Source organism: Petromyzon marinus, chromosome 26 (assembly GCF_048934315.1).
Source record: "Petromyzon marinus isolate PM22_M1 ecotype Great Lakes invasive population chromosome 26, UKy_Petmar_22M1.pri1.0, whole genome shotgun sequence".
NCBI classification, from domain to species: Eukaryota; Metazoa; Chordata; class Hyperoartia; order Petromyzontiformes; family Petromyzontidae; genus Petromyzon; species Petromyzon marinus.
Window position 1 is genome coordinate 2,564,738 of NC_133692.1, and position 121,896 is coordinate 2,686,633.

General features: G+C 44.4%; 2 protein-coding genes across 11 annotated transcripts in view; one reads left to right on the forward strand and one right to left on the reverse strand.

Annotated features, from left to right (window-relative positions):
• MAP2K4 (mitogen-activated protein kinase kinase 4) overlaps nucleotides 1-899 on the reverse strand; it is a 15,814-nt gene extending 14,915 nt beyond the window's left edge. For all 3 annotated transcript variants that reach the window (XM_032961045.2, XM_032961042.2, XM_032961041.2), the window contains exon 1: nucleotides 800-899. In XM_032961045.2, coding sequence (XP_032816936.1) covers nucleotides 800-854 — 55 coding nt within the window. In that variant the 5' untranslated portion in view covers nucleotides 855-899. The remainder of the gene's footprint in view (nucleotides 1-799) is intronic.
• Nucleotides 900-21,831: 20,932 nt separating this feature from the next.
• Nucleotides 21,832-117,310, forward strand: USP7 (ubiquitin specific peptidase 7). 8 transcript variants are annotated; one of them, XM_076069849.1, is made up of 33 exons: nucleotides 21,832-22,230; nucleotides 34,067-34,168; nucleotides 39,215-39,413; nucleotides 41,043-41,181; nucleotides 49,396-49,484; nucleotides 52,261-52,369; nucleotides 56,731-56,861; nucleotides 59,738-59,792; nucleotides 63,407-63,487; nucleotides 63,853-63,943; nucleotides 66,106-66,188; nucleotides 66,663-66,772; nucleotides 71,063-71,219; nucleotides 72,282-72,426; nucleotides 72,535-72,627; nucleotides 76,051-76,181; nucleotides 77,446-77,580; nucleotides 80,036-80,137; nucleotides 81,649-81,754; nucleotides 81,838-81,948; nucleotides 84,342-84,409; nucleotides 85,960-86,060; nucleotides 86,423-86,500; nucleotides 87,751-87,901; nucleotides 89,595-89,662; nucleotides 92,095-92,203; nucleotides 94,937-95,014; nucleotides 95,864-95,964; nucleotides 109,161-109,260; nucleotides 111,541-111,660; nucleotides 112,330-112,401; nucleotides 113,569-113,659; nucleotides 114,641-117,310. In XM_076069849.1, the coding sequence occupies exons 1-33, from the start codon at nucleotides 22,155-22,157 to the stop codon at nucleotides 114,745-114,747; spliced, it is 3,489 nt and encodes a 1,162-aa protein (XP_075925964.1). In that variant the 5' UTR covers nucleotides 21,832-22,154; the 3' UTR covers nucleotides 114,748-117,310. The 8 variants fall into 8 exon arrangements, with proteins under 8 accessions (XP_075925964.1, XP_075925966.1, XP_075925967.1 ...); XM_076069851.1 differs by having other exon boundaries at nucleotides 92,101-92,203; XM_076069852.1 differs by having other exon boundaries at nucleotides 81,856-81,948.
• The last annotated feature ends 4,586 nt before the right edge of the window (nucleotides 117,311-121,896 follow it).

Sequence of the window (121,896 nt, forward strand, 5' to 3'; positions counted from 1 at the left end):
ACTAACGAAAACATTGTGGTAAAGACAATGTAGATACGCTATTGCATAAAGATAGTGAACATACGCTTGCTATAGTAGTCATATGTCTACCGCGATTGGGATGTGATAAGGCTGCTTTATTAAACATGCTGTACATTATAGTAAGGGTATTGTAATTCAGTAGTGTATTGTAAAGAGTAAAAATGTTGCACAACAGCTATATTATATCACAGTACAGACAAGGTAAGCCTATTGTAGCAATTGTATGCAGGGAACTGCATTGTACCAGGATGGACACGATACACATAAGCGGCACATTTACTGAAGCGAACATTGTAATCGTGATTAAGACATTAGTCTCGACACTGTACTTAAGCTAATTGTATCCAGGATACTGTAATGTACAGTATAGTCATTGTCGAAAAACGACATAAAGGATATAGCAAAAGACATTATTAATCTAACGGAGTAACTTGTTGTAACGAACGCACTGCGGTGAAAACATCACAGTCAAACTAATGCAGCGATGGAGAGACGCGTACGCGCCCTGTCAAGAGCCAATGCTGCGGCCCTCCGTTGCCCAACGTAAGGCGCGGCTCCCCACGGCAGAGGAAATAGGCGACGCCGTATAAAGCCTTGGGCCTTCCCCCGGCCATTGATGGTGGGGAGGGGGACGAAGGAGGCCCTCCGCGTCCCGAACCGAAACGAGGCGGGCGTTTAAAAAGAAATGAACACAACTGCGACACCTCCACCTGCTCGCGAGCGTGGAGAAGAGAGCGGTGTGTGTGTGTGGTGGGGGTGTTGTTGTTGTTGTTCTTACCGGGGAAGCTGGTGCTGCTGTGCTGCGAGGCGCTGCCTGGGTTCGGCGTCGCCATTTGTGTGAGGAAGGGGTAGGGGGGTGAGGTGGGGGGCGGTGATGGGGGGTGAGGTGGGGGGGTGAGGTGGGGGGGTGGGGGGCGGAGACGGGTGGGGGGCGGTGGGGGGGATGAGGAGGGATGAGAAGGGGGTGATGAGGTGGGGGGGGTGTTGAGGTGGGGGGGGTGATGAGGTGGGGGGGGTGATGAGGTGGGGGGGGGGTGATGAGGTGGGGGGGGGTGATGAGGTGGGGGGGGTGATGAGGTGGGGGGGTGTTGAGGTGGGGGGGTGTTGAGGTGGGGGGGTGATGAGGTGGGGGGGGGTGATGAGGTGGGGGGGGTGTTGAGGTGGGGTGATGAGGTGGGGGGGTGATGAGGTGGGGGGGGTGTTGAGGTGGGGGGGGGGGGGTGATGAGGTGGGGGGGGGTGATGAGGGGGGGGTGTTTGGGGGGTGCCCGACTTCAGGCCCAGGCGTCACGCGCGGAGCGCTCGGGCGTCGCGAGGTTTGTTTCTCTCTCCCGTAATTTTAATCATTTCACAATAACTACATTTAACGGCGACGGGGGGGGGGGTAGAGAAAAAAATATGTACACGGATACCCTTTTTAAAAACAAATATTAGTTTAACTATCTGTAAACAACTAACAATATATTTGTTTCAAACTGGAGTTTGTAAAAATTGAGAAGTGTAACCGGACGAGGAAGAGGGAGCGGCTGAGTGGTGACGGTGGGGGGCGCTTGGATTTCCCACTCCGCTTGCGCGCGCAGCCTGTACTGACGTATTACCGTATTCTACCGAGTATGGGGTACTCATTATAGTAAGACCCACTGACGTATTACCGTATTCTACCGAGTATGGGGTACTCATTATAGTAACACCCACTGACGTATTACCGTATTCTACCGAGTATGAGGTACTCATTATAGCAAGACCCACTGACGTATTACCGTATTCTACCGAGTATGGGGTACTCATTATAGTAACACCCACTGACGTATTACCGTATTCTACCGAGTATGAGGTACTCATTATAGCAAGACCCACTGACGTATTACCGTATTCTACCGAGTATGAGGTACTCATTATAGTAACACCCACTGACGTATTACCGTATTCTACCGAGTATGAGGTACTCATTATAGTAACACCCACTGACGTATTACCGTATTCTACCGAGTATGAGGTACTCATTATAGTAACACCCACTGACGTATTACCGTATTCTACCGAGTATGAGGTACTCATTATAGTAAGACCCACTGACGTATTACCGTATTCTACCGAGTATGAGGTACTCATTATAGTAAGACCCACTGACGTATTACCGTATTCTACCGAGTATGAGGTACTCATTATAGTAAGACCCACTGACGTATTACCGTATTCTACCGAGTATGAGGTACTCGGTATAGTAAGACCCACTGACGTGTTACCGTATCCTACCGAGTATGAGGTACTCATTATAGTAAGACCCACTGACGTATTACCGTATTCTACCGAGTATGAGGTACTCATTATAGTAACACCCACTGACGTATTACCGTATTCTACCGAGTATGAGGTACTCATTATAGTAACACCCACTGACGTATTACCGTATTCTACCGAGTATGAGGTACTCATTATAGTAACACCCACTGACGTATTACCGTATTCTACCGAGTATGAGGTACTCATTATAGTAACACCCACTGACGTATTACCGTATTCTACCGAGTATGAGGTACTCATTATAGTAACACCCACTGACGTATTACCGTATTCTACCGAGTATGAGGTACGCATTATAGTAAGACCCACTGACGTATTACCGTATCCTACCGAGTATGAGGTACTCGGAATAGTAAGACCTACTGACGTATTACCGTATCCTACCGAGTATGAGGTACTCATTATAGTAAGACCCACTGACGTATTACCGTATTCTACCGAGTATGAGGTACTCATAGTAAGACCTACTGACGTATTACCGTATCCTACCGAGTATGAGGTACTCATTATAGTAAGACCCACTGACGTATTACCGTATTCTACCGAGTATGAGGTACTCGGAATAGCAAGACCCACTGACGTATTACCGTATTCTACCGAGTATGAGGTACTCATTATAGTAACACCCACTGACGTATTACCGTATACTACCGAGTATGAGGTACTCATTATAGTAACACCCACTGACGTATTACCGTATTCTACCGAGTATGAGGTACGCATTATAGTAAGACCCACTGACGTATTACCGTATCCTACCGAGTATGAGGTACTCGGAATAGTAAGACCTACTGACGTATTACCGTATCCTACCGAGTATGAGGTACTCATTATAGCAAGACCCACTGACGTATTACCGTATTCTACCGAGTATGAGGTACTCATTATAGTAACACCCACTGACGTATTACCGTATTCTACCGAGTATGAGGTACTCGGAATAGTAAGACCCACTGACGTATTACCGTATTCTACCGAGTATGAGGTACTCATTATAGCAAGACCTACTGACGTATTACCGTATTCTACCGAGTATGAGGTACTCGGAATAGTAAAACCCACTGACGTATTACCGTATCCTACCGAGTATGAGGTACTCGGAATAGTAAAACCCACTGACGTATTACCATATCCTACCGAGTATGAGGTACTCAGAATAGCAAGACCCACTGACGTATTACCGTATTCTACCGAGTATGAGGTACTCAGAATAGTAAGACCCACTGACGTATTACCGTATTCTACCGAGTATGAGGTACTCGGAATAGTAAGACCCACTGACGTATTACCGTATCCTACCGAGTATGAGGTACTCGGAATAGTAAGACCTACTGACGTATTACCGTATTCTACCGAGTATGAGGTACTCAGAATAGTAAGACCTACTGACGTATTACCGTATTCTACCGAGTATGAGGTACTCAGAATAGTAAGATCCGCTGACGTATTACCGTATTGTATCGAGTATGAGGTACTCAGAATAGCAAGATCCACTGACGTATTACCGTATTGTATCGAGTATGAGGTACTTGAAATAAAGACCCACTGACGTAATACCGTATTCTACCGAGTATGTGGTACTCTGAATAGTAAGATCCACTGACGTATTACCGTATTCTACCGAACATGAAGGCAGTCAGAATCGTAAGACCAACTGACGTGTTACCGTATTCTACCAAGCATGAGGCACCCCGAATCGTAAGACCTATTGAGTATTACCGTATTCTCCTGACCACGAGGCGCTCCGGATAGAAAGGCGCATTGCCCTCTTCTCCAGATATTAAGACGAATTTCGTCATACCGTACTCTCCCGATCATAAGACGTACTGGAGAGTAAGACGCATCTCAAAACTCGTAGCAAAATGAATGCAATATCAATACGGTATCGTTACGCATCTACTTGGATTACGAGCCACCAAATATATTTTTTTACCGAATTCTCTAGATGCCACCCAAAAACTTGTGCCAGGTGTCAATAAATTCACAGATCTACCGGATTATAAGACCCCCCCCCCCTCTCTTCCCATAGTTTGCATTACTTTACATAAGAAAACTGGCGAGATGATCCCGAGAATACGGTATTTCCCGTCGTTCCACAGCACAGGCACGTCTGTATTTCGCAATGCAGATACTGTTGACAAAATAACCTCGTGGGCCCTGTCTTCCTGTTTCTGGATTTTAGCTGACCACTGACCATTTGCCACTGAAGAACAATCAAGTTGGAGGGGGGGAGGTGCCTTTCTTGTCCAGCATTTAATTTGAATCTTAATGTTTTGATAGACTTCATCTATTCAACTGTCAAGCAGTGTCAACTGACCCAAAACATGCACTAAATATTTTAAAGCCATAAGCATCAACCATGGTCAATCCACTGCTGATGTAAACAAACCCAAGCGGCAGTCGCCTCGTGATCTTGCGACGTAATAATTCGCCTAACACCTGCACAGGAGCTGATTTAATTACTCAATCTTCCCGGTGGACGGACGTCCTGTCCGACAAATTATATTCTTTGGATGCTACTCCGTTATTCCTTTTGATTACTGACAATCTCTTCTACAGACGTGTCCTTGACCAGACCTACTTAACAGTTTGAATAATGTATTCTATCTGGTTATATTGTATAATCCATGTGTAATTATTTTTGTATCTCAAAACCTCTCTGGTAAGCATTTGTTTTAAATTATTTCAGTTATAGCATCTTGCATATTACTCATGCAATGGAAGTTTATTGCAGTTTTTCGCGTTATTTTATATGCTTAATTAAAAAAAATATCTTCACAAGTCATCACAAAGTCGACACTGAATTGGAGAAAATATTAGATTCCAAATGTTCTATTTGAAACAAGCCAATTTAGCAACCGATGGAAATTAAATACAGGAAATTGTATAAAAACTTACTTTGGAACGCTACAAAGTGTGGGGCTGGAGACAAATGTGAACAAACCCATAGAAATGCCAATCAAGTTTTTTTTTTAACAATTTAAGACATCTGTCAAAGAGACCACTGGAAAATACAGTAAACAGTCCCATTTTAATAAAAGGCATAATTCATACACACAAGGATAATAAACTTCTCAACATATAGATATAATACAAGCACGAATGCAGAAGCACACATTGAGAAAATAGTGTCTTAAAATACCAGACTAATTTAGCGGTATAGTTATTCCGGTATATCTGTTTTCGTAATAAAACCCCATTACTGGATTTCCATAAAAATTTGAATTTATACCATTTATAACTTTTAATGCTTAGACTTCATTTTTATGTTGTAAAAATATACATTTCTATTTATAATATAGATAAAAACAAGTGAAAGGATAAAAAAAAATCACGAGTACAGCTGGGACCAATTTATTAAGTCAAAAGGCAAAACATTGTAAAAGGCTGCTTTATTTGTGATCGATGACTCAAGACTCTTACGATGGTGGCTACCCCGACTTTCTGCCTTTTGGAGGCTGGAAACCGCAGACGAGTCATGCCCAGCATGACGGAGGCTCACGACGCCAATTACATCACCAAGCACCCCGCCCATCACCTCCCATCCAGCTGCGCACAATGGGTACGAAGAGGATACTTTTATTCCCAGAATTTTATGGTGTTATAATATTAGTCGAGTAAACCAAACTGATCATTAGTGGAGTATTCTATTCCTTGAGGAATTGGTGAGTGTACGCTCAAATCACAAGCCCATTTTGTAATGCACAATCCGATGCTACATTTGTCACGAGACATTGAAGTGCTCAAATGGTCTTGCCTCGCAAGTGACGATTCTGTGCAGCGTAGACATGCATTATATAAGGGACACTATATCTGCCCACAGATAATTGCTATTTCATCAAATATACAAGATATATTCATCAACTAGGTTCATACAAAAGTGTGTGTTTATATGCTGTATTATATACGTTGGTGGTTATTTTGCACAATGCTGAAATATCTCTGCAACTCGTTTATACACACACCCTCATATATGTACACTGCAGAGTTAATCTCATTATTGTTTCCTAAAGTGCCTGCCACACAAGGTCCAAAGCGCATCAAATATGAAAGACAAAACAAATAACAATAAACAGGGTCACCAGTTTTATCAATCCACCAATCAAGGGAGATAACGCCACAGGACCAATGTGAAAATGTCACAAATACAGCATTAAAACAAAAATCGGCAAACAAATAATTTAAATTATGTGAGTTCATGAATTATTCCTACGTTGTACAAATTAGGGAACCTTACTTAAATGCACCTTCTCACACATCCACCACCAAATTCACCCAGGAACACGCTACAAACGTGAGCGTTGTGATAATCACGGCAACAATCTGCAAATTGTCCTTTATGAACACAAGGTGGCAACAAACTACAGAGGAGTAGAGCAGGAACCTGGGGGGCTACACAATGTGGCGTCTATGAAAAATACCTTCATAAATTTTGATTTAAAGCTTTCGTGACTGCAGTGATTCATAGTATTGGTTCTTTCGGTAAAGTCACGTTGAAGGGAAACAATAAAATAATAAATATAAAAAACCGTTGGTTTTCACACCTGATGATGACTGCTTGTGCTGCAGTCGAAACGTCGTCAGAATTTAATTGTTTTATATATTTTTTATTATTTAATTGTTTCCCTTCAACGTGACTTTACCGAAAGAACCAAGAATATAATACCTTCATAGCTCATTGGATTCTTCCCGTCTAAATAAAGATTCTGATTCAAAAGATGTCCATTTCAAGTGCATTAAAACAAGGGATCTGAAACTAGTGCTTCCTTGTCCTCAACAGTATGCTCATACTTTCTTAAAATTGTAATAGCATAATAGTATATATTCAATTTTAGGCACTTGCTAAATTTTACAATCTAATACAGGCATTCAGTATAACATTGTACAGTATATATTATACGGTATTGTTATGGTACTTTATATGGAAAACACTGTACTGTCAGTTATTATTTTCTTAATGTTTTAAGACAGTAATATACTGCAGCTTCATCAAGTATTTTTTACCATTTAAAATACATTTGCACTGTATTTATACGCAAATGTACGCACGCAGTGTCAAGTTTTCAAAGGAATCCACAGTAAACTCGTATGGTTTCAAAATTTAAAAGTGTATAATCCACTCTTGGCAATGATGAGACGAAACTGAACTGATACCCTAACATTAGGGTCGCCACTTGTCCCGGTTTTCCCAGGTTCAACAACCCCCTTGTTGAGGTATCTGTCCTGGGGAACTCTTGTCAAGTTTTCCCAAGTACATTAAAAGTCGCGTGTTTTTTTGTCAGTTGCATTATAACACACCACTCAAGGCAATGCGTTCACATATAGTTCTTCTCTCTTCTGGCAATACGAAATGTCCTTCATCCCATGATATTCCCTGATATTTTTTGTGCCTAGTTTCACATTTATAAAAGGGAGAGGGTACGTCCATATCCAAAGGAGTGGGCATAACAAAAACACGTGGACTGACACGACGTTTGTGAAATGCATCCTTGGTGACGTCAGTGGAATAAATTAAGACTATAAAGTTTAAATAATGACGTCATCCTTGCTGCTCTATTTAAGACCGGGAGCAAGTGGAGGGCTTCACCATTCTGGCAAATTAACCCGATGATGCTGAATGTAATTACCAGCGAAATGTCGTACTCAAAAATTGTAAATGATGTTAAATCACTCTTCAACACACTGGTGGGCTAAAGTAGTGACCTATTTGTCTTTTGTAAACGTGACATATTTTTTACTGTTTGGCAGTGTCGGGTGGTGGAGAGTTACGACACATTTATAAATAACGCGATCTAACCCAAAACCCTTGATTATGAAGACTATAATTTTCGTGCGGAAAACGCACTGATGAGGAGAAAGAAAAATGGGTAACAATCTACTGGGTTGACTTTTGAGGTCGTGTCTTGTCTCTTTAGCAGGGCTGTGCTCTGGATTCAAACGAAGCAGACACTGCACAGCTGTTGGGGGAAAAAAAGTGTTTCGATACGAAATAATAGTTCCTGATTTCTATACAAAAACTAACAATAGAAGTCAATAGATTCTCATAATCGCTTAATTTAGAGCCAATCACCAAGACTTCACCCAAATGTCATCAGTTCTTGCAAGTTAAGCAGAATTTGAGCCCGGATTGGACTTGGATGGGTGGCCATCAAGTGGTTGAAAAAATACAGGAACAGAATAAGCAGGAAATGTGGGCCGCAGAGGGCCATGCAGACAACACAATCCATGTTGTACAGCATTTCCCCCACCTTCACCAAATCGTGCTCACCAGCACGGTGAAGTATGGTCAAGTATCCTCACATGGCATGGGAAGACACTATTCCAGCAGTGGATTGACAAATGCGCCGTACACATAAGTGTGCATTTAAGGTGTATATATATTTTTTGAACGTTATTATATCGCACGTGACATATTTGTACATTAATGGCCCTAATTGTATTGTCTGAAGTGGTTTCTTACCTGATTACATCCTAAAATACTTCACGCTCATCATTATCCAACGTGACGGTTAAAATGGAGTATTTTCTGCTCTGCAATGACACAGAATTGACCCTTACGGGAGCGTGTCTCATCTGTAGAGTAGTCTGTTGGTTCACCTGTAGGAAGAGACAATTTCACAAGTCCATAAGTCTCATGTCATGCAATGAACACCGAGCATACAGGATGGGCATGTAGGCTTGATTTTTTGCATTTCGTGTTTTGGATATCTGATATTTTCATATTTAGGCCCAATCTTGGATTATGTTTCATATTCGTAAAAAAATACCAACTTTCATTGTTTATACAGTAAATGTAGTCGTTTTAAGAATTAAACAAAATAATGATTAAAACAATAATTTAAGCGTCAACATGTTGATGTTTTAATTAGTTATACATTTTAAACATGATGTCACACAGCGATGTTTTTGGCAGCAACACCATGGAAGTTACAGCATTGGCAGTGACGTCCCTTGCTGTGATGATACATTATTTTATTAATCGAAAATTTTTTACCCTGTATCTTGGTCAAATTTTTGTCAAATTTTTTTTTACCATTATTATATTAATCAGGAACATATCCCAAGTGGCCACTATTCTCATAAGGTTTTATCATAAGTCATTTAATGGGCGTTCATTGTTGGAGAAGTTTGATCCATCCAACTAAATCAAGCAAGCCACCCTGGTTATTACTGAGAGTGTATCAACCGTACAATGAGTGCAGTCTGCTTTAAAGTAGACATTAAAGATCCTGTAATATTAAGTCTATGGGAGCCTTTAACATTGAAATCTAGGGGGGGCTTTAACATTGAAGTCGATGGTAGTCTTTAACATTGAAGTCTATGGGAGCCTTTAACGTTGAAGTCTATGGCAGCCGTTAACAAATTACGGTAAGTCTACAGAAGCCTTTACCATTGGATTGTGTTGGTGTATGTCAAGTCAAATTAAAATGTTACGCACATGGCGCATTTCTGACACAAATCTGCCACTCAATGTGACACCATCACATTAAAATTCAACATAAAATCAGAACATTCTAACCAATGACAAATATGTAATATCTATAGTTTAAAATATAACAAAAAATAAAAGCAAGTTGTGGCTGAGTTGTTGTGCCAGTGCAAAGAGATGAGTTGTTGAGTTGTGCCCGAATGTCGTGAATCAGAATGTTTATTTAGACTGCTTGGAGGAATCCGATGAGCTATAAAGTTATTTTCTCACAGATTGTTCAGTCGGGTCACGGGTTCAAGCGTTGTGACGGAGTCGACTGCGTTTTTGCTTTGGGGCAGGTTGCCCTTGAGGCGTGGTGCTGCAAATGACAAAGGTCTGGTGGTTGTGGGTATTGGCCGCGAAACATCACGGAGCGTAATCCGCAATCCGTGAACAGAGACAGCGGCAGTCTTCTTGTAGCTCTGTCGTCCCGACAGGTTTGTTCCTTTCACCTGAAGAAGGCTACTTGTGTTGTGGCCGAAACGTCGTGAGAATTTTATCGTTTTATTTTATTATTTTATTCTCATTCTACGTGACTTTACCGAAAGAACCAAAGAAGATGAATCCTTGCAGTCACGAAAGCTTTAAATCGAAAGTCTTCCGAGTGTTTTCATTTTGGCCATGAAGATACACTTTTGAATCGTGAGGCCACCAATTGAAAGTTTTACAAACGCGACAGAACCACCTATTCTTCAGAACTCCTCCAAATCTGGATTTTATTTCCAAGAAGGGCCATCTAAAAGTTAAATTGAACCAAGTCAAACGATATCAAAATCTTTGGCATGTGGACGGTTCAACCCTCCAATGTGGCATGCGGACGATGCCATGCCAAATTTGGTCCCGCGCGACCTTAGGAACAAAATCGCGTCGGTGCGCATGCGCACAACAAGCTTGCGAGGCAGATTTGTCAGCTCACGCCACCGCATTAGCGCAGGGCCAGCGTTGGAAGGAGGGCGGGACCAGCGTTGGAGGGAGGGCGGGGCCAGCGTGAAGGGGCGGGCCAGCGCGGAGGAATGGGCTGGACCAGTCGGAAGAGAGGCAGGGTGAGAGGTGAGGGGCGGGGTGAGCGGGGGGGCTGGGACGCGGCCAAGCTCACGCGACATTTCCCACTGCTCCGGTGATCCGCGCGTTCCCATTGGCTGTAGCAGTTGTGACGTGCGCACGCTGCCTCGCACGAGCCAATGGTGAGGCGCGACCGCGCGCCACTGCGCGCACCGATGAAGTCTGGGAAATTCACACCAGGCGATTGCCTATGTGCATTGGGATATTCAATGCGATTTTGGACGATTTTTGACCTCCCCCCTCGTCTCACGGCGTCACAAAAAATCAGACCCCCTCAAATATGACGTCACAAAGCTCTGCCCCCCCCCCCAAAACCATATTTCTATTTTGAAAATAAAACATGCTTCAAATCGTATTCTTGGTTCTTTCGGTGAAGTCACGTAGAACTAGAAGGGAAACAATAAAATAATAAAAACTATAAAACAATAAAATTCTCACGACGTTTCGACTGTAACACAAGCAATCATCATCATGTGTGAAAACCACAACAATATATATATTTTTTAAAAGTGGCGGTTTTTTAACGTTAGTACCACGGATAGCGATTTGACAGTTTGTTCAGATGGACGAGTCCATCTATATTCGGAAAAGAGGAGGGGGGAGACGAAAATAATGGATGCGGTCTGAAAGCCACCGTAAGCGTGAACAATCAATTGAGACCCGAAATGGTTTATCAAATCCTTCCAATGATTGCTAAGCCAGAATCCATCTTCTCGGTTGAAATTGTCTCTGTGTTTGTATATGTGGATAGCCTCATGAACGAATCTCTCATGGTAGCCAGATGGCTTGAAAAGAACCTCTGTCTTGCTGTCAAGAACCTCTGTCTTGCTTCAAATCGCTTTAAACTAGTCAGTGTAGTGCTATTTAATGTGGCGCTGCACTCTGATGTTGTAGGAGAAAACATTTATTAAAAAGTCTATTTAATTAAGTAGAACGTGTTGTCTGTATTTATTTAAAGTTGCGCACAATGGGACATTCACCAATCTGTTGACTATTGAATTGGAAAATTCACCAAACCACTGCCTATACACTCTGGGGAATTCACCAGGCCACTGACTGCATTGGGAAATTCACCAAGCCATTGCCTATGTGCATTGGGAAATTCACCAAGCCATTGCCTATGTGCATTGGGAAATTCACCAAGCCATTACTTATGTGCACTTGGGATATTCACAAAGATAGTGCCTAATCGTTTGGGGAATTTACCAAGAAATTGAGTATGCATTGGGAAATTCATCACGGCATTGCCTATGTGCATTGGGAGATTCAGTACGTTATTGCATATGTGCATTGGGAGATTCACCAAGCTAAGTGCATTTGGAAATTCACCAACCTATTGCTTATGTGTACTGGCATATTAAACCAGTGTCTGTGTGCACTGTAAAATGAAATGATCCATCATTCATGAAACAGAATAAATGAGCTAACTTTCCACCTTGGCATATCTGCCCCTCCAAAAACATAACACATTTTACACATCCCATCATCCACACGGCCTTCTGAGATTACATTTCAGCAGCATTGGTTCAACACAAGCAAAGTCTGGACCGGTTTCGACATGCAGTGTCTCCTCAGCAGGGCCAGGCTCGAACCATTGCTGGTGAACTGAGAATTGGTTTACAGCAGTGGTTCTCAACCAGGGGGTACGCGAACCCTGGTGGAACGCGAACCCTGGGGGTACGCGAACCCTGGGGGTACGCGAACCCTGGGGGTACGCGAACCCTGGGGGTACGCGTACCCTGGTGGAACGCGAACCCTGGGGGTATGCAGAACCCTGGGGGTACGCGGAACCCTTTGGGTACGTGGCAATGTCCCAGGGGGTACGTGAGGTGATTTATAAATGTGTGAAATTACATCATACATGACAGTCATAGGTAAATAATCATGTATGAATCTGCCATTAAAAATAACTACTGAATGCATATGATAACCTAGAATGATATAAAATACCTTTCTAAACTCATTGGTCGTAAAAAATGTGCTTTTCAAGAGTAACCAGTGAACAAATCACGCTATACATGCAGAGCGTCCGCTAATTCGCTTGCAATTACAGTACTAGCTAGTTATGGATAACTCACAAAATGGGACAGTTATTTAAAATATTGATGTTCATTATTCATATTTATTTTCCAGAACTATGTTGGGTCATGCAATGGGAGGGGGGGGGGGCGATTACTCGGTTGAAGCAAAATTCAACAAGGGGTGGTGTACAATAGCCAAACAAAGTTGAGAACCACTGGTTTGCAGGTAAAGTCCTCACTCCCTGTTAGATGTGGGTTCGAATTCGATACCACACAGGAGTGAGTTCCTGCTCAAATGAGCGTTGATGTGGTGTCCGTCTAGCTCCAGCACTGATCCCAGTGGTGAAAATTCAACGCTCCTATGACGAGAGCGAGGTTATCCATAAAAAAAACACTGTTGACTTTCATAATAAAGGTTTTTGGGTTAGATCGCGTTTATTTATAAATGTGTCGTAACCCTCCACCACCCGACACGGCCAATCAGCAAAAAAAGTGTCACGTTGACAAAAGACAAATAATTCACTACTTCAGCCCACCGGTGTGTTGAAGAGTTAATCCACATTTACAGTTTGAGTACGACGTTTCGCTGGTAAATACTTCCAGCATCATCGGGCAATTCGCCAGAATGGTAAAGCCCTCGCTTGCTCCCGGTTTTATATAGAGCAGCAGGGTGACGTCATCACTTAACTCATCAGGTGCAGTGATTAGAGGCGGAGGGGGGGTAATGTAATTATATAATCGATTAGTAATCAGTCATTGGTTATGATTAGTAATGAGTTGTAGATTAGTAATTCTTTAAATCAAAATGTAATGTGTATTATTTAATAATACGCTTCCAGGCCGCACTAAGCCGGTAGCTGTCAGAGCGATTAAAGTTATTCTTGTTCCTCTCAATTTCAATGGATTCTCTAATTAGTCTTTGCCAGTAATAATTAGTTTTACACACCACTGCAACATTGTCAAAATCAATTGAGTGTCCTTGTTGACAAGCATGTTCTGCCACTGCCGACAGTTGTGTTTGAGATAATTTAATATTTCTCTGATGTTCTTTTAGTCTTACGCTGATGTTACGTCCCGTCTGCCCAATGTAGCAGCTGCCACATGAACAATTAATCCGATATACACCTTCTGTTGATAGTTTATGTAATGCGTCTTTAGTGCAAGATACTAGTTTTTGAATTTTGTGTACTGTACCAAATCTTACTGTAATGTTTTGCTTTTGCAAAACGCGGGCTAATTTGTCAGTTACTCCTGAGATATATGGAATTTTTATTGTTTTAACAATCTGGTCGCTTTCAGTAGTATTGCTTTGCGATCGTGATTTGGCATTCAGTGCTCTGTTAATTTGAGCATTATTGTAGCCATTCTGTCGTAGTGCGTCTTTAACGTGTTTAATCTCTCTCACTAGACTCTCACCATCTGACACCGTTTTCGCCCGATGTACGAGCGTCTTGATAAGAGAGGATTTTTGAGCTGGATGATGATGTGATTCTGCATTCAGATAGGCATCAGTGTGCGTTTGCTTTCTGTAAACGCTGTGTTATTTTACCGTTTAGGCCATGTCCAAGCAAAATATCTAGGAATGGGAGTGTGTTATTCACCTCCATTTCCATGGTGAACTGGATGGCCTGGAAGCATATTATTAAATAATACACATTACATTTTGATTTAAAGAATTACTAATCTACAACTCATTACTAATCATAACCAATGACTGATTACTAATCGCTTATATAATTACATTACCCCCCCCTCCGCCTCTAATCACTGCACCTGATGAGTTAAGTGATGACGTCACCCTGCTGCTCTATATAAAACCGGGAGCAAGCGAGGGCTTTACCATTCTGGCGAATTGCCCGATGATGCTGGAAGTATTTACCAGCGAAACGTCGTACTCAAACTGTAAATGTGGATTAACTCTTCAACACACCGGTGGGCTGAAGTAGTGAATTATTTGTCTTTTGTCAACGTGACACTTTTTTGCTGATTGGCCGTGTCGGGTGGTGGAGGGTTACGACACATTTATAAATAAACGCGATCTAACCCAAAAACCTTTATTATGAATAATATTGGTCGCGAAAGCCTACGTGTTAAACTGACTGTTGACTTTCCCCACAAAGTGGTACCAATTTTATCGATCCCAGAAGATGATGGGCAATTTGAGCTAACCGAACTATAGAATACATACAGTGAGGGAAAAAAGTATTTGATCCCCTGCTGATTTTGTACGTTTGCCCACTGACAAAGAAATGATCAGTCTATATTTTAATGGTAGGTTTATTTGAAGTGAGAGACAGAATAACAACAACAAAATCCAGAAAAACGCATATCAAAAATGTTATAATTTGATTTGCATTTTAATGAGGGAAATAAGTATTTCACCCCTCTGCAAAACATGATTTAGTACTTGGTGGCAAAACCCTTGTTGGCAATCACAGAGGTCAGACGTTTCTTGTAGTTGGCCACCAAGTTTGCACACATCTCAGGAGGGATTTTGTCCCACTCCTCTTTGCAGATCTTCTCCAAGTCATTAAAGTTTCGAGGCTCACGTTTGGCAACTCGAACCTTCAGCTCCCTCCACATATTTTCTATGGGATCAAGGTCTGGAGACTGACTCGGCCACTCCAGGACCTTAATGTGCTTCTTCTTGAGCCACTCCTTTGTTGCCTTGGCCGTGTGTTTTTGGTCATTGTCATGCTGGAATACCCATCCACGACCCATTTTCAATGCCCTGGCTGAGGGAAGGAGGTTCTCACCCAAGATTTGACGGTACATGGCCCCGTCCATCGTCCCTTTGATGCGGTGAAGTTGTCCTGTCCCCTTAGCAGTAAAACACCCCCAAAGCATAATGTTTCCACCTCCATGTTTGATGGTGGGGGTCGTGTTCTTGGGGTCATAGGCAGCATTCCTCCTCCTCCAAACACGGCGAGTTGAGTTGATGCCAATGAACTCCTTTTTGGTCTCATCTGACCACAACACTTTGACCCAGTTGTCCTCTGAATCATTCAGATGTTCATTGGCAAACTTCAGACGGGCATGTATATGTGCTTTCTTGAGCAGGGGGACCTTGCGGGTGCTGCAGGATTTCAGTCCTTCACGGCGTAGTGTGTTACCAATTGTTTTCTTGGTGACTATGGTCCCAGCTGCCTTGAGATCATTGACAAGATTCTCCCGTGTAGTTCTGGGCTGATTCCTCACCGTTCTCATGATCATTGCAACTCCACGAGGTGAGATCTTGCATGGAGCCCCAGGCCGAGGGAGATTAACAGTTCTTTTGTGTTTCTTCCATTTGCGAATATTCGCACCAACTGTTGTCACTTCTCACCAAGCTGCTTGGCAATGGTCTTGTAGCCCATTCCAGCCTTGTGTAGGTCTACAATCTTGTCCCTGACATCCTTGGAGAGCTCTTTGGTCTTGGCCATGGTGGAGAGTTTGAAATCTGATTTATTGATTGCTTCTGTGGACAGGTGTCTTTTATACAGGTGTAGAGGCGTTAACTACACGCTGTTGCGTTACCTGCATTGCCACCAGGGCAGTGCAGCATTACCCCTGGATACAACGGTTGGGGTCAGTCGAGGTGAAACGGATCGTAGCCAGGGTTTGGTACGAACCAATCAGACGGTTCCACGTGGGAATGTATGATTGGTTCTACCTGGCCACGAAGGGGTATAAGACGGGTGACCCAACGGACCTCGGGGAGTTCTCTCCCTACACGAAGACAGAAGACTGGGCTGAAGCCTAGCTAGGACCCTGGACCAGCCTTCCAGCCCTTCTAAGGGCTAAGGCTCGGCATACCCAGTGGTCAGGACCCACTGGGCCAGCGGTGGGTCAGATAGCCTCCCCTAGGTCCTAGCCGGAGGACTAGGATAGCGGTAGATGTGCGAGTCCCGCCAAGTCCGGAGGCTGTACCTCCCTAGGGTATCGGGTGAGGGGCCCATATATCCCTCTGTGTGTGTTAAGCATTGTATAAGGAAATAATACAATAAACAGAGTGTGCCTCCTAAGAAGTCTGCTCGTCCTTACAACACTACACAGGTAAGAAGCTGAGATTAGGAGCACTCCCTTTAAGAGTGCTCCTAATCTCAGCTCGTTAGCTGTATAAAAGACATCTGAGAGCCAGAAATCTTTCTGATTGAGAGGGGGTCAAATACTTATTTCCCTCATTAAAATGCAAATCAATTTATAACATTTTTGACATGCGTTTATCTGGATTTTTTTGTTATTCTGTCTCTTACTGTTCAAATAAACCTACCATTAAAATTATAGACTGATCGTTTCTTTGTCAGTGGGCAAATGTACAAAATCAGCAGGGGATCAAATACTTTTTTCCCTCACTAACACAAAACAACTATTAGCGTTGTGTCGAATATATCAGTAACAAAATAAAACATAAACACACAAACTTCCAGTTTATTTTGTAACATGCAAAATATAACAATCACAAATACAATAAAAACAGCTGCATCTCACGAGGAATTAAAAATGATGTTTTGGAAGCATTCTCTGCGGCGCAGATCAGCTCTTGACAGATGATCTCCAGATTGAAGACAGCGCAAATTACCAAAACAAACCTACAGGAACATAATAAACATTAAACAGACATAGGGTGACTACAGCACTAAAATATGTAAAGAAACACGGACGCCTTGTCAAAATCAATTACAAGTGGATGTATGCTAAATAATTTATGGTAGTTTTCATCATGTTTTGATTTAGATTGGGAGAGACAAATACGCGTCCTTTAAACATGTCGCGACACATAAAACAAATGAATATACATTTTAACGTTAGGAGAGTAAAGCTACACATAGCAGTAAACCCTAGAGTGGTAACAGCAGCAAAACAGTTTAACAGCCTGGCTTTCACGACAAATTATTATGCATGAGGTTTTTATGGGTAAGATCGCGTGAACTTAAATGTGTCGTTAAACCCGCCACCACCCGACAGCCAATTAGTAATGTTTGTCACTTAAACAAAACATACAAATTCGTTACCAGTACAGCACACCGATGTGTAGGAGAGTAATCCCACAACATTTACAATTCGAGTATCGTGATGTTTCGCCGGTAATTACAACTAGCATCATCAGGTGACAGCCAGCGTTTTGGGGAAATCCTCCTCCTGTTTCAGTTTTAAATACAGGAATACATGTGATATCGTCACTGTGAGCCAGGTGCGAAGGCCAGAGGGTGGGTTAATGTATTCCATATAAATTACAATAGATATATATTATTGGTTGAGTTAATCACAGTGGCAAAACAATCAGCTTTGAGGGTGGAGCGAGAGGCCTCTGCAGTGGCCCGGGCCCAAAACGTCAAACAGACATAAAGAGCACTCTCTTCAAGTTGGAGTCGAAGATAGAAAAAAAACTTTTGTAAACTGACTAAAGTTGTTTATCATTATTATTGATAAGAGATTGAGAAAATAAAAGATGGAAGGGAATTCCAAAGTGGAGGAGCAGTGCCGGACATTAATAAATGTGTGACCTGCAGTGTGGTGAATGGGTGAGTGGATGAGTGAAATGTTGTGACCTGCAGCGTGGTGAGTGGGTGAGATCGATGTTGTGACCTGCAGTGTGGTGAGTGGGTGAGTGAAATGTTGTGACCTGCAGTGTGGTGAGTGGGTGAGATCGATGTTGTGACCTGCAGTGTGGTGAGTGGGTGAGTGAAATGTTGTGACCTGTAGTGTAGTGAGTGGATGAGTGAAATGTTGTGACCTGCAGTGTGGTGAGTGGGTGAGTGAAATGTTGTGACCTGCAGTGTAGTGAGTGGATGAGTGAAATGTTGTGACCTGCAGTGTGGTGAGTGGGTGAGATCGATGTTGTGACCTGCAGTGTGGTGAGTGGGTGATTGAGTGGGTGAGTGAAATGTTGTGACCTGCAGTGTGGTGAGTGGGTGAGATCGATGTTGTGACCTGCAGTGTGGTGAGTGAGTGAGTGAAATGTTGTGACCTGCAGTGTGGTGAGTGGGTGAGATCGATGTTGTGACCTGCAGTGTGGTGAGTGGGTGATTGAGTGGGTGAGTGCAATGTTGTGACTTGCAGTGTTGTTGTGAGTGGGCGAATGAGTTGTTGTTGTGGCCTGCCTGAAGAGTGGTGAGTCCACACGGTGTTTGTGTGTGGGAGAGAGCCAACCCAGTCGAGTCGACCTGGCCCTCAGCATATAATGGATGCGGTGGAGGAATCAATCTGCATTATATTACACTGTGTAACAAAAATATTGTTCCTGGGTAGTGTTCTTTTTTTAATTGCTTATGCCTCAAAAGTACAGAAATTGGTTATTATTCCCCACAAACTTTGCTTTTGTGACCAGGACACAAAAGCAAAGTTAATAATCCACATCATTAATAACACTGTGTAACAAATGTATTTATTTTGTGTTCCTGGGTAGTGTTATTTCCTAATTGCTTACGCCTCAAAAGTACAAAAAGTGGCTATTATTCCCCACAAACTTTGCTTTTGTGACCAGGACAGTGATATTTTGAAATTTACCTATTTTCAATGAGAAAACGTGGTGTGCATTTGTGTCATTCCTTCACATAAAGTCCTGGTGACAAAAAACTAAGTTTGCGGAGAATAATATAAATTTTGCATACTTTTTTTTAGGCATAAACAATAAACAAAAAACACTTACTACCCAGGGACAAAAATCGTGTTATTACATAGTGTTATTTTAATGCGTATGGCAGCAATCCGTTCAGCAGCTAAACACCGACTTGTGTTCGCCACGACGCGAACGCTCCTAGAGAGATAGAGAGATAAAGTTCGTGGAATCTTTGTGTTTTTAAGGAGCTTAGTAGACCACTGACCATGTTCTTGGTCATCCAGAACTGACCGTGACATCAACATTAAACGACGCAATGCCCCTGCGGTCCACACATACGAAGGCGACATCACAGCGACGCTACATCACTCCGCTACTGCTCCTCACGCGGCTGTCTGAAGCTTGACCACACTGAAATGTGGAATTGTAGTCGTTGCTCTGCGTCTACCATCAAGCCGTAAGAAAGAATTAAAGAAGACCCACACGTCTTATTTTTGACGAGACGCTGATAAACCAAACATCAACAGCCGCCAACTCGCCACTAAGTGGCGGTGATGTCACCGCGGCGCCGGTGCCAGGCTAGGTGCACCTTGAGGCCACGTGAAGTGTCGAAGGCTCGCTGACAGGAGGCTATGAAACAGGCTCAGGGGGTGCCATGGCTTGGCTGACTGACTGAGATGACTGGCAGATGCACCACCAGCTGTACCCCTCCACTACTGTGCCAACCTGCTGCGTTTTAGTCGCCCGGCGCTCCGCTCGTTGTGAGCGTCGCTCCTCCGCCCTCCGTTGTTGGAGCGCGACTGCCTCCAACTACCCAGCAGCTTCAGCGTCCTTCACGAGCCTCCTCCACAGAGGCCGATCTTGACCACCGCTGGTACTAAGTCTTCAGCAAGTCCACTCAGCTCCACATCCTCACGTACCGGTTCAGTCCATCTCCCCATCCCGTGTCGTGCCCGTTTAGAACCCGCTGTATGAAATGTAGAGCTACGTCGCCCTATCTGATGTAGGGAATGTAGAGCTACGTCGCCTATCCGATGTAGGGAATGTAGAACTACGTCGCTGTATCTGATGTAGAGAATGCAGAGCTACGTCGCTCTATCCGATGTAGGGAATGCAGAGCTACATCGCCCTATCCGATGTAGGGAATGCAGAACTACGTCGCCCTATCCGATGTAGGGAGTGCAGAACTACGCCGCCCTATCCGATGTAGGGAATGTAGAGCTACATCGCCTATCCGATGTAGGGAATGTAGAGCTACGTCGCCTATCCGATGTAAGGAATGCAGAGCTACGTCGCCTATCCGATGTAGAGAATGCAGAGCTACGTCGCCCTATCCGCGATGTAGGGAATGCAGAGCTATGTCGCCTATCCGATGTAGGTAATGCAGAGCTACGTCGCCTATCCGATGTAGGGAATGCAGAGCTACGTCGCCCTATGCGATGTAGGGAATGCAGAGCTACGTCGCTTATCTGATGTAGGGAATGCAGAGCTACGTCGCCTATCCGATGTAGGGAATCTGTACTGTATTATTGGGTCCTTCGGTAAAGTCACGTAGATAGGTTCAAAGAAAATAACAAAAAACTACGACGTTTCGACTGCAACACAAGCAATCGTCATCTCCTGATGACGAGTGCTTGTGTCGCGATCGAAACGTCATAGTTTATTGTTATTTTCTTTGAACTTATCTTACGTGACTTTACAGAAAGACCGAAGAATATGAATTCCTGCAGTCACAGAAGCTTTAAGTAAAAATCTGTACTGTATTTATCCTGGAGGTTCTGACGTTAGAACAACACGATATGAATGCAACATTTTGGAAAGGTAAACAAATCATTTAAACATATACTATATAAATACAACTTTACTATTTTTCATCTTACCGGGTAATGCCCACTGACTTATTTTTTCAGTAGCGAACTGCCACAAATGATAGCTCAACGAAGTGGCTTATTATTTGGAAATCCACAGCAACAAAATAATAATCTATATCTCAATGCATGTTTCTAAACGTAGAGGTGAAAACCCGCACGACCACGAGAAGAAAAAAATCCACGCGCCTATCCGCTGTAGGGAATGTAGAAGCACGCCGCTTATATGATGTAGGGAATGTAGCAGCACGCCGCCTATCCGCTATAGGGAATGTAGAAGCACGCCGCCTATCCTCTGTAGGGAATGTAGAGCTACGCCGCCTATCGGCTGTGAGGAATGTAGCAGCACGCCGCCTATCCGTTGTAGGGAATGTAGAACCACGCCGCCTATGCTCTGTAGGGGATGTAGAGCTACGCCGCCTATCGGCTGTCAGGAATGTAGCAGCAAGCCGCCTATCGGCTGTATGGAATGTGAGGCCTCGTCGCCCTATCCGCAATAGGAAATATAAAGCGTTTTCCGCCGCCGCCTATGCGCAGTGGGAAATCCAATGAGCGCGCCGCCGCCATTTTGTCAACGCCGCCTATGACAGCGGCGAGGAGGAGTGGGGGCAGAGGCGGCGTCCCATCACTCGCTCCGCGTTCCCTCAGCTACAGCAGCCACCATCGCCACAGCGAACAAGCAAGGCGTACACCTCCATTGCGTTTGTTAGCGGCACGTACGAACGCCACCCGCGATCCCTCCACCCCCGCTTTGCGAGAAACGGGGCCCGAGACCCGCGCGCAGACATTGGGCGAATAGCGAGCAAGTACGTACGAGTGTCCGTCCCCTCCAGGCACGCGTCCCCCTCCTCCCTGGCGCCAAGGAAGAGGATGAACAACTGCGTCAAGCTCGAGCAGCAGCAGCATGAGCAGCAGCTCAGCGAACCCGAGGAGATGGAGATGGAAGGTGAGTTGAGTGAGTGGGGGCCCCAGGTCTCCGTCACTGTTGGGCCCCACCATCATCATATCTTGAACGTCGGCGGCGCGGGCTTCGCGTGTCTGCGCGTGGCCGCGTTATCGGTTGTTTAGCCGTCGGGCGAGGTGGGGTTGTTTTTTTTAATTGTTGCACTTGCTGTGATGGTGCCGCTGGTAAGCTAATGCTGACCTCCCCCCCACTCCCCCGAGGGTTGTTTGGGCAGAAGGCGCGCGCGTTGGGGGGGGGTCGAGAGAGGCCGAGGCGGCGTGAGCGGCTGTAATGGCGGCGGCGTGCAAGGCGTGCAGCGTGCGGAGACTGTACACGCGGTGTGCGAGCCGTGTGTGGGCCGTGCGTGTCTTTGTTGTGTGTGTGTGTTGTGTCTGTGTGTGTCTCTCTCGTGTGTGTGCTGTGCTATATTTATGGATACTGTACGGCTGTTTTTGTGTGTGTTGTGTACTGTATGGTTAGCGTATACTGTACCTTGTTTGTTTTCTTTGTCCACTGTACACGTGCAGTTTCTTTGTACATTATTTACGTGCGTTGTATGCGTGTTTGTACTCGGTACGGTATAGTAACAATTTTAGAACGTTTTACTGTTTTAAGTTTGCGCTGGACGTATGCTTTGAGTGTGTACTTAGGCGTGCCCTGTGTTACTGCATTACGTACTGTATGTGTATATACTGTATGCGTGTAGACTTCGTTTAGATGTACTGTATTTGTCTGTCTAATCTGAGTGTGTACTATATGTGTGTGATAATGTGCGTACAGTACTGTGAGTGTATAATGTTGGTGTGTGAAAGTGGGTGTGTTACTGTTGGAGTGACTGGGGAGCGGTAGTGTAGGGGTTAGCGCGCCCGGCGACCCGAGTTCGATTTGTGGGTTGTGTGCTCACGGCCAACACCGGTGACGATTATCTGAACCGGTCCTGGGCCTCCCCTAGGTCGACTCGGTCTCAGATGAGTCCCCAGTGTGGTGTGTAAACATCGCCATTAGGGAGACAAAGGCGGCCGAGCGTGGTCCAGGACACCCCACCCCTTCCGTGTGCGGTGCCGGCCTTTATAAGTGCTCGCTTAAGCACTTGCCCCAACAGTCTGTTCCGGCTATACGGGGGATCTTTGTTTTTGTACCGACTGTGCGTGACTGTGTGTGTGTAAACATGTGTGTATGTGCCGGGGTACTACTACTGTGTCAAGGCCTCATGCGTGTGGGGTTTTTTGTCTAAGTGGCCTTATTTCTGTATTCGTTAATTTACGTGGGAGGTAATATGTATGTTTGTGCATATTTATGTGTGTATGGGTAGAGGTGAGCTTGTATGTATTTTGTCTGGTGTAGGTAGTGTGTGATAACTGGAAAGCTTAGGGATTTGTTAGACAGTGTGCGTGCCATGAGTGTGCATGTGAAAGTGTGTGCGAATGGGTGTCGTGTTTGTGCGGGCTTATACATATACAATGTGAGTTTTGTTGAGTGTGGTGTACGTGTGTTGGGGGTGTGCTCATGTGTGCGTGTTAGGTTATTTGTAGGTGAGACTATAGGTGAGTGAGTATATATGTTGGAGGAGTTTGTATGAGTGGCGAGATGTTCATTCCGCCGCTTGGTATGCAGGAAGTCGTGTGTTCGATCCCGACCTTGTAGATTTGGAGTTTGCATGTCTCGCTCCCTGTGGTCGTATGCAGTTTTCTCTGGATCCTCCGGTTTCTCCGTCCACATTTGAACTCGACTTGAGAGAGTATTTGGCTGCTATAAATTTCTACATGATACGCCACTTTGTTGAGCTTTCATTTGTGGCCAGGTCGCTTCTGAATAGTAGCTATATAGATCAATGGGCCTTACCTGGTAAAATGAAAAATAGTTAATAGTTTAGGATGTGATAAAGATGTCTGTGCCATCTGTGTGTACATGTCATTTATGTGGAGAGTGTTTTTGTGGGTTGTGTGAACCTGTGCCAATTAGGTGCTGATAACCACTTGCTACAACAATCTTTAAGATTATGTAGGGGTCTATGTGTGTAAGTGTTTGTGTACAGTATATGTATCTGTGTATATTCCTATCTCGCAGAAATCCCTTCCTGGTGTTTATTTGTAAAACGGATGACATGTCTGGCTTAACGCCCTAAATTGTACCATTAGCGCTGTTCGTTGTCAAGAGATACAAACTCTCGCTGGAATTGTGGGTCTCTGTTTCTTTATGTTTTAAATGTTCTTGTTTGTTCGCATGTATGTAGGTATGCCTTAATGAGCCTTTATGTACAATAAATAGTGTGTGGACTATTGAATGCAAAGATAGATATAATGTGACTATGAACACTTATAGGTGTGAGCGTCAGTGTGCATGAATGTGTGTTCATGTGTGTGTGGGTGTGTGGTGCTGGCCACCCACCCCCTCGTGCACCGTGCCGGCCTTCATAGGTGCTCGCTAACAGCACTTGCCCCAACAATCTGTTGAGGCTATACGGGGGATCTTTGTGTGTGTGTTGTGGGGAGCGGTAGTGTAGCGGTTAGCGAGCTACGCAATGAACCTGGCGACCCGAGTTCGATTACTGCACACGGCCAACGCCAGTGACGATTATCTGAACCGGTCATGGGCCTCCCCTTGGTCGACTCAGCCTAAAATGAGTACCTGTTGCGATGTGTAAACATCGCCACTGGGGAGACGAAAGCGGCCGGGCGTGGTGTTGGCCACCCACCCCCTCGTGTGCCGTCCCGGCCTTCATAGGTGCTCGCTAACACCGCTTGCCCCGACAGTCTGTTTAGGCTATACGGGGGGGGAGGGGGTCTTTGTTTTTGTGTGTGTTAGCGTGTGTGTGTTAGCGTGTGTGTGTTAGCGTGTGTGTGTTAGCGTGTGTGTGTTAGCGTGTGTGTGTTAGCGTGTGTGTGTTAGCGTGTGTGTGTTAGCGTGTGTGTGTTAGCGTGTGTGTGTGTTAGCGTGTGTGTGTGTTAGCGTGTGTGTGTGTTAGCGTGTGTGTGTGTTAGCGTGTGTGTGTGTTAGCGTGTGTGTGTTAGCGTGTGTGTGTTAGCGTGTGTGTGTTAGCGTGTGTGTGTTAGCGTGTGTGTGTGTTAGCGTGTGTGTGTGTTAGCGTGTGTGTGTGTTAGCGTGTGTGTGTGTTAGCGTGTGTGTGTTAGCGTGTGTGTGTGTTAGCGTGTGTGTGTGTTAGCGTGTGTGTGTGTTAGCGTGTGTGTGTGTTAGCGTGTGTGTGTGTTAGCGTGTGTGTGTGTGTTAGCGTGTGTGTGTGTGTTAGCGTGTGTGTGTGTTAGCGTGTGTGTGTGTGTTAGCGTGTGTGTGTGTGTTAGCGTGTGTGTGTGTGTTAGCGTGTGTGTGTGTGTTAGCGTGTGTGTGTGTTAGCGTGTGTGTGTGTGTGTTAGCGTGTGTGTGTGTGTTAGCGTGTGTGTGTGTTAGCGTGTGTGTGTGTTAGCGTGTGTGTGTGTTAGCGTGTGTGTGTGTTAGCGTGTGTGTGTGTTAGCGTGTGTGTGTGTTAGCGTGTGTGTGTGTTAGCGTGTGTGTGTGTTAGCGTGTGTGTGTGTTAGCGTGTGTGTGTGTTAGCGTGTGTGTGTGTTAGCGTGTGTGTGTGTTAGCGTGTGTGTGTGTTAGCGTGTGTGTGTGTTAGCGTGTGTGTGTGTTAGCGTGTGTGTGTGTTAGCGTGTGTGTGTGTTAGCGTGTGTGTGTGTTAGCGTGTGTGTGTGTTAGCGTGTGTGTGTGTTAGCGTGTGTGTGTGTTAGCGTGTGTGTTTTCCGGGCACGGCTCCCACGGTAGCTACTCCCTTGAGGCTTCACGCGCCACTGCAGGCCGCGGCGGTCTCCTCCCGCAGTCATTGATCAGATCATTGCTGCTGCCCCCCCTTCTCTCCATGCCGTGGGTGCTGTAGGGGATGGTGAGCCCCGGCTCAGTCCCCCGCCACCGTTTTTGTGAAACCGCTTGCGCTCGTGTTGTCGGCAGAGTGCGAATACGTGCCTTCTGCGTTCGACATCCAGCAATGGTTGTTATTCCCGTGCTGAGAGAATGGGAAAGCCGATTTGTGGCGCTAAAGAAGCTAATGGTGAGTGGCATCGTAATGGCGAGTGTGTCAGTGTGCAGATTGTGTCGCCTTTTTGAGGGTACATAGAGGCGGTAATGATGTAGCAATGCCGCTCGTGCGTGGAATTATTGCAGTGCAGGATTTTTAGAGGAAGTAATTTCCCCCACTGCGTGTTTGCTCTGTTGACATTCTGCTGTCAACAATTGCCACGACTGTTGCAAGAGCTTGTCTGCGAGTGGCGATTCTATAACCCGGAGAACCGGGGCCATCGTGTAGGTCACCACCTTTATTGACACCCTCAACGTAAAACTCCTTTGTGGGACACACCAACAGCCGAAGCTGTATGTACGTGTGGTGAACTTCTCCGTACATAGCCAAGCGTGCTAATCGGAGGTGCCAGGGGAAGGACAACAAGCTAAACGCAAAAAGCTTGGAGGTCAGGTGTTGAGTACAAGTGTTGTCGTAGGATGAGGCAAAAGTAAGGAAGTTATTGTGAGATGTGGCATCCTCAAGGACCTCTTCAATTAAATATTAAGTGCCTTGCCAGCGATCCTGAATAGGTGGGGGCGGCACGCATATGGATAGTGCTGTTCATTTGGGGAACACGACCTTCCCAAGATCCCCCGATAGCATTCCCGCTTGGGTTAAAATGTAAATTGTTGCTTTTTACATTTCAAGTTTGACCAGTCTTGTGTTTTTTTTGTCTATCATCGCACCATTTGTCCTAAATGCATGACCAACAACAGTTATTATCCCAGCTCTGACTCTCCTCTGGCTGGTGGAAGTTGCACCGCATATTTGAGCGGCTTTCGGTGTGAATGACGCGGTTGTATTGCTGTGACGCGACGTGTTGCCCTCTCTCAGTCGCTGCAGTGTGAAACTGGCCGCTAGAACTTTACTGCAGGCGGCAACAGACTGCATGTGCCAATGACGTGATGCCGATGGAAACATTATTCTAAGCTGGCTAACAATAATGCATGTGCAGACTATTTGTAATTTTAGGAACAAGTCCAAATATACCAGTTGTGGAATCTGGCCGTCTCTTCACAGTTGTACAGGCGCGTTATTGGTATGTGCATTGGTTTAATGATGCTCCGAAGCTGAGATATTTCATGAAGGGCAGAGATAAAAGGAAAATTAAACTGAATACTTTTTACTCGCGCATTTTATTTGACTCTAAAGGTTAATTTCTGGTCACTGGGGGTGAGTTGTTACCTTTTGCAAATATAGTGAGGAATTGGAATTAAAATCTTTTAATTGCATGTGTATACTATAAAGCATATTTTGTGTATTCTTGGTTCTTTCGGTAAAGTCACGTAGAAGGGAAATAATAAAATAATACAAATATAAAACAATTCAATTCTTACGACGTTTCGACTGCAACACAAGCAATCATCATCAGGTGCGAAAACCACAGCAAAGAAAGAACCAAGAATATGAATCCCTGCAGTCACGAAAGCTTTAAATCATATTTTGTGTGCCTAAAATGCAGACTGCAGTGATTGCTGTAAGTTACGTCTTCATTAGCATTTATCCAATGTGCAAGCACAGTATTGACAACTACGTTGTTGCGTTTGGGAGATCATTTAAAAAAACAGTTCTGTATGTACAATGTGCAATACAATATACATAGAACGTGTGCAGATGTGGGAGTAAGTAAGGGATTACCGAAGTTATAAGAGTTGCGCGTTTTATTAATGTGCATATGCGCATTTTGGGAACGGCAAAAAATAAACTTGTCGTTTGGGATATTTTCAGAAGGTTAAGAAGGAGGGGGGGGGGGGTAGTTATGGGATGCCATGAGGCAATAGGAAGTCACCTCACAAAATCGGTCATGAGCAGAGGAGATGAGGGCAGTCAGACAGGGGAAGAGTCTCCCGCATTGCAAAAACTATTAAACTATTTTCATTTCAATTGTTTTATTCTCATTCTACGTGACTTTACCCGAAAGAACCAAGAAGATATTTTCATTTCACCAGGTAAGGCCCACTGAGCTACGTAGCTCTTTTTCAGAAGCGACCTGCCTATCACAAATGATAGCTCAACGAAGTGGCTTCTTATCATGCAGAAATTTACATCAGCAGATACTCTTAAATAATCAGGACGCATGTTTTTCTAAATGTGAAGGTACAAACCGGAGGATCCGGAGATAAATCCATGTAACTACGGAGAGAACATGCAATCTCCAAATATACAGGCGTCAGGGTTGGGATCGAACTCACAACCTCCTGTATACCAGGCAAGGTAGTTAACATTTCGCCACCGTAAGTGGTAGGGAGCTCCACACAAGAGGCAGCAGTGACCTCGATATGACAGTACTACGAGTACAGTTGGACGTTTGATAAGCCATTTGTGATGCATAATAGGCCGATGAACAATGTAATCATCCCTGTTCGCCCTGGCAGAATGTTGTTTGTATATTGCATGCAACTGCCAAGTGAACATACGTGTGCAAATAGTAGCCATTGTAGTTGATAATTAATTTAATAATTAAGGATGGCCTTTGTATAATGTCCGGTATTGTCATTTGACACTATCGTTTTCCATAATGCAACGTTTTCATCATTGTTACCCGTTGCGAACACTTGTGTGACATCAACGATAGCTAGTATAAAAAAAACCAGGCACTGCATCGTTCAGTCATTTAATATTTTTATAGTAGCCATGATACGATGCATCGATTTAAATAGCCAGTTCATACACAAGGGGTTAAACTTCAGCTTGCCTTACTGGAACAAATGTGCGACAAGATAATATCGGTGATAAGTATGGAAAATAAGGCGGCGTCATTTGAATGAGGAAGTACGGTGACACATTGAGGGATAAATGGCTGTGCAACAGATTTCCAGTGGACACACAGGATCTGCTTCAAGTCTTCTTTGGCTGTCAAATATGTCATATTTAGATAGTCATGTTTTTTTCCGGACTGTCTTGCACAATGATATTTACAAGTAAATGTTAATACCTCAAATTGTGTACGTTTATAACAGAACCAGAAAGGTAATAATTTCGAGATGGGGCCCAATTCATAACAGTTTTGTAAGAGGAGGAAGATGGCAGTGGTAGACATGTGGAGTACCGGTAGTCCGTTCATCACGTAGGCTTATTATGTATAGTACCAGTAGTCCGTTCAACACGTAGGCTTATTATCTATAGTAATAGTAGTTCGTTCAACACGTAGGCTTATGTATAGTACCAGTAGTCCGTTCAACACGTAGGCTTATTATCTATAGTACCAGTAGTTTGTTCAACACGTAGGCTTATGTAAAGTACCAGTAGTCCGTTCAACACGTAGGCTTATTATGTATAGTACCAGTAGTCCGTTCAACATGTAGGCTTTATTATGTGTAGTACCAGTAGTCTGTTCAACACGTAGCCTTATGTATAGTACCAGTAGTCCGTTCAATACGTAGGCTTATTATCTATAGTACCAGTAGTCCCTTCAACATATAGGCTTATTATGTATAGTAGCAGTAGTCTGTTCAACACGTAGGCTTATGTATAGTACCAGTAATCCGTTCAACACGTAGGTTTATTATCTATAGTGCTGGTAGTGTTTACCTCGTGCGGCATGGTCAAAGAAACTGTCAAGAGGAAAAAAAAAATTGGGATTATATTATAAAGTCGGAAAATTCTTATTAAGATTGTATTACGCTTTCTAAAGTTGAAAGCGCAAATGCATTGAGTGTTGTTTGGTTGTGGCCAAGGGGGCATGATAACTGTTATAAAGATGACCCCATATGACTACAACTTTTTAGTATGAAGTTGTTGCTATTATTAAAACCAGCCAAATTAATCAAAGGGTTTCCGAAACTAAAACGATTCGTTCCCACGACCATTGCACACACATCTCCCTCCAGATAACAACATTACGTGTGACGTCACACATGTGCCATTTAATGTCTCGTGCTGCTTTAATTGTAATGTCATTGATCAAATGCTTCCAAGGACAAACACACGTTGAAAATAATTTCAGAATCCAAGCATGCATAATTTTCTTTATTGTATATTTTTGTTATTATCTTCAACCCTCCCCCGCCCTCAATTTGATCACAATTGTACGTTTGGTCTCATGTCTTGAAAAAATGTCCTTCAGGATTTTTTTTGCACAACATTGTTAAAGACTCTGCAGAACCAAATATCACAGATCTACTTCTGAGATGCCTCCAAGTGACCTCTTCGACAAGATGAAGGGTAGTACTTTCCCACCTGCCCTGCTCCTGAAAGTAATGTTTGTTGCATGACAATGAAACTGATCGTTTTTGTTAAATACAGAACAACATTTTACATGATGGAATTTTTTGCATGGTTTTTGGTCATTGGGATGAGACCTCGTTGCATTTGAGAAGTTAATCACAAGCCACTGCCTGGATTTAAGCCAAGGATCTCAGCCTTGCCTGCCCAGTTGCCGTGTCTAGTTTATCGGATATTTTTAGGGACTGGTGGACCACAAAACAAGAAAGTAAGATTTAGCCAACCCACAATGTGAGTAAGGTAATAGTTTACTTTAAGATAATGTGTAAACTGTCCGTTGAGCACATGCTTACTGCATATTTTATGTTTTTTACGATTAGCTCACTGTCCCATTGGAGTGATCGTTTCACTGTCGGATGCACTGTACTGGACGCTTTTTACATGTCTGTTCATTGTAAAAGAGATATGGCAGAGTAGGGTCCTCCGGTTTTACCCACCACATTTAGAAACACGCGTTTAGAATATTTGGCTGCTATAAATTTCCACGTGATGATAAACCACTTTGTTGAGCTATTATTTGTGGCCAGGTCGCTTGTGAAGAAGAGCTATCTAGCTCAGTGGGCATTACCTGGTAAAATAATGAATATTTTTTTTCCGTAACTTGGGCTGTTTGTCTTTGCTGAATTTACAGACATTAAGGAACGGCAATATGATGCCTCCAAAGACTACCTTTGTTTACGTTTGGTAAACAGTCCCCCCCCCCCCTTATACAAATGGTGGACAGTGCCGCCTTATAACATGTGGTATTGTCTGTAAACGGTAGTTCTCAAATTGTATCCTGCAAGGAAGTTTTGACCTGTAGATGAATATGTAAGTGGTAGCTGTTATTAACGCTGTAGAATTCATAGCGGCTGTGGTTTTTTATTTTAAAAACTATGCACTGCATTTTTAGACACTGTCTTCCCATACGTGTTTATTTACAGCAGTTCTACTGCTGTATCTTTCCACCTGATGACGATTGCTTGTGTTGCGATCGAAACGTCGTAATTGATAAAAAAAATTCTACCTATGTGACTTTACAGAAAGAACCAAGGAGTATAGAACAATGCTTGCTGGATTCGCTTCCGTAAAACATAAAATAAAGAATTTATAATCCCACAGTTAAGATTACCAGTAATTAGTATATCTCAGATTGATACAATTGCATCAGGTAATTAATTTGGAGATGATTTTCCTTCAATCGTTTTATGTGATCAATGTAATGGGAGTAATTGTAAAACCGTGTCTTGCTTTATTCCTGGCATGACCATGCCAAAACACCTTTTATAATTATCGGTCCACCTGCAGTCCCCCGGATAGCCATGTTGTTGGCAACATGCTTTTGTTTGTAGATGTTGCTGTTTTCTTCTCAAGTTTCCCTGGGGCTGCACTGTTTTACCATGCGGTGTTGCCTTCCAACCCTTTAATACTTCTAGTGGAAACTGTTCACAGGATACTTTTGTTAAAGCGTTTCACTGCGTAGTTAATTGCTACCTTTTCTGATTGAAAATATATGATGTACAGTGAGGGAAAAAAGTATTTGATCCCCTGTTGATTTTGTACGTTTGCCCACTGACAAAGAAATGCTCTGTCTAAAATTTTAATGGTAGGTTTATTTGAACAGTGAGAGACAGAATAACAAGGAAAATACAGAAAAACGCATGTCAAAAATGTTATAAATGTATTTGCATTTTAATGAGGGAAATAAGACCCCTTCTCAATCAGAAAGATTTCTGGCTCCCAGGTGTCTTTTATACAGGTAACAAGCTGAGATTAGGAGCACTCCCTTTCAGAGTGTGCTCCTAATCTCAGCTCGTTACCTGTATAAAAGACACCTGTCCACAGAATCAATCAGATTCCAAACTCTCCACCATGGCCAAGACCAAAGAGCTCTCCAAGGATGTCAGGGACAAGATTGCAGACCTACACAAGGCTGGAATGGGCTACAAGACCATTGACAAGAAGGTGACAAGAGTTGGTGCGATTATTCGCAAATGGAAGAAACACAAAAGAACTGTCAATCTCCCTCGGCCTGGGGCTCCATGCAAGATCTCACCTCGTGGAGTTGCAATGATCATGAGAACGGTGAGGAATCAGCCCAGAACTACACGAGAGGATCTTGTCAATGATCTCAAGGGAGCTGGGACCATAGTTACCAAGAAAACAATTGGTAACACACTACGCCGTGAAGGACTGAAATCCTGCAGGACCCGCAAGGTCCCCCTACTCAAGAAAGCACATATACATGCCTGTCTGAAGTTTGCCAATTAACATCTGAATGATTCAGAGGACAACTGGGTGAAAGTGTTGTGGTCAGATGAGACCAAAATGGAGCTCTTTGGCATCAACTCAACTCGCCGTGTTTGGAGGAGGAGGAATGCTGCCTATGACCCCAAGAACACCATCCCCACCGTCAAGCATGGAGGTGGAAACATGCTTTGGGGGTGTTTTTCTGCTAAGGGGACAGGACAACTTCACCGCATCAAAGGGACGATGGACGGGGCCATGTACCGTCAAATCTTGGGTGAGAACCTCCTTCCCTCAGCCAGGGCATTGAAAATGGGTGGTGGATGGGTATTCCAGCATGACAATGACCAAAAACACATGGCCAAGTCAACAAAGGAGTGGCTCAAGAGGAAGCACATTAAGGTCCTGGAGTGGCCTAGCCAGTCTCCAGACCTTAACCCCATTAGAAAATCTGTGGAGGGAGCTGAAGGTTCGAGTTGTCAAACGTCAGCCTCGAAACCTTAATGACTTGGAGAAGATCTGCAAAGAGGAGTGGGACAAAATCCCTCCTGAGATGTGTGCAAACCTAGTGGCCACCTACAAGAAACGTCTGACCTCTGTGATTGCCAACAAGGGTTTTGCCACCAAGTACTAAATCATGTTTTGCAGAGGGGTCAAATACTTATTTCCCTCATTAAAATGCAGGTCAAATTCTAACATTTTTGATATGCGTTTTTCTGGATTTTTTTGTTGTTATTCTGTCTCTCACTGTTCAAAAAAACCTACCATTAAAATTATAGACTGATCATTTCTTTGTCAGTGGGCAAACGTACAAAATCAGCAGGGGATCAAATACTTTTTTCCCTCACTATTGTGGATTTATTTTTTTCTAAAGATAATAATAAAAAATAATCTGTTTCACCACATAACGATACAATAAAATAACCTTTGGCCCCCTGTAGGCTGCGGTGACCAAGGTTTTCCCACAGTTTGTTAAAAGCAATAAGACATCTGGACTGTTTTCGGTTCTGTGGTTCTCATCGGCAGTGTGACCTGTTAAGAAAATGCTGCTGGGCTAGCTTGACATACAATTTGAACGTGTATACTTTTATTTTATTTACATTTAGTGATTTGCTTATCTTTCCTATACAGTGCACTCCTTTCGTTTTTTGTAACTTGTTATAACCCTGTGCCCCAACTGAACATCTGTGAAAAAGAGCTTCAGAGCTCATGGGATTTCTGCAGGGTAAATAAATATTCTGAACAACTGTAGTGGCTGTTTTAGCACAGTAAAAATTGTACAAAATGTGGCGTGTCCCGCTGTGGTGCTCCGTCCATAACAAGCTGCCTTTAATTCAGCAGGTGCAGAGGAAGCGCAGCACGATGCTCCCACTCCCATCGTCAATGGTAATGTAATTCCGGAAGATGGAAATGGCATCAAAGATGCGGAGATGGAGGAAGGTAAAGTGGCGCTGGCCATCCCACACCATTTCTCGGCACTTGAGACTGTCAACGATTGTCCCCCACCCCCGAATAATGAATCGTCAGTGGATTGTGACGATTCTGGGTTGTTGAGCTTTGACCACAGAAGCTATAACTTCCCTCTTTGCCTATAGTGGTGAATGTGGCATCTCTTAGCTGCAGGGTTTTACGGGAACCCATGAAATACGAAATATGTTATTCGGCCGTGCGCATTATCTGCACATTGACGTTTAAGCATACTCTGCTTTGGTCTAAGAGGTTGCGCGGTGCTGCAACATGGCGCTCTATCATTAGCTTGAGTCTCCACGCGATGAATCTGGTTGAAGAGGAGAGAACTCTGGTTTTTTGTCCATGTTAGGTGGGCAACGTCGAATGTAGTGCTTATTGAATTAGTGTCACACTCAAACACTTAGAGCCATACTTAGGCAGAGCAATGTACTTATCAAATTAATAACAGTACAAGTTGGCAAGACAGTTCTTCAAGGGGGGGGGGAGGAATGTGTTATGGGATTTAATTGGGCAAATAAGTATATGTACGAAAATGCGTAAACTCATATTAAAAGATCCTCCGTATAGCCTTAGACTGTAGGGACAAGTGCTGTTAGCAAGCACCTATGAAGGCTAGAATGGTACATAAGGGGGTGGGTGGCGAGCACTACGCCCGACTGCCTTTGTCCCCCCAGTGGCGATGTTTATGCACCGCACTAGGTACTCATTTGGGGCTGAGTCGACCTAGGGGAGGCCCAGGGCAGGTTCGGATAATCGTCATTGGTTTTGGCCGTGAGTGGGAATCCAACCTGGGTGGCCAGGTTCATAGCGCAGCGCGCTAACCGCTACACTACTATATATATACACACATTGGGGGCACTCTAACTCAAAATCTAATGCGCGTGCATTAATATTGCTGATAAGTGTTTAAGGTTTTAAATATCTGCAGTGTTTGGTTGCCAATTTTGCCCAAAAAAGTAAACGGAGCTGGAAATTGACTTTTGGTAGCTTCCATTTCAGTTTAATAGCAATTATTTGAGACGTTTTGTTATTTTGCTTATTCCCTGGGCATAGTAAAAAATATGCCTCTTGGCTCTTAGAAATTAGAGAGCGGCACAATTTTGGCAGATGTTATTGGCGAGATATTCGTGGCACGTGGATGGCTCTTTGTGTCGGTTTTCTCAAAACTCTACGCGTTATTGGAGAAGAAAATAATTGTACAAAAATTAGCACAAAAAGAAAACGTCGCAAATATTTACTTTTACCAAAGTGGCAGCTTTGTGTTTTGAGATTCCGTGACATTTTTATTATCACGGTTTTTGAGCACAGGCTTCAAATGGCCCAACATTCCAAGTGGCCAGCAACTAATGGAATCAAGTAAAGTTGTCGGATTCAAGCTAATACACATTTTGTGAACTGAGAAACATAAGAACTTAGGAAAAGAGACAATGAGAGCCAATGTAACATTCTAACCTACGCCCACTGGACATCTGTAAAAAAGAGACATAGCTTAGTGGGCCTTACCCAGTTAAATACAAAATAGGAATAGATGTGAGCCCCACGGCCACCCTTCGAGAGCAGCCTTCCCCACTCCTCAGCTCCCCGAGCCACCCGCTGTGGGATGTTGCCACCGCTCGCTGTGGTGGTAGTGGCCCTGCTGCATATTCAATCGTGTCACGTGCTCGGCTCAGCAAAGCAATGCTGGACATACGTGCAAGCATTGTACATCTGCAAAACAGGACTTAGCTGCTGACAGTTCCACGTAGGGTTGGCTGTGACATCCTATCTTCCTCGCGTTGCTACATCGAGCCTGTGTTTGGCTGCTGGTAAATGTGTAGAATGGTCCACTTTACCAGTGTTCGGTAGACGTGGCCAGAACATCGCTTTTTTGGCTGGGATGTCCCAACAGAGACGAGCACCGCCAGTTTATATCTGATCTCATCAAGGAGCATAAACCATGACGCGAAATTCCGTTCATCCTTGCAGCGGTTTTTGGCTAGCCATCGAACAAAGATGGTCACTGCATCGCGTGCTTTCAGATGCGTTCCTGCGCCCATCTGGAACGCTCTTCCAATATTAGGAAGCCACTGGCGCGCTATGCACTTTTAAATCTAGATTGAAAACTCTTTTCTTCAGAACTGCTTTTTGTGCTTAGTTTGTTGTCCTTCCCCCGCACCTCCGACCGCACCTCCGATTAGCACGGTTGGCTACGTACAGTGAGAAAGACATTCATACATGCAAATTAAATGTGGCTTGTGAAATAAGTCAGTGCTTTGACATACATGAACTGCATGAACAATCACCATCCTAGCATACATTAAAAAGTCAGTCTGATTGTTCGTCACCTTTGTACTATGAGCATTTCTTCCGAATCAAGAAATGTGGACACATTATTCTGTCTGAGGTAGTCTTAATCAGTTGACAGTAAAAGCTACTTTATGAAATAGAGCCAGTTACAACTTTGAGTCTCATCAGCAGAGCCAACAAAAACCCTTATTGAACAAATTCTGCTGTTGCCAGTTATCAAGAGAGGTTAGTTGTCTTACTCCTGGACTCCCGTGCTTCTGGTCTTAAAATTGTTACAACCAAATGTTGATAAAGCAGAGTATAAGCCACAACCCCAGTGTGTGTTCCAGACTGGGTTTACGTATTCTCAAGTTTCTAACTCAAGGCACGAACGCCAATTCGTGAGTGGCACAATAACGCCTCTAAAATAGTTCTTGGAGCAATTTCAGATGTGTTAAGCATGCATAAATCTTGTCATCTGATTTAATGCTGTTTAAAGAAACAACCACGCTATAGTGGAAGAGGTTTGTTTTGCTGAAACAATAGTGATATGTTTTTCCTGTGACAACCAAAAAGCTGTCACTTTTAAGGGTACTTGGGTTAATTGTGTGTTTTAATCTCATTTGGGGTTGTGTTGAGTTGTTTTGTGAAGCAGTGATGTCATGGCCACTGCCTTTTCAGGGCTGTCCCTGTAGGCACGCTCATAAATGGGGCTGTCTCGTGGCTGAGATGGCCAATACTGTCCTGGGATAGATAGCTTTTGATGCTATAAATAATAGACAATGGTTTGCTCCACCACCAAAAGATTAAATATAGTAACGTTTAAGTCTGTCAACCCGTAGGACCTCTGGATCAGTGATTTCAAGCGGCTTTGTTCAAGTGAGCAAACCCTATAACTAGTTTTATCGAGATGCCGTCATGAATGCTTATATTCTGGCACATCTAAATGTTATTTTTGATTTTTATAGTAGTGTTGTTTATTATTTTTTTATCCCACTAGGCGTAATACAATAGTTTGCACAATCCTGCTTTTGAATCCATGGATCCGCCTCAGACATGTCTGCGATGTGTGGCCTGGTTGCAACCCAGGCACGTCACCTGTCTGGTCCACTCTGCATTGGTCACGCATACGGCGTATGGCTCTCTCGAGACTCGAGAGACCGCATACTCAATGGCGCTTACATTGTTTTAGATTCATTTTTAGTGTTTGAGCCTTAAAGGCACTGGTATAAAATTCATTACGAGCATTATTTGGTTTCATACTGAGCAGATCATTCCCGAAATATTTTTTATCGTGATTGTTTAAGCTTACAATGATGAGGTCTACATTTTGCACGTAATATTATTGAGATTTCTATTGTTTCTTTCAAAGTACATAATTCCCGTCGGAAACTCCTTATTCCCATCCAAAACTCTAAAGCAGGTCTGTTATTTTGTGCTCCTAAGTTCATTTCATCTGTCCCATGGCTTCAAATGTTCATCTGTCCTCTCTCTCATCTCTTCTGAATACATCACAATCATCTCTCTTTTGTCTTTTCTGAATGCATCTCTTAAATATAATCTCTCCTACCTCTTATGCCTTCTAAATATACCCCTTTTATATTTCGATTTAAAGCTTTTGTGACTGCAATGATTCATCTTCTTTGGTTCTTTCGGTAAAGTCACGTAGAATGAGAATAAAATAATAAATTGATAAAATAAAATAACACAGTAATATTCTCACGACGTTTCGGCCACAACACAAGCGGCCTTCATCAGGTGAAGGGGCGAGACTGTCTGGTAGGACAGCGCTGGAGTGAAAGAGCCACGTTCAGATCACTGCCTTTAAGCTGTATGAGAGGAACAAAGCGCCTTGACAAAGGAATTAGCATATAATTTAGCATTGAAATGGCTGAATGATTAGCTTGTGACTGGTCACAGAAATAGCTATGTTAAAAGTTAAAGCATACACATCCGCAGAGGCACCCATTGTTAAAGGAATTAGCATAGAATTTAGCATTGAAATAGCTAAGTTAAGGCATACACATCCGCAGAGGCACCCCTTGACAATGGAATTAGCATAGAATTTAGCATTGAAATAGCTGAGTGATTAGCTTGTAACTGCTGCAGAAATAGCTACGTTAAAGTCAGAGCATACACATTCACCGAGGCACTTAGTACAAATCAAACAGGAGAATTTAGCATTGAAATAACTAGGCGAATTTAGCATTGAAATAACTGAGTGATTAGCTAGTGACTGGTCACAGAAATGACTGCACATCTGAGCTATTCACAGTACTATATAGTGAACCAATAAAAACTAAAATATAAATTACCTTCATGTTATGAATAAACTCTATATTCTCCAATCAGCTAAGCTACCAACAATAAGTCGTTATATATCACAATGCTATATGGTGAGAAAATGGGTGGATTCTTACCCTCAATTTATCTCTGTCATTATAAATGCATCGATCTCCTGTCTGTCTTTTCTTCTGGATTATCTCTAACCTGTATAGCGCTCATGACATATCTCGAATATGCATGCATCTGTTTCCTTTAACTTGCAACATAATGTAATAAAAATGGAATGTCTGATACACGACTCTTGGTACGTTAGTCAATTTGGCACTTGGCAGGAAGTTTGGACAGCCCTGCTTTTAAAGGTTTTTTTTTTCTATCTACATGTTTTACAGATGATGCTAAAGGTTTTCATGCACCGCCTTAAAATGGTCATTAGCTGCAGCTTGACAAAAAATGTTTCCTTTGCAGATACAAGCTGGAGATCCGAGGCCACGTTCCGGTTTACCGTGGAGCAGTTCGGCACGTTATCAGACACGGTGCTGAGCTCGGCTTATTATGTGCGCAACCTGCCGTGGAAGATCATGGTGATGCCACGTACCCACCAGGAGAGGCCAAACCAGAAGACTTTGGGCTTTTTCCTGCAGTGCAATGCAGAATCTGAGTCCACGTAAGCAGATTTTTTTGTATTGTTTTAAAATAAGGTCTCTTTTGTTTGGCTTCCACAAATATAAGTGCAAAAAAAGACAGTGTTTGTAAATGTTTTCATGCTCCTCTTGTGAAATTGGGGTAACGTTTATTGGGGTTTCCGGCAACATGTTTGTATTTTGGTAAAGATTTAAGAAAAGGTGTCGTAAGAAAACTTGAATAATAGAAGCGGCCGATTGAGGAAAAGTTCATGATTGTAACAATAATAAAATATGAACAAGACTACACCTTCCCCCTGGACTGTCCTTTCTACCTTTCCCTTTCACCCTATGGGGCTGCCAATGTTGATCTGTAAATACATTATTTGAAACTTCCTGAATCACATTACTTGGCCTCGTGTACACCTTAATGATATTTTTGGCGCAAGTTATACGTGTGATTTTTGGACATCACTTAGTAATTACCAACGTAATGCGAGCTTTGCTCATGTCACTACATGCCTCGGTCTCTTGTATTAAGGCTGACTGGGTGACGTGACACTCGCCTGATCCTCACCTTAAACTCGCCTGGCACTTGTCATCTGATAGTATTCACTACTCTCCACAACGCTAACCAGACACTCACCAACTCACCTAATCCTCACACTCGGCACTCGCCTAATGGTGAATAGACTTTCACTTCTCGCCTAACCTCTCTCACCACTTTAACCACTCGACATTCACGACTGAGCATGCACCAGACATGTTCATCAGACACGACGGACCACTCGCCATGCACCACACTCGGCAAATGACAAACTAACACCTGGGAGCATCAAGTCAACTCTTTACTGAAGCTAAACTATTTTTATTCAGAGGCGACCTGGCCACAAATGGTAGCTCAATGAGAAGTGGCTTATCACATGGAAATGTATGGCTGCCAAATAACCTAAATGCAAGTTTCTAAATGTGGAGCGGAAAACTGGAGGACTCGTAAAAAATCTACAGGACCACAGGGAGCGAGACGCAAACTCCAAATGTACAGGTGTCAGGGTCGGGATTGAACCCACGATCTCCCGTATACCAGGCAAGGCAGATAACATCTCGCAAGCAGCTCCCCAACCAGAAACATTGCATTTATTACTTTACTAAAGCAAGTGTCCTTTCTTCCACCTGCTCTGAACACCTTAATTTGACCACACCTCCAGTGGTCCAGGATTTGCCAGGAACTTCATATGCAGCCAATTGAGGGACGCACGCCACGGTTTATTGGTACTGTTGCTATTTTATTGTTACGTGTTAAATCCCGTGTGCGCTTTTGTTGATTGGTTATAACCATCAGATATTTCTGCATCACACGTTTTCGGATGTGCTTCTGCGACCCTCTGGAACGCGCTCTTCCTTCCGATATTAGGAAGCCACTGGAGCTGTGCACTTTTAAATCTAGATTGAAAACTCATTCCTTTAAAACTGATTTTTTGTGTTTAGCTTATTCCTTCCTCTGCAACTCCAATTAGAATGATTGGCTACGTACAGTGCGAAAGAGGTTTATAATACATAACACGACACTTCAAAATAGAGTGCGCATACTGTATGGTACATGATTCAATGTTTACATTTTTCCTGTTTTGTTTCTTGCAATGATGACATGAGTGTCGTGGTTTTTTTTTTAGGTCATGGTCTTGTAATGCCCAAGCAGTGTTGAAGGTGATCAACGTGAAAGATGAAGAGAAGTCTTTTACCCGTAAAATCAGCCACCTCTTTTTCCACAAAGAGAATGACTGGGGTTACTCAAGCTTTATCCCTTTTAATGTGAGTACTCGCCACACCTGGTAAACCCCCCTGCACCACCCATGGCCTCACAGTTCACTTTTAAGCCCATCACACACATGCTCATTGTAATATAACGTTCATTCTTAATGGAAAATTTAAACCTTACGAATTGTACAACAGTTATTTAATCTGCACCAGCTGAAACCATTAGTGTCGAACCAAATTACGTGTCTGAAAAATCCAGAGAAGCTGAATTTTAAGTCCAAATTGATATTAACTCTACGTGAAGCCATGTTTAAAAATTCCAAACCCTTATTACTGATGGACATGTAAGCTCGTGTTTTTTAATGCAAATTCCCACTTGAGAAATGGAAAGTACAGCTGTAAATCACTAAACTTCTCGGCCTGTGTTCAGCAGTGAACGTGGACCACATCTGACTGTAATCCATTGGAATTAGATGACTTGTACTGTTTTTGCTCTAACTGCAAAGTTACCCGAGACACTTAATCACCAGTAATTGAGTGTGCGTGGCCATTGATTGTAAGTGCAATAAAACGAGCAACTGCTTCTATGGCAAAAGCTGCGGTAGAAGTAGTTATGAATCCCACGTTGCAAACAATATCGCACAACTCCATTTCACTTATTTTCAAGAGGCACACTATTCCACATTGGCTTAGCCTATATTTAATTTAGTATTGGGATTTAGGTGAAATTGGTTTACTATTTTATCTTGTAAGCTTTTTTTTTTCAAATGTAGACCCGTGATTTTTCTGTTTATTTGTGAGATTGTCTTTATGAATGTCTGCAATAATATTTATAATGTCCTTTATATATAAGGTGCACCATGATTTGGATGTGTATATCATCTAAAGACAACTCTGTTTAGCCATGTAAGGCTGAGAGCGGGTGTGTGTTAGTTTTGATGCTATGTTGGGACTTTTTTCACATCTCATTGTATGAATGTGCTCATTTCCACATTTCCTGTGCATATGTCTGAGACTTAGAGTAGTTGCCTATAAATACAGAGTTTCAGTCCTTTCGTTATCCCGGGTTTTCATAGGTTGTCACTGACACACTACAACTCGGAGCAAATCCGTGCTGTGCTGGACACTCAGAAATGGTGTACATTAATTATTAATTGGATGCAATAGCCAGGCAGGGACTGTACCCATCCCACCTTGAGGGGAGGGGGTAAGCCCCCGTTCGTACAACATGACCCTCCGAGCTCGGTGACATAACTCTTCCAGCCAATCAGCGGAGGGCAACACCACAAATCATACATCTGCGAGCAATAAGTAGTCCAGTTTCAACATGTTTAACTCGTTACAACCAACAACCTCCAAACATGCATTTGTGCATTTTAACTAAATAAACACATTCTTTTTTCTTTTCATGTATACATGGGTGAGACCTTTTTGAGGGACACAGAGCGTGTCCGTGGCCATCTATTCAAAACCGGGTTTAACTTAGGTATACCAAAAGCCCTACTTAAACGCTCCGGATCAGTCGAGTTGTGAACTTGTAATAGGTGGGAACAATGGCCATTGACAGCCCTCTGTCAATGGGGAATCTCTATTGGGGAACAACTGCTGAAAGAACAGCTCTCCCAAATCTTACCCCCCCCCAACCCGTCTTGGGAAACCAAAGTATTTTGGCTAATAGTGTCTCGTGTTAAAAAGTGTGTGGTGCGCTCCACACTGCTGGAACGGTGGTGGCTTCACAGGGCAATGAGACAGGTGCAATATTCAGGGGGCCATACCCATCTGCACCAAGGGGCCCTCTCCTCTTTCGTCCCTCTAAACAGTCTCAAGAGCATATTATCTAAACGCAATGGAAACTCCTTGAATTCATCATGGCAGGGCAAGATTAGTTTTAGTTTAGTTTCATTTATTTGGTATAGCCCTGTGAGCCATTCGGCTCTTGAATTGGGTGCAACCGCAACAAACAAAAAAACAAAAACATGAACAAGAAAACATCTTAAAGTGACTACGTGCATGTGCAAACAGAAAATCCAGGAAAAAAACATCAAAATATTCCTGAAATAGCACCGTACACCAACGCTGTGTGCAAAATTCCCAGTGGGATGCAAGTCAAACAAGAAAACTTAGATTAAGGCCATCAGTCTAACTCCGTACGACAATAAACAAAAAACATGGCCAAACCAAAAAACTTTTAGAAATCACCAAAATAAAGCCATAAATGCAATGTAACAGTGATCATAGGAACTGTGACTGTATTATTAACAATTAACTACATAAATAACATGTAACACCAAACCCTAGAGCCACAGCTGGCTGCATGAGTCACTCCACAAACAACAGGAGCATCATATTCTTAGCTCTTTCGGTAAAGTCACGTTGAAAGGAAACAATAAAATAATAAAATATATATAAACAATACAAATTGTCGCGACGTTTCGCCCAAAACAGAAACGGTCATCATCAGGTGTGAAAACCTGATGATGAGAATTTGTATTGTTTTATATATATTATTGTTTCCCTTCAACGTGACTTTACCGAAAGAGCTAAGAATATGAATTTCTGCTGTCACGAAAGCTTTAAATCAAAATTTAACAGGAACATCAGTCGGAGTATCACATTTTTCAATGCACCTTTAAGATCAGCACACTAAATAAAAATACAGATAATACTTTGCAGCGGTCATCCAGAGCGAAACATTTTATTTTAGGCCACTGAATAGCAGTGGCAGCTAGGAGTGTACAACTCCTCTAGAGCAGTTTTAAGTGAAGATCTCATAGGTAGTGATTCAAGTTGCAGTTTATTGGCAATAGCATTCCAGACCCTGGGGGCATCAATAGCAAAGGCCCTTCCTTTGGTTTTTGTACGGCAATAGGGAATGTGAAGCTGGTAGATGAGCGAAGACCTGAGGTCAAATCTGTTCTTTGAAACAGAGGAGATGCAGCAGGTAGTCTGCGGATTTTTTTGTAAGTACATCATGAATAAATAAGATCTGGTGTACAAGCCGTCGAACATTAAGAGATGTTAAGTTTGACCCAATGTAGAGATCACAGTGGTGAGTCCTATATGGGCAGTTCAATGCAAATCTTAAGGCTGAGTGATAGATGGAATCAAGATTCTTCAGTACAGTACTTGGGGCAGATTTATAAACGATATCACAGTAATCAAGTAGCGGCAGTATGGTAGCTTTTATCAATTCCGAAATGGAACATAGGGGGGAAGCAGTGCTTGTGTCGATACAGAAAACCAATTTTTATTTTTGTCCTTTTACCAATATAATCAATGTGATCTTCAAAATTCAGTTTTGAATCCAGGATGACCCCAAGATACTTATAGGTCTTGACTTGCTCTATTTGATAATTATTTAAGGAATGTAATTTGGGAAAAATAACTTCCTGCTTTAGTCCCAGTGAGATGCATCGCACCTTAGGGTCTGCTAACGGGAACAGCTCCTTATTAAATGCCGCCTCCAAGAACCTGATTACGTGCGATGACCCACGCGATACCAGTTCCAAGCCGTACCTCACCAAGGGTGGCAATTACTCCAATTTGAGCTGTATAGCCACAACTTGGACTGTCTCTTAAATGTTTTGTCATTAAGTCCTGCACTAATGCTTGACTTATCAAACCTGACTCTGTCAATGTGGAGTTCTTCAAATGAAGTGCATGCATGCCCTGGCATGGCACTCCCTCTATCTGACTTGATCAAGCTTCAGCTGGAGGCCCACCATCATGGCCAGGAGGTCAGAAAACCCGACTGCTCCAGCGTGGGGAGCAGCCCCGCGGTGCACCAACTGGGGCCGTGTGGCTTGGCAGGCGGCGACATTGGTGGGAATCTTGTTCCCACACGTGGCAGGACGTCGAGAGCAAGTCAGGTCTTGATCAGCGCCAGCCCCCAAGAGGTGATGCACAACCGTGCAATCCGGGGGGCTGTGCCGAGGCCAGTTGAGGCGCTATCAGAGAACAGAAGGAGAGGTTCCGCGGTGACCTTGCAAAGATCCGGCCAGGAGGGGAGTCTCTCGAAATAGGGATGATAAAGGAGATCCCAAGGGGTCAGTGGGGTTCTTGCATTTACCCTATATACTTTATTGTACCCAAAGCATCGAGGGCTTAGAGCCATCCTGCATCTGACGAGGCTGAACAGACATACCCAATATCATTGATTTAAGATGGAATCTCTGGCGTCGATCACCAAGATCAGAAATCACGTTTACCCTCATCTGGATAACGTGTTGATAAGAGCAGTCAAAAGGTCCTTCGCAAGGTCGGTACATGAGATGGTCTTGATGTTGCAAAACCACTGGTTTGTCTTAAATGGAACCAAATGCAGTCTCCGGCAAACAAGGACACTCAGGTCGGTTCTTCCCGATTGAGGAGGTAGTTGGGGACCTTGATGGAGGCGGACACATTGCTGAAGGGCGAAGAGGAAGTGCAAGATGATTCGTGATTGTCCTAGGCCACGTGGTGCCTACAGAGGACATGGTCCCATGGGCCAAACTTTCGCATGCGTGCCCTGCAGTTATGTCTACGGCTGGGACCCCTGTGTAGCCGACATAAATCGGTTTGTGAGGGTGTCCCTGCCAACCAGTGTGGAACCTGCCTTGGTGGCTAAGCTTCCCGTGTCTGCTGGCAGGAATCCCCATTGGGGTTTTTTCAATGAGGTCATAATTTTAGAGTACAAATGCAAGCCTTTTTTGTCTGGTGTGTTGCCAGAGCAGTGGCTCTTCAAGGACAATTGGGGGGCTGGACCCAGTGTCATGGGAAGTGGCTCAGGTGGCCAGGGTCCTAATGGAAGCTTTTAACAGAGGGCTGCAGTTTCTTCAGTCACAGAAAATGGGAGAAATGTTTTTTCAAGGTGTCATCAATGTCACAGAACATCTTGAACAAGCCTGTCTTGTCTGAGACACAAAAGACGGTTGCACACCCTAATATACTATTAAAATAAAGTTAAAAGTAAGTATTTCAATAAAGGCACGTAGGTAAAATAAAAATAAAAGAAAACAAATAAATCACAACGTTTCGGAGGCAACACAAGCTTCCGTCTTCAGGTGGAACAGTCACAGCAAGATCGCTGTCTATTTCATACAATAATTGAGTAAGACTTGGAACATTCAGGGCAACTCAAGGATACCCTTTAGAGCAGTGAGCCTCAAGGACAGATTCAAAAATTCACTATTCGTATCGATGAAGTTGCATCTCTATGGATTTGGCAGACACCATGCTTCCTTTGACTTTTATGCCGGATTTGAGGAATCTGCAGACTCAACACTCGTCTGCACCCACTCGAGTTCTTTCACCCCATTTCTCAACGTGGATGAGCTCTACCCCAGCTGTCTCAACATAATCACCTTGATGCAGCGATCTTGCTGTGACTGTTCCACCTGAAGACGGAAGCTTGTGTTGCCGCCGAAACGTCGTGATTTAATTGTTTTTTATTTTACTTACGTGACTTTACCGAAAAAAACAAAGAGTGAATCCTTGCAGTCACGAAAGCTTCAAATCTAGATTTTATGTATTTCAATTTTAACTAGGCTTTCCATTCTCTAGTACTATACACGGTTCAATCAGCTCAGGATACAGTTTAAAAAAAACACATCTATTTTGAGGGTTAGAAGTGCCAAGGCTGCTAGATCAAAACAAACCCGATTTAACGACCTTCCACATATCTGCATATCCCTACGGAAGTACGCCAAAAGTTGAGTCTGTGGCTCAGCACCCAAAACAACAACCAGTTTTTAAGTCTTACCCGTTCATAGGCAGTTGGCAAAAAGTATTCTTAGAAGTGTTGGTCATCCTGTTTTGAAGCCCTTAGAGAAAGTTTGTTGCCTTTATTCGAGCAACCATATCCGCTGGTAGCGATCTCTTCATTAAGATCTGTTGCTCTGATGTTTACACAACCATTGCTGCGTTCTCAACATGCCCAAGTGCAGTATTCAGCAGTGGTGCTGCATCTTGAGACAGACAATCAACTGGCAGTGCATGTTCTGAAGGGCACTCCAGACCAGCTCAGTCACTGACCTGAAATTAAAAACAACAATACCAGCCAAAAACATGCTTCCCCCCCCCTGCTGTGGCTGCTGGCATGAATATCCAAAATGACTGCACAAGAGCAATCTAAAAAAAGATCTCCTGAACCAATGATGTTGAACATCAAATAATGTGTTCCAAGTGTTACTTGGCTCGGGCCAACAACATGCTCTTGGACAAAGAAGACCTTATGGTGAGAGCTATAATGTTTAAAATATTACTGTCTAAAATACCAGCATATTGTCCTGGGGGTACCATCATCTGCAAGAATAAATTGTCCAAGGTGACTGCATCAGCAAAAGGATGGTATTATCTTACTCGAACTCTATAAGATCAAATGGTGCTTGGTCAACCACTCCTACATCACATGTCCATGCTGGTCAGGTAGATAGCAATAATAGAAGAGGCTTGCCTATTTCATACAATAATTGAGTAAGACTTGGAACATCCAGGGCAACTCAAGGATACCCTTTTAGAGCAGTGAGCCTCAAGGACAGATTTGAAAATGTACTATTTGTATCGATGAAGTTGCATCTCTGGATTTTGCAGACACCATGCTTCCCTTGACTTTTATGCCGGAATTGAGGAATCTTTGCAGACTCAACACTCGTCTGCACCCACTCGAGTTCTTTCACACCATTTCTCAACGTGGATGAGCTCTTCCCCAGCTATGTCTCAACATAATTTCAAATTGTAAGATGCACAGTATTCACTCGCTCTTAGCGATAGAGAACATCGTGGAGGCACAGGGAACCACGGACAGCGGGAAGGCGGTGAACCGGCACAAAGCATTGGCCAAGCTCTGTCGTCCTCTATTTGTTAAGGTGTTAACCAATTGAGAAGTGTTTCCATTTGGGAGGAAGCTGGAGCGCCCGGAGAAAAAACACATGTGCAAGGGGGAAACACGATGCCAAACAGAAGGAACAGGTGGAGTCCACCTTTTTGCTGTACTATATTCTCCTGACAAAGCCGAGTATAGCAGCTTAACGCCCATTGGAGAGGAGTTTGGCAATATTTTTGTGATCCGCCAACCCTTACCTCCACAGTGCTGGATGACGGGCATGCATAGCCACTACAACATAAGGGCATGGTCTGGTTGAGTTGGCATGACAATAATATCATGCATGTGTGGCATGAACACGTGATTCGCAAGGCCATGGGAGGGCATTTGGTTGGTGTTGTGTACCACGGAACTACATGATGTAGGTTCGTTTGTGTGATAAGTAAAAACTTTTTGAAAAAGATTAAGGCCTCTTAAATAAAATTGATAGCAATAAATTCTGTTTTGTAGACTCAAGTTTTTGTCCAATAATTCAAGTAACATTGCAGTTAAAAACAAAGGTTGTAGTTCAAGCATACTACATAGGTTTGCATTGAAGATAGTACACTTGAAATTACTCTTCAAGGTAATGTTCCATTTTACTCCCTGAAAACACATTCAGTGTCAAAATTCTATCGTAAATCACTCAAACGCAAAATTTTCTGGAATATAACACGCACCTATGTGTGCAGAGAGTGTACCGGCAGTGCTTAGCAGGACACAATAAGGAACACACATTAAAGTTTACATTAAGTTTTTAAGGGTGGAGATGAGCTGTGACATACGGGCACAGCACAGGAGAGCTGCTAAACAAACAGCTACGGGCCCCTCCCCCCTGCCGCCACGGGATGCATGTTTAGATCGTTCATTTGCTCTCTTTGCAAATAAAATGGGTCTAAATTTAAGTTGCTTGTGCTAGCGAATTCTCGAATAAAGTACGCTCGTTTAGAGAGACGCCTGTAGAATGTCCTGTTCCTGTTCGGCTAAGTCTCACTGATTCTCAGGGCTTTTTGCTAAGGCACAGCATCGGATTGTATTGTCAGTTCTTTGACGGCAAGTTTTACCATGATTTACACCTACTCTACCCGGGTAAATGTGGTGCTCGACATGATACTTGCTGGTTTTATGGCAGCCAAGTGTTTTGTGCTGTATAAAAATCGTTTTGCGATGACAACGACATTTGGTTCATACACAATGCTTTAAAACTAGATAAATATTGTTTTTAATATAGTAACTCATGGGTGGGTGTGATTTATTGTAGGTACTCCTAAGGGGGTGTGTGCGCGATGTCATTTAAAAAAAAATTGTTTACCGCCAACTGTTCTAATTTTTGCTTGTCAAGAATATCCAAACACTTGTGGTGGCACCGTCCAGCCTCGCCGTTTAAATTTATTTACATGTGTTTTTTTGTTTGTTTATGTTGAAAGGATATTGTAGATCCAGAAAAGGGATTTATCGAAGACGACAAAGTCACCTTCGAGGTAGCTGTTCAAGCGGATGCCCCCCACGGAGTGGCGTAAGTCATGGAGTTTTGATTGAGGAGCGAAACTGTCTTTGCTTGTTCAGCAGGGAGGCTGTCGCTGCTGGGCGCCAAGCGGCCGTGCCGTTGACTTTGAGCCGACCAAAACCGCAAGTCCTGCAGCAGCGGGACTTGCTGCTGCAGGACTTGCTGGGGCGCCACGGTGGCGAGATGTTAAATTCCTTGCCTTGTATACAGAAGGTTGTGGGTTCGATCCCGACCCTGACGCCTGTATATTTCGAGTTTGCGTGTGTGTCTCCGCGTGGTCGTGTGGATTTTCCTCCGGGTCGTTGTGCGTTTAGAGTATTTGCCTGCTATACATTTCCACACGATAAGCCACTTAGGTTATCATTTGTAGCGAGGTCACTTCTGAAAAAGAGCTATATAGCTCGGTGAACCTTACCTGGTAAAATAAAAATAGTACAATTTAGCACCTTGCTGCGGCCGTACTCAGCTGTGCTGTAAACGGAGCTCTTTGTGTGTACAGACATCGGGGGTCTCGTCCCGGTGCTCCCCCCCCCCCCACAGCTACACGTATATATGGTTCATTGTGTTCCATTGTTTTCGTTACCAGCCAACGTGCGTCTTCCGTTGTTATTCCTGCGTTCGATTTCAAAGCGGCACTCATACGGATTAATATTTTTAAAGCTTTGCTGTGTTCAACAAAGGAAAAATCACGTGTTTATTTTGTCTCAGGCATGCATGTACTTTTAGGTACAAAATATACAATTGAACAGAGATGTGCATGAAAAAATGTAACAACCATTTAATGGTCATTATCGCTCTACCAATCTGGCCACTCTGTGTGGCTCCGTATGAAAAGGCAGTTAACATGTGATTATAACTCCCAATTTGGCTCGGTGTTTAGAATAGCACCCATGACCTTGTCTTGCCATTAATTTCACAAGGTGGTTTTTACAGCCAATATGATTCATAATGTATTTTTTTATTCGGTCACATAGGAATGATCTGAACAAATCTGTCGTTAAGAACTTCCACCCGGCACAGCAAAGCAAATTGCCACATGCACAATAATAATATAATTTGCCGTGCCAATTAATATTGTTCCAGCTCACTGCTTAATTGAAGAGCAATGTTCGCCATCAAATTTAACAATTAGATTTAACATTTTGTTTGAATTAAGCCACATCGGAACAAGATCCAGGAAGGCAGAATCGCCATGGCACTTGACCCAGCGACTTAAGTATCATGACCTCACCGAAGAAAGATGCACTTTGTTTAGATGCTACATGGAAACATATTTGGAATTATTTACACTTGGTAAACATTGGGAATTATTTACACTTGTGTGGATTGACACTTTCATAAAATGTATTATTTTAGCAGAAAGATGTAGTTTATTTAATTCTATTCTTTTTCAGCAATGGGCATATATATAAATGTGAGTTATATTGAATGTGGAGTTTAACGTAAATAACTTAGTTATTTCATCCATAATAACTCACTTATTTCAGTTGTCAGTGAAAAATAGCCAGTCATTGAATTGGGCTGGTTGCCATGAGGACTCAACAGTGCCTTCACATGTTTTTTATAGGAGGTGACATTTTAGTATTAATTTTCAGGCAATGATACTCAATGTAATTTTAAAATACTTTACTGTTAGACGCAAAAAGAAAACCTTTAATACCAATGAGAAAGATCCTTTATTCAGTCAGACAGCCAGATAGAAGTACAGTGATTGTAGGGTTTCCTGACATCTCTTGTGCAAAAATAACTATGGGAACCTTAATGTTGGAACTTGTTAGGACAGTTGTGTGAAGACAGATGTCCGCATTATGTGCTAGTCCAGGAACACAAGGCAGTCCTGGCGAGAGGGTGCTACGGTGGCGAGATGTTAACTACCTCGCCAGGTATACAGGAGGTCGTGGGTTCATTCCCGACACTGACGCCTGTATATTTGGAGTTTGCATGTTCTCCCCGTGGTCACGTGGATTTTTCTCCTGATCATATAGTTTTTCCCTCTACATTTAGATTGAACGTGCGTTTAGAGTATTTGGGCTGCTATGAAATTTCCACGTAATAAGCCACTTTGTTGAGCTATCATTTGTGGCCAGGTCGCTTCTGAAAAAAGAGCTATAAATAGCTCAGTGGGCCTTAGCTGATAAAATAAACAATAGATTTTGTAAAAGTCAAACCCCAAACAGGAGTTAATAGTTACTCCAGTTTTGGAGGTGGCAGTCAAAACAAACGTTTTGCACACTTTAGTTATTGGATTAACTCCACATAAATGGTAGTTCAAGGGGAATTGACACGGGCAAAGAGGTCAAGGGAGTCAATAAAATGACTGTACCATGTTTGCCATAACACTTGTTCTGCAGATGGAAAGAATGATGGGGCCTGTAATGGACATTATAATTAGCCATAAGACGAATCGAGCTACAGCTGTGGTAACCGTGCAGCTATCACAAACCATGCAGGGGGTGGGGGGGGGGGGGAACGTGTGTACAGGGAGTATACGGATATGTGCAGTGCAAAGTGCAGAGACACTGAACGAGAGAGGGGGACAAGACTACGCAGTTTCTGATCGCCTAGCTGAGCTTGGGCACAGCACGGTTTGGACAGCATCCAGTTGTAGCTATGGACCGATTGATTATAACCTGCTCGTGGAATTGGTACCATTCGATTTGCGTCATTTGCCACCTGCGGTTGCGAACGTACAGAGTAGCAGCATGACCCATCTGACTCGGTGCCTCGGGGCACAGACGCCATCTTTCCTGACAGCTGGGTAAATTGCCTCGTGTTGCGTTTGCAGGTGGGACTCCAAGAAGTACACTGGCTACGTTGGGCTGAAGAACCAAGGCGCTACGTGTTATATGAACAGCCTGTTGCAAACTCTCTACTTCACAAACCAGCTGCGCAAGGTACTCTAGCCACAAACACTTGCATTGTTTTGCCTGCGAAGTGATGCGTATTCAGTGGCTGTTCGATGCACTGTAGTAACTAAAGCGATCTGCAAGGCACTCGGAAATACATTGGTTATTTTTAAAAACGAACTTTTTCATGTTTGTGTCTCAGAAATGGGGATTCTTCGGCAAATGCAAAAACGGATTAATTTAGCTACAAATCTGTTTTCTTGTTGTAAATTAGTTCTAGAAGCTGAAAAATCTTTATTATTGATGTTGAGTCCGAAAGTGTGAATGTCACAATTGAGTCTCTTTTGAAGGAGCTGAAATTTGCATGTGTAATTCACTCCAATGCTTAATTTCTTAATAATAGTCCAAGTGCTCAATTAAAACCAGCATTATTGAAAAGATGGTGAGGTTGAAACATGTGAATATGTCGTGAAAATTGCGTGTGATATTTGGCTCCAAAACAGGGATAGCTCATGAGTGGGTATAGACCAATAGAGATTCAAATGTTGAAGCTAATTTAAGTGACGGAGCCACTTGTAAAAATAATCATCTGCATGCACACACCGTGGTTAACTTAATAATGACCATCTAATATAACCAAATCCTATGATCTATGGCCCAGATGTCCACGGTTGAATTGCTTTGCTCGGTACCAAAATGGGCAGTACATGCCAATGGTGTGGCTCTGAATGCTGGTCTCGCGTTAAAATCTGGAGCAGATTTCACGTTGGAACAAAACTGATGTCTGATGAACGTCAGACGTGACCCTATCTGAAATTGAATGTCAGCAAAAACCTCCTAAGACTCGAAACATTCACTCCTGTGGGGATAGCTTTAACTGAGTGATGCGTTATTTTTGTAATGACAAAACAGTTTTTGCATGCTATATTTTGCCCTATAAATTAATTCCATGACAGGAACTGTGGTGCTTCAATTCAGGCGGCTTTTTCACACCAGTAGTAAATGCACAGTTTTAGAGTGCACGAAACGTGCACATCTACACTTCACAACAATTGTCAGTTAAAATGTTAAGGGGGTGTCAAGAGGGCTGCAGTGGGGGATCGAGAGCCTCTTGTAATGAGATGCAAAGTTTATATTTAGTTAGAGCAATGCGGGAGGAGATTGAGAGATACACGCAGTGAGGACGTTTTCAAATTTGAGATTCAGAGACACTGGGAGATATGTATATTTTGTTTTCCTATAACGCGGTAGTTGCGTTCCTGAAGAACACTGCGTTATGTAAAAATTACGTTATAATATAGGGTAATGCACAGTCCACGGTAACATGTGAGATGCGTATGCAGGCTGAACAAAGATCGAGGCCCGTGGGTAGCATGTTAAAGAATCCAGCTGCATCCTGGCTTGTGCGATGCTATGCCGAGGCTCAGATACAACCACTTATTCCGACTCGCGTGACATAGTTCCGTTCACTGAATCGCGTTGTATCCAATTCACATCCACGTTATAAAAAATGTGTACCCTAATACGTTAATCGCGTTATATCCAGTTTGCGTTTTAAAAACACGCGTCTTAGGAGAACAGACAGTATGCAAATATCATAAGACTGAGATAAACAAACAGTGAATAAGACATGGACACAGCCCTGAAGTCAGGTCACGGTAGGGGGACACTGGCGGAGACTGACGTGTGGCCTCGGGGACGTGGAACTAACATAAGAGACACGGGTCTGTTTAACACGTAGGCTTTCGTGACAATATCCATAATACAGGTTTTTTTGGGTGAGATCGTGTAAATATGTCGTTAAACCCTCCACCACCCGACACAGCCAATTAGTAAGGTTTGTCACGTAAACCGAACATGCGAATTCATTACTATTACAGCTAACCGGTGTGTTGGAGAGCAAAGCCACAACATTGACAATCCGAGTGACATTTCGCCAGTAATTAGAACCAGCTTCATCAGGCGACAGCCAGATGAAGCTAGTTGTAGAGACAGGTATGCAGACATGGTGAGGCATTGACAGACACAGACATTGACTGCTTGATAGATTCATTGTATGCAGACATGGTGAGGCATTGACAGACACAGACATTGACTGCTTGATAGATTCATTGTAATTGCTTTAATTAATAGTTAGATGGATAATCAATTGGCTGCATAAAAGGTTCTTGCAACAACAACAAAAACTTGTTTCAGAGGATAAAATGACATTCCTTTGTAATTCATGCATTAAAGAACATGGTGAAAGAGTTTTGAGAAGAAGCAATTATTTCATTCTGCCCAATTATGATGGTCATATTCAGGGACGTACTCTGAAGTCCGTTCATAAGTCCTAGTGACTATACCGAAGTGAGTTGTTAAGAAAATGTGTTTTGGAAAATCAATTGCTCAGCGTTTATGGATAAATGTATGGGCATTTTGGTTATTAAATTGCGATTATAATGAAAACCCGGTGTGTTTGACAAATACATGTAAGTTAATACAAGAAAGTGATTATATACATATAAACAAACATTTAAAATGCTCGGCTATACGCATAAAGATGATTTAATGCAGAAAGACGCACACCAAGAAAAACGTGGAAAGATAGCAGGCAGGGTTAAACGGGGAGGAGTGGGGCACAGACCACACGGTGACCCCCACACACAATGCCATTGATCCCCGAGAAGACCCGCAGACGTATGCTTTTGTACAAGTTGAGAAATGCTGTTAACTTGGCAGTAAAAACTCTTGTGACTGTAAGTCATTAAATGCCTAATAATGCTCTAAACGAATCTCAGAATTAGTAGCTGCACATTGTAGTAATTTTATTTAATAGATTTTGCATTAAATGAACATTGAGCAACATTTAAAGTTGGAAGTTTAAAACGAATACAATGAAAAAGTATGGAAGTGAAATAAATTGTAATTAATTATAATTTTCAACACATTCCTTAAATATCGCTATGCTATCACTTCTATGTTTTTGGTTGAAAACAAGCGTGAGAACTTGTCAGGTTCACTTATTTTCTTTATAATCGAGTGCTATACAATTTGTATCCCAGAAACAGGCGTTTTTTTACTGAATCGGTTCTAGGTGAGAGGCACAGTGGTTGGGGCGCATGACTTGAATCAGAAAATTCCAATCCCAACTGGTGGTCATTTCAGTTGTTCATCCCTGCAGAGTTGATCAATTGAGCACCACGTTTTTGAGTAATCAACACTGGTTTCCTGGTAGGTAGACCAGTTTTCGGCACCCAAAACAACAATAAGAGCCATTTTTTTCAAATTCGGTAAACAATATTTCAAGAGCCGCAATGCGTGTGAATACGAGAGACGGTGGTCCTCAATAAATAACGTCACGAAGCAGTTCCTTAAAGAGCCGCAGGTTGCCGAACCCTACCCATGGTGAACTGGATCTCTCATGGTCTGTGTCTGCAACCAAAATAACAAAAAGAGCCATTTATTTCGAATTTCAAGAGCCCGCGCTGCAGTCCTTAAGGAACCAAATGCGCCTCCGGAGCTGCAGGTTGCTGACCCCAGAGGTCGACTCGCTCCAGTCTAAGGGCTGCGTACTTTGTTTCGACTGCCTCAAGGCTGTGAGTGGACGATGAGCCTCGTCTCACTTTTGGGTGAGCGGGAATGCCCCTTGTCTTTTACACCGATGTTGAAAAATGTTGTCCCATTAAAGCTTCATTATTGTTGTTCTTGTCAAAATAATGGCTTTGAGTTTATTTGGTGTGTTAGAACCAGTGGTCCTGTTTAGCCAGTTGCCCAGATATTTTACAAGGGAGACCTGTGGTGCTTGAACACAGTTTTAACAAAAGACAAAAACATGATTATTATTTCAGAGAATGAGTGCAGGATCCTTGAGGAATATTGCTCGATTAACAAAGTATTTGATGGTCGTAAATAAAACATGCAAATAAAAAAACGTAAAATATAATGCAAGAGGCACCAGAAAAATTTGGTAAAGGTGCAAGTAGGCTATTTTTTCTTTTAGATTCTCCATGTAGCCTTAATAGACTGCAGGGGCAAGTACTGTTAGCGAGCACCTATGAAGGCCAGCACTGCACACAGGGTGCTTGGCCAGCACCACGCCCGGCCACCTTTGTCTCCCTAGTGGCGATGTTTATACACCTTACCAGGTACTCATTTGCGGTTGAGTCGACCTAGGGTAGGCCCAGGACCAGTTTGGAAAATTGTCAAGCATAAGATGTGCCAGAAAAAAAATTTGGTACAGGTGCAGGAATGCTCTGTTTTGTTGTAATATAAAAAAAGGGAGATGAAGCATTGCCATCGTTGCTGCCTTGTCTTGCCAAATATAGTAATGCATTCAGCTGTGGTGATTACTGCAAGTTGAAACTAGTGCGCTAAGGATGGACAGCTTTTCTCCAAATACCTTTAACCGGCGGTTACTGTTTCTGCAGGCGGTCTATCAGATGCCGACCGAGGGTGACGATTCCTCCAAGAGTGTCCCGCTGGCGCTACAGAGGGTCTTCTACGAGCTGCAGCACAGCGACAAGCCCGTGGGAACAAAGAAGCTAACCAAATCTTTTGGGCAAGTGGCACCACGCGCACTTGTGCTGAATGCGCCGTGCGACCCACCCTTTCAACCACTTGCGTTGTGTTTTCGGGGGGGGGGGGGGAGGGGGAGTTCCTTTCCTGAAGATGGTGTTTCTGGTTAGCTTTACAACGGCATGTCGGGTATGTGCGGTTCACTCCCTTGGTGCTCACCCACCCGTGATGGTGGTAACAAAAAAAACGGTCCCGTGGACCTCTCCTAACTTTCTCCCCTTAGGTGTTATCCCCTTTCCATATGGCCATAGAGATGGTCTTCCATGTTTTTTACCAGCATTCTTGTCTGTTGGCAAAGGAGGAGAGAGACTGCACTGGCTGCATCCAGTCCGGGCATTGCGGTTTTATTTGAAGGGCTTTGCGTGCGTCGGAATAGCTGTTCGTGTTGTACGGCCAGCAGGGCGAGAGTGTTTCTGGATGAGATATGTAGAGCAGCGGTGTGAAGCGCACCGCATACGCTTGCACGACATTACCGCCCTGTAAGAGTGTAGCATGGGAGTAGGTTACTCAGGATAGCTGGTAGCAGCAGGCACTGTGGGAGTGTAGCATGGGAGTAGGTTACTCAGGATAGCTGGTAGCAGCAGGCACTGTGGGAGTGTAGCATGGGAGTAGGTTACTCAGGATTGCTGATTGCAGCAGGCACTGTAGGGGAGTCTAGGATGGCATCAGACACTTTAGGGGAGTCTAGAATAGCAGCAGACACTGTAGAGGAGTCTAGTATGGCATCAGGCACTGTAGGGGAGTCTCGGATGGCATCAGACACTGTAGGGGAGTCTAGGATGGCATCAAGCACTTTAAGGGAGTCTAGAATAGCAGCAGGCACTGTAGAGGAGTCTAGGATGGCATCAGGCACTGTAGGGGAGCCTAGGATGGCATCAGGTACTGTAGGGGGAGTCTAGGATGGCATCAAGCACTGTAGGGGAGTCTAGGATGGCAGCAGGCACTGTAAGCGAGTCTAGGATGGCAGCAGGCACTGTAGGGGAGTCTAGGATGGCATCAGGTACTTTAGAGGAGTCTAGGATGGCATCAGGCACTGTAGGGGAGTCTAGGATGACATCAGGTACTGTAGGGGAGTCTAGGATGGCATCAGGCACTGTAATGGAGTCTAGGATGGCATCAGACACTGTAGGGGGAGTCTAGGATGGCATCAGGCACTGTAGGGGAGTCTAGGATGGCATCAGACACTGTAGGGGAGTCTAGGATGGCATCAGACACTGTAAGGGGAGTCTAGGTTGGCATCAGGCACTGTGAGGGGAGTCTAGGATGGCATCAGACACTGTAAGGGAGTCTAGGATGGCAGCAGGTACTGTAGGGGAGTCTAGGTTGGCAGCAGGCTACCCAAGATAGCTGATGGCCGCAGGCAGCCTCAGGAAGTAGGGTTTTGGCAGCAAAAGGCAGCAGGAATTTGCTAATGACAACAAACATTGGCAGTGTGGCACAATAGTAACACTTGTGCCTCACAGCAAGAAGGGCCTGGGTTCGAATCCGGACTCGACGTGCCTCGGTATGAAGTATTTTTAAGTGTCTTCCATTCTGCTTCGACTTCCTCAGGGTTCTCTGGTGTTCTCTGGTAGCTGATTTTCTGTTTGCACAGTCACATAGTCACTTTAAGATGTTTTCTTGTTCGTTTTTTTTGTTGTGGTTGCACCCGATTCAAGAGCCAAATGGCTCGCAGGGCTATACCAAAATAAATAAACTGAAAAATGAACTGAACTGAGCTAAAATCAATTTGCAATGCTAAATATTATTGGCCGAACATCTCAATGCTAAAAATTTACATGCAAATTTACCCAATTGGAATGACGCATGGCAATATCACACCCCACCGCAAAAACTTGGCAGCGTACTCCTGAAAGAGTCTTGCTACTCGGTGAGGCTTTCCTGGGTGGGTAAAAAAAAAACATCATAATAATAAACATTGGCCATTATGAAGATGCACCAGTAGTGTGAAGGGTGGCAGCAGGCTGTGGCCTGTAGTAGGGTCAGAAAAGTAAATGATTAATGCGAGGGCAGCGTTGGGAAGCCTCGTCAAGCAGCCAGGTCCTGAGGGTGCAAGACCGCGAGCGGCAACAGCAGCAGGAGCAGCTGAGCAGTGGGGTTGCCATGGCAACCAGGATCATGGCAGGTGTGGGAGGCAGCGAGACGACATGGAGATGAGGGAAAATGGCTTGCCGAATAACAGACACATAGGACAAAAACAAACCCGTAAATGAGCAATAACAGAGAATAAATACATGATTGTTTCACCAGTGTTCTTCACTCATTTTCAGAGAGGGGGCGACTTTTGGTGATAAGACATGATCAGCACGAAGGCAGCCACACATTTGAAACCATTGGGTTTGACAGCATGATTGGGTTGCTTTCATATCTGTATTGTCAGAGGCCGCACGTCAGAAGCCACACGAAAGGCCACCAGGAGCCGCCAATGGCTCACTGGCCTTGCAATCCAGGTCGCGGCTCTACACGAATAGGAATACAACTGAATTATAAAAGGAGCAATCCAAGAGCGTCCTGCCAAGTGTTTTTTTTTTTTGCAGGAGGAGGCTATGCTGCTGTGTGTAATGCTAATTGAGTAATTTGCAGGTAATTTTTCAGCATTGGAATGTTTTGGCAATTTTCCAGTTGAGTTATGGGGGGGCGGGGGGGGGTTGCAATGGGAGGAAACCCGAGAGATCCTGGAGGAAATTCGTGCCAAACAGGGGGAGAACATACATGTTTCCACACAGAAAGGTGCCCGAGTTGGGAATCGAACTCGTGTCCCTTCTTGCTGTGACACACAAGTTTTACCGCTGCGCCACCCTGCCTCCCAAGTGCCACCCAAGTAATATAGTTACCTTTAATGCACTTTGTTGCCCACAGTTGGGAGACTTTGGACAGCTTCATGCAGCACGATGTACAAGAACTCAGCCGAGTGGTAAGTTCATGCGCCGTTCCTGGACATGCACATGACCGGTCGCCACATTTACAATGTGAATGTGTACACGTTTAAATATGGCCATGGGTATCGTTCCCATCTTGACATCTACATCATTGTAAAAATCTAATGAATATGTACATATGTTGAACTTCTTCCACGCTACGTAGCAAACCGCGCTAATCAACATGATGTGAATATTACCCCATATATCGGGATGCTGCATGTGCAAAAGGCAATAGGAACAACTTTCCATGATTCTCGATTGGTTATTTGTTGTGCGTAGCACCCTTGTAGCGTGAGGAGCAACGTTTCTGACAGGCTGACAGCAGCAGGCTCTTAACGAGCTTCCTGGAGTGCATTATGCCTCATTGCCACGGCCACTCGGAGCCAGCCCCTTCCACTGTTTTCCCTCTCCTGGTCCTCATTCCTCACCGCCTCTCTCACCCCTTACCCTCTGTGGCTCAGGGGTTAGCCGCAGCCGGTGTTGGCAATGTACCAATGCGGTTCTCGTTGACTGAAAACAAAAATCATTCTTGTTAACTTAAAACATAGGTTTTTGCTTAGCCAATGCTATGGTCCATGTTTGTTTTTTTTGGCAAGACCACGTAGTTTTGCCAACATTCTTGTCACTCACCCCCCTCCACTGCCAGAGAGAATTGTCAAGTTTATAAATATGTAGTTAATACGTATTGATTAAATTCTGACCAATAAAGCATGCTGGTGCCTTCTACAATTTCATGACTAAACATTTCAGTGCGTGGTGGTGGTGTTATTGATCAGAATTTTTTCAAGAAATTGGAACGTAAATAAATAATGTCTTTGTAAACGTGTCGGTCTTGTCAGGTGGTGGAGTTGTTAATGACAAGAATATTGGCATTGGGTATTGTCTTGTCCCCCTATAATGGAACCTAGGCCAAAAGGCGACTCGCCTTCCCCTTGGTCTTATCACTGCTGTTGGTCCTATGCTCTGTACATGCGTAGTGTCAGTGAGTTGGAGACGAGGTTTGTAGAGGCGCCTCCTTTATGGAACACTCACGATCTCGCCTGCACACTCGACAGTCGTCAGCCTATACACAACACTCGCCATCCAACACCGACAGCGCTGATGGAGACGGCCAACAACTATCTAGCAGCGCAATATCGAGCGAAGGCGGCAGCGACAATGGCGACGAGATGACAGCAATGACGAGACGATCCAATCCCAGAACCAGCAGCCTCGAGCCACCGCTCTCGGCCCCTTTTATGCTACCAGCGCGGCCTGGTTCCGCCCTGGCCGCGCCTCCCTTCTCGAACTCACTAGCAAGTTCCAGAGGCTTCCAGATAGGGCCCTCCATGACCCTTGCCCCAGTTCCTCCGCCCTGCCGACACACCCGTGTATATGCTCACCGGCATGTGTACTGTTTGTCCACCGCAGTTGCCGCTGCTGGTCACTAGCTGGCGCTATTACACTACACATGCCTCAAGCATCTCGTCGCTGCGTGTTTGAAAGATTACTCGGCGTGATTGTGCATTTGCGGCGCTCCTAATTTTCCAGCCCATATACAACCACGTATAGTGCTGTAATGCTGACATTTGAAGAATTTTCCATTAGAATGACAAGGCAAACGCTATAATTAAATAGTTTTTCATACGAGGAAAAAAATTACATTTAGGAATTCCGTTATGTACCAGTTACCACAATTATTTGCTTATATGCATATATTAACATAATTGTACTCGTCTTCATTGGGTAAGAAAAATCACATTAGTTGGTTCGGTCGTTAAAGTATCTCATCGCTATGTTTTAATTTTCCTTGAACCATAGTGACAGGAAAAATGCATGCCATACTTAATCTGACGAATTCTTTCTGATCACGAAGTGAAATTTGAAGTGCTGCTGTTTAAGTGAATATGCAGCGGTATTTGAAATTATTAGCTGTGGATGACAGTCCTGGGATTAATTTGTCCCAAGGGATAGGAACATTTGTTGAGTGTCTCATGGATCATCTCGTCCTCATGTTACTGTTGTGTTAGGTGGCTAGAAACATGCGTTTAGAGGCTTTTTTGGATGCTGCTGTAAATGTCCACAAAAGGCCACTTTGTTCAGCTATCATCTGTTGCCAGGTCACTTCTAAAAAAGAGTTGTATAGCTCAGTGGGCCTTAACTGGTTAAATATATATTTTTATAGTTTATATCGGCTGTAATTTGACATTTAGTAGCATAGTAAAAGCAACCCTTGACAACACCAGATTTTTGAAATCCTTTGCACATTATGATTAATAGTGGCCCACCTAGCAGAAAGTTAAATAGCAGATGAATGTGCCTGGAATGTTTTTTTGAGTTGCATTTGCTTAATTATTCAAACATGTACCCGACTTCCCTCGATGGAACGCCACCTTGTTTGCAAGGATGTCCAGGGCGTGAAGTGACACGGGTACATAGGCTGGACCTGTAATGATTCTTGGATGAAAATCGATTTGCTGTATGAGCCCGAAACAATTCAAACATTCGAATTGCAATAGTTATACAAAGCAAATTCTGTTAAAATGTTTCCTTTCAATAAAACAGTTGGATGGAATGCCAATGAACATTGGAGATGACACGTAGAGCATTCCGAAACAGCAGACAGCACATGGCAGACGTGGCCAATATTTCAGACCATGCCGATGAAATGTTTCGCAGCAGTCCATATGACAAAAGAATCGAAGACAGTACAAACAAGTCGGGCTACATATATGGGAAGCAGAGGAGATAGTACAAGCGAGACGCATTACAGAAGAAAATAAAACGACGTTTGTAATGATACAGAATAAGGCAGTAACAGGTGAGGCAGTACTAGCAACACAAACGGCTATAAAAATGATATGGAAATGGTATGGATATAACAGACAATACGGGGGAGACATTACAGATGAGATCGGAAGTACAAACGAAAATGCTGGCAAGTCGAGCATTACATATGTGACGGTACAGGCAAGACGCCATAGATTCTATAATCAAAACAGTATAAATTAGACAATACAGCAAAGCAAAAAAACTATAATTTTAACAATTCCAAATAATGCATCTTCAGCTAATTGGCACAAACTGGTTGGTCATTTGTACTTGGCTGCAATAGAACTTTGTGAAACTCAGCATTTTTGTTTTGACTTCTCCCATTGTCATCAGCAAATGCTGCTGTTTTCTGGTCTGCTGTTATTGGCAACCACCATCCACAAACGCTGCCACGTTGCCGTTCAGTGCAGTAACAACTAAATTGTCCAAAATTATTCCGCGCTATGTTTGTGCATTTGAGAAATGTAAAAATATTTTTTTTTAAACATCTTTCATTGTCATTAAAGAACCCAGAATACAATGTGGATTTCACACGAGATGTGTGTAACAAGCTTAACATAATGCACCCTCGAGATTAAGGGTCGAACAAGGGCATCCAGGCTCGCTGTCCTACCATGCGTGGTCGGGGTAGCGACCGTGAGCAGTCTATTAAAGGGGAAGAGGAAGAAAGGGAGGGAGTAAAAACATGTTTAAAGTCAATCTTGCACAAATGTTGCGTCGCATTTTAGAGTGCAGGCAGACCAGCGCACACTTCACCACCTTGCTGCATTGTTGACGCGTTCTCTCCGTCGCACAGCTGCTTGACAACGTAGAGAATAAGATGAAAGGGACGTGCGTGGAAGGTACCATTCCGAAGCTTTTTGGAGGAAAGATGGTGGTAAGTGTTTTTTTTACTTGTGTTAAAAAAAAAACTTTCAATGTTAAAAATCTCACATTCACTCTATAAACAAAAAAATTTGGTCACCTGAATTATTTCGAATCAAACACATTTCGTCTTGCTATTGCATTGGTGATGGTGCACAAGGACAATTAACAAAACATCTCGGCACACTTAACAACACTGCCTTCAAATAATATCATAAATTGGCGACATTTCGGGCAAATCACCTTGACGTGCTGTGATGAAGGACCGTTGCTTGGAACGTCACCCATATCTTTTTAAGGCGTCGTTATTGTTGACGAGTGTGTTCATTTAAGTGCCTGCAGAGTAATTCAGGATGTGAAATGCTCTTCCTTTTTCAGTCCTACATTCAGTGCAAGCATGTGGACTACCGCTCAGAAAGGATTGAAGATTACTATGACATCCAGCTGAGTATAAAGGGCAAGAAAAACAGTGAGTGTTGGCCAATTTGCAGCATTGCTTCTTCATACCCACAGATGTTCCCTGTAGACTGGACATCTTATTGGTTAGCATGCACACCACGTAAGTGGCCTGTATACAACTGGCAGTTCTATTACCAGCAATATCTGGAACTTGAAAAGTAAATATCCAACCCTCCACCAAAGTTATAAATAAAGCCCCCTCCCTATTATGATAACATTTCTAAACTTATTCTTGGTTTCATCTTCTTTAGTTCTTTCGGTAAAGTCACATAGAAGGGAAACAATAAAATAAAAATATAAAACAATAAAATTATCACGACGTTTCGACTGCAACACAAGCAATCATCATCAGGTGTGAAAAACCACAGCAAGAAAATTTGAAAAAAGTGGCGGTTATTTTTAACGTAAAAAATATAAAACAATAAAATTCTCACGACGTTTCGACTGCAACACAAGCAATCATCATCAGGTGTGAAAACCACAAAATTTGAAAAAAGTGGCGGTTATTTTTAACGTTAACGTTAAAAATAACCGCCACTTTTTTTCAAATTTTCTTGCTGTGGTTTTCACACCTGATGATGATTGCTTGTGTTGCAGTCGAAACGTCGTGATAATTTTATTGTTTCTCTTCTACGTGACTTTACTGAAAGAACCAAGAATATGAATCCCTACAGTCACGAAAGCTTTAAATCAAATTTCTAAACTTGCTTACTGAAGAGCTTAACAGGTTGCAACCGGCACTCGGCGAGTTTGTGCGACGTGTGTAACGTGAACCATTTGTTTTTTTTCACTTTAGTCTCAAAAGAGCTTAAAGAAATAGTGGCAAAATAATGACAAATGTGAAAACAACTTGAGGAAAGCAATTTAAACATTCTTGGAAAAATATTTTATTGTACAAAATAGAGAGGTTTGGGTATGATAGATATATAATAATAACTGTCATTCAAACAGACGATTCTGTATTTGTACTGGATAAATATGGAAATGAAAACCCGCATTATCATTTTAAGTGCATGCTTAGAAATACCATATTGTGGCGCTCTGCGTTTTTACAAGAGGTGTGTTTACAGCATACAAAGTGTTATTCTTGTATAATAGTAATGATTTCGGGGAGTTGTTTTGACCATACTTTACCACACTGGTGACGTATGGACTGGTTAGGATCGGTGCAGATGGCACTCGTCGCCGATGTTGGTGTTGCTCCGTAAACTCGGAACCCCAGAGGCCCAGTTTTGGCTCCATCCATAATTTGGCTATCTTACCACAGCCCAGCTAATACAGCAAGTCCTGGCTTAACTCGTGTTCGCACAAGGCGTTTTCGCGATAACGCGGCTCTTCTGTCAGGGAACGCTTTTTGCACAGCGTGGAACGTGCCCGTTTTAACGCACTTTCTGAGCGGTTAATGACAAACTACTTTGAGCTGAGCGGTGTGGGAATTCTGGGTATACGCGCAGAATGACGCAGTACACGACGTACCCTCATTTCACTTTGTCCCGCCATCTAACTGTCTGCACGAGACTTTCCCCCGCACCTCCGATTAGCACGGGTGGCTGTGTACGGTGCAAAATAAGTTTAGCATACACACGTACATATTGCAGACCCCACCTTTTACGCGATTTCTTATTGGGAAATAGTTTTAGCTTAACTCGGTACTTTTCAGAAAAAAATCTACCACGTTAAATGAGGAATTACTGCATTATGATTAATAATTGATTTTTGGATTATGAGTTCATGCTGAAGATGCTTGATTCGGTTGCAAGCATAACTTCTACCTTAATTGCTACATTTCGTGGTGAGAATTGTGCTTGAACTCACTGATGAGATGAAACAATGATTATTGACATGTTAAACGCTTGCTTGCATGCATGATATTTTACTTTGCTTGGCTGTATTGGGTGGTGTAGGGTCTTAACTTATTCTGGAGAGATGTGCACCAGAGATGTGTCTTTAGGCTCTCCAACTTTGAGTCAAACACTGTGGGGTCACTCCAGTACATTTAAAATGAACGTCAATGCAGTGAAGTCACCGGGGAAGGTCTTAACGCAAATATTGACCGGGTTATTATGTCGCCTCAGTGAAAATCTCTTACGAACCTTGATTTTGTGATGCAAGGCAAGAGGCGTCGTTGTGAGTGTTGGTGACCACGTATTCGCTCCTCTCCCCCCCCCACAGTTTATGAGTCGTTTAACGACTATGTGGCTGTGGAGCAGCTGGACGGAGACAACAAATACGACGCTGGGGAGCACGGCCTACAGGTGCCGCCTCCCCCCCCCCCCCCTGCCACAAGGCGTTCTCCTCCTTGAGATTATTTTAGAGTATTTGGCCACTGTTATAAATATTCACATGATAATAAAGCCACTTCTTTGAGCTATCATTTGTGTGTGGCCAGGTCGCTTTTGAAAAATAAGGCATTAGCTCAGTGGGCTTTTCCTGGTAAGCTAAAAAATAGTTGAGTTTTATTTGTATTTTTTTATTTCCACATGATAAGCCACTTCATTGGTCTATCGTTTGTGACCAGGTCACTTATGAAAAAGATCAATATAGCTCCGTGGTGGTTCTTACCTGGTAAAATAAAAATGTATATATATATTTGGTTTGTAAATAAACACGACCTAGCCACAAACAATTGCAGGAAATTTAAATTCATAAATAATCTGTGGTAGATAAAATATCAGCAGCGTGTTTAAAGATCTGAGAACATCTGCGTTTTGTTGACATGCTGTGTGCAGGAGGCAGAGAAGGGTGTGAAGTTCCTGTCATTTCCACCCGTGCTGCACCTGCAACTCATGAGGTTCATGTACGACCCACAGACCGACCAGAACATAAAGATCAATGACCGGTGAGTTAGCGATGCCACGCACACTACTCGCCGTTTGGCCCCGCAGAGCCGGGTATCACACTTGTTGGCACCGTCTGCAGAATTAAGTCGTGTGTTTCATTGTCTTCAACAACCGTGATCGATCCACTGCTCGGTGAATGCCTCCCTCCACTGTAGCCTTCTCTCACAGTTTCGTGATACCCTAATCCAAGTCACTCGTCATAATGTTCTAAATTGTTAGGTAAAATCTAAATTGTCAACAATGTGAAGCCTCGGTGGCGAGATGCTAACGACCTCGCTTCCTATACAGGAGGTCAATCCCGACCCTGACACCTGTATATTTGGAGTTTGCATGTTCTCCCTGTGGCGGCCTGGATTTTTCTCCGGGTCCTCTGGTTTTTCCCTCCACGTTTAGAATGAACATGCATTTAGAGTATTTGGCCGCTATATATTTCCACACTATAAGCTTCTTCATTGGGCTACCATTTGTGGCCAGGTTACTTCTGAAAAAAAAGACCTATATAGCTCAGTGGGCTTTAACTGGTAAAATATAAAAAAAGGTTTTTTTAGCTTAGTCCTGTTACGTGACGTGCATTACCTCACTTTGTCCACTTGACAGCGCACCACTGATCGCGATCAGAATTAGGTCAAAAGTCGCATGTCGTGCCTCGTTCATCGTCAACACCATAATACGTCTCTAGTATCTTGGAGTCAAAATGAGGCAACACTCGGCGACGTTAAACATACCGGGGCATTGTGACTGACACGCAGAGCCATTGACCCAGTAACTTGTGTGATTTGAGGAGGTTATTGACGACGATACGAGGAGGTCCCAAGAGATTGCCTCACGAGGGCATTTTTCACTTCGCTTTTAACCCCAATAGACCGTGCCCGCACACGCATGGGGTAAAACCTGGTGTCAGGAAAACTGAAAATGCGAAGTTTGTGGTGTGTCGCGAATGACAACACCAGCTGGAGGCAGGGGGGGGGGGGGGTGGTTATAAATAATTTTCATCTTCGTAAATACCTATGTATAGTAAGTATGAGTAAGTGCTATGGTAAGAATATACTGTCGTATCAATTGGCTGTTATTAGCGATGGCATTAGTAAGCACGAGTAAAAACTTGTGAGCAGCACCCGCTATAAATAAACGAAAGCACAACTTGAAAAAAAAACGAACTGGCAAATGTCTGTCACAAATGTAATCGCGACGGTGGCGTTTGCTACTTGGGCGGTGACGTTGCGCTTGATGTGCTGCAGGGTCCTGGGAACCCAGGATCCTTTGTTGCTCCTTGTGCAGCGCCCATCTGAGAATTTCTATGAATAGCTGTGCGATGGCAGCATCGCTGTTTAAAAAGAAACCCTGAGAACTCTCCGTGGAATCAACCCCCCCCCCACCGGGTTGCAAAGACGTCTCGTATGTAGCATTACCAGAGAAAAAAGGCCGTTCTGGTCAAATCGGCAGAAAAATATACTCTTACATTTTTATGCTAAATACAGTAGATTCTCGCTTATCCGCGTGCGGTTTATCCGATTTGCGGTCTGTCGATTGCTAGTGTAATTTATACCTATGTTAGTGGTGTTTGGCATAGAGATCCGCAGAAATTGATTATTTTTGGATTATCCGTGATTTTTAATTATCCGTGGCCATCTTTCCTGTCATTAGCTGCGCTGGTTCACGCTGATAGTGTGATAACGATTAGCACGGTTGGCTACGTACGCTGCGAAAAATTTTTTACATGCAATCTGTTCTCCTGTAACGCGGTAGTAGTTGCGTTCCTAAAGAACACCGCATTATGGACAAATTGCGTTATAATAAAATTAATATCGATTTAAAGCACAGTCCACGTTAACACGTGAGATGCAAACGCAGGCTGAACAAAAGATTGATTCACGTGGGTAGCATCCAGCAGCAAATCCCGCCTTGCGATGCTATGCCGAGGCAGCCGTACATTGGCTTATTCCTACTCGCGTGACAAAGTTCCATTCACTCAATCGTGTTATATCCAATTCGCATCCGCGTTATAGAAAAATGTGTTCCCTATAATACATTTATCGCGTTATATCCAACTTGCGTTATGAACAACACGCGTTATAGGAGAATGGACCGTACATACATATATACACAAATACTACTACACACGCCAGCTGCTTCACAGTGGATATTTAGATCACGTAACCTAATTTGTAAACCGTGTGGAGCAAAGTGCTCTGGTGTCATGCTCCGAATTTTTCAAATAAAATTTAAAAAAAATTGCCACCAGTTACTCAATTAGGGATGACACACAGCAATCGCTGCTCCCTACTTGTAAACTAATGTTCTTATGCTGCAGGTCAGGTGCTGAATCACCTTGTGCCCACAGGGACAGCTGCCAATGGGGGGGGTGCCCTTTCCAATATTTTTATGAGATGCTATCTAAGTCCCTTATTGTGTGTCAAGCGCTCTAAGACGCCCGGATGGTCATAAATTCAACGTCTGTTGAAATGTTTGGACCTTAATGTCTTGATCTTCATCCGTTTTAGTCTTAATGATTAATATACAATTCTTAATGCTCAGTATTATGAAAGTCGGTAGAATCCAATGTACCAAATACGATACGGAGTCTGGTCTCGTGTTAATTCCGTCAATTTTCGAGACACTGGACTTTTGTGCACTCGGCATCGGTTAGCATCAGTTTCTATCCTTGCCATCATCTTCAACAGTCCTCACCATTACCACCATCATCTTTTGGATCATCAGCATCCACCCTCATTGTGAGATGATGATTTCTGCTAAACCACGCTGTGGGTTATTTCGATAATTTAAGCTTGTGTAAGAGAACTTCCCTCGAACGAGTTGTTGGGGAAAGCTCCATTGAGCAGGATCGTTGCAGCTGCTTGCAAAAATGCATTGATATGTTACTGGCCTCCGACATTTAACAATCTAGCAGCTATCGCGGTGAATTGTAATTGATCCATTAATCGATTACCTACCTGGCCCCCGGGGTAGAGCCTGATAAGATAACGGTTCTCTTTTTTAAAAACATATCGCAAAAATTAAAGTGTGAAGTTTTGTCATCCGGACCACCATCTCAAAAAATGGAGAAAATATGGTTATCCCATCATTCTCATTTATGTGAAATTGTTCATTTACAGTCATGTATTTAAATGATTTGCATTCAAATATATTTAAATTAATGCTAATTTGTTAGGATAATGAAATGACCACACTGGGGCTTTTGAGCTTGGTGGTCTGGATAAGACTGAGGTGCCCTCGTACATTCACTGCAGACCACCTTTGGGTGTTGTTAAATCTAAACGTCTTTCATAATTCATCACAGTGATGATAGCATTGAGGTGCAATGCATCGCCTTGCTTTTCTCGCTACCAAGACAAAGATCCCCGTATAGCCTGACCAGACTGTTTTGAGCAAGTGTTGTTAGTGAATACCTATGAAGGCCACGCACAGAGCCGCATCCACATCTTGACAAAGCAGCCAAAACACTTTGGCATGGTGTATTGCACTGCTGTCTTAGTAATGGAGACCCCGCATATTAACTTCTTGCCATAATTTAGATGTGAAATCTCCCATTGCTTTCCAATCGGCTACATGTTTCGGTGAGATAAGTATTTGGAATTGTAATTTGCTTATAGTTTTTATTTCTGAAGTTATTTCTGTGCATTCTTATATGATGGTCCATAAAACATACTGCTCCAGGGTACATGTCGCAAAGTCAGTAATGTGGCCTCACCTAAACATCAATTATGAATCCAAGTGTCGGCTGAGAAAACTTACGTATTAACATACATTTGCTGTTTTCGGTTGCAACTTTAACAGTGTCCATGGGAGTACCTTCGATTAGCATGGTTGGTTACGTACGGTGCGAAAGAAGTTCTACGTACATGGAGTCTCTGGAGTCGTTGGCTGTAGAGCAAAAGATCTTTCACGAAGCTCATGGTTCACCGTAAACTGCATCCGCTGCACAAACTATGGCAGTAGATGCAGATACTTGATGCAAGAATGTAAAATTAAAAACTCTCCAGTAGTGCGCGACTGTGATCATCCAGAACAGAACGTAGAACGACGCAATGCCCGATCCACAAATACGAAGGAGACGTCACAGCTATACACTCTGCTCCTGACACAGTTATCTGGCTTGACCCCCTGAGCGTGGAATTGTAGTTGTTTGCACTGCATCTACATTAGCAGTACAGAAGCAGGAAAAGGTTGTGGACTCCTGTGTGTAGGCCCCTAAGCCATCTTTTTGGCCTTGCTGACGTTAACGCAATGTCCCTGCTGCTGCTGCTTGCTGCTGCTCAATGCCCTGGCAGGTTCGAGTTCCCCGAGAGGCTGATCCTCGACGACTTCCTGCAGAAGTTGGACGCGGAGGACTCGGCCACTTACATCCTGCACGCCGTGCTGGTGCACAGCGGGGACAACCACGGCGGTCACTACGTTGTCTACCTGAACCCCATGGGGGACGGCAAGGTGAGCACCGCGACAGCAAGGTGAGCGCCACCGCGGTGGTGACGGCTCGGCGCCAGCGTCGGAGATTCGCGATTGGGCCATCCCGCAAGCGCGCAGCGTCCACAGCTGGCTCAGACCTTGAAGTAGACAATATAATTTCTAATGTTCAAAGGAAGCGATCTCACTGTAAAAAAATATTAACAACGTTTAAAGGCAACGTAATCAACCGTGCTCATCGGAGGTGCAGGGAAGGACAGCAAACTAAACACAACAAAAATTTGTATATCTGTCGATGCTATTACATACATTGACACAAGCTTCTAGTTCGACGCCACGGAGGAAAGGATTGTTTGACCACATAGACGTTTGTTTATTCTTGAACACAAAGTAAATATAAATGATAATATATTTATTATTTTTGTTGATAGTGGAAGTGGTAGTAGTCAGTAATACCTACTATTATCACCCAGGAATGTCCTTAACGCACGAGACGTCACTCCACATTGACCAGCCCCCATCTAATATTCATGAGCAGGTGACGTCCTCCAAATGGACACCCCCCCCCCTCATTCATAATGATTAGTGGCTGACGTCACTCCACATGGGGGGCCGAGGTGCCTCGTCCCCCCTCCTCGGCGTCAACTTACAACCCTCACCACAAAGGCAGAACCCTCACGTCACGCGATCTCTGTAACGCTGTTGAGACATCGAAGTAAAAAGGACGTCATGATGAACAAGGGATTATAACCTTAAAATTAAATAGGTCTGTGTCACCACTGCCTTATAAATTGCACACGCATTAATGCAACGGATATCACGTCGCGATCTGATTTTCACTTGCAAGTTTCAGATTTTACTGCAATACACCCGTCCTTGGACGGGCAAAAGGCGAGCACAATTATAATTATAAAAGGAGTTGTTCAAGGGACTTGTGGTTTATGTTTATTCTTGAACACAAAGTAGATATCTTAATTTATGACTATATTATTATTGTTGATAATGGAAGAGGTAATAGTTGGTCGTGACACAGTAATAATTCAAAAAGGAGTTGTTCAAGCAACTTGGGGGTTTGTGTTCGTGCAGTGGTGTAAGTTTGATGACGACGTCGTCTCGCGCTGCACCAAGAAGGAGGCCATTGAGCACAACTACGGCGGGCTGGATGACGACTTCTCCGTGCGGCACTGCACCAACGCCTACATGCTGGTCTACATTCGCGAGAGCAAGCTCGGTGAGCCCTCCCCCCCACTCCGCGCACTCTCAACGCTACGTCTGTGGGCCAGGGGCCGGGAGCTCGGCCGGGTCTCTCATTCGTTAAAACGTCTTATAATTTGTACAGAGATGCTGGAGCCATCGTCACCATCAGCCTTGGTCAGTCGACTGCTGGATGAAGGCCTCCCCAAGCCGCCGCCATCTCTCATGATCGTGCGATGTAATATTCCACCTAACATCCACCTAATAATCTGTACTTGGGCCAACGAAATGTTTGCATTTTTTTTCTCATTCAAAATAATGTATTTTTGCGTGAAAGCGTCCTTCGTTTATAACGAGCTCCGACTGTACTCTTGAATCGAAAGACCTTGTTTGACTTCTGGAGACCGGCAACTCTACTTGTGGCGTAGATCCTGTGGGCCCTCCCTCGATGATTAAAATGTGTATTCAGGTCTCTCCCCTTTTTTCTCCTCAACTCACCGAGTCCAACCGTGTCCCAGTTATTTCTCCCAGTTCCATCTCCATCACACCCTCAGCTCTTATCTCGGCAAGATTTGAGTCACCAGACAGAGTCCCACGTGTTGGATATGGCGATAGGCAAAGCTGTCGTCCCCCCTTGTTCATACCCATTGATTCTTCTTAGCACCCGCTGCTTCCTCCTTCTCAGAGTCCGCTATGGCTCGTGGATCTATTGCTGCAGGGAACTAGGGCCTATGGCTTATGGGCCCCGAGCAACATTACCAAGGACGATGCTGATTTATTCTGGCATCTTATGATCGTTTTACTGTTTCGTTAATGTTTCCCTTTCCCTCAATGTATTATAACGTTCCGAGTTTTCTTCTCTTACCCCCGGTTCTGTAATAGTTTTGTTGTTTTAACTCGTGTCAAGTTGCCTTGAACCTTGTGGTATGAAAGACAAGCTCTATAAATAACGATTATTACTAATATGTATATGCACCAATCGTCGGGCGTTGTTCAACCAGACTTGACCACATTGGTCATAGTCGATCGGTGAAGCGAGCGCATTGGTTCTCGCCTCTCGGCGAGTCTCTCGATGGTGTCCGGTACCCTTATGCACGTATGTTTATTGAACTTCTCGCACCGTACGAAAGTCAACCATGCTAATTGGAGGTGTGGGGGAAGGACAAAAAACTAAACATAAAAAGTAGTTTTAAATAAATGAGTTTTCAATCTAGATAATTTAAAAGTACATAGCTTCGGTAGCTTCCTAATATCGGAAGGAAGAGCGTTCCAGACGGCCGCAGCAGCACATCCGAAAGCGTGCGAATGCAGTGACCGTCTTTTTTCGATGACTGAGCCGAAAGCTGCTGCAGCTGATGAAGCCCTAAAATCTCTCGGTTCTTTGCCACGTGACTAGGAAGCTGAGAGATCTGCGTGCCCGTCGCTGACTCATGCCGCACTGAGTCATCCGTTTTGTGATGCGGCCTGACGGTTTCTCCCGGGGTTTTATCAATCGACTCGGCTGTGAAATGGATGTCAAAGACATCATGACATGATTGTCATGAGTTTGTGTGCAAATACCACTGTCGAAAGTCCTGCAGTTGTATATGATTGATTGTGTTGTGTATATCATGTACTTGCCTTTGTAATGTCATTTGCAATTTTGTTGGTTATTGCAATCCTAAGAAAGTGTTATTTACAAGCTAAATAAAACATTTAAATTGAGAAGTAATTCAATTCTGAATGTGCTAAAATAAGATGAAATAATTGACCTTTTTTTTACGAGATCAATCATGTAATTGGACATTTAATGAAACAAAGGAAACAATTATTATTTGTTAAAATTATATCAGAGTCTGACATGTTAACACGTATAACTGGCTTCACCATTTTTTATAAGGAATCATGTCTGCATTAACCACAATACTTGTGGTCAGAATGCAAACAAAAACACACTCTGATAATATATGCATTGTCCTTGAAACTGTTTGGTATACACCAGAGACAGCTTTATTTTGAGCCTCGTCTCAAACGGTGCTAGACCAGAGGACGCCAAAGGTCTTACAGCTCAAAGACATAATTCCTTGTAAAAAGGTTTCAGTTTTGTTGCCAGAAAAAAGGGGAAAACCCCTATTCGTATATTTTGGTACTGGCAAAGGAGGTCAAATCATGTAGATGCTTACCCCGAGCTCTCATTACTTTGTGCATTATCAGTGTTTTTTGTTTGCATTCTGACCACAAGTATTGTGGTTAATGCAGACATGATTCCTTATAAAAAAAGGTTTCAGTTTTGTTGCCAAAAAAAGGGGAAAAACCCTATTATTGCTTTTCACTGTCACTATTTGATTGTTTTAGCCTTGTCTCAACACAGCGTGACACGTGGCCAGGTCGTTTGTCTGTATTGTTTGGCATCATTTTGCAAGCGATAGCTCTCATTGCTGGCAACGTGAAATCTTTTTCATCAGGAGATGAAGTTTGGGCCCTTGAGGCAAGGCCATTACAAACTGATGATGCTGCAGCTGATACACTCAGTGACTCCCCCCTCGCATTGGCTTCAGCTTGTCACAAAAATAAACATCGCAGGACCACTTGTACTAATGCAAGTATCGTTCCATTTCTACGCTCCGTGTTATCGGTATTCCTTGCTGGATAATACTGAATCTGTAAACGGGGGGGGGGGGGGGGACCTGTGGGACAACATGAAGCTTCACTTAGATTTCGCGGCTGAAATGTTTCCGCCTTGGCTTTGGTCAACCGCAGTAAAATAAAACCATTGTCAGATGCGTGCCTTTCCCTGGGTTCAGTTAGACCTACCCAGGATGATGTCTCTGGTGATGTTAATGTGTGTTCCGATTTTTTATTCACTTATTGTGAAAGGCTGAGTCTGCCGAGAGCCGTTTAGCCTCAATTTTCTTTTCTTTTGTCTTGTTGGAATTTATACATTTCTGCACAACAACATTTTGGTTACTTTATCAACTTGTTATAGTTTTCTGCGTGCGTGCTTAACGGAACAACACCTGAAAAAAACATAAAGACGCATGATGGAGATATACGTCTGTAAGTATGTTGGACTTTTCAGACTGTATGTAGCCAACCGTGCTAATCGGAGTTCCGGGGGAAGGACAAACTAAACATGCTTTGAATTTCACTCCAGATTAGAAAGTGGAACATGGATTAGAGAAATATTAAATTGACCATTGTGATCTGCGCATGTGCATTAGAATGTCAGTGCATGGGTGTTAGCTCACACACTCTGTGTGTGTGCGTGTTTGTTTGTCTTTTTTACGTGTCATTGCTTGTGTGGGGAACGGTAGGTAATCTAAACTGGTCATGGGCCTCCCTTTGGTGGACTCAAATGAGTACCTGGTGCAGTGTGTAAACATCGCCACTGGGGAGCTGGCCACTCGGCCTGTCCTGTGCCATGCCAGCCTTAATAGGTGCTCACTAACAGCGCTTGTTCCAACAATATTGTGGCTCCGAAAATGGACAGCCTCACCAGCCTGTCTAAATTCTATTCGAGTCACTTTGTGGACCTGCCCAGCGGGGCCCACATATTTAATCCGGTAAACGTGCGCGTCAACCCCCCCCCCACCCCCCACACTGTTGTTTAACGCACACTTGGCATGGCAGCCCCTACAAATGGCTCCAGTTGACCGTGGTGCGTGCGTGGCCGTGTCCGCAGACTACGTGCTGCAGATGGTGAAGGATACGGATATCCCCATGCAGCTGGTGGACCGGCTGCAGGAGGAGAAGCGCGTGGAGGCTCAGAAGAGAAAGGAGCGGCAGGAAGCTCACCTGTACATGCAGCTGCAGGTGCGGCACACGCACGGGGGTAGAGTGCGGGTGACCGGCCCCACTCCCCATCACTACACACGCTCACGCTCTCCGGCCGATGATTTCCAGATGTCGCCGCGGTGGCGAGATGTTAACTACCTCGCCTGGTATACAGGAGGTCGTGGGGTCGATTCCGACCCTGATGCCTATATGTTTAGAGTTTGCGTGTCTCCCCCGTGGTCACGTGAGTTTTTCTCCGGGTCCTGCGCATTTAGAAACATGCTATACATTTCCACATAAGCCACTTTGTTCACCTATAATTTATGACGAGCTCACTTTTGAAAAGGAGCTATATAGCTTGGTGGGCTTTACCTGGTAAAATAAATAAAAATTGTTTAGTACACCTCCATGGAGGTTTAATTGGCCAATTTAACCCTTTTCCGTTCCGATGACAAATGTATACGTAATCAAAACTAAACCAGAATAAAAAAATAAAATAACTTTATTAGTACCGAGGCTCCCACAACACCATGCAGGAGGGTGTGTGGCACGCTTTGGTGCCAGCAGTCATATAGTACGGTCGTGTCGCTACGGTTCTCTGCAGTGAGTACAGTGTCTTTAAAAACAACGACGCTGCTACGCCTCTCTAAATAAAATGAACGCAGAGCCGCTTGTGCGTTCAGAGATTCAACGGTGAACGGGACGCACCCTGCAACTTGAATTCCTTGGGACGGGAAAGGGTTAATACCTTTCTTCGTTGTATCTGAACGCTTTTCAGGAAATTATATTCTTCCATTAAATGTCCCCACATTCTGTACACGTGCTTGCATGTGTACAGTATGCTTAGTATATCTGGGTAGCGATACACGCAAGTTTTTAATCTTAAAATTATTTAAAACTTTACATTTTCCACTAAAGTTAGTGCTGCCAGGGTACTTTTCTGTGACAGCATTGTCTGCAACGAGTGCTGTGGGTGCACTACCACAGATTTCTATTTTCAAAACTCAACGGCCTATCCACGAGTGCGCAACAATCGTGTCGCAACCCCCGCACGTTAAAGTCCGTTCTGCGACCTCGTACACTCGCACAGACATTACTCCTACCTTTAACATCCATTTCTTTATTGCATAATTTCGTAGTTCTCATTGTGTACAAAGCATTGTTCGATAGCTATTAAACGGAAGGAAATGTTTTGCATAGGTGTACAGTCTGTTCTCCAATAACCCGTGTTTTCATAATACGAATTGGATAGTGTGGTCGCGCAGCTGCAGTGATGCTTTTGCTGCTTTTGTCCGGTCTCCAGATAGTGACCGAAGATCAGTTCTGTGGACACCAGGGCAACGACATGTACGATGAGGAGAAGGTGAAGTACGCCATCTTCAAGGTGCTCAAGAACTGCACGTTGTACGAGTTCATGCAGACGCTCTCCCAGACGATGGTGAGTGACGCTCGCTAACACCGTGGCACACTGTGTATTTTATTTTGTGTGTGTTGTGGGGAGCGGTCGTGTAGAGGTTTAGCGCGCTGTGCTACAAATCCAGCAATCCGTGTTCGATTCCTGCTCATGGCCAACACCAGTGACGATTATCTGAACTGGCTCAGCCTCAAATAAGTACCTGGTGCAGTGTGTAAACATCGAGACTTAGGAGGTAATAATTAACATTTATAAGGCGCAAATCATCTAGGGATCTCGGTGCGCCATGCCCGAAGATAGGAAATATAAATACTACAAAGTATTTATATAAATTGTTACGTCTTCTTGGTTCTTTCGGTAAAGTCACGTAGAATGGAAATAAAATGATAAAATAAAACATAAAATAAAAATAAAGCGTTACGGTCAAGCGATCCATTCTAGCCTCATAGTGATTTATATCCTGCATTAATATCACAGTGACATTGCCAGACTACCATAATGACACACCTGACCAACAATAACAGATATGGCATTTTAGTCGGCCACGAATTTGGCCCGTTGCCGCGTTCTGGTAATTTCCAGGAAAGTAGCAAACAACAAAAATGTTCCAACATTTCAACGGACACAGGCGGCTACTGGATTTTACCATTGCGGCCGGAGAGGACTCGCTCGCTTACCCGCAGCAGCGAGGGCCATTCGCACACGCCGCAGCAGCGCTTGGCAGCCGCGGGAGCGGCGGTAGCGCTCTCCCGCTCCACAAAGGTGGCGTCATCTACAGACCCTGCAGGGAGCGGCCGTCACCCTTTTATTGACGGCCCCATAGAAGTCGTCTACGGGGCGCTTATTGTTTGTTTGATTGAATCCATTCAGTAGCGGCGCTTGGAAATTATTCCACGAGATTGGGGACATGGGGGAAAAGCTGAAACTCGGCATGGAATGTTTTTTTTTTTTCCCCCACAATTCGTTTCTTTTTCATTATTCGGGGTCGGCGTATGAATCAGGAAGGAACTATTTTGTGTGTGTATTGTTACGTCTCCTGTATTGTGCTATTGGTTTAAATGGCTTAACAGTACAATTTGCTTGTAATTTTCATCAATCGGAAATCGCCTATGCGCAGGATTTGAAGTATGTGAATGTAAGAAAACATTTTAATCCATCATCATTAGACCTCCTTTGCCAGTACCAAAATGTAATAATAGGGTTTTTCCCCTTTTTTCTGGCAACAAAACTGAAACCTTTTTGCAAGGATTCATGTCTGCATTAACCACAATACCTGCAGTCAAAATGCAAACAAAAAAGATACTATGATAATAAATGCATTGTCCTTGAAACTGATTGGTCCACACCAAGGGACGGCTTTCTTTTGAGCCTCGACCCAATTGGTGCTCGACCAGATGACGCCAGAAGACGTACAGCTTTCTAGCGTCATGTGGTCGAGCACCAATTGGGTCGAGACTCGAAAGAAAGCCGTCCCTTGGTGTGGACCAATCAGTTTCAAGGACAATGCATATATTATCATACTATGTTTTTTGTTTGCATTTTGACTGCAGGTATTGTGGTTAATGCAGACATGAATCTTCGTAAAAAGGTTTCAGTTTTGTTGCCAGAAAATAGGGGAAAAACCCTATTATTACATTTTAATCCGTAGATTGAATAAATAATGTTAAGCTGCGCAAATATTGCAGCATCTCGTGATACCCACCTAGCGTTTAGACACCACATGCACGAAGCTTGCGTTTATCATCCAAATCAAATGATACATTTGTAGTGACAACCCAACGCAGTAGTCTTCAATAAGATAAGTTATTTTTACTTCCAGCATGAGACAGTCATCAAGGATTTACTTCACTCACAGAGTTCCGAACTCCCTCACTTTCCGAACTCTGTATATCCCTCAAGCCCTTTTACCAAAGGTTCCTTGACCATCCGCCTTCCCTTCAGCTAATCACCATCCATTTTTTGTAATGGATTCCAACCATCCGCCCTGTCCAATCATCCTGCATTTCCAACCCTTTCCATGTGTTTCTCCTCCAATCCCTTCAATACCCTGCCTTTAGCCAGTCCCCTTTCAGGCCCGTTAAGTACCAATCAGAGGGCTTGTTTTTATTTCCTGATTATTCGTGTCACGTGGTGTCCACCACGTCAGTTATGTAGCTCTTTCAGAAGCGACCTGGCCACAAATGATGGTGGCTTACTGTGTGGAAATTCACAGCAGCCAAATACTCTTAAACGCATGTTTCTAAATTTGGAGAGAAGAATTGGCATGTTCTGTTCAGGTGACAAACCTTACTAATTGGTTGTATTGGGTGGTGGCGGGTTTAACGACACTTATATTCACCCAAACTAACCCCAAAAAATTTGTTTTGTGGACCATAGGTACTGCTTTCTTAACAGCGCTTTCCTCAACAGGCGGATAAGGCTGCGCGGGGAATCTTTGTTTTCTCTGCTCATGCGCGCGTGGCTCTCTCTATGCCTGCAGGGATATTCGACGGAGCAGATGAGGCTGTGGCCCATGCAGGCGCGGCGCAATGGCACCCGGCGGCCCGCCATGCAGGACTACGAGACGGAGAACGGCCGTCACGTAAGTCGCTCTCGCACGCACGCTCATAATCAGGCCGCCCCTGCCGCAGTTCGCCCGTTTTTCTTTCAACCCTCAACGGCAAGGATGTGGGGGGGGGGGTCGAGTGAGTTCTGAGTGCTATCATCATGAAAGTGTGCACAGAAATGGAAATCTTTAATATCTAAAGGTTGAGCCCACTTTGTAGTTGATTTGACTTTTTATCTTCCAGTTAAAACAGCTAATTTGTGAGGGCTTTTATTGGTTTGATGCTAATCTAGATTTTAAGTTTTCGTGACTGCAGGGATCCATACTCTTTGATTCTTTCGGTAAAGTCACCTAGGTATAAAATAAAATAGATTAAATCACGACGTTTTGGGCGCAACACAAGCGTCTGTCATCAGGTGGGACAACCACAGCAAGAAACAATTGCTGAAGTGGGCAAAAGGGCTACTGTAGCAAGAGGCTATATAGGTAAGAGAGGGGGGAGGAGCCAGGGAGGAGAGATAGAGAGGGGGGTGTGGGGTAGGGGGAGTGTAGTGCTGCTCACTAGAGGGATTAAGGAGCGGACAAGAACAAATTGCCGGGGGAGGAGGAGGAGGAAGTGAGCGGGCCTGGGAGTGGGAGGCTGAAGAAACTGGAGATGCGGATATGAAGGCAACACCATAACGCAGTTAAGGTTTTACCTGGTTAATAACATCCTTCCGTGATTTTATTTATTTTATTTTATACCTACGTGACTTTGCCAAAAGAACCAAAGGAGTGGTTTGATGCTGTAAGCATCCCATTATCCTTCACATTGTGTGGGCAGTTTTAGGTGTACAGGCAGTCCTCGACTTACGAGCGGGTTACATCCCTGAGACCCTTTCGTAAGTCAAATTGTTTCGTATCTTGGCAACTCATGATTTATTTGTACATACGGTCAATGTCGTAAAAATTGTTATAGTTCACGGTCAATGTCCAAGGTGGTATGCGAACTGATTTATAAATGTTTGAAACTATATCATACATGAGTCATTGGTGAATAATCATGCGTGAATCTGCCAAGATAAAATGACTACCGTTAAATGTAAATCCATATGGTAACCTCGAACAACTTAAAAAAACCTTTCTAAACTCGTAAACAATGGGTTTCCAAGAGTACACTACACACGTGCAGAGCGTCCGTTGATTTTTTTTATTTTCGCTTGCAGTTGGCGAGTTAGGGATACCTCACAAAATGGGACAGTTGGTTTAACTATTGATGTTCATTATTCTTACATTTATTTCTCAGAACCATGTTGGGGTCAGGCAAGGGGCAGGGGGGGTCACTCGGTTGAAACAAAATATAACAGCTGTAGTGTACAGTAGCCAAACAAAGATTTGAGAACCACTGTTGCTGCCACACTGCTTGCCCTTCCCATTAAAGCATTTGCTGCCTTTGCCGTTACCCCCCTCCGTCCCCCCCCCCCCCCCAACTTTTATCCCGTGGTGCTCGCAGCGTACGGCGACGCCGATGGTGCTGACTGGTGGCGCGGTTTTTTTGTGCCACCCAGATGATCGAGCTGAGCGAGAACGAGAACCCGTGGACGATCTTCCTGGAGACGGTGGATGCGGAGACGGTGGCGACGGGCGGCGCCCTGCCCCCCTTCGACAAAGATCGTGAGTCACGCCAGTTAATGACTCCCTGCCGGCTCCCTCGGCACCCGCACACCAGCCTCTAAAAAAACCCGCAATGTAAAAAGTGCGAAATCACGTTTCAGGGGACGTCATGCTGTTCCTGAAGATGTACGACCCCAAGACGAAGACCCTCAACTACTGCGGGCACATCTACACGCCCATCACGTGTAAAATCAGTAAGTCCTCCATCCCCCACATTTCTTTCTGCAGTGTACCATCGCTTTGACCAAACAATAGTCAAAAGTGATTTCCTACCCACATGAGCATGAAGGCAGTGCACTCATCACCTGTTTGCAGCCCTGAGCAGGTGGAGGAAATTTGACATTCATATGGTGCGAGTAAGTGTTTCTATAGGACTACTCTGGGCGCCACGGTGGCGAGATGTAAACTACGTCGCCTGGTATACAGGAGACATAGGTTCGATCCCGACCCTGATGCCTATTGTAGATGGAGCTTAGCATGTCTCTCTCTCCCCGCGGCCTTGTGGATTTTTCTCCGGGTCCTCCGGTTTTTCCCTTCATTAAGAATCAACGTGCTTTTTTAGAGTATTTGCCTACTGCTATACATTTCCACATGATACGCCACTTTGTTGAGGTATAATTTGTGACCAGGTCACTTCACTGGGCCTTACCTGGTAAAATAAAAAATAGTTGAGTTTTTAGACTTCCCCACAAAGTGGTACTAATTTTATCAACCTCCAGGATGAAAACTCGCAACTTTCTGATTGTGGAAATTACTAATAACGTTATCCAGAAGATTGTATATGTAGTCATTGAAATTGTAAAACAAGTTTTTGTGGTTTCAAAAACGGATTAACTGTTGGAAAAATTCAACAGGGTATTTTTATATGAACTACACTATACGTAGTAAATTAGTGCTTTTGTGACGCATTTTATGATTTCTTTGCATTGACTGACTGCTGCATGATAGTTCTATATTATCATCACAATTCCTCGACCATGTACTCGTGCAACAGAGTGAAGCCTCATGTACTTCTTTTAAAAGCATGAGAGTGTCTGCTGATCTGTAGTTTATAATGCACCACCTAGCGACCACTTGTGAGCACAGCGAGTCATGAGAAATGGGGCATTATAGGGAATGTGAATGGATAATTAAATATTCTTGGTTCTTTCGGTAAAGTCACGTAGAAGGGAAACAATCAAATAATAAAAATATTAAACAATACAATTCTCACGACGTTTCCACTGCAACACAAGCAATCATCAGGTGTGAAAACCACAGCAAGAAAATTTGTAATATGCGACGATAATATTGGGGTGGTTCTTTTACAAACTTGTGTTTCAAGGATTATCAAGAGAATCAAGATTTTTAGCACTCTTTCTCAGTAGGGATGTGCGGATGCGGGGAACATGTATATTTTGTGAGCTCATGAAATCATTGAAGAAAGAACCATGCTTGAAAACAAACATGCTCTCTGATCACATATGGCACCGTCTTGGAAACTGTTTGGCCTGCACCAGAGGACAGCCTTCTTTATGGCCTTGATCATTTTTTGCTCCAAGTACGTGTGATTAATGCAGACTTCATATGAAGCCTTACAAAAGGTATCGATTTGGTGTTTGAACATCTTAACACCTGTTTTATTTTTCATCATATTCTTTGGGTGTTTCGGTAAAGTCACGTAGATAGGTTAAAATAACATAAAAACTACGACGTTTCGATCGCAACACATGCGGCCGTAGCTTTTGTTATTTTCTTTGAACCTATCTTACATGACTTTACCGAAAGACCCAAAGAATATTAATTTCTGCAGTCACGAAAGTCCTCAATGAATAGCAAAAGCCGTTCAGATTCACGAAATTCGATTTAACATGTCTTCATTAATGATGTCTTCATCCCTTCCGTAAAATTCTATTTAACATGTCTTCATTGATGATGTCTTCATCCCTTCCGTAAATCAAGGGGGATACCCCTTATTCATATTTCGTCTTCCGGGACAGCTCTGCTGTCGTTAAAGCATTGACTAGATGAAGTTATGCATTGGTCATTTCTTTAGTTTACCAGAAGGCCACTATCATGGCACACGCAATTGCGCTGCAAATACGCAAATAATGTTGCACTCGCCGCATGAAAAAAAAGAATATATTCATGACGGCGTGCGCCCGATTTACAACCCACCATTGCAAAACGGCATACCGCTCGGCATACCTCATTTCTTTAGAACTGCTTTTTGTGTTTAGTTCGTTGCCCCTCCCCCCCACACTTCCGATGAGCACGGTTGGCTATGTACAGCGCAAAATAAGTTCTACGTGCATACAAGCATAAACTCATTATAATCCGAGAACTGCCCGTAACTAGTAGCACCGGCATCATCACCGTGTGACACCTTTTCTGTGTCCGCTACACGTAGAGATTGAACGCGGTCGTGGTCACAAACATTCCCGCTGGGTATGTTAAACTAACGGCAGCGTTGCGACGCTATGTCGGTTCACTTCTGGTTCTTCCACCCTCCACTGCAGCGTCTGTTGCCTGGTGGGTGAATGTGTTTAACGCTGGCTTTGTTGTGTGCCCCCGCCCCCCCCCCCTCCCTCCCCAATTGCCCTGCCAGGAGATCTGCTGCCAGTGATGTGTGAGAGAGCTGGCTTCCCACAGGGAACGAATCTTATCCTCTATGAGGTTGGTGCCACCTCTGCCACTTGTTTTGTCGCAGCATTGCCACTTGACTGCAGTGTGTGTGCCGAAGGAGAATACAGTAACGGCAAATCCGTTAGTAGTTGTCTATGTTAAAATACATACTGCCTCTACTTTATATTCTTGGCTCTTTCGGTAAAGTCACGTAGAAGGGAAACAATAAAATAATAAAAATAAAAAAATACAATTCTCACGACGTTTCGACTGCAACACAGGCAATCATCATCAGGTTTGAAAACCAAATTTTCTTGCTGTGGTTTTCACACCTGATGATGATTGCTTGTGTTGCAGTCGAAACGTCGTGAGAATTGTATTTTTTATATTTTTATTATTTCCCTTCTACGTGACTTTACCAAAAGAACCAAGAATATGAATTCCTGCAGTCACGAAAGCTTTAAATCAAATTTTGCCTCTACTTTGTTCAATCATAATCGAGCTCGGTGTTCATAGGTGTAAAATAACTTGAAGGACATGCTTTGTACAAGTCATGCCTTAATAGTGTCAATTACTCGCGTGTTATTCTCGCCCTGTATACTCTGACTATCTCATTTCATATATATCTAAATTTAATTCGAACTTGTTTGCAGTCTCCACGTGCACACGTTGCCTTTCACTGCCAGACCAGTGCCAGTCTCGCAATGAAAACTTTATGCCCACCACGTGTTCTGTCAAAAGCCATGCTCTGGCGTGAGGTGCCGTGGTGGCGAGATGTTAACGACCTCCTTTGATATACAGGAGATCGTGGGTTCGATTCCAAAAATGACGACTGCATTTTTTGAGTTTGCATGTTAAATGTCCTTTATAATCATGACATTGCTCAATGTGGATTACATATAGTGATCATTACCCCCCCTACTGGCAGGCCAATGCCCACTTGCAGGCCAGAGTCGAGCCGCACAGGGGCGAGTTGCCACTGGGGGCGGGGGGTTCCCTTTTTAAAAGGAAAAATTACATAGTCTGTGACCTTTCGGGCAACGACCCTTCATGGCATACAAGTGAGTTTTATGTGCCATTGCAAAAGGGACATTTCCCAAAATGTTGCCTGTTCCAAAGTTCCTTTTAAGGACACGGTGTGATTGACAAATGCGAGTTTTTTTTATTCATTGTGCTTGTTACACAACCGAAATTGAATCAATTTATATTCTATGGTTCTTTTGTTAAAGTCATGTAGATAGAAAACATAATAACAATAAAATAATACAAATTAAAATAAAGTGAATACAAAATAAGTAAAATATCACGACGTTTCGATTTTATTATTATTTTATTGTTATAATTTTCTCTATCTACGTGACTTTACCGAAATAACCATAGAATATGAATTCCTCCAGTCACGAAAGTTTTAAGTCGAAATTTAAATCAATTTACTTGTGCGTTGACAATCTTTGAGTCATAGTAAACGTCATCCCTGGTTCTGCGTTCTACTCTTACTGTTGATCCTTTGGACTGTTGCTTCTCTAGTTGGTTGTGGTTACGGGTTGTAATTTTAACTGTGGCGCGTAATGACTCTGAACCACTTTCCTTTCTTCCCACAGGAAGTTAAACCAAATCTCACTGAGCGAATTCAAGAGATTGACTTTTGCCTGGACAAGGCACTGGACGAGCTCATGGATGGAGACATCATCGTGTTTCAGAAGTTAGTGCCCGCATTGCATTTGACTAAAATCACAAAACCCCGCTGACATTCCACTTTCGACAAGACTTCAGATCTTTCAAAGTCAGGAGCAAATGGGTGAATTGTTTATTGATATGTCTATTTAAAAACTCCATGAGTGTTCTCGTCTTACTATTGAAGTGCAGTCCAATGTAAGGTGCACCGATCCCTTAGCCGTTGGCTATATCAAATGATAAATTAACTTTGTATTTTCCAGCGAGGGACGCGGGAAACCGCATACAAGCGGAAATGCAGTCAGAACTGGCACCAATCAATGCCCAAGCGCTGTGGTCCTATGTTGGGGATATTTGGCCAACTCCATTCATGAGTGTTTCTACGTGCAGGTGGACACTGGAGTACCCAGAGAAAACTAACTCGTGCGCAAGGGGGAACACTCGATCCCCCGTACAGATGAAATACAGGTGGAAATTAACACATTTGCTTTACTGCCATACCATGACAAGCCAGGAGATGGAGACAATGATATGCACTTGGGTAGGGAGTTTCACAAATTTGTGTGATCCACCAACCCTTGTCTCAGCAGTGCTGGATTACAGACCTGCAGCATAGCCACCAGCGTCCCATGTAAAATGCTTGGCAGTCGAGAGACATGCCAGTCATCTTGCACCACTCGAGCAAATGTCCCCTCTCGAGCCAATGGAAATCCTTATCATTTGAAAATGTGTGCAGGCCAAGGCAAAATGTGAAGGCCAGAGCCACACATTACTTTGAGTGCCAGCAAAATGAACATCCTCAGATATCTGTGGAAGCTGCCACTGATTGATCACTGGGCTGAACTAAACCACATAATTATTTTTTGTGACTCAAATCCTAATATCCCCTTATTTATATTAAGCTACGTGTCACTGTTTGGTTATTACTGTTTGCCTTAAAAAGTATATTTTCTGGTACTTGCTCCGTCAGTGCATATACCAAAAAATATATTTTCTGGAAAGTTCTATCAATTTCAGGATATAGGGGCAAAACCTAAGCTATTCTCACATTAACTTTTCACATTTATTTCACTGGACAATAGTGTATTATTTTTATAAAATGTGAAAGATGACGGCTTCATCTCGTAATAAACGCTTACATTTGTAAAGTGTGTCTAATATTTTCGTTACGTTGAGAAAGTGTAGTTTTTATTTCAAATTTGTATCAGGCATGGCTTGTACATGGGTGTGTGCCAATGCCTGTTGTGAAGTGGGGAGCGGTGGTGTAGCGGTTAGCGTGCTGCACTACGAACCCGGCCACCCGAGTTCGATTCCAGCTCACGGCCAACACCAGTGACAATTATCTGAACCGGTCCTGGGCCTCTCCTAGGTCGACTCGGCCTCAAATGAGTACCTGGTGCGGCGTGTATACATCGCCACTAGGGAGACAAAGGCGGCCAGGCGTGGTGCTGACCATTAACCCCCTAATATGCCGTGCCAGGCCTTCATTAGTGCTCGCTAACAGCACTTGCCCCAACAGTCTGTTAAGGCTATACGGGAAATCTTTGGCTTTGATGTGCAGTTGCACAATGAACCTTCAATGAATCACAAACGAGGGTCATTGCCTAAATATTCGAAAAGGTCCCTCCGCAGAATTCGTATGAAGGAAAACAAGGGCTGTACATTGAACAAGCGTGCTTACTGAGAGCACACTGTGTCCTGTGCCACCAATTACACAGGGACGATCCAGACAACACGAGCGAGCTCCCAACCGCCAGAGACTACTTCCACGACCTGTACCACCGTGTGGACGTCACCTTTTGCGACAAGACCATCCCCAACGACCCCGGCTTTGTCGTCACACTCTCAAACAGGATGACCTACTTCCAGGTAATGTTGTCGTGCCTGTGATGTAGCCCGGGCCAGCATTTCTTGCCCTCTTAGACCTATGTCCCATAAGTCATCTCTGATAGGATTCCACCTTTGAGGTTCGTGTGCCTCATATTGAATTCCAAATAGGGGGGCACTCTCACAGTGTAGACCATTGTAGAGGCACCGAGTGGAATTTATATTTTAATGGAGATTTGTTACTATGAGCCCCTTGGCATTTGGTACCCAGAGCTGCTTTTTGCCATTCTAATCTACAAAGTAAACTTTTTATTTTACCAGGTAAAGCCCACTGAGCTATATATAGCTCTTTTTCAGAAGTGACATTGCCACAAACGATAGCTCAACAAAGTGGCTTATATAAAAATGTATAGCAGCCAAATACTCTAATTGTATGTTGCTGAATGTGGAGGGAAAAAACCGAAGGACCCAGAGAAAAATCCACACGAGCACGAGGAGAACACGCAAACTCCAAATATACAGCAGGCGTCAGGGTCCGGATCGAACCCACGACCTCCTGTATACCAGGCGAGGTAGTTAACATGAAACATAAAATTAGGAACACCTCAGAGAAATAATGTTTAAAACGGTCACGGACAGAGCCTGGGACAATCCTTGCATTAGGATAACGGGGTTCCTTTGAACTCTTCATGAGTGCGAGGGCAGGCTACAGTTAATTGTGTTTATTTACTCCTGTGGTATTTAAAAAGGCCTCCCGCTTCAGCTGGTAAGGGAGGCTGGCGGGTGAGTCACACTCATGTTCGCCCTCTGCTCTGGGTCTCTTCTGTGCACATCTGTGAGACACCCGTGTATCATGCGTGACAGACACCTGTGTATAATGCGTGACGGAGACACCCGTGAATCATGCGTGACGGAGACACCCGTGTATCATGCGTGACGGAGACACCCGTGTATCGTGCGTGACAGAGACCCGTGAATCGTGCGTGACAGAGACACCCGTGTATCATGCGTGACAGAGACACCCGTGTATCATGCGTGACAGAGACACCCGTTAATCATGCGTGACAGACACCCGTTAATCATGCGTGACAGAGACACCTGTGAATCATGCGTGACAGAGACACCCGTGAATCATGCGTGACAGAGACACCCTTGAATCATGCGTGACAGAGACACCCGTGAATCGTGCGTGACAGAGACACCCGTGAATCGTGCGTGACAGAGACACCCTTGAATCATGCGTGACAGAGACACCCTTGTGAATCATGCGTGACAGAGACACCCGTGAATCATGCGTGACAGAGACACCCGTGAATCATGCGTGACAGAGACACCCGTGAATCGTGCGTGACAGAGACACCCGTGTATCATGCGTGACAGAGACACCCGTGTATCATGCGTGACAGAGACACCCGTTAATCATGCGTGACAGACACCCGTTAATCATGCGTGACAGAGACACCTGTGAATCATGCGTGACAGAGACACCCGTGAATCGTGCGTGACAGAGACACCCGTGAATCATGCGTGACAGAGACACCCGTGAATCATGCGTGACAGAGACACCCGTGAATCATGCGTGACAGAGACACCCGTGTATCATGCGTGACAGAGACACCCGTGTACCACCAGTTAGCACCGTTGACCGACGTACGTACGGTGCGATACGAGTTCAACATACGTACATAGGTATCACGCGCAAGACACCTGCCACACCTTGTCTGTCGTTCTTCAGGTGGCAAAGACGGTAGCGCAGAGGCTCAACACCGACCCCATGCTGCTCCAGTTCTTCAAATCGCAAGGGTACGTGCTGTGGTATTGGCGACGTGCGGTCAGTGGGTGGCCCCTGTTACTCACCAGCGCACACCGGGGAAGGCTGTACTCCCCACCGACCAACCTGACGAGCCTCGTCTTGCTGCAAGTCCGCTCCCTCTGGCTTCAGTCAGTTCTCCCGGAGAAGTGGAGAGTGGAATGTGCTGAACTAGTAATGAAATGGCATGCGTTTGTTTATGCTAAGAACCTTACTAATTGGCCGTGGTCGGGTGGTGGCGGGTTTAACGACACGCTTATCCATAATATATATTTTTTGGGTTAGATCACGTTAATATATAAATGTGTCGTTAAACCCGCCACCACCCGACTCAGCCAACTAGTAAGGGTTGTCATGTAAACAGAACGTGGCCAATTCGTCACGAGTACAGCACACCGGTGTGTTGGAGAGCCAAGCTACAACATTTACAATCTGAGTGACGTTTCGCCAGTAATGACAACTAGCTTCATCAGGCCACAGCCATATTTGTGGAGAAGTCCACCTGTTTCGTTCCTTATATAAAGTGTGCTGCTAATCTCAGCACGTTACCTGTATAAAAGACACCTGGAAGCCAGAAATCTTTGTGATTGAGAGGGGGTCAAATACTTATTTCCCTCATTAAAGTGCAAATCAATTTAGAACATTTTGACATGCCTTTTTCTGGATTTTGTTGTTATTCTGTCTCTCACTGTTCAAATAGACCAACCATTAAAATTATAGACTGATCATTTCTTTGTCAGTGGGCAAACGTACAAAATCAGCAGGGGATCAAATACTTTTTTTCCCTCACTGTAGAGGCTTATATTTACTCAATCTAACCCAAAAACTTCTTATATTCTCAACTTTGTTTGGTTACTGTATGTACTCCTTGTTGATTTTTGTTTCATCCAGGTGCCTCTCCTTGCCTGACCCAACGTGGTTCTGAGAAATAGATATTTGAATAATGAACATCAGTATTTTAACCAATTGTCCATTTTGTGAGGTATCCCTAACTCGCTCGAGTAACTGCAAGCTAATACAAAAAAATTATACGGACACTCTGCATGCATGACATAATTTGTTCGCGATCCCTTAGTTACTCTTGGAAACCACCTTGTTTACGATCAATGAGTTTAGAAAGGCCTTTTACATAATTATAGGTTACCATATGGCTTTAAATGTTATCGTAGTTATTTTATATTGGCAGATTCATACATGATTATTCACCAGTGACTTCATGTACGATGTAATTTCACACATTTATACATCACCTCATGTGTACTCTCTGGGTCATTGCCACATACCCCCAGGGGTCCGCGTGTCCCCGTTGAGAACCACTGCTCCGGAGTGTGCATTGGTTTATGTATCGGCCTGCTGCAGGATATCCGCCACCTCTATTAGTATGCAGCGTGTAGCCCACGTTGTACACTCTGCTCTCCTATAACGTGGAAGTAGCTGCGTTCCTGAAGAACAGCGCGCTATGTAAAAATGACGTTATAATATAGGGCAAAGCAAAGTCCGCGATGACACGTGATATGCGTATGCAGGCTGAACAAAGACGGAGGCACGTGGGTAGCATCTTGAAGCATCCAGTAGCATCCCCCCCTGCCTTGTGTAATGCTCTGCCAAGGCAGCCGCACAACCGCTTATTCCTACTGGCGCGACGTAGTTCCGTTCACTCAATCGCATTATATGCAGTTCCCTCATACATTCATCGCGTTATATCCAATTTGTGTTATGAAAACGAGCGTTATAGGGGAATAGACTGTATTTACACTCATCCAGTTGACACATGAACATGAAGTGCAAACTTGTCCCAGCTGTTTAAGCAGCCCAGCAGTTTGTGTAGTGCAAAACGCAGGAGCGCTAAATTTACATGAGTTCCTTAAATGTGCATTCTTATGAGTTGTAAAATAATATCTTCATCATCATCATCAGTCATGGTCCATCCACTGGTGTCCCCCCATCCCTCACAATCCTGCGGTGTAGAAATCTGCTTGGAAGTTGTACACTGATTGCATAAATAAAAAAAAACACATAACATTAAATACACTGGCAAGTTCTTTTGAAATTGGTGTAACTTCGAGTGTAAGTTGCCTCGTGCATCGTCGGAGTGGTGGTTTTTAAATAAATCCTTGCACACACAATTTTGAGACAGACGTTTTATAATAACCAAACCGTTAAGAAACCAGCTAACAGACCGTGCAGCCTCGCCGTCTCATGCGTCGTTATGAGCGCTGCCTTCGTTTCTGTTCCGGTGGTTGGTGAAGGCCTGAAAGAAGTTGTCGGTAGAAGTTGCCTGAGTTGCTGGATAATTGCCTCCCCGCCAGTTTGTCTGCAATCCCGCTCAACCGTCGCGGTTGTCGCGCCTGCCGTCGCGTGCGCGGGGGCCCTTTGGGCGGCGTGAGGGGGACAGCAAGCTGTTTATCAGATCTGTTCTTTGTAGCTACAGGGATGGGCCTGGAAACCCGCTGCGACACACCTACGAGGGCACCCTGCGAGACCTGCTGCAGTACTTCAAGCCCAGGCAACCCAAGAAGCTCTATTATCAACAGGTATCGGGAGGGGGGGAGAGGGGGTCTACGCTCGGCAGCAAACGCCGTGCGCTCTGCACTCCACCACAACGGCCTCAGGCCTTCAGCAGCGAGTGGCCCCGCCTTCCGCACATATTCGTGGCCTGGCTTTCAATTTCATAACAATGAAACTGTTGTACGTTCTTATTCTATATTCTTTACGTCTACAGTTTAATGTTGGTCGATCTCAAGAGGTGATGTTGGCCAATATTTCATATTTTATTTATTTAGTTTATTTATTTTCATTTTACTGATCTATGTAGCTCTTTTTCAAAAGTGACCTGGCGATCACAAATTATATCTCAACGAAGTCGCTTATATGTAAACGTATCGCAGACAAATACTGTAAACGCATGTTGATTCTAAATGCGGAGGGAAAAACGGAACAATCTGGAGAAAAATCCAGGCCACCACGGGAAGAACAGAACATGCAAACTCCAAATATACAGCAGGCGTTGGGGTCGGGATCGAACCCACGACCTCCTGTATACCAGGCGAGATAGTTAACATTTCGCCACCCTGGTGCCCTGATATAAAACTGCACTTCTGTTACTTCCTCTATGCTAGATCCCACAGCTGTAGCACAGTGGGGGACTTACAACCTCCATGGGATCGCTCTTACCACCTCATCACGAACACCATTTGGGTTTAGGCCTTCCCCCTTGACCCTCGGGCCTCTGGGCGCGATTCAGATGCCTCCATCTGTGACCAGCCCCTGTGTTCCCAGCACACACATCCCACCACCCTGTACCACCTACTCTCCATGATTTCGGGACAACGGTGTCCAATTGTCACATTTTTTACGTTTTTATGAGCTCATTTTCAGAGCATGCCCAGTGAAAAGCCCTTGGCTCTAGAATGGTGAAGGTAGTGTGACCTGAAAGATGTAGAAACCATTCAATCATTGGTTTTTATAACTTAAAAGGCAATTGCTGATGCTAGCACTTTGAGGTCTGTAATTTTGTCGTACGCAGCGGGATTCCTGGTGATTTTCCACCGGAGGACGCACGCCACCCATAGTGCATTAGCTCTTGGCAGTGAAGTATAGGTTGGGCATGGTCTCACGCGCACTGGCAGTGTGTGCTATGAAAACCACGGGTCTTTTTATGCAGCACGTGGTCATGTGCACTCAGAATATTAATTAATAGTTGGTGGAAAATTATTAATCGATAGTTTCAGGCCGTGTGATTTCCACGTAATTGCCTGCTAAGTATGGGTTTCATTATTAAAATCGGGCATGACTTTTAACAAATGTCATGAACAGTTGGGGGTGTTTGGTTCCTCGCTAATTAGATACTGCTAAAGCAGATATACAGCACATCCTCGAACATGCTTGTCGGCTGAAATGCCAGTGTTGGCTTACTTAGTCATGAAGGAGTGACGATTATGACTCCTAATTTGGATAACGTTCAACCGCACCTCCGATGAGCATGGTTGGCTGCGTACGGTGTGCAAAATAAGCTCAACGTACGTACATGGCAGCAAAGTACTTGTCAGGGATGTTCCGTTCTGCTTGTTGAATAAAATAATTTGTAAGCACCGTTCACATTACATCACCATGGCTGCGAATAAGCTTTGAAAGAGTCCGGCTTTTGTGACGCCACTGATATGCATGAAAACAAAGTGAATTACCGTATTCTCCAGATTATAAGGCACACTTCTGAGTAGTTCGGTTGGCTACGTACGGTGCGAAATAAGTTCTCCATACATACACCTGATATTTTGAAGCAAAAGTTGTGGGTGTGCATCTTATAATCCGGATAATGTATACAGTATTGCCTCGTTATTTGGAAGGGATACGTCATGGAGATGCTTGTGAATAGCGTTTTTTTGCAGATAATGTTTTAAAATTACTTTAAATATGTAAATATGCTATTACATGCAAATTACGACACAACATTTAGATTCGTTATAATAAACAAAGTAAATATTAAAGTATTAAATAATAATGACTTAACTTTCGTGACTGCAAGAATTAATATTTATCAGTTCCTGATGACGACCGTTCCTGATGACGACCGTTTGTGTTGCGATCGAAACGTCGTGATTATTTTCATTCACTTTATTTTAATTATTTTTTCTATCTACGTGACTTTACCAAAAGAACCATAGAATATTAAATAATAGTTTATAAATTAACTTAGCTTAAATTATGTTGATGGTGATGTACAGTAGGAGGATGCAGTAACGACGGTGATGATCTCATCACTTGATCTCATCACTTAATCTCATCACTTTCTCGATGCAGTCGTGCAGAGTTCCAGATGCGATTCGAGAATAGCAAGTTTGTAAATAACAAGGGAATTATGTTACCATCTAAATGCTTGATTTTTCCGAACTTGTTCCCGAACATTATATTTTTTTAAGCACTCGTGAGCTGCAACCGCGTTTATATTCCCGTTGAACGCGAGATCCTTACTCTCCTTTATTGTGTACATCCTTTTCGAGGTGCAATAATTATCATGTAGTAGCCTTTTCGAATAGAGATTGAGTATTATAAAAACCAATATGAACATTATTTCCGGATGTAGTGCATGTCTTGTATTGATTAATTTTTCAAAGTGACAGATGTTCCCAGTACTTGAGCCTGTCCACTGTAATTTTACTGCAACCAGTATTGTGATTTTGTTTTAGTTCTTTGTTGAAACATCGTCTCGTCGAATCTTAACCCGATGTTACAATAAATACGGCGACTTTGTGACGGTGTGTCTGCAGCTTAAGATGAAGATAACGGACTTTGAAAACAAAAAGAATTTCAAATGCGTTTGGCTGAAAAGCAACTTTGTGGAAGAGGTAAGTTTGCACTTCTGCTCGTGCCCACCGTTTAACGAGTCACCCTGTTTCACCGTAGCCCATGTGCCCAGATTGTGAGTCGCAGCCAGTATTAGTGGGCCACTTAACAATTAACCGTCAAGAGTCAGTGCCACGATTACATTCAATAAGTACTCTCTTGTGGCTCATCTATATATTGTGTGTCGTGTTGATTCCATTACTCTCAAGCTATTATACATTTATCATATAAGCAATTGGCATACATTACTTGACTCTTACGTGTACCAGCTGAGTCGCTGGCGTTAGAGCAAGCCACTCGCAATCGTGCCCCCCCCCCCATCATCCCTCTATGGATGATAAAATGTTTGCCACTTTGCTTATTAGTCGACAGCAGTTGTCCTATGGGTAGACTCGCCCCTGCCATAACAATGTGTTATTTCCACCACTGGCTCAGGGCTGTATATGGAAGATGAACAGCCTCAATGCCCTTTTGAGTAGGAAGCACATTGACTGTTTTGAGTGTGGCTGGGTTAGACAGGTGGCAGACAAGTGGCGGGCGCCACGGTGACGATGTTAACTACCTCGCCTGTTATACAGGAGGCATAACAGGCGAGGTAGTTAACCTGTATATTTGGAGTTTGCATGTTCTCCCTCTGGGTCCTTCCGTTTTCCCCCTCACATTTGGAAATCAACATACATTTAGAGTATTTGTCTGTTATAAATTTCCGGCTGATAAACCGCTTCATTGAGCTATCATTTATGATAGGCAGGTCGCTTCTGAAAGAGAGCTATATAGCTCAGTGGGCCTTACCTGGCACAATAAAAAAAATGTTTAGTTTTAGAGTGACGGGTGAGTGTGCTGCCCCGCAGGAGATCACGCTCTACCCGGACAAGCACGGCTGTGTGCAAGACCTGCTAGAGGAGTGCAAGAAGACGGTCACCCTCTCGGAGACCAGCTCCGGCAAACTCAGGTCGCTACCCCAGCAGCTGTGTAACGCTCTCCACCAGTCCTGTTTGTACCACTCTACACTAGTCCTGTTAGTACCACTCTACATGAGTCCTGTTAGTACCACTCTACACAAGTCCTGTTAGTACCACTCTACACAAGTCCTGTTAGTACCACTCTACACGAGTTCCTGTTAGTACCACTCTACACAAGTTCCTGTTAGTACCACTCTACACGAGTCCTGTTAGTACCACTCTACACGAGTTCTGTTAGTACCACTCTACACGAGTTCCTGTTAGTACCACTCTACACGAGTTCCTGTTAATACCACTCTACACGAGTTCCTGTTAGTACCACTCTACACGAGTTCCTGTTATTACCACTCTACACGAGTTCCTGTTAGTACCACTCTACACGAGTTCCTGTTAGTACCACTCTACACTAGTCCTGTTAGTACCACTCTACACGGGTTCCTGTTAGTACCACTCTACACGAGTTCCTGTTAGCACCACTCTACACTAGTTCCTGTTAGTACCACTCTACACTAGTCCTGTTAGTACCACTCTACACGAGTCCTGTTAATACCACTCTACACGAGTTCCTGTTAGTACCACTCTACACTAGTCCTGTTAGTACCACTCTACACAAGTTCCTGTTAGTACCACTCTACACGAGTCCTGTTAGTACCACTCTACACGAGTTCCTGTTAGTACCACTCTACACGAGTCCTGTAAGTACCACTCTACACAAGTCCTGTTAGTACCACTCTACACAAGTCCTGTTAGTACCACTCTACACGAGTCCTGTAAGTACCACTCTACACCAGTTCCTGTTAGTACCACTCTACACGAGTCCTGTTGGTACCACTCTACACGAGTCCTGTTGGTACCACTCTACACGAGTTCCTGTTAGTACCACTCTACACGAGTTCCTGTTAGTACCACTCTACACGAGTTCTGTTAGTACCACTCTACACTAGTCCTGTTAGTACCAATCTACACGAGTTCCTGTTAGTACCACTCTACACTAGTTCCTGTTAGTACCACTCTACACGAGTTCCTGGAAGTACCACTCTACACGAGTTCCTGTTAGTACCACTCTACACGAGTTCTGTTAGTACCACTCTACACTAGTCCTGTTAGTACCAATCTACACGAGTTCCTGTTAGTACCACTCTACACTAGTTCCTGTTAGTACCACTCTACACGAGTTCCTGGAAGTACCACTCTACACGAGTTCCTGGAAGTACCACTCTACACGAGTTCCTGTTAGTACCACTCTACACGAGTTCTGTTAGTACCACTCTACACTAGTCCTGTTAGTACCAATCTACACGAGTTCTGTTAGTACCACTCTACACTAGTCCTGTTAGTACCACTCTACACGAGTCCTGTTAGTACCACTCTACACGAGTTCCTGTTAGTACCACTCTACACGAGTTCCTGTTAGTACCACGCTACACGAGTCCTGTTAGTACCACTCTACACGAGTTCTGTTAGTACCACTCTACACGAGTCCTGTTAGTACCACTCTACACGAGTTCCTGTTAGTACCACTCTACACGAGTTCCTGTTAGTACCACTCTACACGAGTTCCTGGAAGTACCACTCTACACGAGTCCCGCTTCTCCGGTTTGTGCTATTTAATGGAATTGCAAAAATCCCCCTCAGTGCACTCAGTGGCATAGTTGGACCACACACTTGTAATGGGGATCACAGTTTGCAATTTTTTAAGTATAAAGCACGGATTAGCATTAGCATGCTAATTGCCTTTGGAGAGTCGGAGCATTCGTGACTTTTTGCTTGACAATGTGAGACCCTGTTTAGATTCGTACTGTTATGTTTTCAAGTGTAATGTCGGTGGCTGTTGCCGTGGAGACGGTTACTCACACTTTGCATTTTAGTTGGCTACATTTTGAAATCTCGGATTTGGGCTACGATGTTGAAACTGTGGCCTACTTTTGTGATCGAGGTCACGGTATCTGTGGGACATTTTTTTGTGATCGAGGTCACGGTATCTACGGGACATTTTTCCCAGAATAAAAAATTATGAAAAATAAGAGGGGTTTTTTTTACCCTTTCTGGCAATCATACAGGTGTTAAGATGCTCAAACACCAAATAGATGTCTTTTGCAAGGCATCAATTCTGCATTGACCACTTAATGTGGCAAACATGCAAACAAACATTCCACAAGTACGTGTGGTTAATGCGGACGTTGTGCCTTGCAAAATGTGTCTATTTGGTGCTTGAACATCTTAACACCTGTTTTATTGTCAGAAAGGCTAAAACCTATTCTTATTTTTAATCATTTTCGATGGCACCGTGTCTAGCATCCTCTTTCACAGCCTTATGCGGTGCTTCGATAATGTCTTACACACATCAACGAGCATCGGGAGGTGGACACATGGCATCAGTCAGTAGCTGATGACGAATTGCTGTTTTCGAGAGTGTATTGGGAAATAACATTATTCCAAACAAGCTTTCCAATACTCAAAACCTTGATCTGTATTTTGCATGATCCACTCTATTTCTAAATATGTCTTGCCAAAGTCATGAAGAATTCACACTTAAATGTTGCAATGGGGCAAAATAGTGCCGTTTTTTTTTACATTTCACCAGCATCAAAAAGAAACACAGTTGACTTATTTGTCCTTGTGTGCTTGTGTGATGTCACATCTTTACTCACCGCTGCCGTTCTTCCCTTTGCTTGTTTTGCACGCTTGTAATATTCTGCAAGTTTTTTTTAATATATATTAAGAAAAGCGCAGATGCAGTCAGTAGTCGAGGGGGGGGGGGGTGGTCAGTGTTCTTACCCTGATTAGCTCAAGGGTGGCGCTGTCTTGTTGATTGTCCCAGAGCCAGTGGTGGTAATTCTACATTCCAGTGAGCAGAGCCAGTCATTTCCACTGCTTTTTGTGTTTAGTTCGTTGTCCTTGTCCGCGTGGTTGGCTGTTGGCTGCTTGCGGTGCGAAGGAAGTTCAACATACACACGTACATCAGTCAACCACTGTTGACTTTTCTGCAGAGTGGTTGGTGCTCATGTTCTCCCTGCTCCAGGGGAATGAGGGCACAGACGTGTGCATTGTGAGATGTTGGTATGAACACACATTTGAGGATGCATGACAAATCTATGGGACCTTTTTTGTCATCAGAATGATTAAATAAGACGAATAGGTTTTCCCCTTTCTGGCAAATAACACGAGGTGTTAAGATGTTCACACACAAAATAGACACCTACCTATTGCAAGTCTGCATTGACCACACCTGCTAGTGGCAAAGCATGCAAACAAACTTGCTCTCATAATGTATGCATTGTCTTTGAAACTGATTGGCCTACTCCAGAGATGGCCTCCTTTATGGCCTCGTCTTACTGGTGTTAGACCAGAGAATGCCAAAATGCAAACCGTGCAAAGGCAATGCAATTATCAAAGCATGAATAGCTCGGGTTGAGCAATTATATCTATCGAATCTTTGTTGCCAGTGTCAAAACGGGGAAATAAAAATAGGCTTTTTAGCCCTTCTGTCAATAACACCAGAGGCCTTAAGATGTTCTAACGCCAAATAGACAGATCTCGTGACCGTTTACCTAACACTAAAAATAAGTATAGTATTATTTAAAACGTTGCAGCAATGTTCTATGCCTTCGAATAAAAGGCATTGATGTGGCTGCGGTTGTTTTGTTGGTACAGCACAGAGTCCACCTGAGTTGAGTTGTATCGAGTCCCCGGTATCGGTCATGTTCATAATCGAAGGACTGTTGCCATCCGCTCACTTTAACTTTCGTGGATTGTGCAGTTAGATTTGATTCCAATGATACGGCTCTTGCCACAAGCAGTCTCTGTCTCAAGCTTTCTGTTCAGCGTGATTGCAGACAGTCCCCAGGTTGCGGAAAACCCGACTTACGGAAATCCAACCTTACAGAAATGCTCCCATAAATCATGTTGAAAAAATTCTACACACACAAATGTTTGCGTTAGTTACGTAAGGGCAAGTAGTGCAGCGTGGTGGGGTTGTGAAATTAATACCGTGGAGCGAGGTTCACTAGGATTAAAGTAAATGGAATTTTGATTTTGGGGGAAAAAAATTTCAGTTTCCGACATACATAAAATTCGGGTTACGGATTGTTCTCGGGAACCTAACCCTTCCGTAACTCGGGGACTGTGCACAACGAATAAACACCTACAAAGTGCGTAATTACAGTTATTTTGATGGGTTGGGGTTTCTCATTATTGCTCTAAAACGACAGGTTTGTGAATTTTATTTGTCTTGCTAGGATGGTTTAACACCTCGCCCGTTTCACTTGGGAACAAAGCTTTACAATTTGTGGATGTGGCCTATTTCCATTTTTGTTATAATTTTAGCCTTTTTTCTAGGAATGGGAAGCAGCTCTTGTTCATGGTGGGGAGGAGGGACGGGGGGGGGGGTGGTGGGGGGAAATGCTGTCCTCTGGGCTGGGCCTATTCCACAGAGCCATCCTCTGTCATGCCTTCCTGTTGACTTGCGTTCTGATTGTGCTAGCACATTGCTGGGTCATGTCATTGCAGCAGAAGTTTAAAAAGGGACGAGGGGCCGCTTGAGAACAAGAGCGATAATACAAAAAAAATGTTGTTGAAACGGCCGTTTGCTATTTCACCATTATAGTTAATTGCAGTGTTAAAAAGCGTCAAGCTTTGCTTGCGTGCTAATTATATAGAGCTCGCTCGTAAGCGGGGTGGGGGCGCCGCACCTTGTTTTGTCAGTTGTAATCGTCGCCGGCGTGCTCCCCCCCCCTCGTACAGCAAGCATCGCCGAGGCTGCTGGCACAGCTTGTGCTTTTCTCTGCTTTTGCTCAAGGAATGTGTATGCAGAGGTTGGAGTTGGTGGACCGCGTAGAGATGGATCCGTTGTGTGAGAGGCAGTGCGGGCCAGCAAGGAGGTGTTTTTTGTGACCAGTTGAGAGGGTGAGGTCTTGAGTGGCGGTCCACTTCTTGGGGCGCTCCATCGCAAAATTTTAAAAGATAATGATTTGTAGAATTTTAATTGGATGGTCAACACACGTACACAGTTGCCTTGCTCGAATGAGTTCCTGCAAAGCTCTGCCTTCTAAAATTCCGAGCACTGCATTGGCCTACCTCAGAATATTTTTAATGTGTAACCAACGAAAGGTTTGGAAGAGACCATTACCCAATAGATGAAATCTGTACCCTTAAGCTTATTGTCTGGCATCTGGGGGGAGTACATTACGGTGTTGATTGCTGAATGAGTGGGAGTCGTTTGTTCATCGACTAAAGCACAGTGCCTAGTCTTCTCTCCCAACATCATCGTCGTGCTCTAGTTTCGTTGTCCACGTTCCGTTTGAATTCACCTTCACAGTGGCGACGGGGGTTGCCGCTATCGTAGCAGCTCCTCAATGTATACACAATTACCGCATTGTTTCAGTATTTCTGCTTAAAGTTTTCCTTTGGAAGCTGCTCGCCCGCCGTGCCTACAGCTGTTTTTTCCAGCAAAGCGTTGGTTGTTGTTGGCACTGAGCCAAGCCAGAAGTGTCGTGGTCGTTTTCCGGGGCTGCTGTTGTGCAGTGTTGTTGCGGTTTTTTTTCCCCTCTAGGCCAAAGTTGAGAGCGAGGAGGCACAGGCTTGCCAAGGCACGCTGGCTGAGAGCCACGGCCAGGCTCGTTTGCCGTTTGTGAAAAACTAACTGCCAACTGAGAAAAAAATGTTTTGTAAACCCAGATACACAAGAGCCTTTTGGTGCTTCACCCGAGCATCGTCGGCCTGTCTGCCTGCCCGCAGAGGCCCGCCACAGACACCGGGTCCAGATCACATAACCCTGAAACAGCGTATTTGTTAAACCACGTGACATTAATGTTTTTTTGTCACGTTTGCTTCTAACTGTAATGTTGGCTGTTGCTAAATTGTCTTGCCATCGGAAGGTTTCCTCGATCTTAGTGGCTTTTTAAGTCGGGATTTTAACAAACACAGCTGTGCAAAGTTCTGCTTCTATACACCTGTGTAGGCAGCTAGTATTTGTGTTTCGCAGTGATTTCTGCATAAATATCAATAAAATTAGCTACTTTGGCAGATATTCAGTTGGCTATGAATTACAGCTTTTTTTAAAATAATGAACCGTTTAAGAGTGAACCACATAAAACGCTTCCATTTGTTTGCAAAATTCTACCAGAAAAAAATTCACCACATTTTAGTCGATGGCGGGTGGGGGGGGACGGTTTGGGATATGCCGCCAATGGTTGATAGTTTCAGTTGAGAGCCGTGACTCAACAGATTAAAGTGGCGAGATAATCAAAGTATGAGATGGATGTTTCACCACTTTAAAGGGTGCATTAACTTTGCACGTGTAGCCTATCTGCCATGTCCGCTCTCTTCCCACCCCATGAATCCTTTCGAGGGGGGGGTGGGCAGGCGGGGTGGAGGACAGGTCAGCTAACTAGAGCACAAATAATAAAATTAACAAAGTTCTGAGATGATGAGTAGACTCTACGTTTTGTTCTGTCCTCCGGAGAAATGGGCGACTCGACAACGGCTGAGCACCGGTCGGGGGGGGGGGTTTGTGAAACGACAAGACAGTCCTCTTCAGAAGGGCAATTTGTGTCTCTGCAATAGCGATCAAAGATACCCTTCCGCGTCACAACACCGCAGCTGAATCCCTCTTGTCAGTGGGATTGAGCGCCAGTGCTGATATTTTGAAATCAACTTTAATATCGAAGTCTTAATTGTGCATATTTTCATTATTACCAATAACTCAATCAACACTCGATTAACATTACCAAGTTCCTGTCAGTCGATTGACATTCAAGTAATATCAATTTAACAGTTATATATTATTGGAGCAAATGTAGATTGCAGCTTACCGGTCCAGATCTATATTTGAGATGTGCCTCCGACTCCACTGTGCACGTAGGGGCTTTGGGTCCAACCCTTGATCACCACCGCCTGATTATAAATAAAAATAGATTATAAAAGCTCGGGGTTCCGTTTGTCTGTTTTGTCTGTTTATCCGTCAACTAAATTATTAGAGACTTTCAGAAGGCCTGAATCACAACTTTATAGAAAGTGAACCCCCCCCCCCCCCCAAATGTGGGGGTGAAAAGTTGATCCAATAATAAGTTTACAACAATTGTCGCCCCCCCCCCCCCAATTGTTTTATTTTGTTAGCGTATATACCTCCACACCCTACATACAACAGAGTAAGTACTATCTGCACACATTGGGGGTGTGGGAGAGAAGAGGACATCTGTGGGGGCGACAGGCAGGGCGCTGAGATGCACTCCGCAGGATAACAAACACGCACTTCGCTACCCGTAGCTCTGCAGAATGGTTCCTTATGTTCCCATATGCTACAAAGTGCACAATTATACACGTGATTAATTACAGGTGAGCTCACACCGGCCAAACGTGGCAACACAGCGCTAGGTGCGTTTGCACGTGGCGGGGCAAGAAGGTGATGAGCGCTGTACAAAATCACAATGTGCTTGGGTTGAGAAAGAGGAGCGAGGTATGCTGTGCCTGCACCCAGGCTGGGTTTGTACGTTGGGATTGCTTCGTGGGTTTGTGGTCACGGTGTCTGGGCCATTGCCAGGTGAGGCCAGTGGGGAGAGGGGCTTGGCGAGGGTAGTGAGGGGGGCTCTGTACCCAATGTCCAGGCCTGCGCTGCTGTGTAAGGGTTATACTCCCATCAATAAACAACACAGGTGCGTTGTTATCTGGCAGAGGGGGAATAGGCTGGACAGGCATAATAGATGTTTGTTTGTGTGTACGTACACAATGGGACGGTTATAGGTAATTGTACTCGTGGAAGTGTCAATGGTGCATGTGTATGAACCCTGTAGATTTTACTATTTGCTTTTTGTATGAAAGTTATTACTTCCTCTTCTCTGGGGAATTGATTAGTTTGCATTACGTTTCTGTAAATATTTTTAGAACATCCATTTGGCTAGTGCTGCCTGTTTTTGTGCGGTTGGTGTTTTGCGTCGCACCTTATATTTATATGTTAACATTTAATTAAGTACAGCTCCTTGTCAATGCGCTGCCGAATCAAGGCCTTCTCCCCGCGCTACGTCATTCACGTGGGTCGTTTGACCATACTTCACACAGGGAAGTGCCCTTTGATGGAAGGAGCGGGTAGGACCGGCTGACCACTGCACCACAGCTCCATGCTTGTGTGGAGAATTTGTTGCGAAATCATGGATGGCAAGGCGAGGTTTAAATCAAAAACCTCTATCCCGAAGGGCCAGTTAGGGTGAGGTTTTGAGGTTTATTATAAAAAGACGCCATTTTGGTTTTTGCAGGAAGTCTGACTGAAGTAACGGACTGCGGAAGGCCGGAGCCCGGAAATCAGAAATCTTAGCATTACCTGAGTTATTAGTGTCATCAAACGAACCCAATTTCCACCACGAGCAGGATCATGGATCAGGACCTGGATGAGGATTTACTCAATTCCGAAGAATGTGATTGTGATGTCGTAATTGTGATGGAGGATGGAGTGGCCGACGCAGAGAAGGATGAAGTGGCCGACGAGACGTCAGCGAACGCAGGGGGAAGGCCAGAGGACGCTCGATGGGCCAGTTTTGGCGCTACTTCACCGATGATCCGGAACCGCACAAGTTGAAGAGTGGCATCTGCAACCATTGTCGCACCAGATTCAACCATCACAAGAAGAGTGAGCAGGCGGTGAGGCACCTGAATGCATGCCCCGCTTTTTGGAGGGCAATGAATGGCACCGAGATAGATGATCATCTCGAGTGGTATGTGACGAACAAGAAGCGGGCGAAGCCATCGAAGGCAAGATGCAGCTCAACTCCATCTACATCGAATGCTTCGTCGATGGAGCAAGGATCGATCAAAGATCACCTAATACCCAGGCTCGATAAACTAACGAAGGAGAAGTTTGAGCAGGCCAAGCAATGCATTGCTTTTTCTTGGGCACGTCGTTCCAGTGGGTCGAGGAGGAGAACCTGGTGATCGCTGTGAAGACCCTTCGCCCAGATGCAGTGCTGCCGAACAGGAAGAGGCTGGCCGGACCATTGCTCGACAGGGCGTACATCGACATGAAGAAGGATGACACCGTCCTGGACAATAAGGCCGTTTGCCTGACATCTGATGCGTGGTCAAACATCAAGAATGATCTGATTGTGAACTACATGGTCACATCGCCGTCCCCAACGTTCTTTCTCGAGTCGGTGTCCACTGGAGAGCAGGGCGACAACGCTAACTGGATCGCCTCGGATCTTCAACGTGTGATGGCATCCCATCCGAAGACTACATTCGCTGGCACGGTCACCGACAACACATCCACCAACAAGAATGCGTGGGAACAGCTCTCGAAGGCTCACCCATCCTATTTCCAAGGCTGTACGTTGCATGGTCTGCATTAGCTTGTCAAGGACATTCTCTGTCACGAAGACGAGGAAACCCGGCCAATCAGAACACACATACCCGATCGACTATCCGTTGGAGTTCATCGTGGGGTGCAAGGACACGGTCAAATTGTTTCACAACAGTCACATTCTCAAGGCACAGCTGCAGGCTGAACAGAAGATCGCTGGCGTTCAAGCTTTTGTCCGGCCGGCTCCTACATGTTGGGGAACGATCAAAGGCTCTTGCGAGACGCTGTTGTCGTCGGAGAGGATTCTGCATTCCATTGTCACAGCTCGTGACTTCATGAAGGAGACGGCAGCTCAGAAATCCGAGCGAATGCGAATCAAGACCATCATTACGAGCGACGACTGGGTTTGTTGCAGAAGTCCCTTTCCATTCTCACGCCCATCGACGCATTGATTGTCAAATATCAATCCGATTCCGTACCAGTCTCTGAAGTCTTGCCGGATTTTCACACCCTCCCTCCCTGCTGAGTTTGCCAAGCTGCACGAAGTTGGTCATGCCAGCACTGAAGAGATCAACTACCTGATCAAGTTGGCAACAAGTCGTTTTCAGTTCATGTACGGAAAGGTCGATGGACTGGCGTATCTGTTAGATCCTCGCTTCATTGGAGAGGGCTTGAGCCTGGCTAATCGAAAAGAGTTGGATAACATCTTACTGGAGACACCGATCGATGATGAGACGGCAGTTGATGACGAGAGGCGCTCTTTATGCAGCTCACCGACCACGTCATTTCGGCGCGGCAGAAGAAGGACGCCGGTGGATTTAGATTCATTATGCTGCTCAAGGAACGTAAGATACCTTTGCAGTATTGGCAGTCTGACGGTGTGGCCTGGCCCGATCAGAAGATCGGCGTCAAGCTGTTCATGATGGCGACATCCTCTGCAGCCTCTGAGCACAACTTCTTAACTATGGGCTTCATACACAGCGAGCTCAGGAACAGCTTGGCGCCCAGTTCGGTGGCGAAGTTGGTCTACCTCAAGAGCAACTTGCGGCATTTGCCGAATGCAGTTCTATGTCGGAGAGCTACGACAGGAACTCGTCGGAGCAGTACAAGTACTGATCTGGGAGTATCACGAATAAAACCACGAGGTTTATTAAGGTTTGAACCTTAATCCTCAAATTCGGATCTGAAAAAAATTGATTTTTTTCCACCCCTGTGGCGAAATCCATTTGAACTGCCACTATTGTTCTATGTTGGTTTTGGATTTGGCTTACTCATTTTGAATTCAAGTGAACTGCTGCGTTGTTGGCACACAGAGTGAGCGCGGCTGGCAGTGTGTGTTGTTATTGAACCACAACATAGTTATTGCGTGACTTGCGTTATACATTTAAGCAACGCTTAATGTTCCATTTAACAAAAAATATGCATAAATTAATTAGTGAACGGAAATTTTCAATTAATATCTTAAACTGCACGTAAATCCTCTTCTATCTGGATCATGTTCTGTTCCCTGAATCATTTGTAAGAAAATACTCTTAATATTTAATTGAGCTTAATTTTACTGGTAACAGAATGCTCTGGTGTATTTCCTGCACAAAGTCTTCATTGTGTGCAGGTCACTACCCCGCTGACGCATGTGGAGAATCCGCACGGTCTCCGCTTGAGAACACAGACAGACCTCATCGGCACAGCATTCATGAGAATCTCAATTTCCCGACGATCGTTGAATTTACAGTAAAAATGGACAATTATTTTTTTCAACCCGCTGCTAAGTAATAATCACCCCCCCCCCCCCACTCCATATCAGTTGTGCGATTTGTTTAACCGTACTTCATCTGCAGGGTTAATCCTCCAGTGCAGAAACATGTAGGGTAGATGTGTAATTGAGCTCGTAAAATCGTTATGTTCCATTTATGTTGACATCTTTGCTCCAGGCCAGGTGCAACACAGACCTTGACCTCGCTCGGCTCTTGGTATCACTTACCTACTTCCACGCCTGTCAGTTGAAGTTGATGATATCCTGTCTGGCGAGATAGGCGTATCAATACCTCGAGCGTGTTTTGCCCGACTTGCACTTGCAGCCGCATATTAAATCAAGTCTTCATTCGATGTCAGAAAAGGTGTCACACCCCCCTGCTCAAATCTTGTTTCCTCTCTGTAAAAGCAATAGTTTTATACATGCCCTCCAACCCAAAACAAGAAACCCATTTCACATCAGGACCTTCCAGGGGCGATTGATAAAAACACTTCTGGTCATCCCTACAAAGATCGCAATGCCAGGATATCAAGCGAGTATACACCCGAGTCTCAAGAGCCCCGGTTTGTCACGTATCGGAGTAGCGCAGTGCATGAAGGGACTGGGTTAGAATTCCAGACTTGGGTGCCTTCTGTGTTTTTTTTGTGTGTTCACCCCATGTTCTACATGGGTTTCCTCTTCAGTTCTCTGGTTTCCTCTCATTAAAAAAAACCCATACAATGTTACTGGTATTGGCCAAACATCCCAATGCTGAAAAAAAAATACTTGAAAATTATTCCGTTGAAATTACACGTAGCCTGCAGCAGAATGAGACTTTATTTATACAGGAGGAATCCAATGAGCTATAAAGCTCTTTTTCACAGATGTCCAGTAGGGGCGGGTCAGAGATTTTCAACAACAAAAAGTACAATACACGATGGAAGTGCAAAATATAGGAAGAGTAAACATCACTAAAACATTGCCCCACCTCCCCCCACCCCCACTGCAAAAGCTTGTCTTGAGACATCAGGGTAAACGAGTACAATTAATGATACGTAAATAACTTGAAAAGCAATTACGGTAAAAGCCGATAGTGTCCCTTTCATCATCCCACCTGCTTTTATACTACATCTAGCATCGCAGCAGAGAAGTGTAACATTATTTAGTGCGTTGCCTTTGTTTTGTCATCACAACAACCGCCGTTCACCACTAAGTGGCGGTGACGTCACCATGGGCGCTTGTGCCATCATTCTAGGTGAGCTTTTTAAGCAAAGCTGTTTGTAACGGAGTATCATCCACCCCCATACGTATTGTTTGTGCATGGTTATTACAAGTTATCTCGCAACGGATTAAAGCAGACTGAGTTGTACAGACTCTCGGCGCCAAGGTTGATACAACAGCAGGAGCAGATATGATGGTCCCGTGCTTGTAAAAGTGTTTGTTTAAGTCGCCCATCTCTCGTCCTTGCGCGCGTCCGTGTTTGTACAGCACACACGGTACATGTTAGACAATGACAGTGCAGTTCATGAAATCACACGGGGTGACTACACAAGCAGATTTTACATTTCTGGTGCTACTGCCCACTCGCATGAAAATCGCAAAGCCATTTTTCCGTAACATCCCCATCACTCAGCAGAGCATGTTTACATTTTCTCGTGTTTGCGTGCCTCAAACTCAAAACTGCCTGTGATGTGCCTCAGTAGTAACCCCGATGTGTTTGTTTATGTATTTCTATTTTTTTCCAATTTTATGTTTGTGTTTGTTCGTGGATGTAACGGTGGTGTGATTTATGGGAGTGGTGGTGTCGTGATTAGTGAACTGCCCTATTGACCCAGTGACCCGAGTTTGATTCCATGTCATGGCAATAATCCGTGACTTATATCGTAACTGGGCCCGGACCTGCCCTAGGTTGACCCTGCCTTATACAAGTACCTGGTGCAGTCTACAAACATCAGCACTGGGCAGACAAATTCGGCCGGGCGTGATGGTAGCCATACCACACCATTCCATCGTGTGCCTTTACTGCCTTTAATAGGTGGGTGCTGACTGCACTCGCCTCAATATCCTGTTCAGGCTTCATGACGGATGTTTGTGTATGCGTGCTTGTGAGCGTGCATGTGTTTGTGTGTGTGTTTTAGAACCTGTGTGTGCATGTGTTTTCTGTCTAGGCTGCTGGAAATCGTGAGCTACAAGATCATTGGCATGCGCCAAGAGGATGAACTCTTGGAATGCATCAACTCAGCGACCAGTCGCACCTACAGAATAGAGGTAGGTCAACATGAGCTCTGCCCCCCCCCCCGCCATCGCACTTCCGATTGGTTGGCTATGTACGGTGCGATAGAAGTTCAACATACTGTACATCACACAGCACGGTTCGCAGTTGAGCGCTGGAGTAAACAGTTGCCCTTTGAGGACCTGAGAATGGCTCTCCAAATGCCAGGGCAGCTGCATTCTCTCTTTGCAATTGCACTTTAACGTTTACAACCCACATTATAGATAGGGGTGAGGGTTACAGCCGTCCTGGTATAACCACATGCCACAACGCTGGCGTTGTCAAGCTGCGCGGCTCCATTTTGTATGGTTTTTTTTGTTGAAGGGTTACTATTTCTGTCCGGGTCGCTTAGTTTCCATTACGGCGCTGACAGCTTGTGATGGCATCTTAAGAGAGACGTTGATGATTGCAGTCGATTTTTTTTTACGCGGCAGAAACAATTCGTCAGGGCCTTCCTTATCGGACGCGGCCGGGGCCATTTTCACGTCGATAATAAACGAGCAGGGGCACTCCATCGATTGACTTGTGTTCAACCGCTGCACTCCCGAGAGGAGCCACTTGAACGTCAGTCGTTGTTGCCTTCCATCGCGTGCGGACGTGCCACCAAGCGGACGGCGCTTTCCCAGCCCTTTCAACAGCAGCCATCGTTTGGTTGTGTTTTAACCTCGGCGCGCAATCTCCCTCCTTCCCCCTCAGCAGCGAGCATCGGGATCGGCGTGTCGTGAAAGTTTACCACTTTTCCAAAGTAGGCAGCGGTGCCGTCTTGTCTGTTGTACTGTATCCTACTGTAAATCAGTACTCATTGTAAATTCTGTTAATCCGTCTGCAGTCGTGTAACGTGTGACGTTCCTGCTCAGTCTTTTATCTGACCGAGCGTGACGTTGGGCGTCGCGGGGGCGAGATGTTAGCTCCCTCGCCTGGTACGGAGGAGGTCGTGGGTTTGTCCTGACCCCCTGACGCTTGTATAATTGAACTTTGCAGGTCTCTCCCTGTGGTCGCGTGGAATTTTTTCTGGGTTTTTCTCTCCACGTTTAGAATCAACATTCGTTTTAGAGTGCTATAAATGTCCACGTGATAAGCCACTTTGTTGATCTATGAATTGTGGCCAAGGTGCTTCTGAAAAATAGCGATATTGCTTTAGTGGGACCTTTCCTGGTAAAATAAAAAAATAGTTTATCTACAGTGCTTCCTACAAACTTAATTCTGTTGCTTTTGTCTGGGAGTATTGGATAAACATTTGTAGGTAGCAAATAATTTTCTTGACATAATCTCAAGTAACACATGTTTCAAAATTTCAGGAACTGCTTCTCCACTAAATGTGTCATTTCCTCCCCTGATTTACAATTGAGATGTATAATCGTGAATGTGGGTATTTTGGTAGTTGTGGTAATGAATGTTGTAACAGTTGCGCATATAAATGTATGTTACTGTTATTTCTATTTTGTTCAGAAACACATTTTACGTGTAACTTTAGTTTAAGCTGCTTTGTATTAATTGTATGATTATTTTAATATATTTCTAATGGTTGCAATTATGATCCTTATCTTTAGTGCCTTTTATATGTTATCAATAGTGTACACATTTTGTAAGTCTACTACTGGGTGTTGTCGGTCATGGGGATTGTTTGACCATACTTCACCGCACTGGTCAGTGCAGCTTGATGAGTGGGGAGGCCCAGGATCGCTTTGAATATTACTCACCACTCATGTGTGTGCTGGCTCGGAATTGAACTCTTGTTTGTGATGTTTATAGGGAAACGCGCTAACTAATGCACTGCCGCTCTCACCCGCACATAAACGCGAATGCACAAATACACAAAGACCCCCCCCCCCCCCAATATAGTCACTGCAAATGCTGTTTGCAACCACTTACGAAGGGCTGGCGTGGCTGGGAATCAAACTTGGGTTGCTGAATTCGCAGCGTGCTGCGTTGACCGCTGCACCACCGCTCTCCTTGTGTGAATGTTCTATCAGTAAATGACTGATGTCGATGCAGAACAACAACTACAGTTTATCATTCAGGTGTGAATAACATATATACCGTTTAAATTCCCCAAATTGATGCCGTTGATGTCGCTTTTGGGAACCCGGCATATGTCCACTTTGAATTCCGCTTCAGATATCACTCGCAAGCAGCCCTACTGAAGTTGGTCCTGGCTGGGCAGTCAAACTCGGTGTCGGCAAGTTTTTCACGGTGGTATGTTGTTGCCTACTGCGGTGGCTTGGGATTACGTTTGACTTCGTTGGGCCCCTGGGTTTTTGCCCCGACGCGTGCAGGAGACTCCTGTGGACCAGGTGGACATTGAGAAAGAGCGAGAGATGCTGGTCCCAGTCGCCCACTTCCACAAGGAGGTCTTCGGCACCTTCGGGATTCCTTTTCTGCTGCGAATATGCCAAGTAGGTGTTAGTCCTCCAGCACAGAACGCAACTCCGTGGCAGAGGGGAAGTGCATTCATCTCGCCACCGTGGGCGCCACGGTGGTGAGATGTTAACTACCTCGCCTGGTATGCGGGAGGTCGTGGGTCCGATCTCGACCCTGACACCCGTATATTTGGAGTTTGCGTGTTCTCTCCGTGATAGCGTGGACTTTTCTCCGGGTCCTCCGGTTTTTCCCTCCACATTTATAATCAATGTGCGTTTAGAGTATTTGGCTGCTATACATTTAAAAAACGAATAGCCACCCCGTTGAGCTATCATTTGTTGCCAAGTCACTTCCTAAAAGAGCTATATAGCTTATTGGGCCTTTCTTGGTCAGAATTGGCTGTATGTATCATTATACCTCCTTTGCCAGTACCAAAATATAATAATAGGGTTTTTACCTTTTTCTGGCAACAAAACTGAAACCTTTTTACGATGATTCATGTCTGCATTAACCACAATACCTGCAGTCAAAATGCATATTAAAAACATACTATGATAATATATGCATTGTCCTTGAAACTGATTGGTCCACACCAAAGGACGGCTTTCTTTTGTAGGATGTGCACACTCCGAATGGTGCCGCAGTCGACGTTTGCTTGAATGAAAGTGCCTCATTTAGAACCCACCCGCTGTCTTGTGTGGCAGGACGAACCTTTTAAAGAGGTGGCGAAGAGAGTTCAAACCATTCTGGATGTTCCTGACAAGGAGTTTGAAAAGGTAAAATTGCGTTTGTTAGTTTGATGCAGAGTGTACATTTGTTTCTGCCTCGTGTCTGTGTATGTAAGAGTAGCCTGGGCTGTGGAGGCTGCCCTCAACTTTACCCACAAACGCTTCGATTTATGCCGTGTCAACAAAGTCAGTGGTTTTCTGCTCTCACGAGTGTGTGGTGTGGCTCTTAAACCCATCCCTTGGCTTACAGCCCTGAACCGGTGGTGGAAATTCCATATTCTCATGATGGGGGCGGGAGGGACCGGCAAGCGTATCCATAATAAAAGCAATGTTGCCCTCCAAACTCTTAACAATGTTATCAGCCCCAGATGTATAATGAGTAGAGTCGATTCCTCATCAGGATTTGAACTCGCACCCCCTGTTTATGCTGCAGGGGGGACACAGTGACTCCTTTACTTGTGAGAAAGATCTGCCGCTGCTCCACGCTTCTGGTTAAAGAAGAATTCATGGTTTTGTCTTCCTCTCTCCTGCACAACGGAGAGTGAGCTGCGTTGTTTTCACTTGCAGTGAAGAGGTCCTGTGGGTGAATTGAATTCCTGCATTTGGACTCCCTGTGACTCTGTCGGGTCTGTTAAATCAAACGCACTTGCGGCCTCGAACATCGAGTTGCCTTTGCCGCGATTGTAAATGTGCATCGTGCAAGAAAAGTTTTTTTTTCCCACCGTCACGTTTACTTGGTCAATCTGCTGAAGGGGGTTCGGGCCCTGCCCCGTGCCGTGCAGGTTGCGTCGGTATTGTTTGACCCAGTGCAGGCTGTTGGAAGACGGGCAGCATAGATGTGGGAGCATGGTACAATACAACGATTGATTTTGCCGCACCGCCCTCTGATGATAAGTAAAAAAAAACCCAGCAGCAAACCACAAAACACCTGACCAGCTCCGGGGATTTGACGCCTTGCGGATGAATGTCGCATCGTAGATCGGGTTCGGGGGACGCTGCCCCGTGATGCATTTCACCCGTCCCTCGTCTGGTTGAACCGATGCCACAGCTGCGACTCCACTAACCGTGTCAACTTGGTTGTTGCGGTGACGAGGGTAACGTTTGCCTAAGAGTTTTTTCTGGAAAACGCCATCATGCTCGTGACAAGTTGGGCTGTGTGTGTGTGCCGCCACTAACCTGGTGCTTGCGTGCGTCTGTCGCTGACATGCGCGGCAGTTCAAGTTCGCCGTGGTGATGATGGGTCGGCCGCAGTACATCAAGGAGGATGAATACATCGTCGACCTGAAGGACTTCGAGCCACAGCAAGGTCTGCACCGCGCGTGGAGGCTCGTGAACGCGCGTGTCGCTGTTCGGCTCGCATGTTGTATGTTGATTAAAAAAAATGCTCCTTTGAGACATTGAAGGCTCGCATTCTAGGATGTATGTGTGTATGTTTGAACGTCTTTCGCCACCATACGTTGCCAACTGTGCTAATCGAGGGGTGCGGGGGAAGGATAACAGACTAACAAAAATGTAACTTGGGCAAGAATGGAGTGCAACATTAGCACTCGAGGAAAAAAATATGACACGGCAGTTTATACAATATAACAAGATAATATTTAAACAAGACTTTAGAATTAAATTCGTGGGACGATTACAATTCCCCTTGCCCATCATTGCTCCGGGGCTGCTGAAATGAGCACTGCCGTTGAGCACATCAGCAGTGGGGGGTGGCCCAGTCCTGCCCATGGGAACAGAAACCACTCTCGCGACCCTGGCTCAGACTCCCCCAGCAAATGAGTGCCACCCAGCGTGCTCCTCTTGACGCGGGGAAGCCCTCCCGTGTTTGCATTTCAACCTGCTGTAAAATAAGCCTAAACTTTTTTTTTATTTTACCTGTAAAGCCCACTGAGCTTATATAGATGTTTTTCAGAAGCGACCTAGCTAGCACAAATGATAGCTCAACGAAGTGGCTTGTGTAAATTTATAGCAGCTCTAAATGCATGTTTCTAAATGTGGAGGGTAAAACCCGGAGGAGCCGGAGAAAAATCCACACGGCCATTGGGGAGAGAGAACATGGCAACTCCAAATATACAGGCATCCGGGTCAGGCTTGAACCCACGACTTGTATACGAGGCGAGGTAGTTAACATCTCGCCACCGTGGCAAGATGTAAATACCCCCAGTACATAAGGGTTTACTGTCGCGTGGAATCATTTATCTCTAAACAGTTAAATAAAATTACAGAAAGTATTGCCGGAGCCGGTTTCTAAACACCTTTCCGCTTTGTTCATGCACGTGCACGGCAGGGAGCATGGTGCAGACCAGGCCGTGGCTGGGCCTGGACCACTTCAACAAGGCCCCCAAGAGGAGTCGCTACCCCTACCTGGAGAAGGCCATCAAGATCCACAACTGAGGAGAGACGGGGAAAGGGGGTGGCAGTGGAGAGGGGTTGGCAGAGAGAGAGAGAAAGCTGACGTTGATCATCGCCGTCATCGCAGTCTGCGTGAAGTTGCCCCAGAGCCGCCTCCCCTCGTTCTCCCACGCCACAGCACGGTTCCCTCCTGCACTGTCCCCACGTGCGCCTTCTCTCCGCCGTGCAGCCAACAACCAGCAGCTTTCACACACCGGTGTACACATTTGACAGCTGGACTGGATGTGAATTTAACTCTTGCAAATGTATAGGACCTTGCCTGCGCATTCAAGGAATGTTTTTTTTGTTTAATGAAACGAATTTGGATGGTGTTGAATCTGTGTCCTCATGCTCAATCCCCCAGTATACATCGGTTTAGATTCATTGGGTTTTTTTTGTTCATTTTTTCCAGATGGTTGCAAGGCCATCTGTAATAGTATTTAAAGTGTCCTTGTCTCGTTGAAATGTGTTTCTTTTTTGACACATTGTTGCTTGCGGTTCGCCGGACCCTCCAAAGGACAGAGTTTTTGTGCACCTGTACCACCGGCGTGCTCGTTGGCACCACCACGGGGTACCGACCGACGTTGCGTTCCCAGGTGTAGCCCCGTCCCCCTGCCCCCCCCCCGGTGCCGTGCGATGATTTACCAATCCCCGTTTATCGTCCCTGCTTATCTGCGACACAACCGAAAGGGAAGACCTTAACCGGAGAAGCAGGGGAGGGGGGGGGGGACACGACCGTCGATTGCGACGTCGCTTTAACAGGCTTTTTTTTTGTTTCATGAATGTTTAAAGATTAGCACAGAGTGTGTACCTTGAGATTGCAGTGCACGTGTTTTGAGCAGGTTTGAAAATCTCAATAGCCTCTCTGAAGAGGTGCATTTTACATGGGCTCCCGACCCTGCTTTTAGTATGTGATGTATAGAGCACTACCGCATGGCATAGCCTTTGGCTGTACATAAAAAAAAAGTTCCTTCACCCCGTTTTGTGTGGAAGAGAGTGAGAGTGGGTGGTTTTGTACCCTGTTTTGAACTGCTGGAGTGGAACCGCATGATTGAGTCTGCAAGGCTGTTCGGCCCAGGTCTGTAAAATACCACTTGTGTCCAAAATTTAATGATAAATTTGGCATTTTTTTGCCCAACTGGTTTTGAATAACAATGTTCCATGTGACAATGACATGTAGAGCCGACAACTTTGGGTGCCAGAACATCTCTTAGAGACAAGATCAAAGGTATGTATAATAATGGAGCAAAAGGTGTTCTTCAGTAAATGCTCATGGGATTCCTGCTGCACTCTTGTGTAATGCGAGTGTGAATTGCATCTCTCGTGTACAGTGTAAGTTGTAAAAAAAAAATTCTGTCCTTTCAAATCTAACAGTTCCCACGTGTGTGGTGTGAGGGGAGGGGAGAGAGGTTCACAAGTGTACAGGAAGGTAGGATGGGCGGGCGGGCGGCACGATGGGTAGAGACCGAGAGCGGAGCGTTTCCGTGGACGATGGATCGTCAAGAGGAGCACCCCGACGTGGATCGAGGAGGAGGAGGGCTAGGAATGTGCTAAATGGTATTGGTGGTGAGGGGGGGGGGCAACCGCTCGCGTTATGTTGGATCGCGCGAACGATCGCCGCGTGTGATTACGTTTACCCCCCCCCGTTGCGTTTTTGTATGGTTGTCGGTGCCACTTTAGCGTAGCGTGTTTTTCGCAAGCCACACAAAAGATGCACATCACCTGAAGTGTTATCTTGCAACTTTCTCACGGTCCTTAGAAATGCTTGACATCTCCAATACGCATCCTATATTGAGTTTAAATAATAAAATATTTTATCTTTTTTTTCCACCTCTGTTCACCTTTTGACCTGGCCCAACTAATGTAACTTTTGTGCGTTGTTAACAAGAGGATTGCGAAGACCTGCCGAACCTAACCGTTGCACCCCTGCGGTACTTGCTGTTTGCGTTACCGAAAGCCTCGCTCCCTTCCCCTCCCTCCCTCATCCACCGCCCCTCCAGTTTTGCGCCACAGCCACATGAAGCTAAAGTGTAGACATTTCATTAAAAAAAACTGGTTAAAATGCCAAAAAAAAGTTTTAGGGAGGGAAAAGACTAAAAATTCGCAGCCGTCATTGGCAACATTTTAAGAAGTGTAGTCTTGAGTTTCACACCATGTTCTTAGTTTTAACGCTTTTGAGACAAGTGGCAGGGCAGATGTAAGTTTTGGAGCGATGGAGCTGACCAATAAAATAATTACTTTGCTGCAACTCTTGTTTTCTCTCTCGTGGGATAATGTACGGCGACTCCTGTTTACTCGGTTGCATTTTTTCCAGCTGGAAAAAAAAGTCGTGTGTTTGTGGAAGACGGCAGATTTTTCTAATAAAATTAGTATAATGTTAAGAATGATTTTTTTTGTTTTCCTTAACTGTAAATACAGTTCCAGTCTATTGTGCAGTATGTCCGTTATTAGGTTGCTCCGTGTTGTTGCGGGCAGCATGTTGCTGCTGCTGCTGTGTAATACAACATGCAGTCTGTCGGCAAGGTTGCTAGAAACTGCAACAAATAAAGTGAAGAAATGAGGACAACTCTGTTTCATTCTTTATTGTAATGCCATTTCGTAGATCAATCAACTCCCAATATCTAAAATTTAAAGATAACATTCTTAACAGCGAGCTTATTTAGGTGTGCTTTATAATAGGTTAAAGGTTCTGTTCCAAATGAAAAAAAAGCTTCAAACGTGAATTGTCTGGGTCCGAGTATCGTCAAGAGCTCTCCGTATTGAATCTTTAAAATCCAATTGGTACAAAAGCGAATACTCTAGGTGACAGTATTGTAGATCCGTACTCTCGATATGTGATTAATTTCTAGGTGATCTAACGGGACCAACAATTGTACGCGTTGTGTTCCATCGTTGGATATACGTGCTGCTGTTGAAATTCCGTTCAATTGGCATCTTTTCACCCGTGACAGCTGCAGCCTTGAGAGGAAATGCCACACGAGCCCCTGCCTGTAGAGGCAGCTGTGATTGACCTCACGGCTGTCACCACTTTTTTTTTCCCCACAATCCGCACTGCTGCTCTGTGATGAAGGGTATCTAGCTTCTTCTTGTCACGGCTTTCCGCCAGAACATCCCTCCTATGTGAATGAGGCTCCCCACTAACCCTTTCATGCTGTTCAACATCCCAACCATGTTACCCCCAATACACGTGCCAACGATGGGCCCGCAGTGCCCTGTTTAACCGAGACTGACCCTACAGCAAAGTGTACACATTGGCGAACCGCCTCGATAGGACAGGCGCCAAATTACACCCTTGGACATCGCTTATTGAACGAGGCAGTTGTGGTGTCATCTAAAATCATCAAACCCGTTCTATTTGAAGATGTCCGTCCCGAAAACGCCATTGTCTGCCTTCGCGCCCTTGGTGTGCGACCATTACGATGTTTGTGTTCGTACGTATTGGCGCAGACATTTCAACCTGGTCAAACCGGTCGCGCGCAGCAGCTCCCATCACCCACGCGTCGAAATTATCCCCACGCCAAGCAAAAGAACCGCCCACGTTGACATCGTCGTCCCGCGCGTGGGAAGGAGGCGGTGGCTGACCCCAATTTAACTCGCGGCTTCACGAACGTGGTCCGGTTGCAGCAGCTGCGTGCAGTGCAAACGTTGAGGTCGACGTGGAAGTCTCGCTGCCCCTTGATGTGTTCAGCCTCATGGGAGTAACCCCCCCCTGCCCCCCGTGAGATGTATGCACGAATGTAAAGATTTAACCACTGCATGTTTAAAAAATGTTAGCCAGATTCAATCCGAGGCGGATCAAGAAACTTCCCAAGGCAGGGTGGGCGTGAGCGACATTTCAAGCTGATTAAATATGGCCCTTGAGTGATTTAAAACCAAGCAATCTATTCTCTCTGCGAAATATCAATGATATAGCTGGCGAGTTCCAGAGCGAAATAGGAGGACTTTCTAACAAATCTGTTCATCGCCTGATGAACTATAAATGTTGTGGGTTTACTCTCCCAACACACCGGTAGTGCTGAAGGAGGAACTAATTGGCACGTTTTGTTGACCTGGCAAAACTTACTAATTGGCTGTGTAGTGGTGGCGGCGGTGTTTGACGACACCTTTTTATATTTAAACGACAACCCAAAAAATTGTTTTATGCATTGACGATATACACTCGGGTCTTCCAATGTACTTCCATGAGCAGCGTTGCAATCAACCAGGAGGTGTGTTAACATGTTAAAACACTCAAATATAAACATTTTTTGCAAGAAATCAAGTTGCTGCATTAACCACGCACGGTACTTGCGTTTAACATGCATGCAAACAAACGTGCTCTGATACTGGCAACAACAACAAAAAGTCCCATACTGTGGTGGTAGCCTGCTCCAAACTCTGCGACCTCTGGACGAGGGGCAATGCCCAGCGACGATCGGGGGCGGAATCCCTGGAACGGGCGGTGAAGAAAAGTGAGCGGCACGGCACGGCGCTTCCGTGTGGGATGTTGGTGGAACTCCTTCATTCAGTCCGCGGAACTCGCCACAGGCCCACCACGCAGCACGGGGGTTTGTTTACATTTTTCGAAACGTTAGATCGTCGTCTGGAAATTGCCCTGAGTGCTTAAATAATTATTTGGTGACGCTGCTGTGTTGGAAGTGGTGCAGAAGCACCACACGGTGGCCCTTAAAAAAGGACAACCATCGATTCGCAACGATGCCCGTCTTCATAGCGTGTCAAATTAGCATACACAATGTATGAAAGGCCATTGCCCGAAACGTCTTCTTTAAGGCCACGGTTATTGACGAATGTGTGGTTGTTTGTTATTTACGCGTATGCACCATTGCCAACGCAGCACCAGCAACATCACAAAATAATTTGTTCAGTCGTAAATTAACCCTTTTTTTCCCCCACTAACGGCATCCAACTCCCCCCTCGCATCCTGGACGCAACTTGCACCGGAGAAGATCATGTCCCCCTCTCCCGAGCTGCTGTTGTATACACACCTGCCGAGCATTCGGCCCCATCGGAAGCGTTGTTGATTGGAGTCCCGGTTACACCCAGCGTGTGGGTGGCCCAGAGAGACAGAGATGGGGGGGGGGGGTGAACCGGGAGTGGGACCCCTCCCCGCAGATTTGCCGGTCGGTGGTCGGTGACTGTGCTTCAGGAATGGGTGGCTCGTGTCCGGACATGCGCTATCCACATTCTCCGGAGGAGTCGATGTGGACGTGTCCCAACGTATAAACAAGCGCGAAAAACCGATCCAGATTTAAGAGGAGCGGGGGGGGGGTGTTTTTTTGGGCCTAGATCGCGTAAATAAAAATGTCGTGAAATCCGCCCCAACCCTAGACAGCCAATTGGTACGGTTCGTCACCTAAACAAAACGTGCCAATTAGTTACGACTTCAGCAGAGGAAATGGCCCTGCCCACGTGATCCGTGGTTCGAACAAATCGCTCGAGACACCGGTGGATGACGGCAAAGAGCAGTTTAAGCGAGCCGCTTGTCGCAAGAGGTCACACGTGTGACGGCAGCGGTCCTTCGCTGGCCGTGTGCAATTAATGAATTTGCCCGTGATGAAGACATCGCACACGACACTCCGACAGAGTTGCTACCCCCTCCCGTCATGGTACCAGCCACTGCTCTGGCACGTGGGCCGAGAGCAGGAGCCCTCTCGGTCGCCGTGATGCGGGTTGGCGCTGTTGCGTTAAGATTATTATTCTGGTGCTATATATGTATTTACGTCCAAATGATGGGCCACTTTGTTGAGCTGTCATTTGTGGTAGCCAGGTCGCTTCTGAAAAATAAGCTAATACCTCGGTGGGCTTTGCCTGGTATGATGGGGATGTTAGACCAGAGGTCGCGTTTTGGCGTCCTCTGGTCTAACCCCTTTTGAGACGAGGCACCAAAGAAAGCTGTCTCTGGTGTGGACCAATCAGTTTAAAAGACAATGCATATATTATCAGTGTGGTTTTTTGTTTGCATTCTGACCGTAAGTATTGTGGTTAATGCAGACATGATTCCTTGTAAAAGGTTTCAGTTTGGTGTTTTAACACCTTAACACCTGTTTTGTTGCCAGAAAAAAAGGGGAAAACCTATTCTCATGATGGGGATGGTTTAGTTTTATTTGTATGTGTTCAGGTTATTGATTTACCTTCGACACGACTATCATGTGTTCTGTACTGTTTGTTGCAATGTTCTTTACCCGCCCCTACTGAACATCTGTGAAAAATTGCTTTATAGCTCATCGGATTCCTCCAGGATAAAAACATTCTGATTCTTTTAGTGTAATGCCATGACGGCGAATGTGCTCCGCACAACACGGACGTACCCACCCGACTGGCATGGAGCCCACCATCGTCACTTGAGCCCAGAAATCTCCAATGTACGTGCTGGGCAGTTAAATGCCGTTTATAAATACATCTTTATTTCGACTGCAGGAGGAATCCGATGAGCTATGAAGCTCTTTCTTTCGCAGATGTCCAGTACGGGAGAGGTAAGCCAAGTTACAACAACAAACAAAAACACAACAACGATAGGAGTGCAAAAGAGAGAAAATGGTAAGCAAGTCACAAGATCTAAGTAAATAAAAAATACATTATATAAGTCCGGTTTATCAAGCTTTGGCAAGGCAGCAAAAACAAGAACAACAACACAGTCCCAGACTACACCACACAGTAGTAGTCCCTCAATAAGATGGCACATTAACACTTGACTATCGATACTGCACAGGTCAAGATCAAAGTGACATCACATTTGCAAATGTGGCTGCCGTATCCATCGGTCACAGTTGCTGGATACAGGGGTTGGGGTAGTGATCAGGGTAGGGGTAGTGATAGGGGTAGTGATAGTGGTAAGGGTAATTTCAGTTTCATTTATTTGGTATAGCCCTGTGAGCCATTCGGCTCTTGAATCGGGTGCAACCGCAAAAACATGAACAAGAAAACATCTTAAAGTGACTATGTGACTGCAAACAGAAAATCCAGGAAAAAACATCAAAATATTCCTGAAAAAGCACCGTACACCAACGCTGTGTGCAAAAGTCCCAGTGGGATGCAAGTCAAACAACAACAACAACCACAAGAAAACTTAGATTAAGGCCATCAGTCTAACTCCGTACTACAACAAACAAACATAGCCAAACCAAAAAACTTTTCGAAATCACCAAAATAAAG

Bases quoted from the DNA above. Each gene is read 5' to 3' on its own strand.
- USP7 (XM_076069849.1), top strand. From the start codon at position 22,155: ATGAACAACTGCGTCAAGCTCGAGCAGCAGCAGCATGAGCAGCAGCTC. The intron at 49,485-52,260 runs GTAAGTCATGGA...TTGCGTTTGCAG, and splicing joins GATGCCCCCCACGGAGTGGC to GTGGGACTCCAAGAAGTACA. The intron at 81,755-81,837 runs GTGAGTCACGCC...CAATGTAAAAAG, and splicing joins GCCCCCCTTCGACAAAGATC to TGCGAAATCACGTTTCAGGG.